Consider the following 140892-nt stretch of genomic DNA (forward strand, 5'->3'; position numbering starts at 1 on the left):
TTACACACTTCTTGGTTTTTGCATACCCGGGTTTAAAGGTTAAAATTTTGTATGGAAGGTCATAAAAAATTTAACATATTTTTAAGGGGGAGGGTATCTTTGCATAGCGGGCACGTGCAATGGAGCACACGTTAGCGTGCCCAAAATGACCAGAATCGCTTCGCTCTATTCGGGTCCCATCGAACTTGACGAACAAGCCATCCTTTCTGTCATCTGCCACGCCGACCTTAGGCAGATGGCGATTCGAAAGAAGTCCGCCTGCTACGGAACCGCAATATTACCTAATGTATCGAAAACCACCCTGCCGCTTTGAACTCGGAACAGCCCAAGTCGCAAGCCGCTCGCCGCGATAGTGAACAGCTATTTCGAAGGTTCTTTCTGCCCTAACGTCCGAGACACGAATACAGGGTGACTTCATCTAGGAAGCTGCGGACGGGGCGATTGGTTATACGCCATTGCATATAATATATAGGCAAAAGCCTAGGGAGGGAATGAGCATGGGAATATAGATGGCAAAGATGAAATAAGCAGAGGGGATCATTGGTGAGAGTGCGATTTGGGTTAATGAGGTTCTAGATAGCTATTACTAGATACTCCATTCAGGAATGCGCAATTGGGACTGATGACCCGGGTGGGTTTGGGACGATTGCGGTTTGATTCTGTTCTGCAGTCTCCTGCTTGATGCTTTTGGCCCGGAAGGTGGAAAGGGAGCGGAGAGTCTACACGAGGGCGAAAGGAACCTGGCATTATGGCTGATGACTGAGGTCGAGAACCTATGCCCTACGAGGTGAATTTGATGCGCCCTTTGTACCATATTGCGAGTGCCTAATACAGAGTCCCTGAAATGGGAGACAAGGTCAATGATTTTGGCGCAAGCCCTTTTTGGATTACCTATTCTAGCATTTGTCTTCGTGAGGCTCTGCCTGTACGACTGGTCTCCACTTACCTGGTCTCACCTGGTGATCTTTGCGTGCGACTGGTCTCTCTCTGGCATCTTGGGCGATCTCCACCGGGGCGACTACTCTCCCACCTAAGCAAGTGGTCTCCACATGGGCGAATGGTCGCTCACCTGGGTGAATGGCTCCACTGAGCGAATGGTCTCTCACACAGGTGACTGGCCTCCCGCCCTGGCGACCGGTCTCCCACCTGAGCGAATGGTCTCCACTGAGCGAGTGGTCTTTCACACAGGCGACTGGTCTCTTGGGCGACTGGTCTCCCACCTGAATGGGACGTGACCAGTCGCTCAGGGGGGACCAGTCATGCATACGGAGACCAGTCACTCAGGCGGAGACCAGTCACTCAGGCGGAGACCAGTCACTCAGGCGGAGACCAGTCACTCAGGCGGAGGCGGAGACCAGTCACTCAGGCGGAGACCAGTCACTCAGGCGGAGACCAGTCACTCAGGCGGAGACCAGTCACTCAGGCGGAGACCAGTCACTCAGGCGGAGACCAGTCACTCAGATGGGACCAGTCACGCATGCGGAGACCAGTCGCTCATGGGTCTCCACTGAGCGAGTGGTCTCCCACATGAGCGACTGGTCTCCCGCCCAGGCGACTGGTCTCTTGGGCGACTGGTCTCCCACCTGAATGGTCTCCACTGAGCGAGTGGTCTCCCACCTGAGCGAATGGTCTCCACTGAGCGAGTGGTCTCCCACCTGAGCGAATGGTCTCCACTGAGTGAATGGTCTCTCACCTGGGCGAGTGGTCTCCATGAACGATCCAACCCACCCCACATGGGCGAATGGTCGCCACACGGGAGAATGGTCTTGCTTGAGTGACTGACCTCTTCTCGGTCTGCCTGTGAATCTACGACGATGACTGAAATTTCGGTTAAACACATAATGAGAACGGCTCTTGGGCTTTAGATAGAGAGAAACATTATTTATATTATTCAGTAATTGGTTTCTATTGCTTTATTATAGTGTGATTTCCAAGCTATATATTAATATTCAAACTGCTCTCTTTCGGGTTCACTTTCCATAAGAATTCATGGTAACCCAAATGTCGGCTACATTTTAGTAAAGACTAAGAGTATATATGCGGCAGCAAGATCCTCCGCCAATATTATTAATATATTATGAAGAAAATCTGGGGCTCTAAGGAACTCAGATCAGCAATTTTGAGCATATCCTATTTGCTGGCGCGTGCTATAAACAATAGCAGGTGATTTTAGAATGTATCGAGGCCCAGGTTACTCTTTTTGAACAACTAAAATTAAAGGAAGCCAAAATAGGGGTCATGTCAGGTACGCAATCATTACGTCATGGAACATCGAGAACACTTCGTACGTATAAACCCATGCCTGTTATCCCCCCCCCTAAAAAAGCTTGAGCCTGAATTGTTCCCCAGAATCAAGCTTCATCCTGAATAAACCCCTAATCTTCGAGCTCCCAACGAGGCTAGAGCAGATCCAAAGTCGGGTCCAGTTTAGCTTCCACAGTGAAATGGAACCTGGTCACGTGACGTTGCCAAATCATCGGGGCGAAGCGCTGATGGAAGGAAGGGTCGCCTTAATCTAGGGGGTCCGATTTGACCCCCCTATGTCATTCTAATTATAGGAATCGAATAGGGAGCCAAATTAGAACACAACTAATTCAATAAATTTGGCACTAGCGATGCTCTGGAGATCACTTTTCCTTTCAGAATCAGGCAGGGAAGGTGCCTGCGGTCATTCAGAGGTTCGGGGGATTACTATGCAAAGAGTACAAACCAAATAGCGTGTACGAGTAATAGGCATCAGAACAGGTGGAGTGTACGAACCAAATATTGTGTAGAAACCAAGTGGTGTGCAAAAACCAAGAAGTGTGTAGAAACCAAGAAGTGTGCAGAAACCAAGTAGTGTGCAGAAACCAAGAAGTGTGTAGAAACCAAGTAGTGTGTAGAAACCAAGAAGTGTGCAGAAACCAAGTGGTGTGCAGAAACCAAGTGGTGTGTACACACCAAATGTTCTTGAGTTCTAAATATAGAAAAGCGGGGCTATTACGTCATTAGCAAGGAGCTGGATCGGATATCCGAGTACTGCTATTAGACAATAAATCTTTTCTGCTCCTTGTCTCTGTACCTCTTAGATGAGATCATGTGACCTTCCTCACGTGTTATAATATTTCGGCTCCCGGCGGCGACTAACATTCCGAATTCCGTGCCGTAGACAATTAGAGAGCGAGTCTGGAACCTAGACACTGGCCTGGATTAAATGTGATTTCTATAGAAATTTTATATATGGAAATGTTTTGATTTTTGATGCATATCGCGCGATGCTCCGGAGAATTCTCCTGACGGAGGCTTCTCCTTGCAAACCTTACAGACTAAATTTGGCTGTATGCTCGTACAGACTGCGCTACTGTTAATAAGTACGCACTCAGAAGTGCGTTATATTATCGTATTAGAAGCCAAAGTAGTTCGGGTTCCAGTATTAAAATTTGGTGTGCTTCAAATTTTATTATACGGAACATTTATACTTCAGGCCCGAGCACTCTCAGTTATAGTACTATAACTGAGAGTACTCGGGCCTGAAGTATAAATAAACGGTGTATGTCATCCTGTAGTATATTAAGGTAAGAGCATGCGGCATTGCTCGTCATACACGTGATTTACCCTACTAACCCCACCAAAATCGCGATTTTTTAGCCCACACTCTAATGTAATTCCCAAAACAATTAAAGTACTAGATTTATTAAGGCTTTAGTATATAGTAGCTATACCCTTACTATTAATTACATCTTCTAGCTTATAAGTAAGCCTCTCTATTAAATATTACTATTTCATTAAATTAACTTTATTTTATAGCTCTTATAAGACCTCTTATAACGGCGGGATCGAGGTAATAGTATAAAGGCTTAAAGATCTAGGAAAATCCCATATATTGAGAATACTAAGCTAAAGAGAAGAAGGAGAGAGAGAGAAGGAAAGGAAATAAAAGAAAGGAAGTCTAGCTAAAACTACTAAAATGCCAGCTAGTTAGATAAAACTAGTTATATAATAGCTATTCCTATATAGCCCCTAGCTAGTACTATTATACCTCTTTTATATCTTTAATTAAAGTAGAAATAGTTTCTAACTTTATAATATTATTTTTTATTTATTACTAGATCTTCTTAATTAGATTTAAATTAGGAGAAAAGAGAAGCTAATTAAATTCATATAATTTATATAATGTTATAATAAGGTAATATTATAGTAGTAATAAAGAGCTTGAATTAAACTAAAGGCTATATACCCGGCTAAAAGCACTGGCTATATACTAAGTGTGAGGCACGTAATAGCAGGGTAATGCACAAGTAGTCAAGGTAAGTAAGCTGCGGAGTGACGCTTGCAAGTGTAACTGATTCCAAGAATTGATTCCAACAAGAGACTAATCGATGCCCCTTCCAAAGCTAGGAGCGTCTCCCTATATATTCCCTAGTGCTTAGCCAGGCATGCGAAGCCCTTTACTTAATTAGGAAATCCCATGCGATCCATACGATTCCGATCGCAAGCTGTACCCAAAATAGGAAACTAGATCCACGACATCTGACACCTGTCCATGCGCCATCACGTGTGCCCATCACACTAAGTCACGTGCAGTAGCACTACGTAACTAGTGCCACGTAATATATAACTTTTGGAATAGCTTTACTATATTCTTATAAATCTTTATTTTGTTTTTTATAAATAAAAACTTCTTTTTTTATTCTATTATTAGAAAATTAAACTAAGAAAAAATAATAGGATTAAGGACTTAGTTTAAATAGGCTATATTATAAATTCTTTTCTTCCCTGGCTTCTTTACTAGGAAAATAAGCAAGAACTTCTAATTCTAGTTAATTACTTCCTAAACTATTATATTTACTTTACTATTCTTATATAAAGATTATATGTAATCTGAGTAATTCTTCTTATTTAACTAATATATAACTCAAATTCTCTCTCTCTAATAAGGCCTATAACCTCCCTAATTTGGCTATAGCTTTTTCCTTACTAATAAAGTAAGTATAATAGCTAGTATAAGGGCATAATTTACCAAGAATAGGATATTATAAATAGGTATAAAATAAAGCTAAGCCAGAATTACTTAAATGAAATAATACTAAAGATTAAAGTATTCTTCTTACTTTATTTCATAGCTTAGTATTTTCTAATATATAAGATTCTTTAAACTTTAAGCCTTTAACTATTATATTAATTCTACTATTATATAATACTAAGCTTACTTAACTTGGCCTATAAAAGTAATATAATACTACTAGTAAAGAACCCGTATTTATTTTTAAGAAATAAAGACAGAATACTACTTTTAATATTTAATAACTTTCTTAAACTATAAAGAACTAGAAAGCTTAACTAGAAATATAATATTCTTTATAACCTAGTTAATCTTAAAGCCTAATCCTTAACTAGAGCAGATAATATTCCCTTTCTAGTAATTAGTTCTCTACTAATATAAAAGAAGAAAGATATTATTCTTTATAATCCGGTTAATTTCGGAGCCTGACTTTTAACTAAAGTAAATAATATTCCCTTAATACTAATAAGAGTAAAAGAACTAGCTCTTTTCTCTAATATAGGAAGAATTAGTAATAGTTTACTAATTTAAAATAAGAAAAAATAATAGTCGGTTTTAGTCTATTAACTTAAAACTAGATAAGATAATAATTAGTTATAGTTCACTAATATTAAATAAGAAGAACTTATTTAGTATTTATTTTTATAGCTAATACTTCTTCTAAAGCTACTATAAATAGCCCGGGGCCAGGTACTACTACTATAGATATATTAGATAAAAAGCTCTAGTATAATAAAATAGAGAAGCCAGACTTTAATATTATAAACTTATATTACTAGAGAAGCTATTATAATACTATTCTAAAAGAAGATATTAAGAAATAACTAGCTAACTTGGAACTCAAAATTAGTATAAATACTTTTAAAATAGATAAGATCTAGTAAAGATTACTTATATAAGATAACCTTATTAATAAATATTATTAGAAATTTCACTTATATATTAATTAACTTACTAAGAAAGTTAATAAGCTAGAGGTAATTACTAGTTAATTTTATATAAGAGAAAAACTAGTATAAGAAAAAATAATAAAGTAAAGATTTAAGTAAGCAAATATTTAGGAATATTATAGATTCCTATTAGGAGAACTATTTGGGGGCTAATATTAAGGCTCTTTCCCGCTTTTAGTTTATAATAATTAACTATAGCTTATTAGAATTAAGGATCCTGCTTTATTTATAAATAAGAATAATTACTAGATTAATAATTAGATATTTAATATAAGAAATAAACTAATATAGAACTCCTCTAAATTTAATAGTAAACTACTAAAAATTACTTATATAATATAACTAGTTACTAGAAATACCTGTAACTTTATTTATAATTAACTAGAATCTAGATTAGTTAGATAGATCTTAATTACTAAATAGATTTTTAAGATCCTCTAGTAAACTTATAGTAAAAGTAAAGAAATAGAGTACTAGGAAGTAAAAGAAGTATACTAGTACCTGAGATAAAGAAATAAGCTATTCCCGGTATTCTAAATAAAGTTTACTTATTTAATAATAAAATTAGAAAAGTTACTAGATAACTAATATAATAATTTAATAAATAAAATAAATCTCGAGCTACTTAAGAGCTTAGGTAATAAGAAGTTTAATACTTCTAGGGACCTTACTAAGTAATATATAAAATAAGAGAATAGGCTTCTCTTAATTAAAAATTAGTAATTTCAGAAGAAATAACTAGTAGAAACCACTTGCTATTAAATACTACCTCGAGCTAGAAAGCCTACCGGGATTTAAGGAGCTATAATAACCCTATATCTAATAAATTAACCTTAGTAGCTAGTATTCTTATAGCTAAAAGAGGCAGTTTACCGAGAATTTAAGAAGAAACTAGATTAGCCAAAGGGCCTTTATTATTATAACTATAAAAAGCCTAGATATATAAAAAGTACCTATTCTAACTTTAATAAGGTTATATTTATTAAAGAGAATTATTTAGAGAAAGCTAATAATTTAGGAGTAAATAATAAAAATACTAACTTTTACTTATTATTTAATAAGAAATATAATATTAATAAGTCGGGAAAAGTCTAGCTCTAGATATAAAAATAGCTTTCCTAAAGCAAGAACTTTACTAAAAACTTATAAATCTTACTTAGTTAATTAGTAGGAACTAGTTCCTTATTAATTATTAAGTATATTAGAAAGATAAAACTATAACTTTCTAGTACTTAGTAAATACTAGAGTAAATATATATATTCTAATTAACTAAAAGCATATTTGTTTCTTAATAAAAGTACTATAAATACCCTTATATAAACTCAAAACTCCTATTTTCTTGCAAGGTTTTAATAAATAACCTAGTAAAGCTATTTAATATCTAGCTACTATAAATCTAGCTATTAATTAGTATTCCCAAACTCAATAATACCTGCTTATTACTAATCTCGGTTCTTATAATATAATTCTGGAAAGGAAATAGCTAGTAAAATATAATATCTTACCGGACTATTAATAGAATTAATTTTATTAGCCAAAGAATTACGAGATAAATTAGCTAAACCTTACTTAGAAAATCTAATATTTTAATAAGAAATATTAAAAAGATAATTACTTCGAAAATACTTTAATTAGAATCCTAAAAAGAACTAATAAAACTAGACCCGAGAAATAAAAAAATATATTTCTTACTTTTTTATGAGATTTTCTTATAAGAAAAGCTAAATACTAGATAAGAAAGAAAAAGCTAAACCTTAATACTCTCGAAATAGTTAAGCTACTAGACTATTCCTGCTATTTTATTAGAATAACTACTTTCTAATTAAGTACTAAAGACTTTGGTAATTTGGTTAGATTAGTTACTATTAATAAAATTAACTATATACTTAAGAAATAGGGTTATAAACTAAAAAGATATCTACTATTACCTATAGTAATTAGATAACTAATACTATAGCCCGCTAGATATTATACTTAAACTAATAACCTAATATATTTCCTAGATATAAATAAACCTAATACCCTTAATAATATATTATCTTTTAATCCTAAAAAACTTCGAGAGCTTTAAATATTTCTTCCTATATAACTATATAATATAGCTAGGGCATTTTCTAAAAAAGTAGTAAATAAGCTTTTCTAGTCTTAATTCTTTAATTATAAGCTTCGTTTTAATAGACCAGATCCCTTAATAAGAATAGCTTATCTCTATAAGATAAGCTCTAGTAAACTTAAAAAAATAAAAAAGTATCTTATTAAGAACCTAAAAAAGGATTTTATTAAGCTATTCGAATTCTTCTTCTTATTACTAGTCTTATTTATTAAAAAGAAAAATAGTAGCCTATAATTTTATATTAATTATTAATAGCTAAATATTATAATAAAAAAGAACTACTATTTCCTACCGCTTATTACTGAGATTCTTAACTAATTAGCTAAATTATTAGTATTTACTAAATTAGATATTTAATATGCTTTTAACCAAATTTATATAGAACTAGCTTCTATAATATAAATAGCTTTTAGGATAAGATATGAATTATTTAAACTAGTAATTCTACTATTTGAATTTTATAATAGTCTAGTAATCTTCTAGTAATATATTAATACTATTCTAATAAACTATTTAGATAACTTTTACTTGGCCTATATTAATAATATACTAATCTTTTCTAAGAATAAGAAGAAATATTAATAATATATTAGAATAGTTCTATAGAAGCTCTAGGATACCGGATTATAAGTTAATATTTATAAATACGAATTTAAAATCTCTAAGATAATATTTTTAGGATTTATTATTTCGGATTAAGATATATAAATAAATCCTACTAAAACCTCTATTATCCAAAACTAGTACTAACTTATAATAAAAAGAAAAATATAGTTATTTTTGGGCTTTTATAATTTCTATTATAAGTTTATCTAAGCCTATAAATATATCTTTTACTCCTTGAATTATCTAACCAAAAAAAATACTTTACTAAAGTTTATATTTAATAAAATCTAACTAGATGCCTTTAATTAGCTTAAAGATCTACTTCTTTCTACTTTTATACTTTTCTATTTTAAATATAATAAGGAAACCCGCCTGGAAACTAACTATTTAAATCTAGTTACTATAAGTACATTTTCTTAAAAAAGCTCAGAGAATAAATAATAATATCCGGTCTTATTTTACTTTAAAGCTCTTTAAAAAGTCAAAAGCTACTATAAAGTTTATAATAAGGAACTTCTTATTATTATTTAAGGACTTCGGAAATAGTAAATAAAACTAATTAGCTTGCCTAATTTTCTAATTATTACTAATTATAAAGCTCTCGAGTATTTTAGTACTAAAAGGCTCTTAAATAAATAATAAATCTAATAAATAGGTTTCCTATTATAATTCTATTACTAGATTACTTATTAGCTAGGTAAAGATAATACTATTACTAATATCTTATCCCGAAAAGACGAGCTTATACTAACCCAGAAATAGACTAAGAAAGCCAAGAGAACTAGATAAGTTATCTTATTAGATCTAATTCTCGCTTTTACTAAAATAATAGATATGGCTTATACTCTTACTAAAATAAAAGAAATAAACGAGCTATTTATTATAATTAAAGTTCTATAAGCTAATTAGACGAACTTAGCCCTAGAAAACAAATATAGAAAAGCCCGGGAAAATATAAATCTATAAGAAATATTAAATAACTATATATTTTATAATAAAAGACTTATTATATTAAATAAATATAATAATCTATAAACTAGGCTCCTATAATAAATTCATAATATAATAATTACTATATATCCCGATTAAAATAAGATAAAAATCCTAGTTTAGAGACTTTATTAGTAGCTGACTTTTTCTTTAAATATTAATTACTTTATAGTAAATTATTACGAATATTAAAGGTCTTATAAGCCAAGAAATAAAATACTAGGCCTATTATACCTATTATTGGTTTCCCTAAGAATATGAGATAATTTATTTATAAACTTTTATATTCCTAGCTTTATAAATAAGAAATATAATAATATATTTATTATAATTAATTAATTATTTAAATAATATATAAGCCTACTAATAACTAAGAATACTATAGCTAGGACTATTACTAGCCTATTCTATTATTATATCTAGTAATTCCGAGAATTTCTTTTTATTATTATAAGTAACTAAAAACCCTAATTTATTTTAGACTTTATAAATAAACTATTAAAATTAATTAGAACTAAGCTAAAGCTCTTAACTATAAAATATACCTAAACTAATAAATAAATAGAAATTATTAACTAGATTATTAATACCTGACTTTATTTCTTTATTAATTATTTCTAGGATAATTAGGCAGATTTATTTCTAGTACTTAATATTATAGGTATTGCCTGCTTATATAAATTAACTAGCCTATTTCCCTTAATAATTAATTATAAATATGAACCCAGGCTAAACTTTAACTAAATACTACTAATAATAGAGTTCAAAATACTAAGAAAGAAACTTAATTAAGAGAAAGTATAATAGTAAGCTAAGAAAATTAATACTACTATTAATTATACCCGAGAATATATAATAATAGCTCAGGAATATTAAGCCAAGTAAGCTAATAAGAAATAGTAAGAACCGGACTTTAGTTTAGGAAATATAGTTTATATAATTAAAAAGATATAAAAAATAAACTATTTATTTAATAAATTAAATTATTTCCTTACTAAACTATTTAAAATTAATAAAATAGTCGACTATTTATATTAATTAGATCTTTTCCTATTTTATAGGATTTAGCTAATTTTCTATATAAATAGACTTTATAAGAATCCTACTAACTTATTACCCGGCCAGACTAATAAAGAGCCTGGTTTTACTAAAATTAATAGTAAACTTAAATAGGAAATTAAAAAGATTCTTTTTTCTAAGATACTTTATAATAAGCTTTATTATAAGGTTAAATAAAAGAAATAAAATATAGATAATAAATAATATCTTATATTAAACTTTAAGAACTTAGTACTTAAACTATATAAATTTTATAAGTAAAATCCTAGTAAAGTAAAACCTCTTATCCGGCTAAATAAATAGATTTAGTATATTAAAGAAAACGAGTTTAATAAAAACTATTTAGATAATAATAAACCTTAATAATAAGGCCTCTATAACTAGAGAAAAAGAAGAAAAACCTAGATATTTCCCGGGTTTTATTTAAATTCTAGTATATTTCTTTTATTCTACTATATTAGTACCTATTTTCTTTTTTAGAAATCTAGGCAAAATACTTTCCTTTATTATACTAGATTATATTTTACTATCTAGGCAAATTATAAAAAAAAAGTAAATTCTTAAAGCTAAGCTAAAGGTAAATACTTACCTATATTAATTCGAAATATTATTAAAAATTAAGGGAAATCTTCCTAACTACTTTAATCTTTATAATCTTAACTATTTATATTATTACTATTACCTTAATAGAACTATTAATAAAGACAAAACAGATAAGAAATCCCGGTAATATATTATTTGTAGCCAGACTAAGTAAAGCTATTTACTAGATCCTAGATAACTTAAGTAATAATAATAATATCTCAAGTTTAGTAACTACTACTATTATTAATATAATTACTAGCCAAATTACTTTTATAGACAAAAATAGTAATTTCCTTACCTAAGAACAAGTTAATATATAAAATATAGCCCGTATTACTCTTAAAAATATACCTGAAATTATTATAAAGAATATCTTAATAAAATATTCTAAGAATAATAAAATAGAGGTTTTAATTACTAGTAATAATAAGTCTAATAATTAAATAGGCGGAATAAATAGTACTAATAAAGGCTATCTAATTAATCTTATAAAGCCAAATATTAAAAAAGCAAAAAAGAGTAAGGCTAGCTTATCTAAGAAATATAAGGTATTAGATAATAATAAGAATTCCGATAATAAAAAGACTAAGAATAAAAAGACTTCTAGTAATAAAAGAGACTCTAACTATAATAAAGGTAACTAAACTAATATTAAGATGCCTATTATAACTAGAAAACATATAGTACTAAGTAATAATTATTATATAAAGTACTAGTCTAAAACCAAAAGCTAGTAAATAATCCTAAAAGCCAAATTAAAGAAGTAATATTCTATAGATATTAATAAATTAGTAAATAATACTATTTAGGAAATCGGAAAACCTCTTAGAAGCTTTTATAAAACCAAAATTATATAGCTCAAGGCCCGGGGATTTAATAATAAAATAGCTTAAGTAGCTGCCCTTAATATATAAGTCTCTATTATAGAGAAATAACTTGAGAATATATATATTAAGCTTAAGAAGGCCCAGAAGTTAATTAAGTAGCTCAGAAATAGTATAATTAAGCCAAATACCGCTATCCTAACTAAGAAGAAAGGCAAGTAAGCTATTATATTAAAGCTTATATTAATAGATAGACTTAATCTGCTATCCCTATTTAAAGACTGCCTAATAATAATAGTTCTAATATAGCCATAGCCTATACGGTATTCCCAGACTATATTATTAATATGAGTATAGGTATAATGCAAGTAACGGATACTAAGGACTAGTCGGAACATACTAGGAACTGGGTTATTTTAATAAAGTCAAGACTATACTTTAATTATAAGTAAGCTATAGGGATTAGACGGAATAGGGTTAATAGCCGTTATTTCCTCTTTTTTCTTTTCTATACTATAGCTAAATAATCCCCTAAATAAGGGCATTTAGATTTCTCTTTAGGGGGGGGGGGTAATATAATAGCTAGTATAAGGGCATAATCTGCCAAGGACAGGATATCGGAAACAGGTATAAAATAAAGCTAAGCCAGAATTACTTGGACGGAATAATACTAAAGGTCGAGGCATCCTTCCTACTTTATTCCATAGCTTAGTATTTTCTAATACATGAGATTCTTTGAACTTTGAGCCTTTGACTATTGCATTAATCCCGCTGTTATAGTAAGTAAATAGTAATACAAACGGGAATTCCCTAGTTCTTATTGGGTTAGTAACCCTTAAGAACGGATAAAGAGAGGATATTTGAGATTTCAGAGTCTGAGTCTAAGTCTTCCATTATTATATAATAATTAAAGAACAAAAATGGTAGTTTGTAGGAAAAGAAGCGGTGAGGTGTGGGTTTTGGTGAGGGGTAGTCACGTGTTCGCTTAGGTGTACGACGAGCAATGCCGCATGCTCTTACAATACTTCAGACGAAATCACTCTAAGGTGCAGTCTTGCAAACTGACGTACTCACAGCTGTAGTACTACAAAGACGCCGCATATTACATAATCCACATGACGTTTTGTTCACGTGATAATCTTTCAAACAATGCAAACAACCAAACTGACTCACCCACAGGGTTGCTGCATGACGCGGCGTCGCAAAGAGTGAGGGGCTGAATTGGGTCCCAGGGCGCTGGCGTTGGAAATGGCAAAATTCGGCTCCCTAACGCTGGCGCATCTATTGCGATAGCGCTTGAGGAACGCTGGCGTTGAAAAGGGAGCAGAAATTGGATCCCTGACGCTGACGCATCCATTTCGCTAGCGCTTGAACGCCGGGGTTGGGGAGGAGCAAAATTCGGCTCCACGACGCTGGCGAACTCATTGCGATAGCGCTTGAGGAACGCCGGCATTATTCAGCTCCCTGGCGCCGGCGCATCCATTGCGACGGCGCTTGAGGAACGCCGGTGTTGGGGAGGGCATCGGCTCCCTGACGCTGGGGCGTTCAAGCGCTAGCGAAACGGGTGCGCCAGCGTCAGGAATTTTACTCCATCAGAAATTAGATTGAATGCTTCTGACCAAAATGGGTGAGAACATCGTTCTATTCCCCAACGCCGGAATCACGTGCTAGCGCTTTTCCTAGGAGCAATTTCTTAGGAGAAATTTCTTAGGAGATCACGGGTCCTGCGAAAAATCGCTTGGGAGAGCACAGCTCCTAAGAAATTTCTCGTAGGAGCTATGTTCTCCCAAGAGCCGCAATCTCCCAGGAATCTTATTATAGGACCTGTGATCTCCTAAGAAATTTCTCCTAACCCGAGGTTCACAGGAGAAAGGTACTGGCAGATTGTCGTTCCCAGGAGCCTGGATATAGGAGCTTCCTCCTAGCCGTCATAATAACCCAGGAGCTTTCTGCTAGTAGTATTCTTCAAGGAATCACAAGGGAAGGCTTATAAAGTCACATGTAGGCTGCAATTATGTAAGAGGGCATGGATTAATAAACTAGATCTCTATAGAAAGTATGCTAAAGAGCACGTAAATCTGAAGTGACTACACTAACACCCTGGTAAATACTGATTAAGCGCTAGTAGGGGTTTAATGATTCTTTAAAACGAGAACCCCCTGTCTAGTGCAGTAGAAAGAACAAAAAACGGAGCATCTGAGGACAGAATGTGGTCCGATTAGAATCACATATTGTGAGGACAAGTAGCATTATGAAGGGGCTTAGGGGACCAAATCTGGCTCCCCACCACTTGGGTTCAAGGGGACCGATTCTGGCCCCTCATTGTGCAATCAAACCATGGGCTCAAAATCGGCTCCTATGCCCTTGTTGGCCACTAATACGAAAGTCCTCAAAGACAACCATTAGAGCAGACGGTCTTTGACAAAACACGGCCCAGAACAACAGACGATTCTCAAATGCCTCAAGCTTAAGGCTCGAAGTGTATCAAAACTGGCCTGGGCAAATCACCTTGACCTCTACTACAGCCTTTTAGTATCAATGGATACTATAAACGGCAAACGAAATGACGAGGGGAAAAGAAGAAAAGAAGAAAAAGAAGAACGAGGGATTAAACAGGAGAAAGGATACTTTGATTAAGAAAGCCTATGAATTAGGGGAATTCGATGGTATTGACATAGCTCTGATTATTTGCAAGAATGGTCGATACACCACGTATAGATCTAGGGACCATTTATCATGGCCACTATCTATAGCAGAGATAGTAAGTAAAGGGATTACTTGCTTGAAATACATAGCCAGTGCTAATACTTATATAGCAAACTGCCTATCCTCTCCCAAAGAATATACTACCGGAAGATATCGAGAAGCGCCCTTCTAAACATGTAGGAGAGAAAATATTGCCTCGGCAGAACAAGGAGGAGGGAAGAATAACGAAAGGTAGGCAGACTACCTGCAAATAGATAGATAACTAGCAGTTTCACAAAGGGGATATAAGATAATAGTTATGGATATTAGTGAATGAAGTCTCAGCATCGCGATGCCTTGCTAGTGGCAAGCCTATTAATATTCAAACCTGGGAGTCCTCTACAGCGTGGAGAGAAAATCGAACATGGTTAAGGGCGCTTAGTCGTTGAGCTCTTGCCAATTGAAGGAGCGACGTCGTCTAGCCCGTCGTCCGGAAGTAGTGATTCCTCTTGGGGCGAGTATATCCTCGAAGCTTAGCAGCGGACTGTGGTGGTGTGATAGATCTGCGGCCTCAGCGATGAAGTTGGGTGATATGTCGCAGAGATCGACGTCTTCGATATCGCTCTCGCCCGGGCTTAATATTACCATATCTCCATTAATAGATTCTTCGTTATCGTAGCCGCACGCCGATCTGTTATTCTCTGTACTATTAGTAGCTGCTTGTAGTAATTCATTTGATAAGTAGAGCAGGATCGCAGTACGATTTAACTGCCCATTGACCGCCAGAGCTTGGATCTTTACGACTAGTCCGGCTGGCGTGGTCCAGTTCCTGGTATAGCTCTATAACGTATCCAGTGGAGATGAGAGTATGCGTGATGCTCTTCCACATCGCAAGGAGATCTTTGCGATCTAGGTTTTCAGCGGTCCAAGTATCGAAACCGTCTTCCTGCATTCTGGAGGTTATTGAAGAGAAAGGAAGGTAATGCCTCGCGACGGTGGACGGTGAACTCGTGTCTCTTGTGGGGGACCTCCCAGCGAAATAAAAAAAAGCGACCCTATCCTACCAACTTCCAAAAATAGTTTATTATCTCAAGGGGTAATTTTGGAATGCCCAAATCAAGATGCGGATTATAGCTTTTTGGAACGTCAGATATTAGAAGCATTTACCATACTTTGACCGCAGTCAAAATGCAGACTTCTCTATCTAGAAACAGTAACTTAGACGCTTCTCGCAGACAAGTCCCCACCGTAACTGTTAGCTCCCTTCTCGAGCAGGCAGTCTATCATCCTTGTAACGCCTTTCTGGTATGCAAAGTAAAGCGGCGTCATGCCTTCGCCATCTCGAGCAGCCATATCCGCTCCTCTTTCCAGGAGAAGTCTGAGAATGCCGAGAGAATAGCGTTGTGTAGTAAGGTGTAGTGCCGTCTGTCCCTTGAAATCAGTAGTAGATGTGTCGACTCCATAGTCGAGCAGCTCTTTGACCACCTCTTCGTATCCATCCATCACCGCCAAATGCAAGGAGTCCTGCCGTAGTAGTCCTGCGCTGTACAAGGCGTGTGCTTTTCCAGAAGCTCCTTGACCTTTAGAACATCTCCCGCTGAAGCCGCGCCTGTAAGGACTTGCGCATTGTCTAAAGAAGCAAGCCAGATTCTGCAAGTGGGACAACAGCCATCGAGAACGGACTTGGATAGGCAGTCTTCGTGGAGTCAGTGCTCGCAACACCGTAGTCGAACCATGCCATCCCCAATCTGCCAATCCTCGAAGCAGAAGTAACAGTGTTCCTCAGTATTACCCGCATCCGTAGTCTTTCTAATGACGTACGTGTCGGACAGCCGGCCGGAAGTTCGACCCTGCGGGTTTGGCATATCTTGATCGGCGGTGTTGATGTTCGACTGCATATTGGGATCGTGGTTCAAAGAACGCAATTGCAATTCTGTAGAGCGTCAGTCAAGTTAGATCCTTTAGTAGCTAGTGACTTTGTTATACGCTTCGGAGCCGTGCTTCTGGGTCCTTATTTGGTGGAGGCATCTCGGAAAGATCTTGCTGGAGCGTGCTTGGCTTTGGCTTTGTCCCAAAATGTTCTAGAAGCCGAGACGTTGCAGCCTGAGGAACAAATCAAGTCACCCCTGTACAGAATTTTCTCGCGGTAAACCATTGAAAGGCTCAACGCGGGGAGTTCCTCGAATTGAAGATGTTTTGTACCTTTAGTTGCTTGAAAAGCCATGAACGTCATTTCCGAGTGGAATGATTTGAAAGCAGAGATAGCTCGCATTGTAGGTTCAGCTAGCTGAGATCGAAAACAGTCCGCGTAACATTAGTGAATGATTTAGTGGATCGTGACCTTAGGTCGAGGCTTGGATGTTGCGTCTTGGCTCTTGGGCATTACGTGTTCGCTCTTGGATGAGATTGAGCGCGTCTGAAGCTCCAACTTGAAGCCCTCAGGCCATGGCAGACAGAAAGCAACTCATGGAAGATAGAAGGAGGCGGAGAGGGTACAAGAACAACACGTTTCTCAGGGCATTTTGTCTACGGATTGATAAGAACTTGAGAATATGATAAGATGAAACAATAGTTAAACTAGCTAAGCGACAGTTTAATGGAAGGGGACAATTTTGTGACAGCTTCTTCTTGGTGGACTTTGGCTCCAGACCTCCCACCAATGCAAATTCAGCGGCCACCACATACAAGCACGATTCTTCTTCACTCATCTTAGGAATACTTGGGGCTGGTGTATTTGTACTCGGTCGTGAAGTCGGTAGAAGCGTTCGTATAGGTAGTGCTGGTGAAGTCGATGACTACTGTCTGCCCCAAGTCGGCGACGTTGACAACATCACCTTCGCTATAGGTGCCCGTCGCAATGAAAAACTTCTGGACAGGCGCTATTTCGTAGTCTTGGCTGGGTTTTGCAGTCCAGACCGCAACCGGAATAATGTCCTCTGAGTCGTGAGCGCTTTGCCTACCCAAGCCGCAGTAGACGTTCTCTGATCAGAAAGGGGACGGTTAGTCAATGGTACCCTTGGAATCACTTGAGTTGGTGGGCTTGATTTAGACCCGCGGAACATACCATGCTGGGTCGAATCGAAAGAATTTGTATTGATGGCAAAACTACCAGTCGTAGAAGTGGTCGAAACGGCTGAACTATCAAAGACTGGCCCATCATCTTCGACATTCATTTGGAGCTTGGTTCCATTGGAGCTGCTCGTCGTGATATTCACGTCGGCCCAGTCACTCGTTGAGACACTGACACCGCTCGCAAAAGCGGTATCGGTCGTCCCACATACGCCATAAAATTTAGAGGTGATCTTGAATGTGGCCGTGCCGTTAGGATGATCTGTAACGCCAGACTTAACCCAAACATTGGTCCAGAGCTGGCTAATGTTGTTTGAGGACGTCGGTTTCTCGTTGAAGAGCAAGAAGTGCTGGGAGGCATCACTCTTGTTATGAACTTTGATGGTGTATGTGGTCATGATGGACAAGTGCGGGAGATGACTTAAATGAGGAGGATTTAAAAGGCTGTGATGTTTGCTCTAAAGAATTATCAATACATGTCTCAACATGTGGGAGTCGCGGTCTTTTTTATACACGGCCTCCTAGCCTCGTGCAGCTTGATCACCTACGTTTTTGAATGATCCTCGGTGCTCCAGGGTAATTTACTGACGTGCAGCTCCTTGCAGGATCATTTATTACCTGAGTGGTATGGTATTACGGATCACAGCGTTCTTTGCGCGAGCCTTACGCCAGACTCATTTCGCTCATTCGTGATCCAAAATGATCCCATCCTGATTGGCTAAGATCAGAACAGCACCGCCGACGATGAATGATCTCTTTAACTCAGAGTGCTATTGAACGTAACATATTCCGGTTGATCTCGTATAACAATATAATGAGCTTGTCAATTTCAAGGCCGAACAATTGTGCCTTCGTCATTTAAATGCCCTTTGTTTTCCTCAAGAGCTTTCCACCATGTCTAACCGTGTTGTTAAATCCAAAGGGGGACAGTCCAAGAAAACTCAAGATCGCCACTCTCTCTACGAATACATTTGTCTCAACGGTGTTGAGATGCCGGCATGTTCTCGTTGTCGTGAGAAGAGTCTTGCTTGCAAGCTGTCCGACAAATCAGAGCGCTGCGGCGAATGTGTCCGCGCAGGGGTTACTTGCGATGCTGACGGGTTCTCTGCTATAGCCTGTAAGCAAACGTTCCAATAGTGATGGGTGTGGTCCTTACTTTCACAGTATCTCGGATTTCTCGGGAGAAGTCACGCCTGGAGTCTGAAGAGGAGGCTGCGTGGGACGAGATGGTTACATTACAAGCAAAACTTGCTCGGCTGAGAAAGCAGAAGCGCTTGTTGGAGCGGAGGGGTGTCGAGATGGTTCGTCGTGGATTGGAGAACTTGGATGAGCTGGAAAAGGAGGATCGTCGCGCCGAGGGAGGCAGGCTAGCCATGGGACCCACCCAAGCCGGAGAACAAGATTTCGTTTGGGATTTCTCACAGATCACGGACCTAGATGTCTCAGGCCCCTACAGCGCAGGACATGAACAGCAGGGAATGGGCCACAGTCTCGAGTACTTCGGAGATGTCGCGCAGCTTCGCATTGAGCACGGCGCAGGATAGGATGGAATGGGGAGATTGGCTTTGTACTAGGATTTTGTTCGGTTTCCAGTCATAAATTTTTACTTTAGTAGTCTTTCATTGGTTGTTGATGGCTATGGGACTCTTGCCTTTGGTCAGGTCATAGTAGGTATGATGCGGGCGGTTGCGAAAAGGTAAGGCAGTTGGAGAGAGGTATGAGGAGGGTCGAGGTGGTTGCAAAGGGAAGGGCCCCTTTAGCGCGACGTCAAGTCCGACTATTAGTGCGGGGGCGGGGTAGCTGACCCAGAAGACTGCTGTTTGAGCGTTTTAGAAAGGTTCATCATATTCTCCAATACACTAACTTGATTTCAACGTGACAGGAATGTGAAAAATCGACAGGCAGCTTGGACCGCCTTTTCAGGACTTCCAAAATTGGAATGTGGCTTCTAAGGTTCTGACTTCGGCTTCCCACCAGGGCCTGGATCCCGTGCAACGCGACTGCGTGCAAGCCCCTATTAAATCGGCACCCATGCTACAGTGTGCAGAAAAGTCGGATTTATCCGTGCAGAGTCCCATTTCTCGTCATTATTTGAGGTTGAAGCTTATCTCTTTTCCCATTCGTTTTACCAGCTTACTGAATAATTTCTCACAACTTTCAATCCTGCCTGCGTCGCAAAGAAGCATGGCTGGGGTATTAGCAGCGAACACCAAGACCCCGTCTCCAGACCCTGAATTAGGGATCGAAGCCGATGAATACGACGACAATGACTCTGCGCTCGGCAACCTTCAGAGCTCAACAACTTCAATCAGCTCCTCCGTCATGAAATTCCACGAAGAGAACGGGAGAACCTATCACGCCCACCAAGATGGAAAATACCTGCTTCCAAACGATGAGCAAGAGTAGGACCGTTTAGATCTCCAGCATCACTTCTTCACTCTAACATTCGACGGGAAACTGTTTATTTGCAATGTCGACAAGGGTGAGAAACAGGTCTATCGGGTGCTTGATGCTGGCTGTGGGACGGGAATATGGGCAATTGATTTCGCGGATGAGCATCCCGATGCCGAGGTTCCAGGGATCGATCTCAGTCCCATTCAGCCAGCGTTCATACCCCCGAATGCTACTTTTGTAGTTGATGATTTGGAGCAGGAATGGGCTTTCAGCAATAAGTTCGACTTTATTTATATGAGGATGTTGTCGGCTTCAATTCTGGACTTTCCTGCCATGTTCAAGAACAGCTTTGAGTAAAATACCCATCCTTAATGTCCTGCTCTCCAACTTCGTATCTTCAATCTCTTCTCTTTGTTGTATCTTGGTTTTCTTCTAGATGCTCATATGTGACAGGAATCTCAACCCAGGCGGCTACATAGAGTTGGCAGACAAGTGCCTACCCATGCTTTCGGACGATGGATCTCTGCTGCCCACCTCAGCGCTACAACAGTGGTCCGACTTCACCATTGAAGGAACTAGCGAAGTGGGTCGGTCAATTACTGCAGCGAGCGAGTACAAGAAGCAGCCAGAGGAAGCCAGTTTCATCAATGTCGTGGAGACTGGGACAAATGGCCGACAAACCCCTGGCCAAAAGATCCAAAGTTCAAACAGCTAGGTGTGAAAAATGCCCGCAATTTGATCATTCGCAGATGAAGAGAATTTAACGTAGATAGGGTTATGGACATACGAGAATCTGGCCCCTGGGCTTGAAGGTTTCAGCTTGGGCCTCTTTACTCGCGTGAAGGGTTGGAAGAAGGTCCGGAACGATATGAATGACAGGAAAATTCATGCTTACTTGCCGATGTAAGTACCGATTACTCGGCGAACGCTTGATAACTGCTCACGACGAGATGTAGATACGTTGCATCTGGACAGAAGCCACCAGAGGAACCTTAAGATCGAGTGGAGGAAGGACCTTCCGAGCAGATGGCCTCGCGGTGGACATAACATGAGGCACTAAATATGCCAACTTCGATGGGACATTTCAACTACGTCGTCTCCTAATGTTGCCTCGATCTCTCGCACATCCAATAATATCTCGAAAATCTCGAAAATCTCGGAAGCTCTGGGATACTAAAGTCTTCTCTTCTTGAAGTCGGGATCATTATCCAGCTTTGACAGAGGATAATGAAGATTAGTGTCGCTTTTTATGTCTACCGCGAGGGGGTGCAGGTAAAGGAAGGGATTCCTTGCGCAGCTGAATGAACGTTCACATGACTGCACCGGCTCCGGCTGGCAGGATGCTCAGCTTCACTTGGGTAATCGTCCCATTCTTTCCCCCAACATGAAGGGATCTCCGCTTGATATAATTGCTCGCAATCAAGTGCTTGGAGATATCTTCATCTACACATGACGGGTTCGGTCACGTACGAGGGGGGAACATCCATATTGAGATGAACTGAGACGGAAATATAATCAAAATGTGCTCTGAAGCCACTTGGATAATCTTGACGCGAAAACAACTTTACTAGAACTCTTTCAGAAATTGGTTCTAGATCATCCCCTCTGATTCCGCACAGGGGCTCTCGAGAAAGAGACAGAACTTTAAGAACAATTTTCAAAAGAATTATGCAAGAGAAAACTTGGGGGGGGGGTAATAGATCTAGTGAATTTGTTGAAGTGGAGAAAGTGCATCCTCAGCTTGCTCGTGCTGGCGAGTTGAGTCCGGTGAGTTGAAGTTTGCATCCATGTTGTTGAAATGAGGTGGTTGGAAGCCTTGCTTGATTATCGATGGCTGGGAAGCCCCCTAATATAAGTCCAAAATCCACTCGAGCCCCAGCCCCCTAGCTGCCTTAGGCACCATAAGCTTGGCACCTTTCAACACATGTCAAACGGGCCGAGCAAACAGAGCAAACACCCAATTTCGCTTAGCAAAATTTCTCGAGTACAAATACTTCGCGGTCCCTTCGAACTTCCATCTTTTCTCTCCATCTTAGTGCATGGGTAAGCCGGACCCCCCAACCTCGCACTCGCATGTTGCTAACATTTCCCAAGGTTTTACGCATATCAGTGGTCAGTAGCACCCTCATTCGACACCCGCGACAATCATACTAACTCGATTCCAGAGGATTCGTCCGAGATGTAAGTTCCTCCAACCTTCGATCTCCCGATCCAAAACTAACTGCTTCCCAGTGCGTTTTTGCTAGTTGTGAGTTGCCTTCGACCTCGAGTTCCCTTGAGCGGCCACTGATTGTTCACCAGGAAAACTATAACCATGACCGCTCTTGCTCGGCCTAGGCTGGGTGAGGAATCTTTGGAAACCAACCTTCTCTCGAAAGAGAAACCTTTTTTCATTGCGGGTGGTCCCTCGAGGACTAGCGTGAAGAAGAATAGAAGATGAAGGGGCTTGAGAAGGCGACAGGACACAGCGTGAGCATGAGATTATGCTTAGACAACATCACTTTCGGAGTGCAATGATTCAAGGCTGCGATGAAGCAGCTGGAGGAGAGTGGCAGCTATGTAGAGCATTACGGCACTGAATACTATGGGCTCATGCAATTCTCGATATCATCTATCACCGTAACCTTGCATGGCTCTGCAGTTATGCTAAAAGACGCGTCTGCTCTAACGCGATGTAATCCTGATGATCTAAGGATGCGGCTCTCGAGTCCACATTCCCAACGTCAACACATCAACACCATGGCAGCTCTCATCACCGGCGCAACAGGTCTCCTCGGCCGCCAGGTCACGAAAGCCTTCGAGCGTGGCGGCTGGAGGGTAACAGGCACAGGCTACACGCGCGCCTCCCCACCTTCGATCCTGAAGGTGGACCTCACCGTGCCGGACGAGATAGCAAAGGTGTTGGAAGACGTCAAGTGAGTCCCAATACCGCCTCCTCTGCACGCAGGCAGCGCTGACTGGCACGAGGGTATAGACCAAGTGTCGTCGTCCATTGTGAGCTCTTCACCTTCACCCCATACTCATAGCCCCTACACCAAATGGAAGGGCAAGACAGGACTCGAGCTGACAGACCACTTCAGGCGCTGCCAACAGGTTCCCCGACAAATGCGACAATGACCCCGACGGCACACGCGCCCTGAACGACGCAGCAACCCGCGCTCTCGCCAAGCTCTGCGCCTTCTCCTCCATCTGCCTCATCTACATCTCAACCGACTACGTGTTTCCTGGCACTGAAGGCGACGCACCATATCACGTCACCAGCGCGCCGAAGCCGCCGAATCTATATGGGGAAACGAAGCGTGCGGGGGAGAAGGCTGTGTTAGAAGAGTATGCGAAGGCGGGGGAGAAGGGAAAGGGATGGGGCGTGGTATTGAGGGTGCCGGTGCTTTATGGGGAGGCGGAGAGCCCTGCGGAGAGTGCGGTCAATGTCTTGATGGATGCGGTTTGGAAGGTGCAGGAGAAGGACGCGAGCGTTAAGATGGATCACTGGGCGTTGCGGTATCCTACGAATACAGAGGATGTTGCAAGAGTCTGTCAAGGCATGCCCTCTTTCTTTCCACTCTCCCATACCTTTTGCTTATTGAGATTGTATAGAGCTTGCAACGAAATTCCTCGACACACAGGATCCAAAATCCCTTCCTACCATCCTGCAATTCTCGTCCGAAGACAAGTTCACGAAATACGAGATCTGCCAGCTGTTTGCGGAGATTATGGGATTACCACTGGATGGCATGGTGGCTAATGCTGAAGGCAACGACCCGAAGGCTACTGTTCAGCGGCCGTATGATTGCCACCTTTCGAGTCAGGCGTTGAAGGATTTGGGGATTAATACTTCGACTATGGACTTTAAGGGGTGGTGGAGGAGGGAGGCGAGGGCATATAGGAAATGAAGAAATGGAGAGGCTCTGGTCCTACAGGGACATGACGAAGGCATGTGGAAGGGGACGGCTGTTTTTCCCATAACGTGGCATATATGGGGAGTGCTTAGCTTGGCCGAGAGCCTTGCTGTCGGGCTGTATTATACAAGTTAGGAGAACAACGGCAATGCCTTGAAATCCAGCCTCCAAAATACCAAACCCTTGTCTTCCCCGCTGAACAGGCGTCCGTCGCAGCATGATCTTGCAGGAAAAGCACAGTGATATGCAATTGAATATCACAATTGCCAGAAGCTGGATCTAATGGCTGGCAGTTTCGCAGTTTCTATGCAAGCAGACCCGACGAGGGCAGCATTCTTGAAAATTCATGTGCATTTCCACACATGCTCCTCATCTCTAATACCCTCTACCTCTTCTCTAGTTTTCGTCTTGGGCTTTGTCTACAATATCCTGATTATCCTCGATCATCTCCGCACACCACCGCTCAAACACCTTAGCACCCACCATCTCCGCCCTCTCACGAATTTCCACAACATTACTCATGTTCACGAATGCCCTCCCAGCAACCAAAATCTTATCTTCGACTTGAGACATCAGTGCAGGGATTATCCAGCAGTCGGCTCCCTTGTGAAGATCAAGAAGTAGGTCGAGCTTCGTGGCCCTCTCATCCTCATCGTCGTCATCTAACACCTCCATCTCTTTCCAATCGATTTCCTCCTCGTAGGCGTGGTCGATCATGGTTGATAGCGTGTGATAGGACATGTAGTCGTCAGGGTCAGTGTTCTCGTCGTATGTTATGATATCTTCCTGTCTCCATCGACTGTCGAATTGCTGGGCACATTTTTCCGACGCTGCGCCTAGCACCACCTTGTGGGCTTTAATAAGTCTGCCTTCAGTCGAAAAGGTGATATCCAACAACTTCTTGTCTTTTCTCAGTTGTCGTAGTGATTTGGACACTGAACAACCAAGGTGGAGAGTGGGTCGTGTGACGGTTGGGTAGGTAATGGAGCGGCAGCCCATGCCTCTCAACAACTTCTCGAAACGCATCAGTCGAGGTCTGACTGCTTTCATTTTCCCAGAGTCGATTGAACTGGATAGAACCAGGTTCTCAATCCCTTGCCAGGACGACGCGATATCCTCCAATTGCACAGTTCCGCGATCCGATGTGCCTAAATTCAGCCAGATGGCCTCATTTCCTACATTATACCAGTCCCTGCTGTCTAGATGATCTTGGAGGTATTCGTAGGTGAGATCCAGATCTGTGAGGAAGTCATGAATTTGGTCTCGCTTCAGATCTTCGGAAAAGATCTTCATGGTTTGCAGGTGCTGCCAAACCATATCGATATCCGGGCGACCAGCCTGGCCGTGGCTGGTAAGTTTACCAAGCACTTCTCGTGTCGGTTGGTGAACGACAAATGGAGTTTGAGTCCAACAAATAGCCACATGCTCATATAAAATGACGTCAGAAAGATGTAGAAACTCCTCATCAGTAGCCAACGTAGCCATGGTATCTCGCCTATACTGAGGTTCGGTGCTGAAGTCTGTCCTGGATCGAAACACTCTCTCCCTTGCAATGGCATCCCAGTGACCCCCAAAACTCTGAATATTGGAAAGGGGAGACGTCAGTAGAGATAGAACCGTCCGGGAATCTTGCTCAAGATGTGGATCATTTTGTGCATCTCCTGCGTTGAGACGGGCTTTCAGGACCTTGAGGCATTGAATATAGTCTCCAGCACTGAGGGAATTGTTCGCTCGGTGACGAAGACCCAATCTCAGCCAAAATAATCGATATCCTTCCACGCTCTTATGGAGGAATCGAGTTTCTTTTTGGTGTCTGAAAGCTGATATGAATATTGGATCCTCGTGGTCGTACATCTCGCATGTCTTTGTTAACTTGCAATTCCCATCAGCTGCAACTTTGCTGTCAGTCAATATCGGTAAGAGGCTATTCCAAGAATCTGAGTGAGCGGCGATACTGGCAATCGCAGAAATGAGCGGTTGAAAGTACTGCCATTGAATAGCGCTTAGAGTTGATGGCATTGGCAGTACATAGTCCCTGAGGAGCATCTGAATGGGCAGTTTTTTAACTCCCAGTTTCAACAGACAATCACGGTTTCGAGCATCGCTGGAAAATGAAGGAAGGACAAATCGACTGCAATCTTTCATCCATGGAACGAGAAGGCGAGAATCTTCAGCAATCCAAGAGTCGTTTGCAGAGACCAATTGATCCGGGGATGATGCATGGAAAACCGGCCAGAGAGGAATCGACTTCAAATCGGTACCGAGACCAACGAAGCCGCCAGGTTCACGGTTTAGTATTTCGGCTGAAAGGTGGGCTATAGCCAAGTTTCGTAGTATCTGATTGCTAGCGTTAGTAAACATTTCATCCGTTTTTCGAGCCAGATAAAAGTCAGTCAGTATATTAGGGGAATGCTAAGAGCTGCTGCCTTTACTTTGCTTACAAACGCAGTTCCAGTTAATGTCAATGTAGAAGAGGTTCTGGCAAATGTCCTTCGCAATTTTGTCTATTCAAATTCCTAGCCTTGAGCTAGAGATTCAGAATGTACGAACTTTCGTGGGACATTTTGCTATAGGAAGGTATTCTCAAAGCTTTTAAGGGGTGTTCTTACCTTCAGATTAGCTGCATCCAAATGAGTTTTCACGAACATTCCAATTCCACTTCCACCTGAGAGCAATCGTAATGAGCGGATGAGTCGATAGAAAGAGGCTTCATAGTAGAATGACTTCTCTTCATCCGCCATAGATTTTGGCATTAGGTCCGGGTTGAAACGCCAGAGATCGGGGAACCTATCGCACAGCTTTTTATGCTCACCACTCGACGGCTCCACCACTGCGGGAAGTGTATGGAATAATTTTGGGCTTGTATATAAGTGGGTGCCATTCAATCTCAAGGTCGTTACTCGGAATATTTTGGCCTCAAGGGTGTCGATGTTTGATGAGGGCGCAGAAGAATCAATGTTGCTGTTCCAATATTTCCAAAATTCCGTGAGCCATCTATCCTCTTCTGCACTTCGGGTCGAGACTACTGGCTTCATCTCCAGTAATTTCTTGACATCACAGAGTTTCAATCTAGCAAGATTGAACTTTCCACTGTCGAGAACAGGCTCAAGCATCGTTCCGATGCCCGACTTCACTAAACGTCTTGATGCGAATCCGAAGAGCTTCAATTCGTCCTCGGAAACCACGAAATACTTTGGTGATTCAGCTGCATTTGAATTCTCGAGCCTCAAGGTAGCTAATGTTCCATCTGCGAGAGGAAGAACGTGACAGCCGTCCAAATCGCGAAGTTCAGAGTCAACCGGGATGAGTAGATCAAAAAGCACATCGAAGATGTTTGGGTTCTGAGCCATCTCTTTCAGAAGGCTCGTTCTGCCGTTCTCTGACTTGAATAGTGCCCGTAGCATGGGTCCTGTAACACACTTCACATCAGGCACTACCTTCAGATGTTTCATGATTTTTATTGGTATGTCACGGACCAGGTTCACTTGCATCGCCATGAGGAGCGGAGCAAGTGTTCTGGATTGACCTCTGTCTAAGAAGTCAAATACTGCTCGGCTGATATCAAGTGATTCCGGCGGTCTGCGTTGAGGAGCTCCTACGGCAGGCTGAGCCTTCGGGAAGAGGCGTTGTGAACTCCCGGGCAATTTTTGCCAGAAAGATGCACAAAGAAGCTCTGCGCAACTTTTTTTGGGGGGCTCTTCCTGTGGCCAGAAACTGAACACACGCTGACGGACCTGCGGTAAAATGTCATCGAGGAATGACAAGTATAGGTTCGGTAAAGCTTCTTGAAGAAGATATCTGTTCCATCCGACTCCTTGTGATTTCGTCCCATAGTCGTCAATCGCGATGGACTGCCGGTCACCAGAGAGCGAAAACGTGGCATGGATATGAACCGGAAGATCCGAAGATGTTGGTAATGGGAGTGTGCTGAACATCCTTGGCCGGCTAGCCTCTGGGCCCGTAGCAGGGGAACTAAGAGTGTCGAATTTTGAAGATATCAGCGCCGCAATCCCGCACTCAACATTTTTCATTTCCCTCCTCGAGCTGTCCGGCAATCGGTCGGCCTCCGGAAGCAGATCCTCAATTGCGACCCACCATTTGTCTTTCCCAGTCAGTTGAGTACCAAAAATCGATTTCCAGGTAATCTGACAAACGACAGGCTTGGAGAATTGATCGACATCCTCGTCCACATCCAGTAGCTTAGTGATAGACCATTCAAAATCTGGCTGGCTTTGAATTCCGAAGTCTATCGATTTGATTCGTCTCAAGAACAGTAGAGATGTGCGAGCTTCGTGAAAATATGTTTTCATGAGCTTGCAGACCTCATCCTCATCCACAACTGTCTTGCTGTTTCTCAAGGCGGATCCAGAAGAGCTCACAGTGTTGCGCAATGGGAAGCGGAAAATCGTCCCGGGGTAGTTGTCAAGGCTTTGTGTATAGCCCCATAATCCTTCAAATGGGACAAGTTGGTCTCCGCAAGCAATTCGCAACCTCGACAGTTTTAGTTTGACACCTGCCATACATCTTCCGTTGATCTGGTTTCTTGGTAAAACCTTTCGCTGTGGACTGGTAGTCCTAGTCAGCAACCCGTTGCGAAGATTGAGATTATTGAAACTTACTCAAGGATGAGCAACCATTCCCCAGACAGGATCATCGGGACATCTGTCCAATGATACATCGTCTGAGATCCTCGTCCAAATTGGCCAATAGTTGCCTTATCATGTGCTTTGCTACCTTCACCCACATTTTTGAAGCCTTTGAAGTCACTTTCGCTGAAAACTGAAGGATGTTTATCAGTAACATATACGTCAAATAGCCACAGATGACTTGCCTCCATCATTGTGAACCAGAAAGGCTGGCCCTTGAAACTTCATCATCTCGGGCGTAAGAAGCTTGCCGACAGGGTGTTCTCTTTTGTCCAACAGCCAGCTGATGCGTGACGCTCCTTCAGCATCATCCGCGTTTGCGAGATATTCTCTGAATGTCGTTTCAACTGGATATCGATCCAAAGTGTCTGCAATACGTGTCGTCACGTTCTCCCGCTGGTCAAACTCGTCCTCATCATCGACTTCTTCAATTTCCAATATCCCTTTGAGCAATTGCTCCCGTAGACCCCCAATCTTAAGTCGTTCGATTGTTCTACGAGGGACGTCTGGATGAGTAATGTTGACCTTTTCCTTTGGCTTTAAAGGTCCAAGATCGTCATAGTTGATATCTTGAATTGGACAGAGCTGTCCGGCTGCGCTAAGAACTTTGAGTTGAGTCAAGGAATCTCTCGGAATTCTGCTGGCTAAGTTGACGATTTCGATTGCAACAGCCACATCGGATTCTTCAAGCGGCAGTTTTGTCTCTAATATCGCCTGGACTTTTAGTAGATCAGTTAACTGTGGCTGATCTCCAACTTTAAGCTTGATAAGAAGATCTTTGTGGTCTTGCCAGAACTTGTTTTCAACGTTTGCAAGATATGGTTGGAGACGGTCGCAGCCAGCAATAGATCTCTGAGGACGGAAGGCTTGCGAAGGTGTGACGAACATCCCGCTGTTGACAAGAACACAAGAAATCCTCGTCAAATCACTGGCTAACGTATCGACAAGGCCGTTCTGGGAGATGTAGCTGAAGACTGCGTCAACAACCTTTCGATCTTTGGTCTGAACACCAAACTCGAGCTGCGAGCGCAAAACACGGCTTGGTAATATCTTATGCCAGCCTAAGCGTCTTTCCCACTCCACGGAGATCGGCATATCAAGAACCGGGAGCTGCGAACTGACTAGCAATCGATCTCTAAAGCCACGACACTCAACTGAAGTCTTCAGTGAGAGAGTGCCGCTGAGATCAACAACCGGAAGCCACTTTAGGCGTTGCAGGTTTGATCCAGCATGGCTTCCTGATGGCGTCGTCCAGGAACAGACAGATTTCAACAGCTCATGAGCCCGCATCTGTATCAGTTGTAACGAACGGTTGGTGCTTGCATAGCAGCGTATTCGATGTTCGACGACGGATTCATCCACTGTAGTCTTCAGGCCACAGCCTTTCAAGGCAGCATTAAATCTCCGAAGAAAACTTGCCTTTGGAAATATTTCTTCGTCATCGAAACAGAGTCCCTTTAGCTCAGCGACAGATGGATCAATGAGATCGGCGGCTAATGCAAACTTGGAAGTATCTTTTCCATCCAACCGAGAAATGGGAACCATAGGAATTTCTCGCAGCCTGGCTTGAAAGTCAAGAGACAGGAGAGAAAAATGGCCAAGCACGAATTCTGCCATCTGCTCTTTCCGGGAGGAGGTCCAATTGCGGGCTTTGCCACTTTGCCAGACAGGAATTATGTGATCCTGTATTAATTGAGCGGGTCCGAGACAATCGAGTCCAAGGAATTGAAGCAGTTGGCTCGAAGAGTTTGATCGGGTTGCTGATACGAACTGAACATTATCAATCTGAGGGACTGGATTGCTGTCGTCGAGAAGTCCGATAGTTTTGCTACAGCACTTCAGATTGGTCCACGTCACAACTGGCTCCCTGTAGTCCGTTAGATAGGCTCGTGAGAACTCGAAAATTGATCACAAACATTTTGTCCCCCACTTCTTTCCACGACACTTTCTGGAAAAGTGAAAGGTGACTTAAAGCTTCGACGACAGCTGTGCGGTCTGGTTCGATGAGCCCCTGAGGTGATTGCGATGCGACAAGCTTCGAAATCAGGCCTCTTTCTTCATCGGTGATGTGGTCAACCAAGGCCCATGTCCATTGCAGCCATTGAAGAAGAAACACCAGGCGTCCGGCATCTTGGACACACAGGGTTGACATGGTACCGTCGCTTTCCGTAATCATAGTAAGTCCTGATCCTCCTATATCGAGCAATGGGAACCACTTAGAGGACATCTTGGCATCCAATCTCCTCATTAGAGCATTTACTTCTCCGGGGGGAGCAAAATAAACCTGCGAGAATAATCCTTTCGGCTTGACTTTCCGATGTCTGCCATTGCTTAACGGAAGTAGCCAGAGGCAAGAAATATTTTGATCGAGGATGTGAATGTCACGCATGGATATCCACGTCCAAACTTTGGTGACAACCTCGGCAGCCTCCTTGTCCAAAACAGCGAAGTCTTGATCTTTTGCCACCCCCTTGTATATATTGCTCAGGCAATACTTGCTCAGGCAGCTGGCGGAACGAAAACGAATAGAGGGGTGGATTTTCGAGGATTCACAGCCATGTTTCAGTGCTTGTCGTGCTGGCTTTGAGAGTTTTTCCACATCCAGATTGCAAAAGTCCTCAAGGCAGAAGAGGGTCTCTTCGAAGCTGTCTCGGTGAACGTATGCGATGGATTCTCCAATCGACCGATACGTCCCATCTTTGAAAGGGAATAGATCGAGACCGTCGTAGTCGATGAATCCAGGCTTGGATAAGAGATATTCCAAGATATCGTGCTTTGTCTGATCGCTCCATGACTTGATGTGACCCCTGACACTTCTCAAGAAAGTACAAAGGCTCTGGGGGCACAGAATGCGGTCCTTGAAAACATTCTGAGATATGGGTTGAAGCCGATCTGGAACATATACGACCGGGGCTTGTGCTTCTCGAAGAGCGTTTCTCAAGCGAATTGACTCGAAACCTGTACCGAGCAGGGCAGCTTTCGCTTTTTTGTAGCCCACAGCTGTAAACCAAAGAGCGAGCGATTCCTTTTCAATGATTGCCACAACATTCTCTAAAGCGTTGCTCAAGGGGTCTCGGGCATCGCGAAGGCTTTGAGGCCACTCTCCAAAGGTTGGCTGCTCTGGGTAGAGATTCGCTATGCAGCTGAGGAGCTTCGTCCAAGCTGCTGGAACCACACTCTGCAACAACCACTGGTTCCAGTTTGCTGGGTCTCGGTCTTGAGCGCTATTGTCAGATAACCGATACAATCTCGCACGATCCGGCGAAATGCTGAAAAGGCCATGGATGTGGACAGGCTGGTTTGTTGCAATTGGCAGGGGCAAGACTGTGAAGAAAGACCCGTTTACCATCTCTGAGGATTGTATCTAGAGATATATCAGTTGACAAGTCGCTAAGGCTCCCGGAATATCGACTTACTGGAAGTTGGGCCGCAACTGCAACCCAGGGGATATAGTTCTGGTCTTTTGCCCAAGCTCTTAATGTTTCATTCATCAGATCACACTGTATGCTGTGATGAACAACGAATTTGGTGCTTGTTGTTTCTCCGGCCGATCTATGTTCAATTCCAATTTCGAAAGAATGATCGAAAGAGTATGTTGGGTTTTCGAGAGCGTATTTCACTGCATTGTTGATTTTCAATTTGTGTCTGTAAGATTCAAAAGCAATTAGCAAGAACATACTAGAAGATTAGTAAATGCCCGCCACTTACGGTCGAAGTGCTTCTGCATCTGTCAGCTTAATTTCGATCGACATACTGGCAGATCTAATTTCGAGTTTCTCAATATTTCTCATGAACAATAACCCGTTCTTCCCGAAATCAGATGCAAAACTTCGAAGGACGTCCAGGATTTCAGAAGTTGTTGTTTCCCGGGTTTGAATTTTACTTTTGACTGCCTGTGTCTGGGTGCGGAGTGGAATCCGGATAATGGTCCCGTCCAACTTCTGATCGAGGTGCTCCATAACAGTTCGAAAAGCACACATATGATTTTGGATTGCTATGTCGTCAAAGCTCTTTACAAAGTCATAAACAGGGCCACCAAGAGACCATGCATAATGTGGATCAAGGATGAGTAATTGGTTCCGTGACACGATCGAGGGCGAGTCTGTCCAATTGTACACCTGCATGATCAGTAAGTTTTTCTTGGTGCTTGACAGAAGGCACCTACAGAATTAAAACCTCGTCCGAATTTGCCAGTCGTTGAGCCATCATGGAGTTTCAAGGAGTCACCGATATTTTGAAGATTTTCAAAGTCAGTATCGGTAAAGATGGCGTTGTTGTATGCTAGGAGAGCTGGGCCTTGGTATTGTTCAAGGTTCGGATCGAGGAGTTCCTTTTTGGGATCCCCAACAGAATAGGTTGATTCGTCCAGAATAAATCGCTATGAAATCAAATCAATTATAAGGTCAACAGAAAGACGAAATTACGTACCACTTCCGTGGCACCTGCATCATCAGCGTTTTGCAACAGTTCCCGAAGTACAGTACCCCCGGCTGGATAATCTCGACATATGTTTTTGAGGGCTGTTGTCAAGCACTGAGCCTGACCATTTTGACGGATAGGCTCAACCACCATTTTTTGGAAGATATTGTGGCCTTGTGGAAGTAGACGGTTGTTAGAAGATTCGATTTTGGAGGCTGCTGGGTTTAGTTCGAACGGAAGCACTGGGGAGCTTCCAGATAAGGCTCGCGAACGATGGTTACACAAGACCAACAGGCAACAAGGCGGCCGTCAACTTGCAGGCTTTGACACACTGGATATTCGTTAGTCTGCCCTGGCTAGGCTAGAACTGCGACCTCTGTTGGAACATGAAATGCTTCTGATTCGTTAAATTTACGGTGATGGGTGGGACATCCAACTTAGGACTCTTTACAGACGGAAGTGTTCCAGACGCCACAGCCACCTCCCTCGGGCGCCAGGCAGGCGGCCGGAACTGACGAATGACAGTCCTGCAAAGCCATGCTCGATGTTAGTACCTCCGATGGACATGGGGATTGTTGCAGTTTGACATTCGAAACCCTGCAGGACCCCCGGAATATCGGCAACATTGCACTGCAAACCGTTTCAGAAGCCAATGAATGGTTCTTGGATTGACGGCCTAGTAGCGTACTCGTGGCTTGATGTGTTGTCGGGTTTTACACTCCGTAGACTGCAATGAAGGATGGGAACAGTGAAGGGAGGCGGGGTGAAGCGAGGAAGGTCCTGCTTGGGTATGGCGACCCCAGTTCCTTCTGCAGCACGTGATTGCTCTGAAGTTGGGTTCCCTTTAATGGAATGTTTTGGAAAAGGGCTTTTGCAAGGTCATTTATTTGAACAAGGAATGAAACTACTCTAATTATTCCAGGAATGGACTTGCTGTCACGGCATTGCCTGCTCTGGTCTGGATCGAGGAGTGAGACTTGCTGAGGATCTGAAACCCAATTTTGTGACCTAGCCGACATCTAGATCTGTAGTTGCGGAGAGATCTTAGACACATCTCAACGAGCCAATTCCCTGATCTTTGTCTGTTAGATGTAAGGCGGGTAGAGCATTGAAAACATAACGATAATATGTCTTCCAAACATGAACCCCCTTTTTATAGAATGGGTTTACCTGCCGACCGCCCAAACCTGCTTTCCGCCAAAATCAAAGTTCAACTTTAATGTTAATTTCTCAATTATTAATATAATTTTATACTTTATGTTTTTGGCTAAACAAAATATTCTTTAATTGAATCGTAATTTTTAAAGTAAAAGATATTACTAATATTATTTATAAAACTATGTTCTTAACTGTATTTTTTAGAATTTTAAACCTATATAAAAGAATAATTAAAGGAAGTCCTTTTATAAATATTCCTATAATCGAGAGACATACTATTAGTAAATAAGAAAAATCAATTTTTATAAAATTTGATTAGTGATTAGTATTATAAATGATGAGAGAAAAATCGGTTTTTTGCTTGGGCGGAAAGTGCGTTTGGGTGGTTGGTGGATGGACCTTCTACCTCGTATTTATTTCGGACAACTCAGCACAGCTGCAGATGCCTCACCCCAGGCGAATAGTGGTAATCCACACCCAATGACTTCGAATTTGAAAAGCCTTGAAGCTCACTTTGGTTATTATTATTATTGTTGTTATTATTGGGGTCAGAGATCCTCCAGTTCTCAAATTCATTGCACCCCTGGATAACATAAGGCTGGATCACGGCCAGGGACGCGAGGTCCGCTACTGGGTCGATCAGCCGCTGCAATCTGCATTCCAGCACGCCAAGCATGCATGCCATGCGAAAATTACAATGCACAAGACCGAGAGGCTTGATCGCGTGTCACGAAAACGAGATTAAATGGGGGGGGGGCTTGCTTTTCTTGCACGAGTTTCGCATGAACCACTTGTTCTTTTTGCCCCTCGTTTCCCCTCCAGCGCAGATATTTATTCCTACCATGACCCCACAAACACGGAGCGCATTGCGACTAAAGAACCATCGGACTGCTGCCCAATATTTATGATTGGACAGCAGCCAAAATGTCGGACGAAAAGGACCCAGCATTGTCGACGTCGACATCCCCGCCGAAGTATTCGAGGTACAGATCCGTCAGACAGGCTGTGAAGAAGGAGGAGCCTTTGCCAAAGCAGAGCCCAGAGCCTGAGATGGCGCGCACGAAGAGCATGTCTCGTTATCGACGGACAAGACCTGTGGCCACGCCCGAGCAGATTGCGACCCTGCCGATGCCCTCTGTTCCTCCAATCCCTAGGGCAAACGCGCACGGGTTTACTTCGAATCCTCCTGCGCAGAGAGATGTGACGAGAAGAGTGACGGAGCCCATACAAAACCCGCAGAGGCAGAAACGGCTTTCCTCGAACAACCCAGGTCGCCTGCGCCCTCAAGAAACCGACGATGAACGTATGCGCCGGGTGGGCAGAGAGGCCCATGAACGAGAGGAACAACGGCGGAAGGTGCGCAAGGAGCAGGAAGAACAGGATCGTATGACTCGACAGCAAAAGGCGGAAGAAGAGGCGGAACTGAGCAGAAAAGCTGAGGAGGCTGCTGCGAAACGACTGGCAGAACAGAAGCGCAAAGATTTGGAACGGCTTCAAGCTGAGCTCGATGCTGCTGTTCCTACTTCCCCGCCTCCTCCCACAAGTCCGAGAGAGAAATTGCGCTTCTTTTCGAGAAAGAGAGCTCAGACGAGATCGAGTCCGCCACCAATAGCGAAGAGAGAATCTGAGAGTACATCGTTATCCACTACGAAGAGCAATGAACCGCCTCGAGGGATTGAGCAAGGCGGAGGCGGACCGCAGATTGACGCCCCGGTTTCTGCATCGAATGCTGGTGAACGAGTGAGTTGTGTCTCTGAAATTAATATGTCAAAATTTCTAACTCGATGTGCAGAGAGTCCTCATCCGATGCAAGCAATCCTCGATCAATCTTCCAATTACTCCCGAAACTACACCTGTCGAGATCATCTATTCCGCTGCCAATATTATGACACAAAATATCAATCCCTCAACAGCCATTTTACTCGAATCATATGCACCCCTTGGCCTGGAGCGTCGTATACGTCGATACGAGCATATTCGAGATGTCATGAACTCGTGGGATCGGGATACACAAAATGCTCTCTTGCTACAAAATTCGGATACTCCCAAATTCGACATAGATCTGGAGACGTCGTCAGTACCAAAAGAAGCCCCACAATCTGTCACGGTATATATGTACCATTCCCAGAAACCCGGGAAATGGAACAAGCGATATATCACCTTACTTCCATCTGGTCAAATTTTTATGTCTAAAAAGACAGGAGCTAAAGCTTCAGAGAAGGACTCCGTCAGTCTATGCCACTTAACTGATTTCGATATATATTCCTTGACGCCTCAGCAAATACGGAAGAACCTCAAGCCGCCAAAGAAGCATTCTTATGCTATCAAAAGTCAGCAGAAGACAGCGATGTTTCTGAATACTGAAAACTTCGTACACTTCTTTAGCACAGATGATGTGACACTCTCTGAGAAATGGTATACAGCCGTCCAAAAATGGCGAAGTTGGTATCTAGTGAACAAGAAGGGCGATGGGAAGACAGAGAACAAGGGCAAGAAGGTCACAGAAGTGAGCGCCGAACTTCGACCAGGTACAAGAGGAGGACCTACACACACCGTCAAGGTCTCCGTTGATGAGAATCCCTACATGATAGGCTCTTTTGCACCTCTCATGAACCTCGACCGCTTCGGCTCAGGAGACGACTACGATTCTGACGAGGAGAGCCGACCACGCCAAATCCCCTTCCACCTCCGAAACAGCCTCTCCTTGTCTCCACGAGAAAGCAAACGCCATCCACCACCAGTCTCCTATCGCATGCCACTAGAGGCAGAAGATCAATTCTCATCCTCAGGTTTGCTAGGACGAACCTATTCTCAACGGCAACCTCAAAGGGAGAGGGACGCCGCAGCAGATAGCCTATCAGGGGGTCTATCCAACGATCGTGGACTCCTCAATGGAGGCTCGGGGCGCACATTCTCCATGAAATCGAGTCGGACGAAACGGCCGGAAACATCAGCGGGCGCAGGAGGTGGACTTCAACGAGGACCGACTCAGAAGAAGCCAAAGCCGTTACTGGATTTCACTCCGCAGCTTAAGGAGGCGCCGCAGTGGGATAAGACTGGGAAGGGCCATGGCGTTGCGGCGCCGGAAGGGATCCCATTAGTAGAGGCGGCGACGACGCCAGATAATCCATTGGCTGATGTTCCAAAGCCGACAGTGTTTAGGAGGGATCAAGCGAGACCTGCAATGGCGAGACCTGCTACGGCGAGACCTACTACGTCAGGGGAGGGTGCTTTTGTGAGAGGCGGGTTGGTCAGCGGGCAGAGTGTGATGAATAGGGGGAGAGTGGTTTGTGATTCATGATGACGAAGGACTGATTGATGTGAACGAGGTGATGGATGTGTTCTTGTATATTGTGATATCATTTCAGCATTGGGCAGTGGGCATTTTATACACCCTTTCGGTTGATGTTAGCATGATGGTTTGGGAAGGCACCGGGATGTTGCATGATTATCAAGAAAGCATTCATGGCGTTGGACAACCCAAACTTGTAAACCATCTTGAGAATTTGAAACCCAATACCTAGCATTCGAAGTGGCTACATTCCTATCCGCAACCGGTACGACCTCTCACCGTCTTACGACTTGTCTTCAAGCCTTTCACGATCCCGTGATCTTCCTTCAACCAATCAACATTCTGATCCGTTTGGGCGCATCTAGTGGTTTGGTACGCAGCTGCATAAGAATAAACTAACAACATTCAAAATTATGACTCACTCCAAAGACAAGCTATCTCATCGATTCCATTCCATTTCTCCCAAGATTTTTCTTTACACCTCTCCACAAAATCGGGCTCCCCACCCCACCTTTCGTCCCATACGAAGTAGATTCATCCATCCCTTACTATCAACCTTCATTTCATCACTTCGTCCTTTCCTCACTTTTTACCCCTATTCGAACATAGAATTGTCTTCACACACACAACAGATCTAAAACATGGCAACATCAGCATCACCTTTAGAAGTGACAATTACTCAGATTACAAAGGAGGAAGACTTCCTCCCCCTCGCCGCCATCGAAGAAGCAGCCTTCACCGGGCCCCAAACAACGCTCTTCTACGGTGCGTCCGCGTCCCATGACCCATCCATCGCAGCAGCTCGCCATACCCGCATCTTCAAAACCGACCCTACCGCTCTCTATTGCAAAGCCTGTCTACCCTCTGGGCAAACCATCGGGCTAGCAAAATGGAATCTCTTCAAAACAGCAGGTCCCCATTTCCCCTGGCCTACCTCCGGTTTCGCGGGGGATGCGAATGTGGAACTTTTGAATTGGTTTTTTGGGTGCTTGGATGAGAAGAGGAATGCGTTTATGGTTCCGAGGGGAAAGGGGTATCTTTATATGGCGCTCCTGGCGGTTGATCCGAAGTGTCAGAGGATGGGTGTTGGCAGGAAATTGTTGGAGTGGGGACTAGAGAAGGCGGATAGGGAGGGGCTGGAGTGTTGGATTGAGGCGAGTCCGGCGGGGAAACCGCTGTATGAGAAGGTGGGGTGGAGGGAGGTAGGGTTTACGGACGTGGAGTTGAGGCGGTGGGGGTGGACGGGGGAGGAGAAGGTTAGCAGGACGGTTAGTATGTTCAGGGGGGTTGGGGGGAAGAGTGAGGTGTGAGAGGTGAGTTAAGGCGCTCTTTTGTGGGTTGGTGCTGGTTGGGTGTTTTGACGGGATGAGTCCTTGAGGTGATAAGATTGTGAGGGGAAGAGGGCGGTAAAAGAGTGGATCTTGGATCTTTTAGAGTTATCTTGGACTTTCGGTGTCTAAATACGCTTTGGTGTGAAGAACAAGAATATAAACCATGGTAGATAAGGTTATAAAACGTTCGACTTCTGATACGATAATAGACAATATACCATTTAAATAATTGGTAAAGAAAAGAGATTACAGATCAATCATAAGTTCTATAGCCCTAAATTATAAGAAAGTAATCTTAAATATTTAAGTTCAGCGGCAATGCCAGCAGCGTTGGAGAGATGTTCATGCGGGGTGAAGGAGGGGCATCTTTTGACAATAACGAGAAATGCATACCGAGTATATCCAATGAGTCAATTCTTATAGAACCTACGCTCTTGCCTGCTACCTCATATCGATGGAGAAGGCTCCATAATGAGAGAGTCGATTCTCATTGATAAACAGATTGCTTTTCTGGGAGGACTGCCCCTGTCGGCTGGAAAAGGCTAAACGCGGGGTAACTGCGGGGTAATGATCTATCAGGAGAGCTTCCAGTTGGAAACCCCCACTTCACATCGACAACCTGAGCTACTCATCTGTAAACTCAAAGAGCTTCTCTGAACCCCTCCGCATCAATCCGATATTCAAGCATTCACACACACTTCAACTCACACCTCTCACCATGAGCTCAACCCGCCCCAAAACCCTCACAGTCTCGCTCCCCGAGCTCGCAAAGATGATCGACCACTCCCTTCTCCATCCAACTATGACAGACGACGATGTAGCCGCCGGTCTCGCCATCTCAAAAAAGTATTCCGTCGCCACCGCTTGTGTGAAACCTTACCACATCCTCTTCGCCAAAAAGCTGCTCGAAGGTTCCTCCGTTCTCATCTGTCCTGTCATCGGGTTCCCGCATGGGAATAGTACGACGGAGGTCAAAGTGTTTGAGGCAAGTAGAGCAGCGGATGAAGGAGGCAAGGAGATCGATATGGTGGTTAATGTAGGTAGGGTGTTGAGTGGGAAGTGGGAGTTTGTCAAGGGGGAGATTGAGAAGGTTAATGCTGCTGTTGTGGAGAGGGGTGCTATTCTAAAAGTCATATTCGAGAATGATTGTAAGTACCGAAACCCTTTGATTCAAGATTTATGAGGGAAGGTGACATACATGAGTTGTTGACTGATATGAGATAGATCTGGGAGAGAAGGAGATCATCAAGCTATGTGAGATCTGCACTGAAGTCGGCGTGGCGTTCGTGAAAACGAGCACGGGGTATGGATTTGTGAAGCAGCCGAATGGCGATTACAATTATAAGGGGGCGACGATTGAGCATTTGGAGTTGATGAAGAAACATGTTGGTCCAAATATGAGGATTAAGGCTGCGGGAGGTGTGAGGACGTTGGATGATTTGCTGAGGGTGAAAGCAGTGGGTGTTGACAGGGTTGGTGCCACCGCCACCGGGGTGATTCTAGATGAGGCGGTTAGGAGAGGAATAGGGGCTGAGAGGGTGGAGGTTGAGGTTCCGCCTTTTCCGACGGAGCAAGAAAGTGGCGGCTATTGAACATTGACAAGGAGAATAGTCGCGTTGATGAATAATGGGAAATGAATAATATGAAGTGACGGTTTTACAACGGGGTTTCACATAAATTGTTGACAAGGTACTCAAGAGTCGGAAAGAAGAAAGTCACTTATAGATCACTCTTGATATTTAGCTTTAAGCGACAATAGACTTGCTTCATATCTCAAAAATAAACATTACCATTATACAAATTAGATGAGAGCTCGATATACCGGGGGAAATGACCTCAGGATCTCCCATACTCACTCATTATCTCCCACAGATCCCTATTCCCTCACCCCTCTCTTCAGATCTCAATCTCCGGTGTCCGCGGTACCTCTGTAACTGTCACGGTAGGCACCTTCGGAGTACTCGAATCTGCAGTCGTAACTTCCCCTCCCTCAAGCGCGCTCTTTGTCGGAGACGAAGAGCCAAACGGCCAGAATATCTTGCCGATAGAGCCCAAAACACTGCTTCGCTTTTCGAGAGTTGGTCTTTTCGGTGGTGGTTGCTCAGTTGTTGGAGCCACAGTTTCAGCTGGGGCTTCAGTCGTAACTACCTTTGAAGCTTCAGCGCTGGGAATAGATGGGGTCTCAGAAAGCGTAGCCGCATCCGGCTCAGAAGCCACCACTTCCACAATTTTCTGCTTCGAGGATTCGACGGCTGGGGTTGGAGGCGGGAGATGAAGAGCAAGGGTCTCTGTTATCTGCTTTATGGCCAGGTGCAAGGTGTCGATTTCTGTGGAGAGGTCAGTGAGGCAGTTCAGAAGTAAAGAGGAAACATACTTTGATGAAGCTGATCTAGACTCTCCTGGGAGATATTCGCCATGGGCTTTTCTGGGGAAGTAATAGGCTCTTCGTTTGTGGTTTTTGTGGTGACCGTTGTCTTGGTGATAGATGCTGCAGCGGCAAGGACGAGAGGTTTGGATTCTGGTTGGGAGGGTGATGGCTGCTGCTCTGGTGTGGGAACAGGGGCTTTTTTGGCCTTTTCGGGTATTGGGATTGGCTTTGCGGCCACCTCGACAGCTTTAACGACACCTTGGGCGGGCTCGCCATTTGTGGTTTTCGTCGCCGTCATGGCCTTGCTGATCGATGCTGATGCCGCAATGATGGGAGGTTTGGATTCTTGTTGAGAGGCTGAAGACTGCTCTGGCGTGGGGATTGGGACCCCCTTTGCTTCCACAGTTGTTGGAGTTGGCTTTGGTTCGGATTCTGACTTGACTTCGACTTTACTGGAAGATTCCTCAACCTCCTTGGGAGCACTTGGGGCTGCTTCAGCTGATGTACCTTCATGCTTCGTGGACTTGGCAGATTCTTCCGTTGCTGGTGCTCCTGAGATCTCAGGCTTGGTCAACTTTTCCTCCAATGGATGTTCTGTATTCTCATGGCCGTTGGTGAGCGCACTTGATGTCTCGGTTTTTGGTGCATCCTTAACTGCCTCGATGGGAGCGATCTTTACATCCGATACCCCCTCTTTTGCAAGACCATTCTCCTTCGCGCCATCAGCACCTTCCTTTGCTGCTTTTGCTGCTTTCTCTTTTGCCGCAGCGTCTGAGATGTCCTTGCCAATGGCTGCCCCAATCTTCTTTCCTTCGTCTGTAGCAATCTTAACAACCGTCTTCTTCATAGAATCCGAGGCCATCTTCCCCACAATCGCGATTGCTCCCGGAAGAAGCTCGGGCTGGACAAACGATGCCGCACCAACTGCAGCAGCCAACACTCCCCTGGATCTGTTAGTCATTTGTAAAATTGGAAAACGGAAACCATTCTCACTCAGCGATCAGCTCAGGGTGTGCCTCAACGGCTTGGACAGTCTCGACCACGCCTTTCACTACCTCCTTCTCTACAACTACGAGACCTCCCTCTATCGTTTGCAGCAGGCTCGGATCTTCCTCGCCAGCAGCTGAAGCCACTTCTTTAGCTAGGCCATCTTGGACATTATCGATATCTTCAGCAACGCCGGATACAATTTTGGAAACTACTTCGGATACAGACACTTCTTCTGCCTTCACCCCCTCAGTTTTCGCCTGCATCTTGTCAGTCTCATCTCATCACAAGTGTCATGTAAATGTGGGTATTCTCACAGAGGGAGTGACGGCCGGGGCTACTGTAGTTGGAGCATCTTGGCTACTGGGGACTACCTCGTCGGTTTCAACTTTCTTCGCGTCGCCAGATGCAGTTGTACTGGCACTGGGGACAGCCTCCTTGGCCTCAACCTTCGTCACGTCGGCAGATGCGCTCGTACTGGGAGCGTCTTGGCTACTAGGGACCGTCTCTTTGGTTTCAATCTTCTTCGCCTCATCAAATACTGTCGCAGTGGGGGCATCTTGTCCGCTGGAGACAGCCTCGTTGGTCTCAACCTTCTTCACATCCACAGAAGCGCTGGTACTTGCAGCATCAGGGCTTGGTTCTGTGGAGTCAGGAATCTCTTTCTCGGTCTGTTTGGAGTCAATTTCAGAGCTAAAGAGCAAAGCGGCAAATCTCACAGCTTGGGTTATCTGGGAAGTGGTAGCTATCGTGCTCCACACAGCCTCCTCACTCTCTTGGGCAGGCTCCTGGGGCGTGCTGGTTTCGGCTTTCTTACTTTCTCCCTCTTCGGTGTGAATAGCGGCAGGAGGGGTCCAGAGAGATGGTTTCGATTCAGTCGTCACGTTTTCAGTCTAGTTGATCATCAGCTCACATGCCCGTTATCAAAGTTTCGAGGAGGCGGGGTTTCTCACCGCCAGAACAGTTTCAACACTCGAAGCCATCTTCCTCAGCCACAAATTGCTACGTTCGCTTCACAAAGGTGATTAATAGGGGAGAAATTATCTCAAGGATCTGTGCAATTTAGGTCGTGGCATCGCCAGGAAGTCGCAGTGGAGAAAGTCAATCAGGAGCTGAGATAAGAGTGAGACATTGGGTGGTGGGACAACGGAGGAGTCAGCCTTGGCGGGTGGGGGCGACGCCACCAGCACTTCGTAGCGAGCTGAATACGGTAGAGGTCTCGTGGGCTTGAAGATATCTGACTAATTACAAATTCTCCGACGCATGCGGAGAAATCGAAAAAAGAAAATGTCCTCTCGGAAGCTCCCGTTTGTGTTTTTAAAATGAATAGAAAGGAGAATCATTGCGGGGAAGGAGGGCGGTAAGCTTGAGGGACCTCCGCAGATTTTGAGCACAAAATTTAGGAACTTTGTTGCAAAATAGGGGCGTGAGGAGGTCACTCGGCTAAGGATAGAGGCGCAGTCGCTAATCGGCCCTATAGCGGGTCTCCGGGATGTCACGGGTCTAGCTCTCAGGCTTATTTCCAACTCCCACTCAAAGCACTTCCAAATTGTTGACAAACGACTTTGAATAGCATCAAAGACAACCAGAAAACCTTATTAACATGTTTCGTTTCTCTTTTCAAATCATAGTTCACTAGATTTGGCTTTAGGAAGTGTTGTGAATGAATTTCGGTTAAGTGACTGGGCGCCGGGTTTGATATATAAAGCCTTCCAAATCTCATTTGAGTTCTCCTAAATCATTAAGCGCATTGAGAATAATACGACCCCATCGCCTTACACGTCGTCCCAAATACACAATTTGACGATCCCTTCCATCCCTGCCCACCGCACTGCCCATACTTCTGAACCACAGCCCCGACAGCCGAAGCAGCTGGCTTTGGAACCACAGCCAGGGCCCTCGCCTGCACTGCAGAATCACAGCGATGGTGGGAACTTGAACAGGCGGATTTATTCCCAGGCTGAACTGGGCCGGAGGGAGGGCTTGAGTTGCTGCTACCGCCGGCGCTGCTGCGTTGTTGCCACGTCCTGGACTTATGACCCTTCAACTCGATTAATCGATTGAGAATCCCTGGGATCCAAAGGAGGATGCATGCAACTGGTAAGCTTTGAAAGGAAGAAGTTTCTGGATGTGCATTTCTCTAGCAGTTCGTCCACTTTTCTGGTCGTAGAGACGCCCAACGAACCGTCACTCGGAATAATGACTAGATCAGACCAAGCAGCGGTAAATTTTTAATACTGCAAAAAGTTGAACCAGCTCAAGCCAAGCGGAGATCAGAAACCCCAATCCTCCTTGATCAAATCCGACCCCTTCTCTGCAACAGCATACATCGTACTCTGAATATTCCCAGAAACATGCAACGGGATAACACTCGCATCCACGACTCTCAGCCCCCTCGTACCCCACACTCTCAATCTCTCATCCACGGCGCCCACCCCCTTCTTACCCATTCCAACACTCCCCAAAGGGTGATACTCTGTACAAACATTCTCCCTCGCAAATCTCTTCCTCTGCTCCCTATCACTCAGATCCAAGCTCTCATCCGGGTAATATCTCCTCTTAATCTTCTCCTTAAAAGGACTCGTTTCCGTCAACTTGAGACAAAACTCCAGGCCTTTCGCCAAGATTTCCACATCCGCTTCGTGGGCAAGGAACGCGGGGTCGACAGCCGGATCATCTTGTGGATTGCTGCTCGTGATATGCACCGAGCCAACTGATACTGGTCTTGCTACAGCAACCCCGATACAAATTCCCTGCTTGCCTTCCATACCAGGATAACCCGCAAACATTGCAGCCTGAGAATCACCTCGTGATATATTGAGAGCAGCTGGCAAGAAGAGGTATTGGAACGTTGAGTCGTCGGGGTTACCGAGGGCCGCTGCTAGCAACTTCTTCGCCTCCATCGTGTGTCCTTCACTTGCCGGATCTGAGCTGTCGAGGATCAAGGTTTGTAACACTTTGACTTCTTCAGGTGTGGCGAGATTTGCGAAAGAGGCAAAGCCTGTTGCTGAGCCGCCGCTCGAGAATGGCCCTGTCTTTTTAGCCATGTATTCTTCCAGGCATTTTCGGGCGACGATGGGATCTTTGAGTGCATCCATGCTCTCCTCTCCGTCGGCTAGTTCCAAGGTGAAGCCCACGGTGGGGTGATCTTGAAAATTCTCCCCAACGCGGCGGTTTTCGACTTGACATTTGATACCTGCCTTGGCTAAGACGTCTGGGTTGCCAATACCTGAAAGTTCTAGGATTTGTGGAGTTTTGAAAGCGCCTGCACTTAGCACAACTTCTTTTTTCGTCTTGACAGAATACAAATTTCCCAAGTGGAGGAATTCAAGACCAGTGACTGATTCATTGTCCACGACTACTTTGGAAACAAGCGCGTCTGTCAAAACGTGGAGATTGGGTCGCGATGCATTGGGAAGGAGATACCCCGTTACCGCATAGCTCCTTGTTCCGTCTGCATGGCTGGCGCTTTGGTTGATAGAGCTGAGAGAGTGGAAGAAACCGATATGGTCTCCACTCCACCCATCCTTTGGACTTCCCATTCTCACCCCGAGCTTCGCACTCGCTGCGATCCATTCCCGTTCCTGTCGCACTCTCCATGTGCTGAAACTTGTGTGGATGGGTCCATCGATCCCATGAAAATTAGGGTCGTAGGTGGTTTCCAGAGGAATATTGTTCTTAGATGCATATCCTGAGGGATCATCGAAATGTTCATGCTTTTTGAAGTATGGCAGCAGATCCTTGAAACTCCAGCCTTGATTGCCCAGCCTCTCCCAATCGTCGTAGTCAAGCGCCTGGCCACGATTGTACATTTCGAAATTGATAGCACTTGATCCTCCCAAACCTTTCCCTCGAGGATGGTCGAATACTCTGCCATTGAGCGCTTTCTGCAATTGCTGTCAGTAAAAATGTAACTTTGAATGTAGATTCACTTGCCTGGGGCGTAGTGCGTTGGAGCCAATCATACTCCGGATTGCCGACCATTTGAGGGTACAGAGCAGGCGTCATAATCATCGGATCGTTGAGATGGGCTGGGCCGGCTTCGAGGACACCAACATGTATGTTTGGGTTTTCTGTAAGTCGGGTGGCTACAACGAGGCCGGCAGTTCCGCCACCAACGACAATGAAATCATAGTCAATCTAATAGGGTGCTTGAGTTGTGCCTCTTTTGATGGGCCATATTCCTACCTTAAGAAAGTCATTGACAGAGACCAAACAAGGAATGCTAAATTTTGACATCCTGGAGAACCAGTTGGAGTTAAAAAGTCAATCGAGTTGGAATATGCGCAATGCACAGCGATGATGAACAGAGCGTTTCAGCGAAGTCTTGGCGAAAGAGATTGACAAATCCTCACTTTGAAAGCAATTGCTGGGCTGTAAGTAGTATATTTCTGTGGAGTGGGTTCAGGTCGTGTATTTATACACAAGGTCCCGCATCATGGCCGAGGTACGGATCTATGGAATAGACCAGCACGCAGATCACAAGGCTACACCAACGGTTTGACGTCGTACTGGGCCGCATGGTCCGCTCTGGATTTCCCCTTTTGATGTTCGAAGCAGGGATAGGAAAATTATATAATAGGACTTGATCGCACTAATATTATCTCCTTACTAAGCTTAGACGGGGATTGCAGCTCCGAGTAAGAATATCGGAATTTATACCTTAGAGTATGCCTGGTTTATACTTGACTTATATTTAGAGCATATATAATCTTATCCAATGAGTTATGCAATACGTATTTAACGACTTGATTATAATACAATTGCGCCGGACTTGATTATTATATAACGGACGTAATTACAAATCGCCCATCCCTACGTAGTGTAGGTCGAAGACAACTAAATCTCGGAGACTTCCCCAATGATCTCGGATCGGAAAAGTCGGGCGGGAACTCAGGGGAGGCAATTATCCCCCTGACAGGTAGTAAGAACTAACTCTATGCATTGTGGTGAGACTTAGCTATCCGCATTTGTGCCTGCTTCGATCTTGGCTCTCGTAAGGTCCAACAGCTTTCCGCTTTGCAAAATAACGATCCAAAGTGAAGGCGTGATGAGTCAATTTTGACGCCGAGTAACATACTCATCGAGGATCATGAAGATGAACTGGATACTTGCACAACCGAGGATGCGAGTAACTCAATTCCAAGTAGCGTAGCAGTTAACGGGGCGGATCGTTATCACTGGTCAGAGGATTCTTATTAAAAGGATCGAGGGCATGGATTATTTCCCGAACAACGAAGTTTGAAAGATACTCAAGTTGGGACACTGGTCCTGTCGAACGCAAGTTCATTCCATTTCTCAATTCAGCTGCGGTTTGTCGACATTCCAACGTCATTGCTAGAGAACTTTTGGAACACGGAGCTGACTTGCAACAAAGAATTGGCTTCCAAATTCACGCCCAACTGTAAGAACAACCTCAATGTCCCAGAGATTTTTTGGGATATTGAGCGGATGTGCTGCAAAAGCTTCGGATGCAGAACTCACTCTCCACGGGAACACTGAGCACCACAATACGGCTGAATAAGATCTCGGGTATTTCACTTATTGTATGAGCAATTACCACTTGCACGTAAAAAAGCGTCGTTAAATTCATCCCAGAGACCTCCAAACAGAAGCCTGAAAATTTACACTAACGCAAGAGTGTGGTCACTCTTGAGTTTGCCTGTGACTCCTAACGAAGCCTCTTCGCCAACAACGGCTGGGCCCCTGGCATAGATCTGGAAGATGTCAGCAAATACTTCAACGTCAAGATTTCTTTGTGGCTTACTTCTCCTGTCGAGACCTCATCCGTAGTCTTGTGCTCGGAAGTATCTTTGAAGAGAATCTCACAACTGGTTACCGGCGCTCCGAAATGAGAGTACTTCTCCGATCCGTCAACTCTGTAGTCGTAAAGGCCAGTTTGAGTGACTGCTCCAGCAACCTTTGCAGCAGTAAGTGCATAAATAATTCTGGCTCCAGTGTATATTCTCAGGTCTGATAGAGTTTCCGCACTCAAAGGTGTACTGACCACACCAGCCTGCTTTGCAACGTAGATTAGGCGAAGTTTGCCAGGCGTGGTTCCAATGATAGGACGGAGGGAATCGTACATTCGCGAGAATGCAGACGCCACTGGCATGACCCCATCCTGAACAAGTGAACGGGCTTGAAACCAGTGGACCATTGAATAGACAGTGGAAGACATCTTATCTTGGGACTCTTTGTGTGTAGTCGCAAGCGCTTCTGGCGTTGCCACAATGATTGTAGGAGCAATGCCTTGAGTGGCTATGCGAAGATCGGAGGTTTGGCCAGCAACTGAATTCAATGCGACTGAAGCGTTCGAGTAAAGGGCCGCAAGCATCAAGACTAAAGGATAGATTGTTGATAACGAATCGACAGGAAGGAAGAGGTCAGCATGGGTGATACGTTGCGTGGTCGGAATTGATGTAAGTTGTCCGGCAATTCCAGCAATCAAGTTGGCCTGGGTGTACTCGACGAGTTCTCCACTGGGCCAGAAAGCAAGAACTTTTCTCAGCTCACCCGCTCTATCAACAGGAGGAAGCTCTGTCCCCACGGTCGGTTCTTGATCTTGGATAATCTCCTGCCATGTTGAGACGTTGACAGCTCCCCCAGTTCCCTTGGGAACTTCATTCCAATCCATATGCTTGCTGCCTTCGTCCACAACCCAGACCAGCTGCTTCAATGCAGGATAGCTTTTCGTTATGGCATCAAAGGGGAAGGACCCCACGGCAGCTATCACGGTGTCCGCTTTGCATGCCTTAAGCAAAAGTATGATCTTCTCGATTGGTTGATCATAGGGGGCGAGAATAGGGGTCAAATCGTAAAAGGCGCATGCAAACAAAGCGGTTAGGAATTCGATAGAGTTTGGAAGAATGATTGCGATATTGTGGCCACCATTTTGCTTCAGATGTTGACCGATCAGGTTAATTTGTCGAGTTATGTCAGCTATGTCTGTCAGCACCCAGCTATTGACGTGAAGACACACGGTACGTACCTAGATTGTGTTCGATGACCTGCTCCGAACCCAGGACTGTAAATAGTTTTCCAATCTCCCCAGTCTTGTTGCCTTCGCGATCCAGGCCCCCAGCGACAACTCTCCGCCAAACATCTCTCAGATCTCCATCTCGACCTCTGGCCCACTTTGAATCACCGGGGTCCTTGATGTTGAGACCAGCGTTCAGGGGAATGCCATGAGGCGCGGAGTGTGACCGGAAAACCGCGGACTCTCCTTCTTTCCTAACAGGAGAAGGTTGCGCCTGCCGAGCCAGTAGCATAGGGTGGGCATCTGGGTCGCGGGAGGAGACGACTGTGTAGATCCAAACGCTGATGAGAACGGCAAAGATGCCTGTGGTGTAGATGTCCCATTGTCCTAGAACATGCGTGACGGTCTCGTCAAGCTTCAACATGAAGTTGTCCCCTAGACCCATGGTACCAGAATGTGAGAATCACAACAACAAGGTTATCTGCATTGAATGATGTTTGGAAGGTGTTGTCAGAAAGTGCCAGCAAGCCAGACGAGTTGAGTTCAGCCAGCCTCCATTCGGACCTTTGGAGGGGCACGTTCCGGTGCACGCTAAAACTGCAGGGAATAGAAACGCCTGCCGCGAATTTAAGGTACGGCGAATCTCTAGGAAAACAATCCAACAACCGGCGACTCGATCTCTCGACAATGCCGGCTTAGGACCCCTTCGGAACTCGATACTCCTACTAATATCTAGGTACTAACCAGTGGAAGAGGCGCTACTCACGGCTGTGACATACTTCGCGAGGACGGTGGGTATGCCGCACCGTTTGTTGACATTCAACAACAGAGCATTGAGACTGACAGCTCCACAGTTCAGTGGTAGAACACGAGCAGCCTGCGAATACCTCAGCTCTTCGCAATGTCGACTCCTGTCCGTCCTTCCACTCCAGTTACACAATCAGCTCCTTCCACCCCCACAACAGGCACATGGAAACACCCGAAGCTAGATGAGATTGTGAGGAGGCAGAATGCTGCTAGATTCTCCGCAGACGACGTGAAGAAAGTGCTATACAATGTTGCTGGCATCGCGGCGGTCTGCTTGCTAGGGCGCTCAGTGTGGGATAGGTGTGTATCTGCGCGACCAGCTTCCAATGGCTCTGCTGACGAGATAGCTTTCCGGCCATGTTCCACCCAGGCAAGGCCCTCCAACCCTACGCAGATTACGTCTACCACTCCTTGAACGTTGTCTTCGTCTTCAATATTATCATGGCATGTCTACCTCTCTTCCGAAGCAGGGATGACATCTCCGATATAGCCTTGACTCCAGGTCAGCGCAAACTTATGGGCCTACCACCTATCTCAACGCCTCCAACTCCTGGCTCGCGATATATCACCCCGCCGAGATATGCCAGAACACCTACGCCTTTGAGTGGCTCACCAGCAAGCAGGGGCAACTATTCGGGATCACCTCTGTCAGGCAAGGGAAGCCCGTCGTCAGGTAGTATGTCGGGGACGCCGTTCTCGCCTGGGGCAAGTCCGTTATTGCAGAAGGCGATGGGTGGAGGATTGAATGGGAACAGGAGACATTCGTACGGCTCTCCAAGTCCGTTAGGGCCAGGAGTACCCAGAGTGCCAGAGACGCCTGGAACGCCCAGTCCGACGGCGAAGGGTGTCAACGTGGGGTTAAATAGCAAGTGGCTTTACGACAAGACGAGAAGGAACTCCGGAAATTCAAGGCTGTATACATAGATGGTTTTGATGGGGAGAATGATTTTGTATGATTGAGCAGATACCCTTCAGCTTCGCTTTGGCAGAATCCAAGCATGAGTTGAGCCATAGAACTTTCTACCGATAAGATATGGGTGCAAAACATTCCAGGAGATTTACATCAGTGATTCTCAAGCCAAATCCCATGGAAGTGAGCTTTGCTATTTGGTCACGTTGTCCCTCGGTTTCCGGCTCACGTGGAGATACGAGTAGCCGGGATGTGCCAAACAGATAACCCTCTCTTTCTCATCGAAACAATACAACTGATGACCGGTGCAATTCAACATGGGGGCCTCCGATTCGAAGCTTGTCTTCAAGCAGGGTATCTTCAGGCTCTCTGAAGACAAAATAATTCCAGCGGATGATCCTTATTGGGCTTCGGTAGGTTTCGTTGCTGTCGCCAGGAATCCAAAGAGCAAATACTGATCAGGACACTATACAGTTCTGGGAGCTCCCAGAGTCCACTGAAGATATATTCAGTCTCTTCTCACCTAACGATATCAGGAGGACTCGAGATACGGCGCTGGAGAACCTCGAAACCCTGATATTAGCAATCACGAGTCGCCTGTTCATCCTGCGACATCATCCTTCATTCCCCGACCCCGAGTTCGCGCCTGAGAGAGATGCGTTAAACTGCATAAGAATCCTGACCCGAATTCTACCATACATATATGAGGCGGAGCAGTTACAGCCATGGGAGGACAGGTTCTTTTGGGGTGTGAGGAGGAAACGGACACGGTAGGTTTCCAGACCAGGTCGGAGTCGCAGACTGACCCTCTGTCAGAAAAGCAGCTTTGGCTCGCGATGTACTCTTCGACGAATCACAAGAAGAGCTTGCGAAACTCGAAGCAGCGGGCGAAGAATTTGAGGAGGTGAAGCCGTTGGCAGAGGAGCTGATCGATACCCTGATTGACCTGCTGTTTTTCGCCGATTTCACGTTGCCAAGACCGCAGAATACCAAGAACAAAGTTACATATGCGATATGGCAGAGTGGTGTAGGATGCAATACTTCTGTTGGAACGACGAAAGAATTCGAGAGCAATCGGACAGAGATATTGAGGCTCCTCTTGACGCTGACCAGCCAAAGCATGTACATGTCCGCCAATCTGCTACCGGTTCAAGGAGTCAAGGCTATCAGCTATATTGTCACATGCCCGGACAAGCAAGTGGTTCTGTCCACGCTTTGCTCATTACTGAATACTGTAAGAGCCAAGAGCAATGGTGGAAATGCTCCTGCTGACACAAGCAGACCCTCAAGTACAACCCTGCAAGTTGGAAGATACCGTACAATGTACAGGTATTCAAGGACCCGAAGCAGATATTGGTCACATATGCCTTACAGGTGGGAGGTGAACCAATCTTGTACCAAGTGGCGACTAACATCAGCAGTTTTTACTCGTGATCCTGCTTTACCCAATACCAGAAACCGATCCAGCTCATGCGAAGAAGAGTGCGATACCTCCCACTAACACTTATTTTTACCCCCGCTAATACGTGTTAAGATTTTTACCGGCACTTTCTTGGCCGATTACACAGACCGCAAGATTTCCAGTTCATCACTGATGGAATGACCAGAATTCTCAACGCACCTCTCAACGCCAGCAGTTCTTACATCCCTGGAAATCCCACAAAGTTCACATCTGAGATGATCATGCTCTTTTGGGAGATCACTCAATGCAACAAACGCTTCCGGTCTTTCATTATTGACACTGGGAGATCACATGACTTTTTAGTACTGATAATATTCTACGCTATCGAGTACAAGCTCGATTCGTCGAAGCAAGGAGTTGTCAGGATGTGTGTATTCTTGCTGCAGACGTTAAGTGTCGAGCCAAATTTCGGCAAGAGCCTCAACAAGAGATTCGAGGCTCAAGAAACCCTGCCACCGACGATCAGGTTACAGAATTTCAATGGCACGTATGCCGACTTCCTCATTCACGTAAGTCCGCTTGATTGTCTGGTATAGAGTTGCTGTATTGACTTCCCACAGTCCATTTACAACATCATCACCACAAGCCAGGGTAAACTCACTGCAATCTACCCAGCCTTGTTGGCCGTCATCAACAACATCGCTGCATACCTTGAGGATTTGAGCGCCTCGGCTTCCTCAAAACTACTGCAACTCTTCTCGTCAATGTCTTCTCCAGGGTTCCTATTGGCGAATGACAGTAATCACGATCTACTGCAATCGCTCTTAGAAAGCATAAATGCCATAATTGAGCATCAGTTTATCAGTAAGTCCCACCTACCTGTCGACACCTACCACGTGTTTTCCCGTTTGTTGTGGCTCTAGGAGCCATCCGTATATATAGCCTACCTCAGTGAGGAGCTTGGACTAAGTCACTATTTTTTGATAGAGATCAACATGACGCGCCAAGGCTTCCAGTCCCGCAGTAAGCCTGTTTTGTGATTTTCTGCGAGTTGAACTTTCAAGTAAGCTTAAAACTGACATGTGTAGGAAATCCAAATTTTGTGTACGCCGTGCTACGGAATAAGAAGCGATTTGAAGGTACATAACTTCGAAATGGAAATCCTTCAGCAGCTAACTTTTGTAGCATTACGGTCTTTCACTCTCGAAAGTGGGCAAGAAGAGATTGAGCGCATGAATAGGCGGCGGAAAGAACGCCATGATCCTAACGACTTGTCCGAGAGCCGAAGAGGATCTGTGGATAGTATTATTAGCCCAACGATAAGTCATTCGCGTGCACCGGCCCTGAGTGATGTACCAGAAGAAGATGGTACATTTGCAATTGGAGGCGACGAAGATGAAGATACAGATGATGATCATCGGCCTACCCCAGCAGAATCCACGCCGACAGAGCAGCCATCACGGGCGTCTTCAGTATCGTCAAGTGTGGATGATGCAGTTCCGACTCAGCTGAGGGGCATGTCCGAGAAAGCTCGAGGGAAGATGCCTGGTAAGCTCCCTCCCTTTGTAATTTCCTCTACGATTAACAGAAATTAGCTGGAATGCCCACTTTCTCCCGGCAGAACAGCACGACCAGCTTAAGCAACTACGTAACAGCAGGCTTCTCCACGAACGGAGCTTTCGAGCCTACAGCGCAGTGGATTGATTCCTGGCTCACCGAACTTCCCCTCCACACAATCCTTACCCTCATGGATCAACTTACACCCCTTCTCCCCGCCCCAAAACGATCTTCAACCGACACGCCCTCTGCCTCCATACTGCACGTCATCCAATCTGCAAAGGTTACCGGGATTGAGCCGTCTCCAATTCGCATCCAGTATTTTGAATGGTCACCTCTTTCCCTCGGCTGGTACGAGTCTCTCCTCTGGGGGTTTGCCTTCACATCCGAGATGCAGGTCCAAAAAGGCACGGTTGGGGTATGGAACGGTACCGCCATCAAGCTTTTCAGAGTAGAGGCCGTGGCACCCAGCGGACCTACGTTGAGTAGTCCAAGAGGGGCCGTAGATGCAGTGGGCAGCAACATCGTTAGTCGTATTGGTAATCTCAACTTGAGAGGTGTTGGGGGTGGCGGTTCGGCACAGGATGCGCAGAGCCCTGCGGCTGAGAGACCGGAGAGACCGCAGGTTTCGAGGACGGGGACGGGTGATGGATCGAGGCCAGGTTTGATTAGGACTGCAATTATTTAGGGCTTCGAATCCGTGTCCCGGGTGAGCATTGATTAACTTACGAGCTCGTTAGCCTTCGCGCCCAGGAGGAGCCTCATGGGAGGCGATGATGGAGAAAGCTTGCAATTCATAGGCGCACCAGCGATGGCGTTTCCAGGATGTACTTTAGCATTGAGATAGTTTTCCCACAGCATAAATGATGGTTGAGATGCTCGCGCTTAAATCCGGGTGAAGTTATAGTAACAAACCGTTTGGGAATTCCACTATTTCCCCAATCCTGCCAAGGAAGTGCTCAGTGGTACTATCTCCAACTTTCTTTTCTTGACCTTTCATACTCTCTTCCCTTGCCCTCTCGCTGCCCAATTTGTGAGTAACCATTGCAGCAATGCACTCTACGGTCTCCATTTCACTCGATTTACCTCATTCCTACATGTTACTGTCAAACTCAAGCTCACTCATTGGTGACGGGCAATGACGACGTTGCCTCCCAGTCAAGATATACAAGATGGTATGGTTGCTCTTTCGGCTCAGCCACGAGTCGCACAGACACCGATATATCATATCCCACGAGCGAGATATGGTCAGAGTCACCCGTACCCTTCATATGTGGGAGAGCCTCAAGTGCCAAGGCTTCCCTTTTTTGAAATCCCAACGTCGTGACAGTTATCCCCTCCCAAATATCGGCGCTGACAATCCGCGCTGACACATTCCTTGGGTTTCGTTTCTTCTCGTCACCTACTTGAATGGCCAAGACAAAGTACTTGAGTCCAGGGTTGCTTTCGTAATTTCCGGGGACAAACTCGACGTGCATGTGTCGCTTATATGCCATTTCAAGAAGAAACTGATTTGCGGCAAGATCCCAGCTTCCCCTGGGCTGCGCCGTTCGAATGTGCCAATACCTCCGTCCAAGCTTTTCCCAGGGCTTCCAGCGCAAACGGACGGCATACCTCTCCCAGAGCACAAGTCTATGGATCATTGGTCCGGGGGGGCTGTTCAGAATGCATACAGGCTCGTAGAATGCACCAGTACAGATGCTCTTTTGGAATGCTTTCAGCCGCTCCGGGGCGTCATGGAGGCAGATAAAAAGCCCAAGGCCAACTTTTTGAAGGAGAATATACCTTTTTCTGCCCCTACCACGGAAGGAAGGATCCCGATAGTTCAGAAATAAGAGGTAGTGGTGGCGGTATCCTGGAACTGCAGTCTGATAGTGGAGTTTCGCACTCGGGAAGAAGATACCTTGATTCGTAAGAGAAAATTGTATGCTCAATTTGTTACCAAGATGGCCGCCGTTATACCTGCTAGGAGACTTTGCAGGGCTGATGCAAAAGCTTGAAGGTTTGGAAGCTAATATGGGCTTGAATCCTGATCTAGTCGCTTTTCCGTTCCAAGCGAAGATCGAGAGGTCGTTGTATTTTTTAATAATCTCTTCCTGGAGTCGAAGAAAGGCCTTTGGGCCTTCCCCATATAGCATCGGCATATTGACGTCGAGAATTCCTATAAGGCTGTACGACATATCCTCAATTCTGGTGGTTTGGCGCTCAGCGATCCCTAGGTGGTGGAGGAGTCAGCAATCGCTAGACACAGAATGTTACAGGGAAAACTGGGACATCGTTTAGAAAGAAAGTCTTGAGACTGCCCAGAATAGGAAAAGGCTTCTTCCCAATACTTACAGGATATTCTTGCAGCGATTGGGAATTCCTGGATCTTCTGCCTCGGGGGCACAAGGAGCACGGCTTCTGGAATCCCAGTGATGTCCGAGATCAATCGGGACAATGAGCTCTTCTCTCCGATTTCCTGCCATTTGCGGTTGAAGAAACGTAGCTGCCGCGGGGCGAGCAGTTCTTGGAGACACCAACCACGAGTGAACCACCGACATTGCCGAAAATCAGCTTCAAATTGATCTTGCTGCGAAGGCATATCGACTGTGTTTAGCACGAAATCGCTCAAGTATACATAGCACACCTGCGACTGTCTGTACCAGCCAAACATGGAATTGATAGCCTCGGTGAGCTCTGCACTGCTGGTTTTGTCGATGCAGCATGTGTCGACCCACGCGTAGCAGTATCCGTTCTTCAGCGCCATATCACATGCTGCGGTGATCTTGCGGTACCCCGCCTTGCTCGTGATTCTGTCGTTCTTGGCTTCGCTCACTTGCTGGAATTCCTGGAAGGACATCTCGCCATCTCCCCATGTATGCGAAAGAATGGCATAGGCGGGAATTTCATCGCCGTAGAACAGCTCTAGCGACAGTGTCGATGTATTTATGAGCCACATGGTGTCAATGTTTATAGCGGCCTCTATTCCAGAAACTTTCTGTCAAAAAGGACAAAACTGATTATGCAAGTGACTGTATCCAGTCGCTCGTTCATCTGAACTTAAATGCATAACTGGCGCTGATGAGTATTGACTTCTGACTGCTTACTTATGAGGCCGCAAAACTCTACAGCCTCAGTAGGGCGGTAGGGGCGGGGAATGCTTCAACTAAGAAACTACTGGTGCAGATGCAGCCACGCCCAGCTGCTGCGGAGCCGAACATGGTATCCTTCCGTCAACGCTGTGATTGGCGCATTCTCTGCATTCGAAGGTTGAGAGAGTGGTTGAAGTGAAGCTGCACCTGGTATGCGGATGGATGGTGCTCTGTCACGTCGGCATTCTGGTTCTTAAGCTGGCCAAGAAGGATGCGAAGGATGTCGAGAGGATCCGTGAGCGCGGTGTTGTCTTTGATAGGAATTTTTCCAACTAGCTTCGAATAGGGGACGTCGTTCTCGAAGAACTCCGGGATCTCGCTTCGGGAAAGGGGGAAAATGTAAAACGACCCCCCCCCCCCCCCCCCGGATGTCGATTGGGGGCCGGACTAACCTAAAGTAGAGAGGAACACCAAAAAATCTAGTTTTCCTTTAAATTTAATTTACTACATAAATAATTATTATAGTTTAATTTATTATTATTATAGAAAGCTAGATTATAAGCTAATAGGATATAAAAAATTTATTATATAATAATTAGTAAATTTAAGAAAATTTAAAGAAGGTAAGGAAAGTCGGAATTTTTAAGGTACTATAAGTGCCTGAAAATTTAGCGATCAAGCGCCTGGAACTAATTTATCTCGTATGCAATTATCGCCTCGCCTATTTCACGCCCCACATTAGAGCTCTTATATATAAACTTCCTTATACCTATATTAGGAAATTTGATTCGAGAGAAGGACTTAAATAAGTACAAGCAACTAATTAGGCATTATTAAAACTCTAAAATCCATTGGTACGTCTTATCGACACCCGGGGGGTGTCGTTTTACATTTTCTCCGGGAAAGGGGGCTAGGACGTTAAAGACAAGGATCGGGAAAAACTTCCATACGTTGCACCAGCCGAAGACATCGTCGGTCCCAAATTGGGGTTTCTTCTATACATCGCAGTTAATGATAACTTCCAACTCCACATATACTGCGTCTCTATACTGCGTCTCTGCATGTGACGTCTATAAGGCTGGCTTCGAAAGTAAACAGGGGAGATTTGCTTGAGTAAGAGCCTTTTGCATTCAGAGCAATAGCGAATAATTGAAATCTCAAATCCCCGTAATCTAAATACCCAATGCGCTCCTCTTGCTACTTATTTCCTTTCGCTTCCATTTTTCCTGCCTGCCTTTATCGGAAGCAAAATTATTCTGGAGATATAGTAATAATAAACAAAAAACATCTATTACTTCTTATCTTGTCTGTCCAGTCAATCGTTACACTTCCTACGAATCCCTTTTTCGCTTTACAGGAAGAACCATGGAGCTATTTCGAGAACCATTATATTACTAAATTTTCAGGCTCTCTTAAGGTCGATACCCCTAATCGACACCCCCTAATTAGTACCCGGTAAGGTATCGCTTTACATTTTCCCGTTTTGCCAGAGGTTAAAAGGAATTAAGCATTGCTATATGCATTATAACCAAATCTGTCTGGAAACAATAAAAATGACATGCGCATTACGCTGCATTAAAGCAAAATGCGAGACGCGCACTGGGTGCCAATATACATTAATTTGCACATACTGGTATATACAAAGTAATGTATACGGGCACGTACCACCGCTTGCTGGTTTTGGTTAGTGTGGCTCCAATTGACACCCCTAATCGACACCGGGGGGTGGGGGAGGGGTCGTTTTACTTTTTCCCGGTTTCCTTGCCGAATTTTGCCCGGGAATCCTCAATAATTCTAATTAGTTTATGTATTCTAGTTTCTCTTTTAAATGCCAAAGGAAAGCTACAGGTGCATATAAATAAGGGGTCTCAAAAATCTCATCAGCTTAAAGATCCTTCACATCTTCTTGACAGGAAAAACCCCTTCTTGAACACCCCCTCCTTCAACCAAGAAACCATCCAGGAAGTCAATAATCACTTGAGGCTTGTCCAGTTCAGTTACAACACTCACATATCCATCGGGCCTGACAAGAACCAACGCGCCATCTTCCTTGGAAATTCCATGTATGACATGGCCTTTACTATCGACATCTTCATATACCCTGGCGGACCACTTATCGGAGAATGGCTGGGGCAAAAGCTCAAGATCGACTTCGAGATGTGGGGTCGTGTGAAGGAGAAAGACGTCCACAACGTAATCAAAATTTGCCTTTGGATAGGTAGAAGTGATGTCTTCTTGATGGAAGGCACTCAAATGATGAGGAGTCTTTTTGCTGAAGCGGTGCACAGGAGATGTCGGGGAGGACAAGAATTCCGACAATCGTACGAAGGCTTCTGAAGTGAGAGATTTGCCTGCGTACACAAAGAGGTGAAAGCGCCCATCGGCGGGCATCTCGTCAAGAAGTTGCACGGAGTTCCCGCCCAATTGTCTAATAAGAGGAATGCTGAGTAGACGTTTCCCAGGGATTACCGGTTCAGTGGCGTTCACGTTGACAAGTGTGCTTGTTTGGTCTGACACCAGCAAACCTTGTGGATACCGATAGCTACAGCCGCTTGTGAAACCAACGTTTTCCTGCCAAAGATCGTACAATGTGGTGTCGTCGAGGTTCGTCCGTTGGGTGAAAGCCTTGGCAAACTTGGCATCAAAGTTGATTAGCTGCGTGGCAATGTGTTTCCGTTCAGTTTCATATGTGTCAAGCAGGTTCGGGCTTGCCAGCCCCTTCATGACAAGTGCAAGCTTCCATGTCAGGTTATAAGCATCAGATATGCTTACATTCATTCCTTGGCCAGCTTTGGGGCTGTGGGTATGGCAAGCATCACCCACAAGAAACACACTCCCACGTTGGTCGCGGAATGTATTGACAATTCTTTGGGATACAGTGTAGCGACTGATCCAAAGGACTTTGGTAATTTCGAACTTGTATGGGCGAAGAAGTTTTTGAGCCTGAGATTGGACAATATCAAGCAGTTTGAAATCCTTACTGCTGTGCAAGCCTTGAGGGGCGCTCTGTTTCTTGGCTTCGTCGAGCATCTGAACATCTTGTGGGGTGAGCTGTAAGAAGACGCGTAGGCCCTCGTCCTTCCTAGGGATAAGCATGCAACCACCATATGGGGAACGAATCGCAACTCTGCGGCGGGTATCTGGAAAGTTCGTATTTAGAAAGACATCAGCAACAGCCCAGACATCTTCTCCTCCCTGTGACTGTGTTGTAACACCGGTTATTCGACGGATCGTGCTTCGAGCTCCGTCAGTGCCCAAGATGTACTTTGTCTGCCAAGCTTCGATTGCACCAGAGACATGATTCTTGATATAGGCAATGAGAGGCCAAGCTGGATCTCTGTCTTGGTATTCGTAATCAACTATCTCCAAGAAGCGATCGACCTTGAAGCCGCGCGAGATTAAGTCTGCTTCAAAAATGCCTTCGGTAATTCCCTGATCTGAGTTGAAGAGGTACTGGTAGGGAGTAGCTAAAGCACAACTAAATTAGTCGCGGGAAGTAAAGTGGGGATTGGAAACTCACGGTGAATCACCTCACGGCCCACGCTATCTCTGCTTAATTTCTTCCCCTCATCAACTGACCAGAAAGACGTCTCAGTGAGACGGTGTCCCAGTTCGTCCAGCTTATGTCGAAGGTTGAGGGTTTGCAAGATCTCTTGCGTTCGAGGTTGAAATGCTAATTAAAAGTCAGAAGGGACAGCGACAAAAGTGGTCGTTTTCTTACCGCTGGCATGTCCAGCTTGTGTTCTTGCAGCTCGTTTATCAATGAGGCGGAAGTCTATCCCATATCTTGCAAGTGTAGATGCAGCCATGCAGCCAGCTGGCCCAGCTCCGACTATCAGAACGTCTGTCTGGCCTTGAATGAATCCGTCCATTGTGGATGTTAAGCGCAGACAAATATTTGGAAACTTCTTTTGTGAAGTTGAGATTACAGAGATCTTGAGCGGTTGGTTGTCTGTTCAAAGGTGAGCAGCGATTTAGTGAAAATAGGAGGAAGGATGTGTATAGAAGTTGCTGGCGCTGAAGATGATTCTTTGGTCGAAAGTGCAACCTCCCAGAAGTATTTCAAGAGATCTATATACTTGGGCCTCAACACTCTTCAGCCCACTTACAAGGATGCCAGTCTGCAAAACAGAGTTGCAGTGTAGGAATATGAAAATTTTCTTGTCACAATGGGATAAGCACGAAAAAGTAACATTCAGGAGCCATATATTTCCTGTCTTTTGAGAAAAAGTCGCTGGATTCTGACAAAAGGCTTGGTTGGTGGCCCCCAATACAGGCTACCTCGCCGATATTTTTCAGCCCCAGGGCTTATGACAGGCACGGCACGCTTCCATATACCTGTTAGGGGTGTTGCACGTCTACCGGGGCATTTGAGATTTCCCTACTTACATAAGCAAGATGGAACGGCAAATCACGTCTGCGCTCTTTTGTGAATATTTTAGATTCAAGCAAAATTCCCACGGCTACGGCACCTCAGGACAAGCTACCCCCAGGTTCAAAACGGTATGTGGCGGCCTGTGCTCTGCAGCCACACCCAAATGAACGTGTCCGCCGCGATAGCCGCGCCACCTCGCCCCGCGTCAAGCCATCACCTTGCGGCTTTCGCGGCGGTGACCGGAACGATCACCGGGCCACCAAAGACAAGCTTTATTACAAGCAAGAGTTTTTCTACCGAAAAGCTTGCCTTCGGCCCCCTGTATGATGCAACCTTCCGTATCCCTGCACATATGTCCCGGACAACCATTCCGGACCTGTCAAACATATGGGCCGTGCGAGCCGAGCCGTTTCGACAGGGGACGTGGGGCTGTCGGAGCTCCCCGACGAAAATCCCATGTGAGCAAGATGCCGCCGGCCTGCCTTCGGCACGCCGCTGTCATTTTGACATGAAAATATCTGTCATGGAGGTTTTCATATTAAAAGTCCGGTAGGATTGAATAGTACAAGGAAATTTAGCAGATTTATGTCGGACGATTCCGACATCTGTTAAAGCCCTAAGGATTGCTGCTGTCAAATTTGTTTTTTCATCGCTCATATCTGATATATACTTCACGCAGAATGGAAGCTGTGGCTCTCTTTCTCTGTCTTAATCACCTTGTCTTTCAAAGCCAATTCGCAACCTCAGGTTAGTAGCTTCGTATCCCCAAAACCATCCACTGGTCACCGTCCGCAAATATGAACCAGCTCAAAGCTCAGGAAGAGGGGTCACCACCCGTCGAAGCTTACGGGACAGGGCAACGGTCCTCGGGAGAGCAGAGTAGGGAAAGCCAAGAATTGCACCTCGTGGCTTGGGATGTCGAAGATGCAGGCAATCCGAAGAATTGGTCTCGCCTTTCAAAATACTGGATCACATTGCAATTGGGAATGTTAGCATTTGCAGCCAGCGTTGGCTCTAGCATCACTGCACCCGCAACAAATGCAATTGCCACCTATGCGAATATCAGCCATGAAGTTTCTGTCCTATCTATATCACTCTATATGTAAGCCCTTCTCTCCTTAGTATAGGTTCCGAGCTGACCATTCACGAAGTGCAGGATTCGCCCTCGGACCACTATGTTGGGCACCTGTATCCGAAATCTGGGGAAGGAGATGTGGCATGCTACCCGCCATGTTCTTCCTTGGCCTTGCATCTATTGGGACAGCAACCAGCAAGAACGCCGCAGCTATCTTCATAACTCGATTCTTGGGTGGCGTGTTTGGATCCGCTCCCGTCAGTAATGTGTCCGCAGCTCTTGGCGATATATGGGTCCCATCAGAGCGTGGACCTGCAGTTATTTTGTACTCAATAGCAGTGACTGGTGGACCAACAATCGGACCCATCATCGGCGCAGCTATAATTGTTAATCCTAGCTTGGGTTGGCGATGGACTGAGTATATCGAGGCAATTTGGGTCTTCACAACCGTTGCGGTGTGCTTCTTCTGCCTACCTGAGTCCTACTCTCCCGTGCTTCTCGCGAGACGAGCAAAGAAGCTCCGTGCAGAGGGCGACGTAGACTGCTATCATCCCCATGAAGAGTTGAAGTTGGATTTCAAGACGATTATCACCAAGCATTTCACCAGACCGCTATTAATGCTTGCGACAGAGCCAACAGTCACATGTGTCGCTTTTTACGCCTCATTCGTCTACGGGATTCTGTATCTTACACTTGAGGTATTCCCTATCTGCTTTCAGGAAATCCGCGGAATGCACCCCGTGAAAGCTTCGCTGCCATTTCTCGGATTGTTTATAGGTGTCTTATCAGCTGTATTCATCAATCTCGCCAACCAGCCCCGATATCGTCGAATTTCAGCAGCAGCAGGTGGGAAGCCCGTCCCAGAAGCGCGCTTTGCACCAGTTGCATTCGCGGGTTTTATCTTTGTGGCCGGGCTCTTTTGGTTTGGGTGGACAGCAGGTGATGTTAATGTCAGCGTGTGGCATCCTATTGTAGCGTCTGGTCTTATTGGTTGCGGCTTTAATGTCATCTTCAACCAGTGCGTGAATGTGCTTGTGGACACTTACGGTATTTATGCCGCGAGCGCAGTATCCGCCAACACATTTCTGAGAAGCATCATGGCGGCAGGATTTCCGCTTGTTGCAAGACCCATGTTGTATGGGATGGGCGTTGGCCCCGCGATTTCAGTGTTAGGCGCTGTCGCAAGTGGTATGATCGTTGTGCCGTTCCTATTTATGAAATACGGCTTTGAGTTGCGAAAAAGATCGAAAATGGCTCCTGTATAATTTACATTCTAAAGTAGCTACAATGCTTATAATAGACATAGAAATAGACACTGTAATTCAAAATTTCAATGTAAACCCCGGGGCAACCAAGTGTCTGTGGAAGGTAGCTTGGGACCTATACCTGGTACCAGATCGACGAGTCAGCTTCAGGTTGACTGACTCTATAGAACTTCTACGGACGTCTACTTACGTTTCAAGCAAAACCAGGGAATTCCGATTCTTCACGGCTGACATGGAATCGAGTGATACCCTTCTCGTCACTATGAATGTGTTCAGCAATCGTTGAAATCAGTTCAACGGACTACCTGCCACTCAAAAGAGTCAACTGAATTCCTTTGGTATTTTGGTATTTTGGTTTTTGGCCCTTTACCGCCTAAAATCCAGCCCTAAACGAACTGCATTGCCTTTTGGTGCAATATCTTCGCACTACGTAATGCCTTTATTCGACCAGCACCAACTAGAACAGCTAGCACACTCCGTCGGATGGTAGGTTAAAGACTTATTAGCTCACACCAGAGAGAGAGGGAATACTTTGTTGCAGATCCAAAACGACGATCTGCGAAGCCACAGTTTTAGCCACTCCAAAAGCAAGTTACAACCATCACATACTGCACGAGGGCAACCGCACCCTGTTACTACGGCACTCCTCCCATACAATAAGGCCAGCTGGCTTTAGCTACGCCTTCATCGATCTTCCCTATAGGATTTGTTGCATATCGCACCTAGATGGTATTTGAGATGTTAGAACGGAGAACTCCATAAATTAGACTACAAATCATTGTCCTTGATAGTATAACATTATATCGCGCATGCACATAAAAGGCTGAGGACAGTAAATCAGTGTGGCATTTATACTGGCATCTTTTTCCTTAATAGCTCATGAACAAGGTGGCCGACAAATGAAAGTTTCTTTCTCATTCCTGTAATCCCATTCCAGGTAAATCTTCCCAAAGTGAAAACCATATAACCCACAACACCAAAACCAGCGAAAGTAATACTTAAAATGAAAATAAATGCTGAAACAGAAAGGCTAGGCTCCGGTGGTGGTAATGAAGATATATTAGGTAGGGGGCGGTACGGTCGCTGGGGCTCATCTTGATTATAACGAGCCCGGTAGCCAGCATCCATGCGACTTTCTTGGCGGGGTTCGAAGATAGGGGGAATACGGTATGAAGAAGCTGGGGTTAGAGGATTAGGGATCCAGCGCGAACGGGCGGAGGTGAAAATTTGTGTTTCTGGGATCTGAATAGGGGTATGATTTTGTGGACGACCAAAGGCGGCGGAGGAAGGCGAGGCCCAGGACGATACTGCGGTATAAGAAGGTATCGTTGGAGGGGTAAAGTTGATATATGTAACTAAAGTACTATAGGATTCTGACTTAAGCTTGTACCGTCCGCTTGGTCCATCGTATTTTTTTAAGAATGTGAAGTGGACGGTATACGTGGATTGTGTGCTAATATATGAATTTTTGTCGAGTCGAATGTTGTTATCAAGGAATAGCCGGATGTTGTTATCGGGATGGGTAGCACTGGGAAAGATAGGGAGGTAGAAGCTCCGAACGTGGCAGTTTTCTGGGTGTCTTTCTTTGAGATCTCGACCACGAAAGGAAGTGAGCTTTTAAAGTCAGCTAAGACGGAAAAGCATTAAGAAATGCAGAATGCTGACAGTAAGAACGGTAGCCGTTTTCCCTTGTAGATCGGTAGACAAGATCACGGCAGGATGGTCGAAGCAACCGTCGGCGATCACACCTCCGCAAAGGCGCTCGTCAATGTCGTCTTTTTTGCGCAAAAAATTTATACAACCAGGCTCCAGATAGCGGCTTTCGAGAGTTATGTCTGGCAAAGAGCGCACGGGTTCTGGGTGTAAAGGCCCTAATGCCGTAGGCATTTTGCTTGATTATTATATATTCTATCAAAGCGACGATTGAATTCCTTCTTATTTCGAAAGCCTGTACTTTTGTCCAATTAGGAGAGGCCACGATGATTTCCCCGCTTATTGTGCGATATGAGTTTTATCCAATCGCAAGACAGTTATATAACATTATCGGTAAGTTAGAAAAACCCTATAATATTAATATGCCGGCCTGGCCGCCACTTAGCACTGTGCTTAAGGATTAGGAACTCTAGCACGCGAGACTTTGGCAGATGCAAGATAATAGGGTCGATGCTGGCCTGAATGCGACTTTGGATACAGGGTCTGTTAATAGTCGGACTTAACATCACGACTAAAGGGGCCCCACCTTTAGTCGGGGAAAGCGAGTTGGCCCGCACCAAACCAAAATTACTATGCGACCGTAAACAATTATATTATACCACATAACAGATAAATCCCCAAGGGGTCTTGACGTTATACGGCCAATCGGATAAGAGATGCAAAGAAGGGAAAGGAACCGTAAAAGATATAATCCCAAGGTATATATAATTGAGCTCTTACCGGAGTAGCTCTTTATAATAAGAGAGAAGGCTTTAAATATCGGAATCGGAAGAATCTCTATATTATATAAGCTCGTTAATATACTAAAAGTAAGAACGAGAGAGTTATAAAGCATCTAGCTTTATAAATAAAGGGGGAGAGTTAAAGTTAATAGGAAGAATAGTTAATATTATATAATTAGTAAAATCGATAGAAATTAATATAAGTACAAAGCAGTTGTAATTCAGTTATAAGAGAAGAGTCTTGAACTAATAAAGGACGTCGTTATTATATTAATTAATGCAATTGGGGCTGAATTATAAAGCTTGGTAAAAGAGAAAAGAGAATTAAAAGACGAGATTATATTATTCGTAGAACTAGCGGAAATCGAAGCGAATATAAAGCAGTTATAAAGCGATTGAAATTCAGTTATAAGAGGAGAGTCTTGAGCTAAGGAAGGACCTCGTTATTATACGAATTAATGGAATTGAAACCTGAATTATAAAGCTAAAAGCTTGGTAAAGAACAGAGAAGCAGAAGACAAGAAAACAAGAAAACGAGATTGCATTGTCTATAGAATTAGCAGAAATCGAAGTAAGTACAAAGTAGTAATAATTCAGTTATAAGAGGAGAGTCTTGAACTAATAAAGGATATTATTATTATACGAATTAATATAATTGGGGCTGAATTATAAAGCTTGGTAAAAGAGAATAAAGAAGCAGAGAGAAAACAAGAGAATTGAGATTATATTATCTATAGAATTAGCAGAAAAGCAGTATACTTAAATGTAATTATAAAAGCAAATAAAAGAGAGAATCTGGAACTAAATAGGAGAGGTTATTATTATATAAATTAATAGTTATAATCCTATAATTATAAGAGATATATATAATAATAGAGCTCTAGAATATAATCTTCTCTAGCTTACTAATATAATAGGGATATAAAATACAGAGTAATATTAGAGAAAATGGGCTTCTATAATATGGGATTATAGAATATAAGTACTAGAATTAAAAAGTAAAGATTAATTAATTTCTAAGAACTAAGAAGAAGAAAAGGGTAATATAAGCGAATTATAGACTATATAGAAATCCGGAGGTTATATAATAGAATTACGTAACTAATAAAAGTAAAATTCCTACTATTAAAAAAAGTTAATTTATATATTCTTTTTATATTTAACTAATATAAGGCAAAAATATAATTATATATCCGGATATTTATTTAAAAGATTTAGTAAAATAGATTATTATTTATAAAAAAAATAAGAAAAATATAGAAAAAACTTGCGAATTAGAGAAAATAATATATTACTCTTCTTATAATAGGCCTTAAAGCAATTATTTATATAATTAAAATAGAGAACTCTATAAGCTATAAAGTAATCTATAAATAAACTAATTATATATATATAAGAACTAGCCAGAAGTATAAGAGAAAGCCAGAAAGCTATATAATAAATAGATTTATAAAAAAGTTCTCTATAATATTAACTAAAATTATAATAATTAATTAATAGATCTATTACTAGTATTATAGGACTGGCTTATTTATAGAGATATTCGTAATTAATTATTATTATTATTATTAGAAAATAAAAAGATATTCGAATTAAGTTTTTATAAGATAAAATACTATTAGATATAATTAATAACTAATCGGGCTTATTAACTAGTTAATTAAGCCAAGAAAAGAGGGAAAATATAAACTCGATAATAATTATAGCTTTTATATATTTTAGCTTATTCTATAATAAAATTAGAAACAGGCCGATTTTATTTATAGGTAATATAAAAGCAAAAAGAATCTATATATAAGTAAAAGAGAAAATAGTAAAAGTAGAAGTAATAAAAAGAAGAAAAAAAGAATAAAGTAAAGCCAGGCGTTTTTTTTTAGTATTTCTTATATAATCTGGATTTTTTAAAGAGTTCCGAAAACTAGCTAAAGCCTTAAGAATTTCCTTTTAAGTTTTAAAAAATTATAATAAAAGCCTCTTATATCTTAGGACTACTAAAATATAAATGAAAATATTTGAGTATTCTTTTTATTATTCTAAACTAAGTTTTAAGGATTTGAATATAATTATATTCTAATATATAATTTCTTAGAAAGAGAAAATTCTAATATTTCTTATATAACTAGTATTTTCTAAGAAATTCCGAGAGCTAATTACTTAGAATAATCCAATTATAAACCAATATAGAAAAAAATAAGTTTAGGGCCGCTTTACTAAAATTATAATTAGCGGCCCTATATAAGCTCCGGAACTAGTAATAATTTTACTCTAAACTTGTTTCAAATAGCTTTAAATAATATAAATATATAAAAGTATTTTAATAATTAATATTTATAATTAATTTATATTTTAATTTTAGCTAATTATTAAAAATATTAAAATAATTCTTTTAAATTTAAGAAAAAAAGAAATTTTAAGTTTAATTAAATTTAATTATTATTAAAATAAAAAATCTTAATTTAAAATTTAAATCCTTTATAAAAATAAAACCTTTTAATTTATTATTTAATATATAAATATAAATAAGTTTATTTTAAATTAAATACTTATTTTTTTAGTTTTTTTATATATTATTATAAAATTATAAAAAGAATTACTTATATAATTATTTAATATATAAACTTTCTTAATTTTTAAATATATTAAAAATTCTTATAAAATTCTTATAAAATTAAGTTTTTCTTTTATATTATTTATTTATATATTAAATAATTTAACTAAAATAAAATAAAATCTATTAATTAAATAAAATTAAAGCTAGTTATATTTAAAGTTATTTAAAACTTACTTTATAAAATTGGGCTTAATATTACTTAATAAGTAAAATAAAAATACTAAAATTTCTTTTATTTTTTAGTAATTTTTTATTACTTTATATATTATAAATAAAAATACTTATATTAATTAATATTTTAAGATTATAAAAGTATTTATAACTAAAATAAAGAAATTAATTATTAATTAATATTTTAAGATTATAAAAGTATTTATAACTAAAATAAAGAAATTAATTATTAATTATTTAAAAAAATTTAAAAAATTTAAAAGAAATTTATATATATTCTTTTATATAATAATTATAATTAATTAAATTAAATTAAATTTCATTTATATTATTTATATTATTTATATTATTTATATTATTTATATTATTTATATTATTTATATTATTTATATTATTTATATTATTTATATTATTTATTTATATTATTTATATTATTTATATTATTTATATTATTTATATTATTTATATTATTTATATTATTTATATTATTTATATTATTTATATTATTTATATTATATATAAAAAACTAGCTAAAGTTTATAGAAAGCTTTTTTTAATTATAACAAAAGTAATATTATTTTTATAGGCTATTTACTAAAGCTATAAAGCTTTTTCGAATTTCTTTTTTCTTTTATAGGTTTTTCTAAGTCTTATTTCTATTTATAAAGCTTTTTTCTTCTTATAGGCTCTCTTATATAAGTATATAAGAATCCGCGATTTTTAAAGGCTTATATTTAAATAATTATTAATTTCTAAAAACTATTTTCTATTATCTTTTATAAGATATCTGTAATATTTTCTTGCTTTTATTTCTCTAAGCTTTTATTTACTCGATTTCTTATTATAGGCTTATATATATTTTTAAAGCTTATTTCTAATAGGTTTATTCTCAAGTTTTAATATTCTTATTTATTTATTTCTTTAAATATTATATTAATAATTTGATTTTTTCTTCTGTTTTTAATATATAAAATATATAAAGAAATATCTAAATTTAGAAAGAAATCGTTTTTAATTATAATTAGAATAGTATTCTAAAAAGAAGAATTAATAAATATTTATAAAGAGGTTTTTTTATTTATAAGTTGGCCTATAAGTATTTCTTTATTTATAGATTTCTTTTCTTTATCTATAAATTCCTCTTTTTTATCTATAAATTCCTTTTCTTTATCTATAAATTTCTCTTCTTTATTTACAGATCTCTTTTCTTTATTTATAAGTTCTTTTTCTTTATTTATAAGCTTTTCTTCTCTTTATATTTCTAAATATTAGCTAGCTATAAGCTAGTAATATATTTCCTATAGCTTTTACTTATATTTATACTTATATTCTTGCTTTTTCCTCTTATATTTATCTATAAACTACTATATATTAGTCCTATTTCTTAGCTTTTTACAAGCTCTTATCGGATTATTCTTCTTCTATTATTTTTTTATTCTCTTTTTTACTACTTTTTCTCTTTATATTATTACTATTTATCTTTTTTTAATTAAACTTAGAGCTTTCTTTACTTATTTCAAGCCTGCTATTATACTTTTTCTTTTACTTATATCTCTTTTAAATCTATAGAATCCTATATTCTATATATTTATATCTATTACTTTACTTTCTTTATCTATAAGACCCGCCGGCTATATCTTTCTTATATAAACTTGCTCATAGCCTTATAGTATTAGTTATACTTTTATATAAGGCAGATTTCATAAGTATAAAATTAATATCTATTTTTATAAAAAGAGAAGCTTATAATTAAGTAAAAGAATTTATATCTAGAATAATATAGCCGATTTAAAAGAAGAGTATCTATTAGGAAGCCTATAAAAGAAAGCTTCTAAAGCTTATAAAAGTGAGCCTATAGAATATATGAAGCTAGTAAAGCTTATAAAAGAAACCGGAAGTTTTAGTATTTCTATATAGATTAGTTTATATAATAGTATTTATTTTCCCGGAAAATAATATTAATATAAAAGAGAATTAAAAATATAAGTATATAAAAAAACTAAAAATAATAAGCTTAAAATTTTATTTTTATTATTTAAATTTAAATTAATAAATACATTTTATTTTTATCTTTAATATTTATTATTAAATAAATTAAAAAATAATAAAAGCTTTAATTAAATATTTAATAATTTAGAAAAATTAAATAAACTTTTTAAAAGTAATTATAATAAATAGCTTTAATTAAAAAATAAAATAGAATTAAAAAGTAAAAAGAAATAAAGTATATAAGAAAGCTTAATAAGGAAATAAAAGCTTGTTTTATTTCGCTATTAATTATAAATATAAGTTTAAAAATATAAGAACTAAAATATTATAAAATACTATAGTTTAATATAATATTTTAATTAAGTTATATAAAGTTTTAATAAGTTTTTAAGAGTTTTATAGCCTTAATTTAATATAATTATAATAGTTATAAAACTAAATAAGATATTATAAGATATATAAAAGGCTTTAGAATTATATATATCTTATATTTCTATTATTATTTCTGTAATAATAAAGAAATTAATAAAAGAATTAAAAGAATTAAAGTAATTTATTTTGATTTTATAAGATTAGTAATAATAAAAAAGATTATTAATACTAAATTAAAAGTTATAAAAATAAAGAAATTAAAAGTAATAAATATAAGTATATTTCCGGTTTTAATTTATATATATAATAAAGCTAGCCTAATTAAATAATACTTTAGAAAGCTTATATTATAATAAGGATTTTATTTTTAAATTATATAAATTTTAAATATTTATATTACTTTTCTTTTCTTTTTAGTTCTTAGAAATTAATTAATCTTTACTTATTAATTTTATATCTTATTTATATATTATAAATACTTATTTAATTCTTTATATATTATTACTTGTTTTATATATCTATTATAATATCTAATATTATCTTGCTATTTAATTAAATAATACTTAATATTTAAGGGAAATAAATCCTTGCTCTATTTTTATTAATACGAGCCTTAATAAGAGCTAATATCTAATAATTTAACCGGAATTACTTTAATTATAAGAGTAAACCTATTAGAATTAATTCTTTCGAATAAGAATTTATTTATTTCAAATATTAAATAATAATACTTAATAAATAAATTAAATTTTAGTAATAATTTTAAGAAAAATAATTAATTTATTATTATAGAAAATTAGTATTTAAATACTTTTATATAAGTACTAGCTTAACTTATATAAGTCTATTTAATAAATACTTTGGTTTTTTTTTAAATTTTAAATATATATTTATTTATAATTATTTATTCATAATTATTTATTTATAATTATTTATTTATGATTATTTGTTTATAATTATTTATTTATAATTACTTATAAATAACTTGAATAGTTATTTGATATACTGGCTGGCGGAGAAGGCAGCAGACCTAGTTGCCAGAAGTTATTGAAATGCTTGTTTTGTGGCCGTTTGAGTCCTCGACAGATGTTACATGGGAACTCGAAATCAGAAGCAAATCCGAACCTTTCGTTGGCTCTGACATCTAGATAATGGATGGTTGCTTCCGTTGGTTTTACATAGTTTCCACAGCATGGTTTAATTAACAATTAGACTTAGAGAAAATTCAGTTTCGCCATATAAACGTACTACGAACCGAAGCTTGTCCCTAAAGTGGCTGGATTTCAATTTCCTGCCATTAGCAATGAATAAATCCAACTCAACCGCCGCTTTGAAAAAAAAAAAGCGGTGCACGACATTTTTGTCCCTTTGGTTAGAGGAAAGAAACCGTGGACGCTCATAGGAAATATAGTAGAAGGAAACATTCAGTAGTTGCAATGCAGGAATATCTGCGAGTAGACTTTCAAAGGAAGTCTCTGTTGTTATGTGGCTTTCACATTCGTTTCGAGTCCAAACAAGACTATTTACCGAGCGGAAAGAATCTATGTCATCTAGTCATAGACTTTCTAAACACCAACACAATACGCTTCACCAAGCTCAAGATCAGTACACCCTGATCCGATCGCCGGATTCCAAGCATAGAACTGCGCAAACGTAAGACCATATTCCGATTCGATAGCAGAACATGAACAACCTAGGAAACGTATTAGAGATCTATCTTTTCTCGAAACTCTAATTGCGGGAGGATTCTTACCACTCTCACAAAGTGTCCAAGCATTACAGTTCGCCACAATCCCAGTCTGCGTGGGACCTGGTGCTGTTACACTAGTCGCTGATGTTGAGGTTGACTGTACGGTACTAGAAGAGGAGGGCGATATTGAAGTGGTCGACGATACCGAAGTTACAGTAAAGGTCGAGGAGCTGACAGCGACATTGTTGCCATCAACACAATAAGCATCTCCCAACTGCAGCAGCAAGCATGCGGCATCGATACTTGGATTCCAGGCCTGGAATTGAGCGAATGAGATGTCAAAGGCGCTTTCAATAAGAGCACAGGTGTCATTAGCAACCACGGTGTAGTACTCATAACAATCAGGGGTTGTTCCTGCAAACCGTCAGAGTTCGGATAAGAATTTAAAGAGCTTGATATTAACTAACCACTTGGGGTAGGCGCAGGAGGGGTCACATATGTCGTTAAAGTGCTGGTCGAGTTGGTCGTGTTCCATTGTGCAGTCGGATCAACACAATAGTACAATCCCACGACGAGATTAGTGCAGCCAGCGTTGATAGAAGGATTGATGGCTTCGAAAAGGTCGATCGAGATTGTGTTATTCAGCGCTATAAGCTGACAATAATCGCCTGATTGGACTTCATAATACTTTCCACAATAAATCGTTGTATCTGTAAACAGCGAGTTAAGCTTTGATGACTACAATCCCTGGTGAGACATGACTCGGGGAGCTTACCAAATGCTACATTTCCTGGCGGCGTTACAGTGGCTGTGGCATACAACGCCGTCTGTGTTCCCGTCGCACCAGCAATCGTTGTTCCGTTCCAAACAACTCCAGGCTGGCTGATGCAAAGGTATTCGCCCGTGATCAAATTCGTACAACTTGGATTGATAGTCGGGTTCCAGGAACGTAGCTGCGTGTATGTGAGATTGTTTTTTGCTGAGACGCCAACACATGTATCGTTTGCCTGGATATTGTAGATGCTACAAGATTGTGGTAGACAAAGACTTTGACCAACTAAAACGGGGTGAATCAGCATGACTATGCTTTCTGTTCTAAATATGTTTTGTCGACTTACTGTCAAGATTTGAACAATCAGGAAAAATATCGTTGAGAACCCTCAAAGTGCCCGTAGGAACATTTTTAGCTGCCGAAATTCCAAGGCAGCCATCACCGGAAACAACGGTGTATTTGTTCCCGGATAGGCAAAAAGCTGGTGCAGTGGAGTTTGAGGTAGAATTTGTGGAAGAAGCAAAGCCAGATACTGAAGTTAAGTTGGTCGTAAGCGGCTGGACCGCAATAGGGTATCCCACACCGCAGGTAGACTGTATTGAGGACCATTGTGAGGCAATTCCCAAGTTATAGTTGCTAAAACTTGTGCCTTGGATGGTCTGTCCAAGAGAAAGGATACACGGAGAACATAGTTGAGCCTCGGAAAGACTTGTCATCGGTACATCGCCACTTAATTCAGCTGTTATATTATTGAAAAAGTCTGACTATGTGAGCTCCATGACTCAATTTCGGAGATTGAATGCTTACCACTGCAGTACTCTCCAGTTACTGTGTCTGTTAAGCAAGTTAGATTAAATGAAGCAGACGTGATATCCCCGTAGTAGGTCGCTGGAAGTCCTGGGAATGGTTGTGGCTGGCCCGCACAAGACGTGACTACATTTGTGTGGTATGAAGTCAACGAGGTTTTGCAGGCTGCTGTACATAGAGTGGCTAGAACAGTACTGTTGAAAGTCCCTTGTACGTCAACCATGGCATTGCTTTGAAACCATTCATTGCACTCAACAAGTGATTCCATTGCGCTGATGCATGCCGTGCTGAGGGTCGCGGTTGTTGTATTCGCCGTGTAGCCAGGTTCTAGTATATAGAATTGGGCTGAAACCAGTTGGATTGCCCAAGCAGCGACAAGAAATCCATTGAAGAACATCATTATTTCTTCATAAATTACAGAAGGACGAAGACAGAAAATTTAGGAATCAAAACATATCAAGATATCAGACAAATGTAGGTGAGATATGATGCTATGCATAGGAAGTGAAAATGTGGAATTGCATCGCTTACCCCTATTGCAGCTTTGTAGGCCGAAAGAAGAACTATCGGCGGCGAGCATGCAGGGGACTTGATCGTGGAGCTTTTTCGTGAGTTAATCTGAACCGTATCTGTAGGTGCGCCTTGCGGTGGCCGGAGGGAAGGGTCTCCCTAATCTCACGCATCGAAATGCTTGTCATGATGCTTGAAGCTTAACATTTAAGATTGATCTTACATGCGTCCTCATTTTACAGTACTGAAACCATTAGCGGGTCCTCCAATCGCGGGCCAACGAGACCTTCGAATAGGGGGCTGTTGCTGAAGATTTTGCGCTGTGCCGCAACTCCGCTCTACGGGGAGTCAGCCGACCTACCAGCCGCTGCAGACGCAGGGAATCGACGGCATTCAAATCCATTCCGCCGAAGCGCCTAACATCCCGGTACTGACCTATTGAGTGTAGCATGCCAATTTCTAGGCTGTCCGCCCCCACATTCCGAATGGAATTGACCAGGTAGACTGCTTATTACCCCTCCATGTTCTCTACTGCATCGAGTTACAAATCTCCGATTACCACACTTTTCGATACTGGGGCACACCTTGTAGTTCAAGGGGTATGCATTCAAAGTCAGAGGCAGGCTAGACAAGGCGTCGATTGTGCGGGAGAGATAGGGGCAGGCTGGGCAGGGGAAGTAGACTCGTTAATCGAAGCTGATCGTTTGCGATAGTGCCCCTTTTTTTGCATCCATCTTTAAACTTCATTCTTTTCTTAATATTACCCTCCTTCCTCGACAGTCATTTGTATCTGTAAATACGTCTGGAATTTCTCCTTCATTCATCCATTATGGGGGCCGGAAATCTCTGGCTTGTGCTATCTCTGTGTCTTTATTTCCTCGGAATACATGCTCAGGATGGTTCCACTGACCCCTATACCTGTTCGGCCTCTAGTCCATGCTCCATTGGGTGTTGTTCAAATACTGGAGTAAGTCAACTTCGAGAGGATCTAAACGAAGAACTAAGAAAATAGGTCTGTGGTTTAGGCCCGGATTACTGTGGTGATACATGTATCTCTACATGCGACTACAAGTCTGAATGTGATCCCGGGTGGGGAGCTACTTGGTCAGCCGCAGAGACCTGCCCTCTGAATGTTTGCTGTAGCAAATATGGATTTTGCGGTGAGTCAACTGTTTGGTCATGTGAACAAAGAACTGAGATATAGGCACAACCTCGGACTTCTGTGGGAACAAGACGGTCACAAAGCCATCATGTAGTGGCACCAGTACAAGTGGTAGAACAATTGGATACTATGAAGGGTGGTCTACTACGCGCGCTTGCGACCAGGGTACCTAATTTCTGTTTAAGCTCATTTCTACGTGCCGTCTAAGGCGATCTAGTACCACCGGATTCGCTCCCAGCGGGCATCTACTCACATCTCAACTATGCTTTTGCCCTGATCGACCCCAACACCTTCGAGATTGCGCCCATGAGTGAGTTAGACACAGTTCTATACCCGAGATTTACAGCCCTCAAGGATTTGAATCCTGGCCTTGAAACGTGGATCTCCGTGGGAGGGTGGTCTATGAATGATGCGGATCAACCGACTGCTGCTACTTTCTCCAATCTGGCAGCTAGCTCGAGTGCTCAGTCATCATTCATCACTTCACTTCTCTCTTTTATGACTACATATGGATTCGATGGAGTCGATATTGACTGGGAATATCCTGTTGCGCCAGAGCGCTCAGGCCAGCCAGCTGACTACAAAAACTATGTGTCGTTTTTGACAAATCTGAAAAGTGCACTTGGATCCAACGGCCATAACTATGGGCTGAGTATCACGTATGGCCTCATTCTTGCCCATTCTTGACTGATTTCTAATGTCACTCTGTGCAGACTACCCTCAAGTTACTGGTACATGCAGAATTTTGATATCGTCAATCTGGCCAAGATTGTGGACTGGTTTAATGTGATGACCTACGATCTCCATGGTACCTGGGATTCAACGAACAAATTCATCGGACCTTACATTAACGCCCACACGAACCTCACCGAGATTGACTTGACAATGGACCTGTTCTGGCGGAATGATGTGAGACTATGAATCAAATTTTACACATTTCCTGCTAATTAACCCTCAGATACCTCCTGCGAAGATTACCATGGGTTTAGGCTTCTATGGTCGTAGCTTCACTTTGACTGATCCATCATGTACAGTTGCTGGATGTCCATTTAGCAGTGGAGGGACAGCCGGTCCCTGCTCTGCGAGCTCCGGAACTCTCATGGATGTAGAAATTCAAGCTGTCATCGCAGCTGGAGGTGTCGTTACGCTTGATAGCGCTGCCGCAGTCAAGCAAGTAGTCTGGGATACAAACCAGTGGGTCTCTTATGATGACGCTGATACTTTCGCTTTGAAAATCGATTATGCTAATGGCAAGTGTTTGGGAGGGACGATGGTATGGGCCGTATCCAACGATGATGGCAACTGGACTGCATCTCAAGCATTGGGAAGTTCGACCAGCCTTGGGCTTTCGAAGAAATTATCAATCTTTGGGGGACCTAGCCCAAAGGTTACTGACACCATTTCGAGTTGCTTATGGGGCAATTGTGGAGAGCCTTGTTCATCTATAAATTCAGGTCTATCTGCAGCTACATCCGGGTATGGATGTCTTTCCCTGACCCCATCTCTGACCCCTGCTAATATTCATAGCTCGGGGCAAAACAAAGGATCGGTGGGAATATATTCAGCGTGTCCTGATGGCCAAACGCGTCCTTACTGCTGTCCGCAGAATGACGTTCCTACTTGCACGTGGCGGGGCAAGGCGCCATTTTGCGGATCATCAGGCAAGTGCGAAGATCTGGAAGTTGAAGTGGCGAGTGACATATCCGCTGGGGGCGCTGGTGAGACCTATCTTATTCCTAATTTTTTTGGATCTTATCTGATATTCGCACAGAATGCTGGACTTCACACAAGGTACTTTGCTGCACCAAGACACAATCAGACGCCCAGGCAGGGCAATGTGGTAAGTTACTCTAGCGTCCTGAAATTTACATTTTAGGAGCGAAAGCTAAAAGAACATTTAGATTGGGAAGGGAGCGCGCCATTCTGTGCTGGAATTGGCGGCAAGGCATCCTGTTCTTCCAGCCACCCTGATCGCCTCACGTACAGTTCTTTTGGGGCCGGTGGCGAATCATACTGCGCCACTGGATATAAAAGCTTCTGTTGCACGGATCCACTTCCATACACTGGCTGCGATTGGTAGGCTACTTGAAGACTCATGGTTGTCAATACTAACCACCCCATAGGACTTCTAGCTATCCCATCTTCAGCAGTTGCGACAAAACTTGCGGCGCTGGGAAACAGACCCTTGCTGTGGACCCTACGTGGTGCAATGGCGGAGGGTATAATTACTTTTGTTGTGATCAGATAATCACTCAAACGACGACACCTGCCACCACACCTCCTTTGAATTTTTGTGTCGATACAGATGACGAATATGTGGAGTCGGGCAAAGCAGACGACGACAACAATCCTGCAGATCTGCTCGAACTTTACTGGTGGGAGCAGACGTGCTTTAGGTACGTTGTGCATAAGCCCTCACAATAAATATTTACTTACCCGCGAAGCATCCCCAACTTAGCGGATCCGACAATACCAGGAGTCGAAGATGTCCAAAAGCGCTCCGGTGTGAATGCCCAGCCTGTCCCAAAACATTGGAATTACTTTCTAAGCAACCTCACTGAGCTCGCCGTTAGCAATGAATGGGAGCCCTACTACTTTAACACATCTGGAGGAAGAGGGTCAAATCGCTATCCATCAGTCTGTCTCCCAGAAGGCCAATGCTACATCGCACCCGAGCTCGCCTATTCGCCCTGGCGAGAGATTTTGGAGGAGCTCCAGGAGTACTCCCCCAATTTGATACAACCGCGCGGCCCAGAAAGAACATACGGATTCTGCACCCCCTCAGGATCCAAGATCAAGAATTTCAGATCGTCTCCGTATCCAGATGTCAGCATCCTCTCGAACTCGAAGAAGTTCTTCTCAGCAGCCGTGGAGGCTACCACCGCAGGTATCTGCGCTGGGCTTCCTCTCATTGAAGGCGTGAGGCAGCTGGGCATCAACTACGTCGCTGAACATGTAACTGAGCTTCAAACCCCCGTCCAATTTGCTTCGGCGATGGTAAACGCTATATATCCGGATGGGACAACGCCAAGTGCTGCAATCGCAGCCTATGATTGGCTTCTCATGTTCGGACCTAACGGATATTTCTATCAGGTATGTCTTTGGGAGATAAATCATGTAGAAATTTATCTGACTTATTCATTATAGACGTGGGATCAGCTTGGCATGACGATCCCCGAAGGTTTCACGGGCGCAACCCCGGCCCTAGCCCTATACGCCATCTTCGGGACCACTGCGGACACAACAAATCTCTTGATCCTCGACGCTAAGACGAATTCTCTCAAGGCTATCATGTGGCGTGGCTTCAAGAACATCGTTGGCGTCGCGAGTTGGGGGAAAACCGGCCACGAAGCGAGAGCAGCATTACTGAACCGAATCACGGGAGCGCTTCCTTTGTATCTGAACAGTGATGAGGCACAAAATGCTCTTAGACACACGTACACTGGGTTCATCGCACTTCTGCAAGCCATGGATAAGGCCTCAAGAGGCGGTGTCTCGGCCATGACTCCAATAGTTGGTACGTATATTGAAACCTTGCACCTAGAAATGATAGAAGTGCGCGTAGAAACCTGTCTTGCTAATTGGCGATGCTCCACACAGGCACAACTTTCGACGCCGCTTATACCGAGTTCACAAAAACCTCGATGACCTTCATGGAGACGAACCTCCAAGATTTTGCGACCGACAAGCTTACCAGCGAGATTGCCTTTTGGGCAAGCAATCCAAGTAACTACGATACAGCTGTTTGCGCAGCAATGAAAACCGACCTCTCAACCTCATTGGCTAATGTTGTCACTAATGTAGTTATCAATCAAGGGTTTTTGCAGAGTTAATTTAGCCCACAATAGCATAGCTCATTGATATTTAATCACCCTTTGGTCTAAAAAAAATCGGTGCCTTCAAAGATTGGGTCTGCGAAGGGCCAGAGCTCTTCCGGAGCCATACTCATGCCTTGCAAGCCAACATAGAGACTGCTAAGAAGCGCGTCGATGGAGACTTTGAAAACCCCTGGATATGATTCCTCATTCTGCTCCTCTTCCTGCTGTCCGTATTCAACATCCTGTGCGAGCACAAATGGGACTCCATCTCCCTCTGCGTTGAGCACGGAATTAACACACTCTTCGTTGACAACGAGAAACACTTGCAAGTCGAGTCCTACAGCAATGCCTCCTCGTTCCTGCACACCCTGGAAATACCTGGAATACTTAGTAAGCACACCGAGATAACATCGTGACGATCCATGAATGGATACATACTTGAGACTCTCTGGTAACCCGGCATGATCCAGCGCCACATCCTCAATCATCTCGATGCTCAAATCATCCTTGATCCTTTCCCAGCCAACTTCCAATTCCGGATCTACGCTCTGCTGCAGCAATTCCATAAACCGAGATTTGAAAGCTGCCCAACGCGCATCGTCACCATAAGTAACACGCAGTAAGACGAAGCCCCACGGCCGTCCAGAGGGGCCTAGCCGCTCTACAGTCTCGACAATCTGCCCAGTCATCTCCTTGGGCGCCGCGACTGCCAGGACCGGAGGGAGGCCCAGCTCTGCACGTCTCCGGGCCTGCCCCTCAGCGATATTCCGCAGCATCTCCTCGACGCTGGGAGTTGGTGGCAGCGGGTGAAATGTGTCTCTGATGGCAGTCATTAATGCCAGATCCTGCAGCCACGTGTTAGGGGAGCTCGCATCCAGGTTAGAAATTATAGCAGCTTCTTACCCCGTGAGGAATTTCGAACGTCTCCATTACTTTCATGCTGTTGAAACGCTCGAGGGACCAGCCGGCTGGCCACGCGGGTTCTCCGTCATCCCTGTTGAGGGTTGGTCCTGGGTAGGTTCTAGCGAGTCGAGTCATGTTCTCCCTGTCCTATGATTGTGAATTGTTAGCAGGAGATAGGGGCATTGAGGAGGGCAAGAGAGCGAAGCATCCGAACGTTCAGAAGATAGATGTTTCATGGCTGTTCGGTGTAATCGCATGCTCACCGGTTGAGAGACAGACGACTTCAATTCGTTGTGGCTGGTTCGATTATATCTTTCGATAGACCAGCCCTGGGGCCATTCGGGCTCGCTATCGTTGGTGTTGATTGTAGGGTCCATCTTGAAGTAGTTGCACGAGGACGAGGGAAATTATGTGAAGAGCGGCATCGCCAACGGCGAGAAATGTGCGGGCTTTGCGATATGCGAAACCGTGCCAAAACGCCATTTTTAAGCGATGTTTTCCTTCGGCAGTTTCCTTACAGGGAGTGGCTGCTAATAGTCGGACTTGACGTCGCGCTAAAGAGGCCCTTCCTATGGAAAGCCATATCCAAGCGAACTTTTTCACTTACGACTTAATTAATGGCTTACGACTCGGCACGGGACGTGCTCACCCCACGAAAAAGTTAAGCGCTAAATTTTTAGTACCTATAGCCTATAATTAAGCGATGATGGCCCTAAAATTTAGCGATAAACAGCCTATAATTATGGGGCCTCCTTTTCCTCGCGACTCGCGTGCCTCGAAGCTCACTTTTCACTTTTAACTTTTAACTCGCTCGCCCTCCCTGCGCCCCCCCTCACCCCCTACCCCCTCTCTCCTAGACCTATACTTATATATATATATATATATAAAAGAATTAAAAAGAGAGAGTAAATGTTTTAAGTAGTAATAGAAGCATAAGGAGATGAGGCGTGGTATATAGGTATCCCTTCGTCCGCTGAGACATTGCCACATTAGCGGCCGCACATGAATATCCCTAATTCGGCCAAAACATAATCCAAATTAGGGATATTCATGTGCGGCCTAATGTGGCAATGTCTCAGCGGACGAAGGGATAGTGTGTGGGCGTAGTGTGTAGGCATTGGCGATTTTTGGTAGGGTAAGCACATTCGTGCCAAATCATAAAGTCATATGGTTGTAAGTCGTAAGTTCGCTTAGTCTTTTGATCCTTATGGCTTTCCGTAAGCATGACACCTGAAGCAACTTTAACGTGATCAGCTTTGGCGAGCTTGAAGACAACCTTAAAGGCCGCGGGCTTGGAAGCCGTCCATCTGCCAAAGGGCTAGGAACACCAAAATCGCCTCGCCTGGAATATCGCACCAAATCACAACGCAAAGCCCAAAACTCTTTACGAGAGTTTTATATAATAGATAAATGGCTAATCGATCTTTTGTGAAATTTCTGTAATAATTGAATGTGGGGAGAAATTACGATATTTCCTTAATTGCGGGGCTCTAGACTGCGCAAACTTCTCGCTTAGGGCATTGGGCGAATTTCAATGCCAGCGGCCTTCGTACCTTGCATCAACTCACAGTCGAAGTTCTTGTACTGATATGGATACACCGGAATGACGTTGGACTTCCTAGGTCACGTGAACGAGTTTGCGATGAGATTGACAGATGTTTACTTTGGGACACGACGTATATTGCAAAGTTTCTAGAGCTGCCTCTCGTGATATGCCCCACCCCCTTCCCCCATAAATTTTTGAACACCCCAGCCGACCACGAAATCTCCCCCAAGAAAGATCCCAAATGACCATTCGTTGCTATATCCGGCTGAGGCTGCCCGTCAGCACGAAACGGGCGGCGATCACTCAAAAGCTGCAGAGTTGGAAACCCTTGGTTTTACTCTCAAAATAACGCGTTTGACCCTCGGGGCTATTCGGAAAGCCTCTGTCCCCAACAGGCCTCCACTCGTCACAATATTAAAGAGAGATCCCTCTTAGAGATTATTTCAAGAGCTCTAGAAGGAATCCACACGCCAAAGTGGAGTTTTCCACAATCTCCTTGACCTCACCAACATGCTTCAGACTAATGAATATTTTCCCCCTTTCCAACTTGTCCGTCATCTGCTGATCTGATAAAACCGAAGCGTTTCTGGTCCCTTTGACTTTTGTTTGCTCGGTCATGAAGAACAACCAACGCCCCTCAGAACATGGAATCCAATAGCACCACTGAACGTCAATGCCGATGTTTAAGAAATTGCCCCGGCTGCCTAGCGGCAGCAAACCACCGCGTGGTAGATGAGTAGTTTGAACACCTAGTTCAAAGTCGAGTGTCTCTTGGGGTGGTTTGGAAGGAAGCGCACGTGCGGCAGGTATAGCTATCGTTCCATCGGGCGTGTTGAGGATGATGATACAGGTATCGTAGAAATCATGTCCACCTCGCTTCGAGCCAAAGACCCACGACGTGCTAGCAAGTAACGTATCTCCTATTACGCCGTGGACTGAGATTGAAACGATTTCCTCGTTTGAGGATAGAGGATACTCCGACCGTACATTGTGAAGGCCTTCAACTGACTCCATGCAGTGTGGGAAATGAGTAGAGTAGAGTAGAGTAGTGGGCCCTACTCATATTCTACTCAAATAAATTTCTCACTACTCATACTCTACTCAATACTCTACTCAACTACTCTAGAATATTCTAGAGTAGTTGAGTAGTATGCACGTGATATTACACGTGATATTACACGTGACACACTGGCCTAATTAGGTAAGGCTCCGGGGTAGCCCGAGTCTAGCGCCACTGCACTGCCCAATTAAGTAGTGGCAAGGCTTAGTAAGCAAGCTAGAACCTTAATATATTCATAGGCTTCCTTAGCTATTAAGGGCAAACTCTTCTCTCAAGGTACTCTTATTGTTTAAATTATATAATAGACTTAATAAGAGTACTATTAAGATAATATCTTACTTAAAAAGCTGGGGGTTATTTAAAGACGAATTAGAAGAAGTAAAAGGAGAAGAAAAAAAGCAGGAAAAGAAAGATTTCGAGGAGGGAAATCTGGTTTTTATAGAAGAAAAGTGGTATTTAAGTAGCCTTATATAAGCTCTAGCTAAAATTATATAGTACTACTTAATATGTACCTTATTTATTTATTAATAATTAAATAAATATCAATTTATTATATTTACGTAACTTGCACGTGACTACTCTTGAGTTACTCTAGAGTAGTACTCTACTCTACTCTACTCAAGTACCATATTACGCTACTCAAACTCTACTCTACTCTACTCAAGACTACTCTAGAGTAGCTTGAGTAGCTTGAGTAGTTTTTGCCCACACTGACTCCATGTCTTCGGTATAACTTAGTAGGCCGCGAGGGTGCAAATGCTGTTGGTATTTGGAGAGTGCGAAGACGAGACGACACACTCTGGCTCTCTCTTGTGGGCCGACCTTTGGCCAAGGCTTGTATTCTAAGCCCACGTGATCCTGCTTTTCTCGATCGCTCAGCAAGTAGAAGAGGGTAGATCTTAACGCAAGCCACAGAAGTTGGAATCCAGTCCATATAAAGAAGACATTCGTGCTTGTAGGGTGAGCCAAGACTAAATAGGTCGCTATCACCGTAATCACACCCACTATACCACCAAGTCCCCAAATGGTCTTCCAGAGCACATGCTGTCGGGTACTTTTTGTGACCCCAAGAAGTATCTTGCGGGTTCCCCCTACCGTAGAACAGGTCGGTAGAGAGCCCGTGACTATGTCAATTTTTGATATTGGGGCATGCCTTCGCAGATCATAGAGTTGTAACGTCAGAGCCGCAGAGAAAAAGAAGAGCCAACTTAGAATAGTGACCAACGCTAGCATAAGGGCGCCATATCTCCATAGCACAAAGGATTCTATGAGCTTCGCTGCCCCTGAAAGACCGAGTAATATCCAGTCTAGCCGAGAATGATATGAGGCAGTTTTCTGGCGCCAAGGGTCTTGGATGAATGAATAAATCTGCAAGTCTTCCCCGGGTATGCTTGGAGATATTGCATTTAAGATATTGGCTGTGCGTTGATCAAAGACATACACCTCTCGTCGTTCGAGCTCCACTGGGAAGTCTTTTATCTTTTTGGTACGAGTGTCCTAGAGAGCGTAAGCATTATATCCTTAGATAACTAGTTGTACGTACAATTTGGATCTCGCATTCGACTGCGTTTGCAGCCTCGCCACGACCTCGATACTTGAAGCTCTTGCTCAAGTCAAGAGATAAACCAACAACTGCATCAGACTTCGCGCCTCGAACACCAACACTGTCGCGCAGCCATCCAGGCGTCGCGGTTGCAGTGAATAGAGTGACAATTGACATTACTCCGAATATGGTCATCGTGGCCCATACAAGACCCGCAGGTCCTTTGTCGCCGAGTGCCAATGATTCTGCGGCGGTTGAACCGATCAAGGACGTCAAGGCTGCGATCTCAATCAGGCCATTGCCCAAGTTGAAGAAGCCGAGCCCAGATATGGACTCTGTTGAGTTGTCCATGGCTAAGGCATTTACAACAACTTGGACAGGAGGAGAAGCAGGGCGTACCCGTCATTAAGTGAATCGTGTTGGGGGCCCTGAAACACAATCGCGTAATATGTCCAATCGGATGCAAGCTACAGTTTCAGATAACCTTACTGGAGCTCCTCTCGAGAATGCGACAGATGCTGCCTGGGGCTGCCTTTTGTCGTGACGTTCGGCTGGCGCTTCAGCTGCAGTATGGGATGCGAAGACTCAACACCTGTATGCGGTGCATCTTACCAACCTCCAACCCTTTTTTGAGATGCTGCAGAGCCAAGATTGAGTCACGGTTAGAGCTAGGAGAGCGTTGCGCCTCAATTGGGAGAAGAGACTTGGGTACAGGCCCATCCGTCCAGTCTCGCCATGCAGATCGTGGGAATCCCGTTGCAATCCCCTTCTTGTCGATAGGACACCTCTGGGGCGCTAACATGCAGAGTTTTCATCCACCAACAGCACGTAGGATTCTCCTGAGTCTGAGGCTCACAAGTGGTGGGGCCGGTAGTGCGTGGAGGGAAGCAAGTTGAGAGGGAGCGACTCTTGGGTAACCTCCCATCCATCTCGAGAAAATGAGTTAGTAAGTAGGGGATTTGGGACTGAATAATTGTCGTGCAGAGGAGATCTTCTAAAAGCTCATTAGTTCCGCTCGATATCCCATTGAATGCGTGAGGGCCAATCCATTACGCCCTCCTTGTATGAACGGTGCCGCGAGTATATATCCTCTATTATATCTCTATTTTTGCCATGTCCCGCGTACTTCAGGATCTCTTTATTTACCTTCTCGACGACCCCATCTTCTAGGAGTAGCATCCTGAACGCTTCTGGGCCTTCGTCGACATTTTCCACTACTGTGATAAGAACGACCTCCGTAATGATTTTTGTAACACGCTTGTCTTTGTACTCGTTAAGTAGGACTCGCAATATCTCGGGCGCGAAGGTCGGATTGCCAGCTGCAGCTTCTAGTATGCCCTCGCTAACCTAGATGCTTATACCTTCTTCCTCGTATGTCTTGAACAGATACAGTAGCATATCAACGCCGTAACGGTTACTCGCCACAACTAGCAGCAACAGCTCTATATCGATCCGCCTGCAGCCTTTACAGAGCAAGAAGACGTGGTCTAGGGTACTAGTCTATCGACAGTTTCCGGCTATAATAACGGTAACGGGTGCCAAAATCTGCGGATTACTAGACTGTCGTAAAGAGCTAGTTCTCTGCTTCTATACTAATAGATAATTGATCGCTCTATCTAATTTTCTCGCCGCCGCTATAAGAATGGCATCTCCAATATAGTTGACCTTATAGAATATAAACTCAATTACGCCCGGGTGGGGATTGCGAGCAGCTGCTTTATAGAACTTGGAGGGATACGAGTTCTGCGGCTGGCGGAGCAAGAACTTAATTATTAGCAGCGTGCCATATTCTATTGCGGTTTCTAGAACCGTGCTATTATTGATTACTATAGGATCGTCCGCACGTAGCAGGAGGAATTCAAGAAGTTTGTGCCCGTATATAGTGTTCTTAACAGCAGCTATTACCATTTTCTGTGTGACACAAATGTATTATTACTGATCAAAAAGACATTTAATAAGCTGTCTGCCCCTAATTAGAGCAGCTCTCTCAACCATGTCCTATTTGACATAATAATTCTTCGCCCAGCCGCACTTTAGAAGTAAGCTTATGCACCCTAAATTCCTCAAATCCCAATCATCCTAGGGATTTTTGGTACCTAGGCCATTCTCTGAGCGTACTATAGTTGCATCTTTGCGCCGAATATCGTCAAGGAAGTGCTCTTCCGAAGCATCAGTAACAATCTCACCGAATCTGACGCTGTTTCCGTCGAAATCATAGGCGCCGAGCAGAAGCTTGCTGGTGAAAAGGAGCTTCAAAACTTTAGAATTGCTATTCGCAAAGGCAGTTTTAATGACCTCGAAAGACCCGATGAAGCCAGGGCTGACGACAACCGACTTGAAGTCCAATAGCGTCTGCAATATCTCTGCCCCTCTTTCCCGATTCTTGGCGATATAAACCAATTCTTTGCTACCAAGAGATAGAACTAGCTTCGTAGTCATTGCTGAATAGAGCTTCGCAACGAGTTGACCATCGGCAATGGGATTTGCAAGGGCAGCCGTCAGTGCACTCAATAGTTCTACTTCTAGGGTCCCTTCATCTGCCATCGGAGGCATCCCTTCTTTGAGCAGTGTGTCTAGAAGCTTCCAGGGCTGCTTTTCGTTGCGAGCTGCATCCTGGAGTAAGTGGAGCGAGCCAATAGAAGGCTTATTTTGCCGGAGAAGATATGTTGCTAGGTTCACATCTCCTGTTTTAACAGCCCAACGAATCATCTTTTCATCTGGCTTGAAGAAATTTGGGTTATGCCAGTTATAGTTAAATAAGTGATCCCATATTTCTCTTCTGATTTCCTAGCCGACTCTAGCTATAGCAATCATATTCGCTGCAACACGGAGAATACCTTCCCGTCCCCAGGTCCGAGGAGTACAAGCCTTCACTAATTCCAGATTGGTGTAAGAGTAGTGAAACGCTGCAATTAGAAGCCCTTCTATAGGCTCTTTAATGACACGACGAGAGCCTCTTTGAAATAGCAAAACCTGCAGCAAGTCCTGGGCACAGTAACGATTCTTTATCGTGGCAGTGAGCACGCTGCTACAAAAGCGTGCGGCGTTGAAAACCGTCCATCTGCCAAAATGCGAGGAACACCAAAATCGCTAAGTTCAGAAAATCACACCAAATCTCAATGGAACGCCCGAAACTCTTCAAAAGTGCTTTATATAATAGAAAAGAAGCAGATCTAACTTTAGCGGAAATTTTATAATAATAGAATATAATACGGAATTATGAGAATTTTTGTAATGCGAGTGTTAAAATTGCGCCCGTCCTCGCTTATCGAGTTGGACGGATTTCAATGCCGCGCGCTTTCGTATTTAGTCGGCACTGAGTTGCCTTAGTCTTAGAGCCTAGCAGTGCAGATACAATCTTCGTGTCCTTTGCTGCCTCGATAGCATAGTCAAGTGCTGTCTTGTAATTATTATCTGGTTTAAAGAAGGCCTTATTTAATCGCTTGAGCTTTACTAGTAACTATAAAGTCTAAAGCCTTCCGAATATATACGTTAAGTATATATCCGAGAGACTATTAATATTTGCTTGTATTAGATCCGATTAAGCCGACTTATCTAACAAGTTATTAGAGCCTCCTGAAATAGAGGATCTATTATATAATCTAGCCTTATTCAAAGGTTAATTATAGTATTTAATAATATTAGTTAACTCGTAAATACAAGCAATTAAATACGGACTTAATAGTTCTAAGATATACTTCTCGAGCTCTTATTCTATATACTTATTATAAAAACTGAAGGGGTATTAAAAGAGAAGCTTTTATATACTAGTAATTTATTTCCAGAACTAATAACTTAAATAAAATAAAATAAAATACTTAAGTATATTATTTAAGCTTATTATTAAGGTAAAATAATTATTACTTAAACTATAATAAATAGCTTAATATATTAAAGTATATTTATAAAAGTCTTAAAGTAAATTATTAGTAGCCTTATAAGTATTATTATTATTAGTTTAATATAAGAAATTATTACATTATATAAGAAATTATTATATTATATAAGAAATTATTATATTATATAAGAAATTATTATAGTTCTCGAGATTATAATTACTATTTTAAATATATAAATTATTTATTTTAGGGCTTAAATAATTAAGACTTAAAGCATAACTTTTTAAATAGCTTAATAAGAATAATTAGCTTAAAGATTATTTTATTTCTAGTTCTTAACTTTTACTTTATTCTTATTCTTAAACCTATATTAGTCTATTAATATTAGAAAGTAATAAGCCGTAAGAATATTTTAATATTAATATTTTTATTAAATATATTTTAACTTCGAAATTCTTTTTCTTTTAAAAGTATTATTTAATTTTTTATAATAAGTTCTTTATATAAAAAGATTAATTCTTTAGTATTTAATATTCATTTATAAAATAAAATATTTAAAAAAGCTTTAATAAATAGTTTCTTTTATATATAATATAATAATATATAATAGTTATATAATCTAGAAATACTTATATATATTATTTATATTTTTAAACCTTTATTTTTATAAACTTTATTAAATATATAAATAGCCTATAAGAACCTAATTTAAAAACATTAATTAATTAATTAAATATAAAAAAAGTAAATTAAAATATAAATTAAAATAAAATACTTATATTATTTTTATTTTCTTTATAATAAATTCGACTATATATTATTTAACTTAAATAATAATTTAAAGATTTTCTTTAAAAGAAAGAAATTTTATATAAGTTTAATTCTTAATTATTTATTTAATTAATAATAAAATATCCTTATTCAGCTACTAATTTATAAAAATATTATATATTAAGATTCGAAATAATAATTAAGGATTTTTAAGACTATTTTTTAACTTTATTAAGGTTTTTTTAATATAATTATTATAATAGCTAGAAATTAAAGGCTTAATATTAGTTTACTAATAATATATAATATTATTATATATTTATAAAATACTATTTAAATAAAATTAATAAAGTTATTATATTTTAGAAATAAATATTATTATATTATAATATTATTATATTATAATATTATTATATTATAATATTATTATATTATAATATTATTATATTATAATATTAATATATATAATATATATAAGATTATATATAACTAAAGGGCATATAATAAATCTCGAATATTATAAGTATTAATTAGGGAAATTAATAGCTCTTTACTATTATAACTAATTACTATTTATATTATAAATATTAGACTTATAAATTACTAATTATATATATATATTATCGGGGCTTTCTATTTAAAGAAAGCTTTCCTAAATCTTAGAAGAGAAATAGAAATTAGTTTTATACTAAATTTAATATTATAGTTTTATAACTTATTAATTTATTCTATTATCTTATTATCTATTAATAAATACCTTATAAGCTAATCTCTTTATTCTTAAAGGAAGTAGTTTAATAAGTAATTATATCTCGAAATCTATAAAATATATAATTTTTTACTAAAGCTATTTCTATAAAGGAAATTAACTAAATTAATCCCAATACAAGTAATAGTAAAAGCTTATTTAATACTTTTAACGGGATCTTTCAGGAGCCTCTAAGAGCTAGTAATAATAACAGAAATAATTCCGGTAATAATTAAAATACCAAAATTAATATTTAAATTATTATTACTCAAGCTATAAAATAGAACTTATATACTAAAATCGAAATACTCTAATAAAAGCAAGAATTAATAGATATAATTAATTAATATATTTTATAGTTAGAATAATATAAGAGTATTTTTTGGGATATCTTATAATTTACTATAGCCGTAAAAACTTTATTTATAAATCTATTTTATTTTTTTTAGTAATTTCTATTAGAGAATTCCCTGAAATAGAATTAGAATCTATTTTTCTCCCTAATATAATAAATCTTGAGAATAATCTTAATACTATTTATTAGAAGCTATTATATAATATTTTAAAAATATATTTAGATCGAGAAAAGCTTTTTAAAGTTCGAATACCTGATTTATATTATAGAAAATCTTTTAAAAAATAGAGAATATTTATATTTTTCTAAAAAATAGTTTTTAGAATTTAATCTTAAACTTATAATAAATACTTTTCTAGAATTAACTCTATTATAAGTATTCTTAGAAACAAATCTTATAATATTTAAGAGACTATAATAAAGCCAAGCCTATTATTATATAAGATTTATTAGAAGTAATTTAAGGCCTATTTAACTAATATACTTTAAATACCTTAAATCTATTAATAAAATACTTTTAAAGAACTTCAAAATCTTTATTAAAAGAATAGTAAAATAGTTACCGAGTTATATATTCAAATAATTAGTCTTGAAATTAATTAGAACTTATATTCTAAAAGAAACCGAATTCGGATTCTTAATATTATTTTATTTAATTATAAGACTTATTAAATACTTGTATTTATTTTTTTAGAAAATAAAATAATACCTATTTCCGAATAGCTTAAAAAGGCTTAGAAAGTAGAATATATTATTTATTCTAAATTAAGAAAAGTAAAAACGAGAGTCTAATAAGAATAATTCTATTTCTAAGAATTCTAATTTATAAAACTATTAAAAAAGAAAAAAATAAGTTCCGAAAATTATATAAGAAATTCTCAGATAGTATTTTGGCCTCTTTTAGGCTCTATTAAAGTACTAGTTTTACTTTAGGTATAATTTATTAAACTTATAGTTAAAAAAAACACTTTTTAGAAAATATAAAATATTTCAAATATAATAAATAGGCTTGGCAGAACCCTAATAAGGTCAAAACTATAAAAGAATTAAGGTATTTATAGAAGTAAATTAATACTATTATTATAAAAAAGTATTTTAGAAAGAACTCTTTTAAAAAATAGGGAAAAGAAAAGGCCAAATCTTAAATATTACTAATTTTAGCTATAATAAAAAAGATATATTACTTTATATAACTATTTAAGTAAAATTAATATAGTTAGAAATAAATACCTTAGAGATATATAATAGATTCGGTAATACTAAATCGAATTATAATTTCCTTAATAATAATTAGACTTAAAACCGGGACTTTATTACCTTAGCTAAATATAACTAAAAATTCGTAACCTTTTATAAGAATAGATTTAAGGTCTATTAAGCCTATAATCTTAAAGTATTTATTATAGATAATTATAATAAAACGTATTTTTTTAAGCTCTAGTTCTATAAATATAAAAATATTAGCTTTTATAACCTCGTCTTTAGTATAGAATTTTATAAAATAATTCTTATATAATATATAGATTATATTAAGAAATAAGAAATATATATATTTATATAGTCTAATAATATTAAGATTCTAATATTAAAAGAGTTTAGTAAGGAGTTTAATTTATATTTTAAGCTAGTATTTCAAGTTTTATTTTTAACTAAAGGCAAATATAACTGTTTTAGATAATAGGCTTTATATATTTATAATAGTTGCCAGATTTCTACTTTATTATATAGTTCTAATAATACTAAATAGGAGTTTTTAATATAGTAAATTAATATTTTCTAGGAAAGGGCCTTAAAAATACTTATATATTTCCGGAATAATAAATATAAAAATTTCTTAAAGGTTTTTAATTCTAATAAAGCTTTAGAACTTTCTAATCTTAATAGTATTAAATACTTTATTAATATAAATAGTATGGTCTTATATAGACCTTTATATAATTTATTAGAAACCTATCTAGAAGTATTATATTTGTATTTATAAAATATATTTTATAAATATTAAATAAGGCCTAGTAAAAGCTTTATAGAGGCATTTATTCTTTTTATTTCTAAAAAGAATAAAGGGCTATATTTTAATATTAATTATTATAGACTTAATTAAGTTATAATTAAGAATTAGTATTTGTTTTCTCTTATTAATAAAATCTTTAATTAGTTCTAAAAAGCCAAGATTATTATAAAATTCGATTTTAAGAATATATATTATTAAATAAGAATTCATAAAAAATACAAATAGAAAGCGGCTTTTAAAACCCGCTATAGCTATTTTAAATACCTTATAATACTTTTTGAGCTAGCTAATATACTAGCTATATTTCAAATATATATTAATACTATATTTATAAGACTTCTGAATTATTTTATAATTATTTATTTAGATAATATTCTTATTTATTTCCGAAATAAAAATAAATACTATAATTATATTTATTAGATATTTATTAGATTATATAAAAATAACCTGTTTTATAAATTTAGTAAATATAAGTTTAATATTAAAGAAATCGAATTCTTGGGCTTTTTATTAAAATAGAAGATATTTAAATAGATCCTAAATAGATTTATAATATTATTAAATAGCTAAAACCAGAATTATTTTATAATATTTAAGTATTTCTTGAATTTACTAATTTCTATTACAGGTTTATTTACTATTACTTTCAGGTAATTATAGGCTTAATAGATCTTTTAAAAGAAATAGAAAAGAGCCAGAAATCCGGTTCCTTTATATAAATAAATAAAGTAGCTAAAAGCTTTAAAATATTAAAAAAAGCTTTTATTATAATACTTGTTTTAATCTATTTTAATTCTTCTAAAAAGATTTATATTAAAACTAATATATTAAAATTCGTAATTACTAGTACTATTTTATAATAAGCTAATTCTAGTAATAGCCCGAAAAAATACTAGTATCTAGTAATATTCTAGTTCTAGAAACTTTCCGGAATTAAATATAATTATAGTATTTATAATAGGGAACTACTTATAATTATTAAAGTTTTTAAATATTAGTATTATTATTTCAAAGAGTCTAGCTTTATAATTGAGGTTATTATAGATTATAATAACTTCTAATACTTTATAGAAATAAAATATCTAGAAAGCTATTAAATATATTAGATAATATGTTTTATAATATATGATTTTAATATTATTTATTATAAAAGTGTCTTAAATCTAGTAAACGGACTTAGTAAAAGGCCTAATTATAAAAAAGATTCTATTAATATAATTTGGTTTCTAATTTTTTTAGAATAAGTTAAAGAAAGCTTTTATAATTATAATTCAGAAATTCTTATAAATATTTAAAGAGTTTCCTCTTTAGAATAAGTATTATTTAATACTTATTATATTTATAATAACTAAAAATAAATATTTATTATAAAATAAATAAATAGATTATTTTATAGATTTTTTAATTATAGAATTAGTTAAAAATAAAATATAGAAAAATGCCTTAAAGGCTTTATATTATAACTAAAATAATAAAAGTATATATAATTATATTATTTAATAAAACTAAAAACTTCTCGGTTTTTCGAGTTTTTAAATTAGATAATTATAAATATTTAATTCCCTATATATAGATATATATAGCTATTAAAAAAGCTATAATACTAGCCTTTTTATCTAAATTCCTTTTAGATATTATCTAAATAGCTTAGAGAAATAATTCTTAATATTAGAATATCTTGAAATAAAAGCTTAATAAGAAAGATATTAAGGAAAAAGAAATCTAAAGAAATAATACGGGCCTATTTAGGTATTATTTAAGAATTATTATATCTAATAATTCCGCTTTATATTAAAAAGTTATAAAGCTTTATTATAATAATCTAATTATTAAATTTTATAAAATAGAGAAGACTTTTAAGTTCTTTAAAAGATTTTAATATTAGAAGAATATAAAAGAAAGTATTTATAAATATTATTAAGAATATAATATTTACTAGAAAATTAAAGCCAAAAGATATTTGCTATATAGTTTATTTAATAGTTTATTATAATCTAAGAGATTCTAAAATAAAATCTCTATAAATTTTATTATAGGTTTATTATTATATAAGAATCTAGTAAAAGATCTCGATTTTAATATAATTCTTATAGTTATTAACTAGTATTTTAAAATAGTAAAATATATTATATATTATAAAATAATTAACTTTTCGGAATTTACTAAAATTATATAAAAAAAAATTTAATCTTTAGCTTTTCTAATAAAATTATTTCTAATTAAGAAACGGTATTTATTAGCTAGTTCTAATTCGCTTTCTATTTCTATTTAATATATAAATAATATTTGAATATAATTTATTATTTTTAGATAAATAATTAAATAAAAAGATAAAACTAGGCCCTGAAATATTATCTAAAATATTATTATAATATCTAAAAGAATAACTAGTTTGAAAAGTTATTTTTTATAGAATTTATATATAATAATTTAAAATATTAGATTTTATAAAATATATTTTTCTATATATATTATAGATACTATTTTTAATTTTTATAGAATTCTGAGAATAGAATTATAAAAAAAATACTAGCTATATATAAAAGGCTAGAAATCCTTAAAATAGAATAGAAAAAGCTTAAAGATTTATAATATTAGATATAAAATAACCGGGAAACCTATTATAATAAATATTAGTTAGCTAAATACTATTCTAAAAAAGCTTAAATAATACTATTAATAAGAAATATTAAACTTAAAGCAAAAAAGCTTAAGCTAAAATTTATAGGTTTATTTAAAATCCTTAAATATATTAATAATTCAATATATAATAAAAAAGAATTAAAAGCCATATTTATATTTCTCTAAAGAATTTCCGGAATTAGTAAATAATAATAAAAAATAAAAATAGAAAATAGAAAATATTATTAATTATTAATAAAATAATAAAAATAAGAAATAATAGTATTTAATTAAATAAAAAGCCTGGTCTAAAAATTATAATATCTAATTACTTGCTTTTTCTAATCTTGAAAATTCTAAGAAAATTCTAAAATTATATAATTAAAACTATAGCTTAAAATCTAAAACTATCTTTTAATAATTTCTTAAAATTACTAAGAAAAAGACTATTTAAAAGAAAGAGAGAATCTAAATAGCTAAGAAAAGGCCCGGAATAGTAATAGAAAACTTAATAAAGAATTAGATAATACTTTCCGGAATTCGCTTATTTTTTAATAAAATATAGTTATATTATAATAATATTAATATTAAGAATATTAAAAGAAGTAAATAAGGAACTTATAATAGCTATATATATTTTATAAAAGGCCCGAATTTCTAAAATTAAATCCCGAATAATTATAAGTATTATATTATTAGTATTTAAAGTATTAGTAATAGATTATATAGAAATCTCGATAATAATCTTAATAATAAGCTTAATACCTTAAAGATAGATTTTATAATATTTCTTTAGGGAATTAGTAAATACCTAAATATATTAAAAATAATTTAATTTTAGAATACTAATTCAAGTAATATTCTTATTAGCCTTATTAAAACAGAAAGCAGAATTCCAAAACTTAGTAGACTTTTTTTAGTTTTTGAAAACCTAATTAGCAGGCTTATTCTCGATAATATAATACTATTTAGGATATTTTTTAAGGAATTTCTTAAAGGTTATAATAGTATTTTCCTAGAACTAGTAAGTCTTTAATAAGTAATAAGGAATCTGAAATTATATTAGCTTTAATAGATATTAAAACTAAAGAACTTACTAAAATATAAGATTTAAAACCCTTATTATAATAGTTATAGTTCTTTTTATTAAATATTATAATATATAAAATAAAGGAATTAATAAATAAATACTTGAAATATTTCAAATATTTATTAATAAAAAAAAAGAAACTATAAGATTATTTTTATTTTTATAATTATATTAGTAAATAATAAAGCCAGAAAATATTATAGAATTAATTAAAAATAATTAAAGAAAATTTAGAAAAAGGTAAAAGAAGAAGCTAGAAAGTAATAATAGAAAAAGTTATTATATATATAATTATTAGAAAAGAAGAAAATATATAGTAATATAAAGAGGTTCTTTTATAGAAATAAAGAACTATCTGGATTAATTACTAGTTTTTATACTAGTCCTAATTAGAAATTAGTATAATTAATTAATATATATTTCTAGAAATTTATAAATAATCTTTAGAATCTCAGAAATATTTATATAGGTTTCTTATATAAATATTGTATTAAATTCTTTCTATAAAGCTATTTAGATTATTCTAATATAAGATTTAATAAATAGTATTAATTTTATAGAATAATACTTTAATATTTTAAATTAAGCTAATTAAAATACTTAATTCCTAAACAAAATCGCAATTATTAGCTAGCTTCTATATCTGAAATATAATAACTATTTCTTTTTACTTATTTAGCCCTAATCTAATTAGATAGTTTTTATATCTATTATTTAAATTATATTAATAAAACTATCTTTTAAGATACTAGAAATTTATCTTAATTAAATATATAATTAATTAAATATTTTACTAGAATAAATTAATAGACCTTGGAAATAAAATTCTAGAAAAGAAATATAATTATAATATATATAGAATTATATATAATTAAAAAACGTATAATAAACCTCGAATATTATAAATATTAATTAGGGAAATTAATAGTTCTTTACTATTATAACTAATTACTATTTATATTATAAGTATTAGACTTATAAATTACTAATTATATATATGTTATTAGGGCTTCTTATTTAGAAGAGGCTTCTCTAGACTTTATAAGAGAAATAGAGATTAGTTCTATATTAAATTTAATATTATAGTTTTATAACTTATTAATTTATTCTATTATATTATTACTTACTAATAAATATCTTATAATATACGATTTTTAAATCTATTAAGCCTAATTAGAACTGGTTTATAAAAAGAATTAAGGTTTTATTATTTATTACTTTAAGTTATATAATTATAATATATATAGGGTTATATGTAACTTAAGGGCATATAATAAACCTCGGATATTACAGGTATTAATTAGGGAGTTCGGCAGCCCTTTAATATCCTAACTAACTACTATTTATATTATATATATTAGGCTTATAAATCACTAATTATATATATGCTATTAGGGCCTCCTATTTAGAAGGGGCTTCCCTGGACCTTATAGGAGGAATAGAGATTAGTTCTATACTAAATTTAATACTATGGTTTTATAATATACTAATTTATTTTATTATCTTATTACCTACTAATAAATACCTTATAAGCTAATCTCTCTATCCTTAAAGGAGATAGTTTAATAAGTAATTATATCTCGAAATCTGTAAAATATATGATTTTTTGCCAAAGCTATTCCTATAGAGGAAGTTAACCAGATTAATCCCGATATAAGTAATAGTAAAGGCTCGTCTAATACTTTTAATAGGGCCTCTCGGGAGCCTCCGAGAGCTAGTAATAATAACGGAAATAATCCCGGTAATAATTAAGATACCGAGATTAATACCCGAATTACTATTACCTAAGCTACGGAATAGGGCTTATATACTAAAGTCAAAGCGCTCTAATAAAAGTAAGAATTAGTAAATATAATTAACTAGTATATCCTATAATTAGAGTAATATAAAAGTACTTTTAGGGATATCTTACGGTTTACTATATCTTATAGAAACTCTATTTATAAGTCTATTTCCTCTTTCTCAGTAATTCCTATTAGGGAACTTCCTGAAATAGGATTAGAACTTACTTTCTTTCCTAATATAATAAGCTTTAAGAGTAATCTTAATACTATCTATTAGAAGCTATTATATAATATCCTAAAGATATATTTAGACCGAGAAAAGCTTCTTAAGGTTCGGATACCTAACTTATATTATAGAAAGTCCCTTAAGAAATAGAGAATATTTATATTCTTCTAGAAAGTAGTCTTTAGGACCTAGCCTTGGACTTATAATAGATACTTTTCTAGAATTAACTCTACTATAAGTATCCTTAGGAATAAATCTTATAATACTTAGAAGGCTATAATAAAGTAAAGCCTACTATTATATAAGGTCTATTAGGAGTAATTTAAGGCCTATTTGGCTAATATACTCCAAGTATCTTAAACCCATTAATAAGATACCTTTAAGGAATTCCGAGATCTTTATTAGAAGAATAGCAAGATAGTTACCGAATTATATACTCGGATAATTAGTTTCGAAGTTAACTAGGACCTATATTCTAAGAGAAATCAGATCCGGATTTTCGATACTACTTTATCTAACTATAAGACTTATTAGATACTTATATCTATTTTCTTAGAAAATAAGGCAGTATCTATTTCCGAATAGCTTAAGAAAGCTTAGAAAGCAGAATATACTACTTATTTCAAATTAAGGAAAATAAAGGCAGAAAAGTCTAGTAAGGGCAATTCTGCCCCTAAGAACTCTAATTTAGTAAATTCTGATTTATAAGGCTATTAAAAAAGAAAGAATAAGTTCCGAAAATTATATAAGAAATTCTTAGGTAGTATTTTAGCCCCTTTAAGGCCTTAATAAAGTACTAGTTCCACTTTAGGTATAGTTTATTAGACTTATAAATAGAAAAGATATTTCTCAGGAAATATAAAGTATTCTAAGTATATTAAATAGGCTCGGTAGAATCCTAATAAGGCCAAAACTATAGAAGAGTTAAGATATCTATAGAAGTAGGTTAATACTATTATTATAGAGAAGTACTCTAGAGAAGACTCTTCTAAGAAATAGAGAAAAAAGAAGGCCAAATCTTAAATATTAATAATTTTAGCTATAATAAAAAAGGTATATTACTTTATATAATTATTTAAGTAAGATTAATATAGCCAGAAATAGGTATCTTAGAAATATATAGCAGACTCGGTAATACCGGATTAGACTATAATTTCCTTAATAATAATTAGACTCAAAGCTAGGGCTTTACTACCTTAGCTAAATATAACTAAGAGTTTATAATCTTTTATAGGAATAGATTTAAGGTCTATTAAGCCTATAATCTTAAGGTATTTATTATAAATAATTATAGTAAGATATATTCTTTTAAGCTCTGGTTTTATAAGTATAAGAATATTAGCTCTTATAGCCTTATCTTTAGTATAGAATTTTATAAAGTAACCTTTATATAATATATAGACTATATTAAGAAATAATAGATATATATATTTATATAATCTAATAATATTAAGATCCTAATACTAAAAGAATTTAGTAAGGAGCTCAACTAGTATCCTAAGCTAGTATCTTAAGTCTTATTCTTAACTAAAGGCAAATATAACTATTCTAGATAATAGGCTTTATATATTTATAATAGTTACTAGGTTTCTGTTTTATTATATAATTCTAGTAATACTAAATAGGAGTTTTTAATATAATAAATTAATATCTTTCGGAAAGGGGCCTTAGAGATATCTATCTATTTCCGGAATAATAAATATAAAGATTTCTTAGAGGTTTTTAATCCTAATAAAGCTTCGGAACTTCCTAATCTTAGTAGTATTAAATACTCTATTAATATAAATAGTACGGTCTTATATAGGCCTTTATATAATCTATTAGAGACCTAACTAGAAGTATTATATCTATATTTATAGGATATATTTTATAAATATTAGATAAGGCCTAATAAAAGCCTAGTAGGAATATCTATTCTTTTTATTCCTAAGAAAAATAAAGAACTATATCTTTATATTAATTATTATAAACTTAACTAAGTTATAATCAAGAATTAGTATCTGCTTTCTCTTATTAATAAGACCCTTAACCGGCTCCGAGAAGCCAAATTTTTTATAAAACTAGATTTTAAGAATATATATTATTAGATAAGAATTTATAAAGAATATAAGTAAAAGACGGCTTTTAGGACCTACTATAACTATTTTAAATATCTTATAATATCTTTTAGGCTAGCTAATATACTAGTCATATTTCAAGTATATATTAATACTATATTTATAGGGCTCCTGAATTATTTCGTAATTATTTATTTAAATAATATTCTTATTTATTCCTAAAATAAGAATAAATACTATAATTACGTTTACTAAATACTTACTAGGCTATATAAAAATAACCTATTTTATAAACTTAATAAATACAAGTTTAATATTAAGGAAGTCGAATTTTTAGGCTTCCTTATTAGAATAGAAGATATTTATATAAATCCTAAACAGGTCTATAGTATTATTAAATAGCTAGAACCAGAATTATTCTATAATATTCAAGTATTTCTTAAATTTATTAATTTCTATTATAGGTTTATTTACTATTATTCTCAGGTAACTATAGACTTAATAGACCTTTTAAAAGAAATAGAAAAGGGCCGGAAATCCGGTCCCTTTATATAAATAGATAAAGTAGCTAAAAGCTTTAAGACTTTAAAAAAAGCTTTTACTATAATACTTATTCTAGTCTATTTTAATTTTTCTAAGAAAATTCGTATTAAAACTAATATATCAAAATTCGTAATTACTAGTACTATTTTATAATAAGTTAATTCTAGTAATAGCCCAAAAAAATACTAGTATCTAGTAGTATTCTGGTTCTAGAAACTCTCTGGAGCCAAATATAACTATAGTACCTATAATAAAGAGCTATTTATAATTATTAAAGCCTTTAAGTATTAGTACTATTATCTTAAAAGGTTCAGGTTTATAATCGAGGTTATTATAGACTATAATAATCTCTAATATTTTATAGAAATAAAGTATCTAGAGAGCTATTAAGTATATTAGGTAATATATTTTATAATATATAATTTTAATATTATTTACTATAGAAATACCTTAAACCTAGTAAATAGACCTAGTAAAAGACCTAATTATAAAGAAGGTCCTATTAATATAACTTGGCTTCTAACCTTTTAGAACAAGTTAAAGAAAGCTTTTATAGTTATAATTTAGAGGTCCTTATAAATATCTAAAGAGTTCTTTCTTTGAAATAGGTATTATTTAATATTTACTATATCTATAGTAGCTAAGGAGAAATATTTACTATAAGATAAGTAAATAGATTATCTTATAAATTCCTTAACTATAAAATTAGTTAAGAAGCAAAATATAAGGAAATATCTTAAAGGCTTTACTATTATAGCTAAGGTAATAAGAATATCTATAACTATATTACTTAATAAAATTAAAGACTTCTTAGTTCTCCGAGTTTTTGAATTAGATAGTTATAAATACCTAATTTCCCATATATAGATATATATAGCTACTAAAAGAGCTATAGTACTAGCCTCTTTATCTAAATTCCTTCTGAATATTATCCAGGTAGCTTAGAGAAATAATTCTTAATATTAGAATATTATAAAATAGAGGCTTAATAAGAAAGATATTAAGGGAAAAGAAATCTGGAAAAATAATTCAGGCTTACTTAGGTATTATTTAAGAATTATTATACTTAATAATCCCGCTTTATATTAAGAAATTATAAAGCTTTATTATAATAACCTAATAGCTAGATACTATAGAATAGAGAAAACTCTTGAGCTCTTTAGAAAGTTCTAGTATTAGAAGAATATAAAAGAAAATATTTATAATTATTATCGAGAATATAATATTTACTAGAGAATTAAGATAAAGAGGTATTTATTATATAATTTACTTAGTAGTTTACTATAACCTAAGAAATCCTAGAGTAAGATCTTTATTAATTTTATTATAGGTCTACTACTATATAAGAACCCGGTAAAAGATCCCGATTTTAATATAATTCTTATAATTATTAACTAGTACTTTAAAATAATAAGATATATTATATACTATAAGACTATTAATTCTCCGGAGCTTACTAAGATTATATAGGAATATATTTTCTTAATCTTTAGCTTCCCTAATAGAATTATTTCTAACTAAGAAATAGTATTTACTAGCTAGTTCTAGTCCGCTTTCTGCTTTTACTTAATATATAAATAGTATTTGAATATAGCTTACTATTCTTAGATAAATAATTAGATAAAAAGGCAGAACCAGGCCCTGAAATATTATCTAAGATATTATTATAATATCTAAAAAAATAACTAGTTTAAAAAGTTATTTTTTATAGAATTTATATATAATAACTTAAAATATTAGGTTTTATAGAATATATTTTTCTATATATATTATAAATACTATTCTTAACTTTTATAGAATCCTAAGAACAGGATTATAAAAGAAATACTAGCTATATATAAGAGGCTAGAAACCCTTAAAGTAAAATAAAGAAAGCTTAAGAATTTATAGTATTATATATAAAATAACCAGGAAACCTATTATAATAAATACCGGTTAGCTAAATATTACTCTAAAAGAGCCTAGATAATACTATTAATAAGAAATATTAAACTTAAAGCAAGAAAGCTTAAGCTAAAATTTATAGGTCTATTTAGAATCCTTAAATATATTAGTAATTTAGTATATAAGTTAGAACTACTAAATATATATAATTATTTATATCTAACTTTCTATATTTCCTTTCTTAAAGAATATATAATAAAAAAAAGTTAGAAATTATACTTATACTTCTTTAAAGAACTTCCGGAATTAGTAAATAATAATAAAGAATAAGAATAAGAAATAGAAGCTATTATTAATTACTAATAAAATAATAGAAATAAGAAATAATAATATTTAATTAAATAGAAAGCCTAGCCTAAAGATTATAATATCTAGTTACCTACTTTTCCTAATCTTAAAAATTTCAAGGAACTTCTAAAATCATATAACTAAAACCATAGTTTAGAATCCGAAATTACCTTTTAATAATCTCTTAAAATTAAAAAGAATTCGGGATTACTAAGAAAAAAACTATTTAAAAGAAAGAGAGAACCTAGATAGCTAAGAAAAGGCCCGGAATAATAATAGAAATACTCTTTTTCTAGATTTTTTATTTATAAAGGTTTTCTAGGATTTTATTAAGGCTTATGAGAATTATATTTAAATTATTAGAAAAAGATTTAGAATTAAGAAAGATTTATTATAGATAGACTAGCTATAAGTATCTTAAATAAATAAACTCTAATTTCTATAAATTCCTAATTCCCAAAATAAGAATACTAAATATTAGCCCTATTTAGGACTTAGTAAAAAATTAGCTAATACTTTCCGAAATCTGCTTATCTTTTAATAGAATATAGTTATACTATAATAATATTAGTATTAAGGATATTAAGAAAAGTAAATAAGGAACTTATAATAGCTATATATATCTTATAAAAGGTCCAAACTTCTAAAGTCAGGTCCTAAATAGCTATAAGTATTATATTATTAGTACTTAAAATACTAGTAATAGATTATTTAGTAATCTTAGTAATAAGCTCGGTAATAAGATTAATATCTTAAAAGTAAATATTATAGTATTTCTTTAAAGAATTAATAAGTACCTAAATATATTAGAAAAAACTTATCTTTAGGATACTAATCCAAATAGTATTATTATTTACCTTATTAAAACGGAAAGAAAAATTCCGAAGCTTATTAATATCCTTCTAGTCTTCAAAAACCTAATTAATAATATTATCCTTATTAATATAATACTATTTAGAATATACTTTAAGAAATTTCTTAAAAGTTATAATAGTATCTTCCTAGAACTAATAAGCCTCTAATAAATAATAAGAAATCTGAAATCATATTAGCTTTAATAAATATTAAAGCTAAAGAACTTACTAATATATAAGACTCAGAACCCTTATTATAACGGTTATAATTCTTCTTACTAGATACTATAGTATATAAGATAAAGAGATTAATAAGCAAATACTTAAAATATTTCAAGTATTTACTAGTAATAGGAAAGAAGGCTATAAGATTATTTTTATACTTATTATTACAGGAACGAATAATAAAGCCAGAAGAAAATATTATAGAATTAATTAAAAATAATTAAAGAAGATTTAGAAAAGAATAAAAAAAGAGGCTAGAAAATAATAATAGAAAAAGTTATATATATGGTTATTAGAAAGAAAAAGAGTATATAGTAATATAAAGAGGTTCTTTTATAAAGATAAAGAACTACCTGGATTAATTACTAGTTTTCGTACTAGTCCTAATTAGAAACTAGTATAACTAATTAATATATGTTTCCAGAAGCCTATAAATAATTTCTAGGACCTCAGAAATATTTATATAGGTTTCTTATATAAATATTTATTAAATACTTTCTATATAGCTATTTAGATTATTCTAATATAAGATCTAATAGGTAATATTAGTTTTATAGGATAGTATCTTAGTACTTTGGATTAAGCTAATTAGAATACTCAGATCCCAAATAAAATCGTAATTACTAGCTAGCCCCTATACCTGGGATATAATTACTCTTCTTTCTTACTTACTTAGCTCTAATCTAATTAGATGATTTTTATATCTATTATCCAGATTATATTAGTAAAACTACCTTCTAAGATACTAGAAGTTTATATTAATTAAATAAATAATTAATTAAATATTTACTAGGATAGATTAATAGATCTTGGGAATAAGATCCTAGGAGGGGGGTATAGTTATAATATATATAGGGTTATATATAACTTAAGGGCATATAATAAACCTCGGATATTACAAGTATTAATTAGGGAATTCGGTAGTTCTTTAATATCCCAACTAACTACTATTTATATTATATATATTAGGCTTATAAATTACTAATTATATATATACTATTAGGGCCTCCTATTTAGAGGGGGCTTCCCTGGACCTTATAAGAGGGATAGAGATTAGTTCTATACTGAATTTAATACTATGGTTTTATAATATACTAATTTATTTTATTATTTTATTACTTACTAATAAATACCTTATAATAATTCTCGAAATATTAGATATAATATATTATAATAAAATAATATTATAATAGTAATAAAGAACTTAAATTAAGCTAAAGGCTATATATTTAACTAAAAGTATTAGCTATATACTAAATCATATATAATAATATTATATAACTAGTATTATATAATATAATAATACTAGAAATTCTTTAAAAACGCGAAAAATAATATTTTCTTTTTATTATATACTAATTTTCTAACTTAATCTAATCTCAAATATATAATTAGTATATTAAATAATAATTACTTTATAGAATTCTATATTAAAAATAAGGCTATAAGAACTAGTATTCTTATATTTATAAAATTAGAGCTTAAAAGAATATATTTTATTATAATTATTAATAATAAATATTTTAAGATTATAGGCTTTATAAACCTTAAATCTATTTTTATAAAAGATTATAAACTTTTAGTTATATTTAATTAGAATAAATTAGCCTTAGCTTTAAGCCTAATTATTATTAAAAAAGTTATAATTAAATTTAGTATTATTATAATTATTATATATTTCTAAGGCTTTTATTTCGAATTAAACTAATTTTACTTTAATAAATATATAAAGAAATATGCTTTTATCTTAGCTAAAATTATTAATATTTAAAACTTAGCCTTTTCTTTTCTTTATTTTATTAAAAACTCTTCCTGAAAATATTTCTTTTAGGTAATTATATAAACTCATTTTTATAAATATAGTAATTCTTTTATAGTCTTAGCTTTTTTAGGGTTTTATTAAGTTTATTTATTATATTTAAAGTATTTTATTAAACCCGAAAAGTAGCCTTTTTAATTATAAGTTTAATAAATAATAAGTAAAATAAAATAAGTATTATAATATAGCTATAAAGAAGCCAAATTATTATTTAAGCTATTCTTATAATTCTTTTTTTAATAGTCTTATAAATTAATATTTATTTTAGAATTCTTTAAAATAAAGTTGTTTTTATTAATTGCTTTTATTTTTACTTTTCTTAATTTAGAATAAATAATATATTTTACTTTTTAAGCTTTTTTAAATTACTTTAAAATAATTATTATTTTATTTTCTAAAGAATAAAAATAAGTATCTAATAAGTCTTATAATTAGATAATATAATATTAAGAATTTGAATCTAGTTCTTTTTAAAATATAGATCTTAATTAATTTTAAAACTAATTATTCGAATATATAATTTAGTAATAATTTCTTTATTTTTTTTATTAAAGATCTCGAATTTCCTTAAAAGTATCTTATTAATATATTTATAAAGCTTGAAATATATTAATTAAATATATCTCAAATTACTTCTAATATATTTCATATACTAATAAGCTTTATTTTATAATAGCCTTTAAAATATTATAAGATTTATTTCTGAAAGTATTTATAATAAAATTAATTTATATAATATATATAAAATTACATATAACTTAAGAATATATAATAAACCTCGGATATTGCGGGTATTAATTAGGGAGATCGGCGGCCCTTTAATATTATAACTAACTACTATTTATATTATAAGTATTAGGCTTATAAATTACTAATTATATATATGTTATTAGGGCCTCTTATTTAGAGAGGACTTTCCTAAACCTTATAAGAGAAATAGAGATTAGTTCTATATTAAATTTAATACTATAGTTTTATAACTTACTAATTTATTCTATTATCTTATTACCTACTAATAAATATCTTATAAGCTAATCTCTCTATTCTTAAAGGAAATAGTTTAATAAGTAATTATATCTCGAAATCTGTAAAATATATAACTTCTTATTAAAGCTATTTCTATAAAGAAAGTTAACTAGATTAATTCTAATATGGGTAATAGTAAAGACTTATCTAATACTTTTAATAAGGCTTCTCAGGAGCCTCCGAAAGCTAGTAATAATAATGGAAATAATCCCGGTAATAATTAAGATATTAAGATTAATACCCGAGTTACTATTACCTAAGCTATAAAATAGGGCTTATATACTAAAATTAAAGTACTCTAATAAAAGCAAGAATTAGTAGATATAATTAACTAATATATCCTATAATTAAAGTAATATAAGAATACTTTTAGGAATATCTTATAATTTATTATAACTTATAGAAACTCTATTTATAAGTTTACTTTATTTTCCTTAGTAATTCTTACTAGAGAACTTCCTAAAATAGAGTTAGAACCTATTTCCTTTCCTAATATAATAAGCTTTAAGAATAACCTTAATACTATTTATTAGGAGCTATTATATAATATTCTAAAGATATATTTAAACTAAGAAAAGCTTTTTAAAATCCGGATACCTGATTTATATTATAGAAAGTTTCTTAAGAAATAGAAAATATTTATATTTTCCTAAAAGGCAGTTTTTAGGACCTAATATTAAACTTATAATAGATACTTTTCTAGAATTAATTCTATTATAAGTACCTTTAGAAATAAACCTTATAATACTTGAGAGGCTATAATAAAATAAAGCCTACTATTATATAAGATCTATTAGAAGTAATTTAAGACCTACTTAGCTAATATATTTCAAGTATCTCAAATCTATTAATAAGATGCCTTTAAGAAACTCCGAGATCTTTATTAGAAAAATAGTAAGATAGTTACCAAGTTATATACTCGGATAATTAGTCTCGAAATTAATTAGAACCTATATCCTAAAAGAGACCGGGTCCGGACTCTTAATACTACTTTATCTAATTATAAGACTTATTAGATACTTATATTTATTCTCTCAGGAAATAAGGTAATATTTATTTCTAAATAGCTTAAGAAAGCTTAAAAAATAAAATATATTACTTATTCTAAATTAAAAAGAATAAAGACAGAAAGTCTAGTAAAAGTAACTCTATTCCTAAAAACTCTAACTTAGTAAATTCTAATTTATAAGGCTATTTAAAAAAGAAGAATAAGTTCTAAAAATTATATAAAAAAATTTCAGGTAGTATTTTGGCTCTTTTAAGGCCTTAATAAAATACTAGTTCTATTTCAAGTATAATTTATTAGACTTATAAATAGAAAAGATATTTCTTAGGAAATATAAAATATTTCAAGTATACTAAATAAGCTTAATAGAATTCTAATAAGGCTGAAACTATAAAAAAGTCAAGGCATTTATAGAAATAAGTTAATATTATAGCTATAGAAAAGCGCTCCAGAAAAGATTTTCTTAAGAAATAGAAAAAAGAAAAAACTAAATCTTAAATATTAATAATTTTAGTTATAATAAAAAAGGTTTATTACTTTATTTAACTATTTAAATAAGATTAATATAGCCAGAAATAAATATCTTAGAGATATATAATAAACTTAGTAATACCGGGTTAGATTATAACTTCCTTAATAATAATTAGACTTAAAGCTAGGGCTTTATTACCTTAGCTAAATATAATTAAGAATTTATAATCTTTTATAAGAACTAATTTAAAATCTATTAAGCTTATAATCTTAAGATATTTATTATAGATAATTATAATAAGATATATTTTTTTAAGCTCTGGTTTTATAAATATAAGAATATTAGCTTTTATAGCCTCGTCTTTAGTATAGAATTTTATAAAATAATTCTTATATAATATATAGACTATATTAAGAAATAATAAATATATATATCTATATAGTCTAATAATATTAATATCCTAATACTAAAAGAATTTAATAAGAAGATTAACTAGTATTCTAAGCTAGTATCTCAAGTCTTATTCTTAACTAAAAACAAATATAACTATTCTAGATAATAGGCTTTATATATTTATAATAGTTACTAGGTCTCTATTTTATTATATAGTTCTAGTAATACTAAATAGGAGTTTTTAATATAGTAAATTAATATCTTTCAGAAAAAGGCCTTAGAAATACCTGTCTATTTCCGAAATAATAAATATAAAGACTTCTCAGATATTTTTAACTCTAATAAAGCTTTAGAACTTCCTAATTTTGGTAGTATTAAATACTTTATTAATATAAATAATATAGTTCTATACGGGCCTTTATATAATCTATTAGAGACCTAACTAGAAGTATTATATTTATATTTACAGGATATGCTTTATAAATATTAGATAAGGCCTAATAAAAGCCTAGTAAGGGCATTTATTCTTTTTATTTCTAAGAAAGATAATAAATTATATCTTTATATTAATTATTATAAACTTAACTAAGTTATAATCAAGAATTAGTATTTGCTTCCTTTTATTAATAAGACTCTTAACTAGCTCCAAGAAACTAAGATTTTTATAAAGCTAGATCTTAAGAATATATATTATTAAGTAAGAATTTATAAAGAATATAAATAGAAAACAGCTTTTAAAACCCGCTATAGCTATTTTAAATATCTTATAATACCTTTTAGGCTAGCTAATATACTAGCTATATTTTAAGTATATATTAATACTATACTTATAGGGCTTCTAAATTATTTCATAGTTATTTATTTAAATAATATCTTTATTTATTCTCGAAATAAAAATAAATACTATAATTATATTTACTAGATATTTATTAGGCTATATAAAAATAACCTATTTTGTAAACTTAGTAAATACGAGTTTAATATTAAGGAAATCGAATTTTTAGGCTTTCTTATTAGAATAAAAAGTATTTATATAGATCTTAAATAGGTTTATAGTATTATTAAATAGCCAGAACTAGAATTATTCTATAATATTTAAGTATTTCTTAGATTTAATAATTTCTATTATAAGTTTATTTACTATTACTCTTAGGTAATTATAGGCTTAATAAATCTTTTAAAAGAAATATAAAAAAACCGGAAATCTGGTCTCTTTATATAAATAAATAAAGCGGCTAAAAGCTTTAAGACTTTAAAAAAAGCTTTTACTATAATACTTATCCTAGTCTATTTTAACTCTTTTAAGAAAATTCATATTAAAACTAATATATTAAAATTCGTAATTACTAGTACTATTTTATAATAAGTTAATTCTAGTAATAGCCCGAAAAAATACTAGTATCTAATAGTATTCTAGTTCCGGAAACTCTTTAAAGCTAAATGCAATTATAGTACTTATAATAGGAAGCTATTTATAATTACTAAAGCTTTTAAGTATTAGTACTATTACTTTAAAGAATTCAGGTTTATAATTAAGGTTATTATAGACTATAATAATCTCTAATACTTTATAGAAATAAAGTATCTAGAGAGCTATTAAGTATATTAGATAATATATCTTATAATATATAATTTTAATATTATTTATTATAGAGGCACCTTAAATCTAGTAGATAAATCTAGTAGAAAACCTAATTATAAAAAAGGTTCTATTAATATAACTTGACTTCTAATCTTTTAGAATAAGCTAAAAAGAGCTTTTATAATTATAATTTAGAGATCCTTATAAATATCTAAAGAATTCCCTCTTTAAAATAAGTATTATTTAATATTTACTATATTTATAATAGCTAAGAAGAAATATTTATTATAAAATAAATAAATAAATAATTTTATAAATCTCTTAATTATAGAATTAGTTAAGAAGTAAGATATAAGGAAATACTTTAAAGGCTCTATTACTATAGCTAAGATAATAAGGATATCTATAACTATATTACTTAATAAAACTAAAGATTTCTTGATTTCCCGAGTTTTTAAATTAGATAATTATAAATACCTAATTCCCTATATATAAATATATACGGCTACTAAAAGAGCTATAGTACTAGCCTCTTTATCTAAATTTCTTCTAGATATTATCTAGATAACTCAGAAAAATAATTCTTAATATTAGAATATCTTAAAATAGAGGCTTAGTAAGAAAAATACTAAGAGAAAAGAAATCTAGAAAAATAATTTAGGTCTATTTAGGTATTATTTAAGAATTATTATATCTAATAATTCTACTTTATATTAAGAAGTTATAAAGCTTTATTATAATAATCTAATAGCCAGATACTATAAAGTAAAAAAGACTCTCGAGCTTCTTAGAAAGTCCTAATATTAGAAGAATATAGAAAAAGATATTTATAATTATTATTAAGAATATAATATTTACTAGAAAATTAAAATAAAGAGGCATTTATTATATAGTTTACTTAGTAATTTATTATAACTTAAAAGATCCTAGAATAAGATCTTTATAGATTTTATTATAAGTCTATTACTATATAAGAATCTAGTAAGAGATCTCGATTTTAATATAATTCTTATAATTATTAACTAGTACTCTAAAATAATAAGATATATTATATATTATAAAACTATTAATTCTCTAAAGCTTACTAAGATTATATAAGAATATATTTTCTCGATTTTTAATTCTTTTAATAAAATTATTTCTAATTAAGAAATAGTATTTACTAGCTAGTTCTAATTTACTTTCTACTTTTACTTAATATATAAATAGTATTTAAGTATAACTTATTATTTTTAAATAAATAATTAAATAAAAAGGCAGAACTAGGCCCTAGAATATTACCTAAAATATTATTATAATACCTAAAAAAAATAACTAGTTTAAGAAATTATCTTTTATAAAATTTATATATAATAACTTAAAATATTAGGTTTTATAAAATATATCTTTCTATATATATTATAAATATTATTCTTAACTTCTATAAAATCCTAAAAACAGAATTATAAAGAAAGTACTAGCTATATATAAGAGGCTAGAAACCCTTAAAATAAAGTAAAGAAAGCTTAAGAATTTATAATATTATATATAAAATAACTAGGAAACCTACTATAATAAATACTAGTTAGCTAAATACTATTTTAAAAAAGCTTAAATAATATTATTAATAAGAAATATTAAACTTAAGGCAAGAAAGCTTAAGCCAAAATTTATAAGTCTATTTAGAATTCTTAAATATATTAGTAATTTAATATATAAGTTAAAATTACTAAGTATATATAATTATTTATATCTAACTTTTTATATTTCTTTTTTTAAAAAATATATAATAATAAAAAGTTAAGAGCTATATTTATATTTTTCTAGAGAATTTCCGGAATTAGTAAATAATAATAAAGAATAAAAATAGGAAATAAAAGCTATTATTAATTATTAATAAAATAATAAAAATAAGAAATAATAGTATTTAATTAAATAAAAAGCCTAGTCTAAAGATTATAATATCTAGTTATTTATTTTCTTTAATTTTAAAATTTTTAAAGAATTTCTAAAATTATATAACTAAAACTATAGTTTAGAATCCGAAATTATTTTTTAATAATTTTTTAAGATTAAAAAGAATTCTGGACTACTAAGAAAAAGGCTACTTAAAAGAAAGAAAGAACCTAAATAGCTAAGAAAAGGCCCGGAATAATAATAGAGATATTTTTTTCCTAAGTTTTTTTATTTATAAAGGTTTTCTAGGATTTTATTAAGACTTATAAGAATTATATTTAAATTATTAGAAAAAGATTTAGAATTAAGAAAGATTTATTATAAGTAAACTAGCTATAAGTATCTTAAATAAATAAACTCTAATTTCTATAAATTCCTAATTTCTAAAATAAGAATACTAAATACCGGCCCTATTTAGGACTTAGTAAAAAATTAACTAATACTTTCTGAAATCCGCTTATTTTTTAATAAAATATAGTTATATTATAATAATATTAGTATTAAGAATATTAAGAAAAGTAAGTAATGAACTTATAATAGCTATATATATTTTATAAAAGGCCTAAACTTCTAAAATTAGATCCTAAATAGCTATAAGTATTATATTATTAGTATTTAAAATACTAGTAATAAACTATTTAGTAATCTCAGTAATAAGCTTAGTAATAAGATTAATACTTTAAAAGTAGACTTTATAGTATTTCTTTAAGGAATTAGTAAATATCTAAATATATTAGAAAAAACTTATTTTTAGAATACTAACTTAAGTAATATTATTATCTGCCTTATTAAGATAAGAAAAAGAATTCTAAAGCTTATTAGTATTTTTCTAATCTTTAAAAACCTAATTAATAGTATTATTTTTATTAGTATAATACTATTTAAGATATATTTCAAGAAATTTCTTAAAAGTTATAATAGTATTTTCCTAGAACTAATAAGCCTCTAATAAGTAATAAGAAATCTGAAATCATATTAGCTTTAATAAATATTAAAACTAAAGAACTTACTAATATATAAGACTTAGAACTCTTATTATAATAGTTATAATTCTTCTTATTAGGTACTATAATATATAAAATAAAGAAATTAATAAGTAAATACTTAAAATATTTCGAATATTTACTAATAATAAAAAAGAAGGCTATAAGATTACTTTTATACTTATTATTATATAGGTAAATAATAAAGCTAGAAAAAGATATTATAGAATTAATTAAAAATAATTAAAGAAGATTTAGAAAAAAGTAGAAAAAGAGGCTAAAAGGTAATAATAATAAAAGTTATTATATATATAGTTATTAGAAAGGAAAAGAGTATATAATAATATAAAGAAATTCTTTTATAAAGATAAAGAACTACCTGAATTAACTACTAGTTTTTATACTAGTTCTAATTAGAAATTAGTATAACTAATTAATATATATTCTTAGAAGCCTATAAATAATTTTTAGTATTTCAGAAATATTTATATAAGTTTCTTATATAAATATTTATTAAATTCTTTCTATATAGTTATTTAGATTATTCTAATACAAGATCTAATAAGTAGTATTAAATTTATAGAATAGTACCTTAGTATTTTGAATTAAGCTAATTAGAATACTCAGATCCTAAATAAAACCATAATTACTAGCTAGTTCCTATATCTGAGATATAATTATTCTTTCTTTCTACTTATTTAGCCCTAATCTAATTAGACGATTTTTATATCTATTATCTAGATTATATTAGTAAAACCACTTCCTAAAATACTAGAAGTTTACTTTAATTAAATAAATAAATAAATAATTATTTACTAGAATAGATTAATAGATCTTGGGAATAAGATCCTAGAAAAGAGATATAATTATAATATATATAAAGTCGTATATAACTTAAGAATATATAATAAACCTTGGATATTACAGGTATTAATTAGGGAAATTAGTAGCTCTTTAATATTATAACTAACTACTATTTATATTATAAGTATTAGGCTTATAAATTACTAATTATATATATGTTATTAGGGCCTTTTATTTAGAGAGGGCTTCCCTGAATCTTATAAAAGAAATAGAGATTAGTTCTATACTAAATTTAATACTATAGTTTTATAACTTACTAATTTATTCTATTATTTTATTACTTACTAATAAATACCTTATAATTTATAAAAAGTATTTATTATAAGTTCAAGATTAAGTTCTAAAGACTATTTTTTAAGGAACTTTCTATAATATAAATCAAGTATTTAAACTTTAAGAAGTTTTTTATAATCTAAAAATGGCTTTAGAATATTATATAATAACTCTAAATAAATAATATTAAAGTTACTTTTAAATCTTATAATATTAAAAAGGAAATAAAATTCAGATTTATTTTAGGATCTTTTTTAAAAGAAAATATAATAAAAAATAAAATATAATAAAAAATAAAATATAATAAAAAATAAAATATAATAAAAAATAAAATATAATAAAATATAAAATATAATAAAAAATAAAATATAATAAAAAATAAAATATAATAAAAAATAAAATAAATATATAAATAGAATTCTTATAAAATGTAATAAACCTTAAAGTATTTCTAAGATTATTTTTATATTATTTTAATTCTAGAATATGTTTATTAATTATATTTACTAATATTTACTTTTATTAGAAAGCTTTAATTTTATTTTATAAGTTTTATTTAATAGCCTAAATAATAATAATTTGAGTATTAATTATAGTATTTATATTATTATTATTACTATTATTATTAGGCTTTAAAGAATCCGAAATGGCTCTATTAAAAGTATTAAATAAGCCTTTATTATTATTTATATTAGAATTAGTAAGAAATTATATATTTTAAAGATTACGGGATATAATTACTTATTAAGCTATTTCTTTTAGGAATTAAAGAGATTAGCTTATAAAATAATTAATTACAGATAATAATATAATTAATAAAATATAAAAATTATATAATATTAAATTTAATATAGAACTAATTTCTATTTCTTCTAAAAGATTTAAGAAAACTTCTTATAAATAAAAGGTTTAGCTAATATATATACTAGCTTAGAATTAATAAATATAGCCAATTATTAATATAAGAATAATATAATAGAATTAGAAATTACTAATTTCTTTTTCTTAAAATTAAGATTCCTGGTTTATTATATATAATAGTTTTATATAAGGCCCTATATATATTATAATTACTTCTAAAGAACTAGTATTATTCTTATATTTATATATTAATAATAGTATATATTATATATATTATAAAGCTTATTATATTAACTTGTTATATATTTAGCTAGTAATTTATTTTACTATTTACTAATTCTCGATATAAGTATTAGAAATACAGCCTTCTTTTTACTTGCTTAGCGGCCGTAAAGTTATATAATATATTATTAAATCATATTATTAAAGAGGTTCTTATTTCAAATTCAATTCTATATCTTTTGCGAATTAAATTTTTTAAAGCAGGCAGCTATAAGGTCAGTTATATAATTTGACTTCGAATATATAGCTCCCTAAATCTAGTACAAGATTCTACTATTTTCCTTAGCTCTTAGGCAAGCCCCTGAGCTCAGCTATTCTCAAGGCTATAGTAATTCTATATAGAAGGGTTTATTAACTAACTGCCCAAACTACTCAATTACCTAATCTAAAAATCGTAATATTTAAATAATGCCTTAATAGAATTATAATTCCTATTAGATACTAATACTTTATAGTATTGTCAATTCCCTAATAGCTATATATTACTTTAAAACTATATAGTATTACTAAAATTAATTATTTAATAGCATTTTTGGTATTTTTTTATTAATTTTTATTTTACTATTTCTATTCTTTACTTATTCCTATATAATTAATTAAATATCTTATATAATATCCTAAATTCTTTAGTAATATATGGTTTAATATAAGAGAATATATTAGAAGGTTTTTTGTATTATTATAATAATATTTCTTATTCAATTTTCTTTGGGATAAGAATTAGTAACTTGCGTTTTTCGAATATAATACTAAATAATCGCTTTTTGCCTTGCTAATAAATACTATCTTGCCACTATATCTTATTTCTTTGATTTCGCTTTATTAATTCGATCTCGAAGGGTTTCGTATGCAATTTCATGTTCTCTTGTACCTTTTCGAATAGATTTAGTCTTCTTGCTAGTATTGTAATCGAGATAATTATTATGGGCCATCTATAATTATATACTCTTAGAGAGCTTATTGGAATTATTTGCGAATTCAGTATAGTGATTTTTTTTCATAGGCATATTGAGGGGCTAAAAAAGCTTCAGAAAACAATTAATTTGGTAGTAAAATATTATGTGGGTATTGAATTATGATTTTTTGAAGGTAGCGATTTTGGGCGGTTGAGTAGTTTGGGCGGTTGGCCAGTAAACCCTTCTTCTATCTTTCGGAGCAGCCTTATCGAGAATTTCTTTCACCTCAAAGCTTTTCCCAGCTTGTACTGTAGCTTTTTACTCCACTCCTTCTGCGGCTCAATGCCAATCATTCCAGCAACCCCATGATCCGAAGCAGCTCCTCAGCTTGAGCCGAGGTAGCATGTTCTCGGTCGCCACGACAGTCGCCGCAGAACTCTGGACCTCGAGCCTCATCTTTCTGTCTTAGAGATCTCCCGTGCTGCGTATTTGGACCAATGATTGAACACAGGCCAAGGTCGCAATTCCCTTCGATTCATCGACGAAACCTTCTAGACTTTCTTCAGTCTGCTTCTTTGTCAGCCATGCAACCATTCGGGCGATGAGTTACTCGAGCTCTGGCCTTCGATAGGTCGAAATGGTCCAGCCAAATGGTTCCATCACAGCACTGAAATTGGGCAGAAATGCATTCAATTGCATTGAAGACCGGCCATAAGAATCCACACTTCATTCCTGCAATCGGCTTGCCAGCGATAATCAATCATTGTCAGAACTCTACCATTCTCAACTACAGTAGACAAATGGGTTTTGAGCTGAGCCTTATCGTGGAGCTAGGCTCATCCCATGTCCCAAGCTCCGCCTTCGCTTCTTCCCGTTCTGTCATGAGCTGCCCCACCACATCTCAGAGCTGCAATAAAGCAATACATAAACGCACCCTCCAGACCTCGTTAATATCTCCTGATCGAGAAGCCTCGGATCCTTCAGAAAGTCTCTATTCGTTAAAGTCATCGATAAGGCTTGGACAGGTGTGTTATTATCAATCTGTTCATCCTCGCTTTCCACGATTGGTGCGAGGTCGATACAAGGCGTTCCTTCTCTGCACCTTCGCAGAATACATGTGTTGTCTCTGGGCTATGTTTCAACGCCATGTTGCAGAGCCAACTCTTGTGACCCAGAAATAGCCAATCCGGCATGTCTCGCGTCCATCATTGGGGACAAGTCTTCCAGATCAAGCCCTTATCTGCGCCTAGTTGTGTATGGCCTGACGGCTTATTCCACAATGGTGACTTTTCGCTATTGCTTTTTCGGCCGTGAGGCTCTCTTGCCAGCGGAGGGATATTTGCTCCCACCCCACTTTCTTTCTATCTGTTAACGTTCGAAGTTTCTGCGTTATCTCATAGAAACGATGTATTTCAAGTTTCTTCTCACGATTGTGCTGCCGCTTGTGAGTGCTTTACCATGGGATGGGCCCCAGGTAACTGCAACAATAGAGCTTGGAAGCATTGAGCTCTTCAGACATGATCAAATCGGCATTGCAGTAAAGCCTGGTTGGAATCCAGCTCCGACAGCGAAGCCACGAGATCTCGAGAAACGTCTTTCAGCAGCTTTTAGTTCTTCAACTAGTGTCAATACCTGTGGCTTCTTGGGAGGATCTGTTGGTTCGTCCTCTGCATATCCCGGCGGTGTTGGTGGTTAACGTCGATAGCCTTCTCCGAAACATGCGATCCTGGGTATACGTGCGCCATAGCCACCGCTCAGAATGTTTGGGCTTGCTGCCAGACACCTTCAGCCTGTTACATCAAAACGTCTTGTGTCCCGCAGTCGGCGTTAGTGAGCTGTGCTGCCAATCCTGCATGTCAAGGAAACAGCTTTGTGGCGAAATGGTATGGAGCCATTACCTGCTGACAAAACTGATCAGAGTGCTGACGATTTCAGTGATACTTTCGACCCGTACTGCAACCAGCAAATCATCATTGGAGAAGGAAATCTGCCAGCAACCCTTTTCTACTGCGGCTCGGTCCCATCCATCGAGACGATATACGCCACCGCCACCGACGCAGGAACTTCAGCGTCGGCTGGTTCTTTCGTTTTTGTTAGCTTGACAATCGCATCAGTTTCCTTCTCTACGACTCCCACTCCTTCATCAAGCTCTTCACCGAGCCCAACGCTGGTGACATTCACATCCACATCCTCGAGCGCCCCACCCCCAACCCACACTTCAAAGCCCACACCAGTGGGAGCGATTGTAGGCGGCACAATTGGCGGAATAGCCGTACTGATCGCACTGGCATTTGGAGTCTTCTTCTTGCTGCGCAGCAAGAAGAAGCGCAACGCAGCACCAGCTGGTGATATGCAGCAAGCTCAATATCACCCTCAAACGGCACCTGATGCGGGACAAGGCGCTGCTGGGTATCCTTCTCCTCAACCGGGGAAAGACTATTATTCTGCGCAAAGCTCGCCTGTTTCGCCGTACTCTCCGCCGCAGAGTCCGCCTTTGGGAGCACCTGCGCCTCAGTACCAGCCAAATTATAATTACCATCAAGGGCCATCTGAGATTGAGGGGACCGCCGTACAACGATGATCGAAGGGGGCATCATTGCATGAGCCAGTAATTAAAGATGACTTTTACCGGTTGGTAGAATTTTGGTTGTCAGGTGCTGCATGAGCAACAGGTTTCATTGCGTTAGGGAATCAGTATAATCTTGCGCAGGCTTCGAAGTACTTAATTTGGTTGGACATATACGAGTCAGTTGAGAATGAATAGGACTAATGAATACTTGAACAGCATTCCCCAAAACATCTTTGCTGTTTCTCCGTTTACAAGCCAATTAATTATTCTGGTTCACTGTCCCTCCACTTCACAACAAATTCGCAGCCCTCTCCCTAAGCATATTCCCACTCATAATAAACAACGCCATCACCTGCCCCACGCCCGCCAAGAAGACCACACTCCTCAAATTCGCCATCCCCTCACTCGTATTATTGATATAAACAAAATTATACACTACTCTACTAATCAAATACCCTACACTCAGCGTATTCAGCTTCGCAGCAGGTAGACCGGCAAGGTGTCCAGCTAGAACAGCGGTGGCGAATAGAGCGAGGTTTTCGAATCCATTCGTTTGTACGGCTTCGGCGCGCAGGATGCGGGATTTGGTCTGCGTCGTGTTAGAGATGAAGAGAAAGGAGAGGGAGGGGAAAGGGTACGTCTTTAGAGATCGTTTGGTCTTTTTCTAGTGTCTGGGCGTAGGTTCGTGAAGAGCGGTTGTCGAAGAGTTTGGATTGCGTGGCTGCATAGAAGTGCGGTACGAAGGCGATTACCCATGCGGCGGGGATCTGGACGGTATTAGAGAGTGAAAAAGAGTGGTTGCAAAAGGAGATCTCACTGTATAGAGGGAGAAGTTGCGAGTCGTATCGAAGAGGGATGCCATTTGATCAGTGATATTGACGTTTCTTGATATGAAATCGGCGATTTTGGAGTATTTAGAGATTTTCGAAGCAGGGAATTAAAGAAGCTTTAAACTACATAATATTTCGATTATAATAGACGTCATTTCCTAGTATCAACTATGGAGTGTCTGTAACCTACTTGGGTTACCACGGTGGGCCGCTAGGCAGGTACCCGAAGCTAGGCATAATCGAATCTAAGTCATTACAGGAATACTCGCTAAAGAAAAGGGGCTGCTAGAACCCTTATTAAATGTGCCCTAACAGTAACAAAGGGCAGTCCGTTTAATATACTCTACGATCTTGGTAATCTGACTAATTAATTATTAAACGCGCTCGTGAGCTTGTTCAAATTTGACCAGCCCTACCGTATTATTGCCCTACTTCTTGTATCACCATGGAAGCGATGGCCGCGGGACGACCTTTGCCATGGGATCTGTAGTTCGATTCAAAATCACAATTAGCGCGCTGTCCAACTTCTGGTGCTTATTCAAACACGGACCGGGGAATGTCTATCAAATATGTTGGTACAATGGAGAGGGCGCTAACTATGCCTCTGCAACCGAAGATATAATATTGAGCGTCAGTTAGCATTTAGTTAACTGAAACAGAAACGATTCAAACGAAGTTGGATGAACATATATAAGACTCTTCTTATAGCATCTCCAAGACTCTAATTGCCTAGCTCTAGTTAGAGTCTTCCTAGCTCCCGTCGGTATATACTACTGGAATTTATTTATAATACTATTAATATTCTCTTTAATAATATCTATATCTTTTTGTTATAAAGGGCATACTATATTAAGCTTTAACTAGGGATATTAAGTCTCTTTAAAGTATGCTTTTCCTTTTACTCTCATATAGTAAACTTATTATATTAGTTAATATATCTAGTAAGAATTACTATGGGGTTATATAGTTACTACTAAGTAATATTAACTTTTATATCTATGGCCTTGGCTTAACTTAGAGGAATAATAGGGGACATTAATAGAAGAAGAGTAATAGAGGGTAACTGGACTTTATAAGCTAAAACTGCTTTATTAAGACTAGAGAGTAATAAATAACTCTATAAGGCCTGCTTTACTTATACGAGAAAAGGAAATTAGGGAAAATAATAGCTATAGTAATAGAAATAAGGCCCTCTATATTTGGCTGCCTTTTAATATTTGGCTGCCCCTAATAATACTCGCTTAGTTTTAGTATTTTGATTCCCTAAAAACAGTAATATAACTATCCCGAATCCGGGAGCTAAAATACTATTACCTTAATTCTAGAAGTAATTTTTAAAAAATAATTATAAATATAATAGTTTTTTTTTAAATTTTTATAATTTTTATAAATACTTTATTAAAAAATATAAACTAATTATTAATTCTTTTATTTTATTTAAATAAATTAGGTAATATTAAAAGGCTTTTAATTATTTATAAGAAATTATAGTTTTTGTTTTTATTTTATAATATTATAAATAATTATAAGCTCAATTTTTTAATTTTTTATATTTTCCTTTTCTAAAATTATATTATTAATAAAGCTTAATTATAATATATCTAATAAAGAAATACTTATTATATATAAAAAAAAAATTAAATTTTTTTTTTTAAAAAAAACTTTCAAATATTTCTTTTAATATTTCTTTTAATTATTATATTTTGAAATATTTTATAATAATTAGAAAGCTTTCTTTTAAATAAATTAAATAAACTAAGCTTTTATTTTAATATTATTTTAAGCTTATATATATATATATATTTAAAAAAGTTTAAAAAAAAATATTTATTATAAAAATAAAATAAATTTTTTTTTTTTATAAATTTAAATTTTTTTCTTAAGAAAAATTAATTCCAAAATTATTTGTAATTAATAATTAATAATAATACTTTATAAAATTAATTTATTAATTTAAAACTTGGCTTTAAAAACTAGACTTATATTAAAAACTGCTTAAAAAATAATTTCTTTAAAAAAATAATTTCTTTAAAAAAATAATTTCTTTAAAAAAATAATTTCTTTAAAAAAAGTATTTTTTTAAAGCTTTATTATTTAAAAAATATTATTATTAATTATTTATATATAAAAACATTAATTAATATTATAATAATTATTATATTTATAAGAAAATATATATATTAAAAAATAAGAAACTTAGCTTATTTCTTTTTAGTTCTTAATTACTTTTAATAATATATTATTATAAACTTTAAAAACTATTTAAAAAAAATATAATATAATATAATAATATTTCAAATTAATTATTTAATTTTTAAAGCAAATTTTATATAAGAATTAATATTAAACTTAAGTTTTTTATAATTAATTACTTTTAAATAAATAAAAATTATTAGCTAGTTTTTATTTATAATAAAAAAAAATATAAATTTTATATTTCTTTAAAAGAAAAGTCTAATAAAAATAAAGCTATAATATTAATAAACTAATTTTATGAGTTATAATAATTTACTTAAAGTTATATTAAAAAATTATTAAGATAATATATAATATAAGCTAATAAATATTATTATTTATTTAATTTTAAAGTTAGAAATAAAATATAAATTATTATAAAGTATTAAAAACTGAATTATTTAAATTATAAGCTAAAAAACTAAATAAAGAGCTTATTCGAGATTTCTTTTTAATAAAAAAACTATTAGAAATTATAAAAATATATTTAGTTTTTTATATAAAGAAATTATAAAAAAACCTCTAAAAAATTTTATTAAATTAAATAAATTCAAAATTACTTCTAATAATAATAATAATAAATATTAAATAAATATTTATAATAAAATTAATAAGAAGAAGCTAAAATATAAAATAAATTAAAATAATTAAAATAAAGATTTATAAGAAATCTAAAATTCTAAGCCTTTTATAAGCTAATATATTATAAAATATATATTTATATTTTTATAGCTTCTTATATTTTAGCTTTCCTTTTTTTAGCTCTAAATTATTTTTTTAAGAAATCTTTTATTTTATTTTTTAAGCTTTAAATATTATATTTATAACTTATAATTTATTTATTATTTAGCTTAATTTATATTATTATAAATATTTATTTATTTATAATAATTCTAGTAATTAAAGCTATATAATTATAATTAATATTTTATTATATAAGTATTTATATTAATTCTTTATAATTATTTTATAAGATAAGCTTATTTAATAATATTATTTTAATATTTTAATAAAATCGAATAAAGTATTAATATATTATAAGTTTAAATTATATATTATTATTATAAGATATTAATTTATTAAAGTAATAATAAAATATATCTCAAAAGTAAAAGATATTAAAAGAATATATATAATTTTAAAGAAAAATTAAATAATATATTATTAGTAATTTATTAGTTTAATTTAATTTATTAAAGGAATTCTAAAAACCCGAGATTAAAACTCTTATTAAAAATAATTATATTTAATTATAATACTAGTATTTAATTAATTTATTATAATATAAACTTTTAGTAAATATTTAAGTCTAGTAAATTATAAAAGTTAATATTATAAAATTAAAAATCGGAAAATTAGAAAATTATCTTTTATTTCCGGGTTTTATTAACTAGCCAGTTATAAGTCTTAGTATAATAGCCTTAGTATAAATACCGCAAATACTAATACTATCTAATACTGGATTCTTTATAACTTTTTCCTTACTAGATATTAAAAGAATCCTTAATATACCAGAAATTAAACGAAATTTCTGGGATTATATAAATATATTTACTTTCTAGAAACTTCGAAATCCAGAGTAATATCTTATATTAGAAAATAAACTCTAGAATAATAAGTATACTTTTATATTTAGAAATCCGTTATATTTAAATATACTAATAATAAAAAAATAAAAGTTATATTAGAAAAAGACGAGAATAAGAAGAATTTGAATAGATTACTAGATCCTGAGAAATACTATATACAGATATTTATAATTTATAGGCCTGGCAGGTTTAAATTAGCTAATATTAATATTTCTCTTAATAGAAGTTATATTATAATACCTATATTCCGAGATTCTATTAATATTTCTTTAATAGACCTAATTACTTCTCTAGTTATTAATTCTAATTTCTATTTCTAGAACAGGATTTTAGATAATAAAGAATTAAAATATTTAAATACTAGAATACTAAAAAACTCAAACTATTTCAAATTAGATATATAATTATACTAAAATTAAGCTAAAACTTATAATTATTATAATTAATATATAAAACTAGATAATATATTAAAATAATCTAATTATTATTATTATAAAAAGCTATATAAAAGCATATAGTATTAAAAACCGGTTATTTACTAAAATATAAGAAATACTAAAATTACTATATTTAGAAAATTATATTAAATCTTAATAGAATACCCGAAATTCTTTAAAGATACTTTATATAATAGAAAAGAAATAGATTTAACTTTTGCGAAATTTTTATAATAATAGAATCTAATATGAAATTATAAGAATTTTTATAATATAAATATTAAAATTATATTTATTCTTATTTATTAAATTAAACGGATTTCAATATTATATACTTTTATATTCTAAAGAGCTATTTCTTTTAAGAATTACCTCTTTCGGAATTATTTCCTAAAAAGCTCTTTATAAATTATAATAAGCTATTTCTAGGAAACTCTTTATATATAATATATAAAGAGCTTTTTATAAATAGTAAATATAAGTTTAAATATAATTTTAGTACGATTTTATATTTAATTTTAGGTAATATATAATTTTGAATTTTATAGTTTTAATATTCGAATATTCGAGTATTTTAATATTTTATTACTTAAAATCCTGCCTTATTTTAATTTCTATTTTATAAAAGTTTATTAAATAATTATTTCTAAATATATTTAAAAATTATAATATAATAAAAACTAAGCTTTTACTAAATATTTTTACGAAATTAATAATATAAAGAAATAGAAATATAAGACATATTTTATAATATATTAATAAAAACTACTAATAAATCTTATAAGTCTTAGTTTTAGTTTCTTATAATAATATTTTAATTTATTTAAACTATTATAATTATTATAATATATAATAATAATAAGAATTAAACTAGAACTAGCTAAATATATAAAATTAAAATTAGAAAATATAAGTTAAAGTTACGTATTATAACTTTATTTGAATTAATATATAAGCTTATATATAGCTTATAATTATTTAGATTTAAGGTTTTTTTAAGATTCTTTTCTTTTCTTTAGTTTTAAATTATTAAAATAGAAATAATCTAACTTTGCTTTTTAGGCCCTAAATTTTATATTTATAATATAATTTAAAGTTTATTTATTTCTTAATTTTATAAAGAATTTAAATAATATTTATTAAATCGATTTTTAATAAATATAAATATAATATATTATAACTATTTCTATATTAGTTAATTAATATTAGAATAAAAGAAAACCCTAAAATAATTAGATAAGAAAGCTTTAAACTAGCTAAATTAATAAATAAGCTAATAATTTTATTATTAAAGAAAATATAAAAAAGCAAGTTTCGAAATAATTAGATAAATATAAGGTATTTATTAGTAAGTAATAAAATAATAGAATAAATTAGTAAGTTATAAAACTATAGTATTAAATTTAGTATAGAACTAATCTCTATTTCTTTTATAAAGTCTAAGGAAGCCTCCTCTAAATAGAAGGCCCTAATAATATATATATAATTAGTAATTTATAAGTATAATACTTATAATATAAATAGTAATTAGTTATAATATTAAAGGGCTATTAATTTCCCTAATTAATACCTGTAATATCCGAGGTTTATTATATATCCTTAAGTTATATATAATCCTATATATATTATAATTATATCTCTTTCTTAGGATCTTATTCTCAAGATCTATTAATTTATTCTAGTAAATATTTAATTAATTATTTATTTAATTAAGGTAAACTTCTAGTATTTTAGGAAGTGATTTTACTAATATAATCTAAATAATAAATATAAAAATCGTCTAATTAAATTAGAACTAAATAAGTAAAAAGAAAGAATAATTATATCTCAGATATAGGAACTAGCTAGTAATTATAGTTTTATTTAGGATCTGAGTATTCTAATTAGCTTAATCCAAAATACTAAAGTACTATTCTATGAATTTAATACTACTTATTAGATCTTGTATTAGAATAATCTAAATAGCTATATAGAAAGAATTTAATAAAATATTTATATAAGAAACCTATATAAATATTTCTAAGATCCTAAAAATTATTTATAGGCTCCTGGAAATATATATTAATTAGTTATACTAATTTCTAATTAGAACTAGTATAAAAACTAGTAGTTAATTCAGGTAATTTTCTATTTCTATAAAAGAACCTCTTTATATTACTATATACTTTCTTTCTTTCTAATAACTATATATATAATAACTTCTTCTATTATTATTTTCTAGCCTCTTTTTCTACTTTTTTCTAAGTCTTCTTTAATTACTTTTAATTAATTCTATAATATTTTCTTCTAGCTTTATTATTTACTAATATAATTATAAGTATAAAGATAATCTTATAGCCTTCTTTCTTATTACTAGTAAATACTTGAAATATTTTAAGTATTTGCTTATTAATTTCTTTATCTTATATATTAGTAAGTTCTTTAGCTTTAATATTTATTAAAGCTAATATAATTTCAGATTCCTTATTACTTATTTAAGACTTACTAGTTCTAGAAAGATACTATTATAATCTTTAAGAAATTTCTTAAAAAATATCCTAAATAGTATTATATTAATATAGATAATACTATTAATTAGGTTTTCGAAAACTAGAAGGAAACTAATAAGCTTCGGAATTCTTCTTCCCGTTTTAATAAAGCTAGTATATTAAAGGATTATTTAAGTTATTCAGGTTATTTATAAATATTTATAAATAACTTAAATAAAATATAAGTAACGAGTAGCTTAAATAAGTTAAGTAAAATAGAATAATTATTTATAAATAACTATAAATAACTATAAATAATTACATATAAGTCACGTGGTTATAATAAATTAATATATTTTTAAATTTTTAAAAAAGACCTAAGATACCTATTAAGTAGTCTTATATAAGCTAAGCTAGTACTTATATAAGGGCACTTAAATACTAATTTTCTATAATAATAAACTAGAAGTATTACTAAGGTTCAATTCGCTTACTAAGCGCTATTACTACCTAATTAGGTAGCGAGATAGCACTAGGTGCGTGCTTTCCCGGAGCCTTACCTGACTAGGCTAGCTCTATTACATATATAGATCACGTGTATTATTTAAGTTATTTATGAATATTTATAAATAACTTTAATAATATATGAATAAAATAAGAGTAAGGGGTTTTATACTTAACTAAAATAAGAATAATAGCTATTATTCTATTTTACTCTATTTATTTAATATACTAAATAAAGCAGATAATAATATTACTTAGGTTAGTATTCTAAAAATAAGTTTTTCTAATATATTTAGGTATTTACTAATTTCTTAAAAGAATACTATAAAGTTTATCTTTAAGATATTAATCTTATTACCGAGATTATTACTAAGATTTCTAAGTAATCTATTATTAGTACTTTAAATACTAATAATATAATACTTATAATTATTCGAAACCTGACTTTAGAAGTTCGGGTCTTTTATAAAATATATATAATAGTTATAAGTTCCTTACTTATTTTTTTTAATATCCTTAATACTAATATTATTATAGTATAACTATATTTTATTAAGAAATAAGCGGATTCCGGAAAGTATTATCTAATTCTTTATTAAGTCCTAAATAAGACTAGTATTTAATATTCTTATTTTAGGAATTAGGAATTTATAGGAATTAGAATTTATTTATTTAAGATACTTATAGCTAGTTTACTTATAATAAACCTTTTTTAATCCTGAATTCTTTTTTTAATAATTTAAATATAATTTTTATAAGCCTTAATAAAATCCTAAAAAACCTTTATAAATAAAAAACCCTTAAGAAAAAAGTATTTCTATTACTATTCCGGGCCTTTTCTTAGTTATCTAGATTCTCTTTTTCTTTTAAGTAGCCTTTTTCTTAGTAGTCTAGAATTCTTTTTAATTTTAAAAGATTATTAAAAAATAGTTTTAGATTCTAAACTATAGTTTTAGTTATATGATTTTAGAAGTTTCTTAGAATTTTTAAGATTAAGAAAAGTAAATAACTAAATATTATAATCTTTAGACTAGGCTTTCTATTTAATTAAATATTATTACTTCTTATTTCTATTATCTTATTAGTAATTAATAATAGCTTCTATTTCCTATTTTTATTTTTTATTATTTTTTATTAATTCCGGAAGTTCTTTAGAGAAATATAAATATAGCTCCTAATTCTTTTTTACTATATATTTTTTAAGGAAAGAAATATAGAAAGTTAAATATAAATAATTATATATATTTAGTAGTTCTAACTTATATACTAAATTACTAATATATTTAAATATTCTAAATAGACCTATAAATTTTAGTTTAAGCTTTCCTATTTTAAGTTTAATATTTCTTATTAATAGTATTATTTGGGCTTTTTTAAAATAGTATTTAGTTAACTAGTATTTATTATAATAGGTTTCCCGATTATTTCATATATAATACTATAAATTCTTAAGCTTTCTTTATTTTATTTTAAGAGTTTCTAGTTTCCTATATATAGCTAGTATCTCTTCTATAATCCTGTTCTTAGGATTCTATAGAAATTAAAGATAATATTCGTAATATATATAGAAAATTTTATCCTATAAAACCTAATATTTTAAATTATTATATATAAATTCTATAAAAGATAATTTCTTAAACTAGTTATTTTTTTAGATATTATAATAATATCTCAAATAGTAAGCTATATTTAAATATTATTTATATATTAAATAAAAGCCGAAAGTAAATTAGAACTAGCTAGTAAATACTATTTCTTAATTAGAAATAATTCTATTAAAGAAATTAAAAATTAAGAAAATATATTTCTATATAATTTTAATAAACTCTAGAGAATTAATTATTTTATAATATATAATATATCTTACTATTTTAGAATACTAGTTAATAATTATAAGAATTATATTAAAATCGGGACTTTTTACTAGATTCTTATATAATAGTAGGCCTATAATAAAATCTATAGAAATTTTACCCTAGGGTCTCTTAGGCTATAGTAAACTATTAAATAGACTATATAGCAAATATCTCTTAGCCTTAACTTTCTAGCAAATATTATATTTTTAATAATATTTATAAATATCTCTTTCTATATTCTTCTAATATTAGGATTTTCTAAAGAGCTTAAAAGTCTTCTTTATTTTATAATATCCGGCTATTAGGTTATTATAATAAAGCTTTATAACTTCTTAATATAAAATAATATTATTAGATATAATAATTTTTAAATAGTATCTAAATAGGCCCGAATTATTTTTCTAGATTTCTTTTTCCTTAATATCTCTTTTACTAAGCCTCTATTTCAAGATATTCTAATATTGAGAATTATTTCTCTAAACTATCTAGATAATATCTAGAAGGAATTTAGATAGAGGAGCTAGTACTATAGCTCTTTTAATAATTATATATATTTATATATAAGGAATTAGATATTTATAATTATCTAATTCAAAAACTTAAAGAACCGAAAAATCTTTAATTCTATTAAGTAATATAGTTATAAATACTTCTATTACCTTAGCTATAATAGTAAAGCCTTTAAGGCATCTTCCTATATCTTACTTTTTAATTAATTCTATAATTAAGAAATCTATAAAATAATCTATTTACTTGTTTTATAATAAACATTTCTCCTTAGCTACTACAGATATAGTAAGTATTAAATAATGCCTATTCCAAAGAGAGAACTCTTTAGATATTTATAAGAACCTCTAAATTATAACTATAAAAGCTTTCTTTAGTTTATTTTAAAAGATTAGAAGCCAAGTTATATTAATAGAACCTTTTTTATAATTAGGCTTTTTATTAGGTCTATTTACTAGATTTGAGGCGCTTCTATAATAAATAATATTAAAATTATATATTATAAGATATATTATCTAATATACTTAATAGCTTTCTAGATACTTTATTTCTATAAAGTATTAGAAGTTATTATAGTCTATAATAACTTTAATTATAAACCTGGACTCTTTAAGATAATAGTACTAATACTTAAAGGCTTTAATAATTATAAATAGTTTCCTATTATAGGTATTATAGTTATATTTGGCTTTAGAGAGTTTCCGGAACTAGAATATTACTAGATACTAGTATTTTTTCGGATTATTACTAGAATTAACTTATTATAAAATAGTACTAGTAATTACAAATTTTAATATATTAGTTTTAATACGAATTTTCTTAAAAAAGTTAAAATAGACTAGGATAAATATTATAATAAAAGCTTTTTTTAAAGTCTTAAAGCTTTTAATTACTTTATCTATCTATATAAAGAAACCGGATTTCTGGTTCTTTTTTATTTCTTTTAAAAGATCTATTAAGTCTATAATTACTTAAAAGTAATAGTAAATAAACCTATAATAGAAATTAGTAAATCTAAGAAATACTTAAATATTATAGAATAATTCTAGTTCTGGCTATTTAATAATACTATAGACCTATTTAGGATATATATAAATACTTTCTATTCTAATAAGAAAGCCCAAGAATTCGATTTTCTTAATATTAAACTTATATTTACTAAGTTTATAAAACAGGTTATTTTTATATAGCCTAATAAGTATTTAATAAATATAATTATAGTATTTATCTTTATTTCGGGAATAAATAAGAATATTATCTAAATAAATAATTATAAAATAATTCAAGAATCTTATAAATACAGTATTAATATATACTTAAAATATAGCTAATATATTAGCTAGCCTAAAAAACATTATAAGATATTTAAAATAGCTATAATGGGTCCTAAAAGCCGTCTTTTATTTATATTCTTTATAAATTCTTATTTAATAATATATATTCTTAAGATCTAATTTTATAAAAATCTTGATTTCTTAGAACTAATTAAGAGTCTTATTAATAAGAGAAAGCAGATATTAATTCTTAATTATAATTTAATTAAATCTATAATAATTAATATAAAGATATAGTTCTCTATTCTTTTTAGAAATAAAAAGAATAAGTATTCTTACTAGACTTTTACTAGGCTTTATCTAATATTTATAAAACATATCCTATAAATATAGATATAATACTTCTAGTTAGGTCTCTAATAAATTATATAAAGGTCTATATAGGACCGTATTATCTATATTAATAGAATATTTAATACTACTAAATTAGAAAGTTTTAAAGCTTTATTAGGGTCAAAAACCTCTAAGAAGTTTTTATATTTATTATTCCGGAAATAGATAAGTATTTCTAAGGCCTCTTTCTAGAAAATATTAATTTACTATATTAAAAACTCCTGTTTAGTATTACTAGAACTATATAATAAAATAAAGATTTAGTAATTATTATAAATATATAAAACCTATTATCTAGAATAATTATATTTGCCTTTAGTTAAGAATAAAACTTAAGATACTAGCTCAGGATACTAGTTAAGCTCTTTACCAAATTCCTTTAATATTAGAATCTTAATATTATTAGGCTATATAGATATATATATCTATTATTTCTTAATATAATCTATATATTATATAAAAGTTATTTTATAAAATTCTATATTAAAGATAAAACTATAAGAGCTAATATTCTTATACCTATAAAACCGGAGCTTAAAAGAATACATTTTATTATAATTATCTATAATAAATATCTTAAGATTATAGGCTTAATAGACTTTAAATCTATTCTTATAAAATATTATAAAATCTTAATTATATTTAGCTAAAATAATAAAGTCCCGGCTTTAAGCCTAATTATTATTAAGGAAATTATAATCTAATCTGGTATTATTGAATTTATTATATATCTCTAAAATATCTATTTCTAGTTATATTAATTTTACTTAAATAATTATATAAAATAATATATCTTTTTTATTATAGCCAAAATTATTAATATTTAAGATTTAGTCTTTTCTTTTTCCTATTTCTTAGAAGAATCTCTTTTAGAATATTTTTTTATAATAATAGTATTAATCTGCTTTTATAAATATCTTAATTCTTTTATAATTTTGGCGTTATTAAGGTTTTATTAAATCTATTTAATATATTTAGAATATTTTATATTTCCTAAAAAATATTCTTTTTATTTATAAGTTTAATAAACTATATCTAAAATAGAACTAGTACTTTATTAAGGCCTTAAAAAAGCCAAAATATTACCTAAGAATTTCTTATATAATTTTCGGAACTTCTTTTTTTTTTAATAGTCTTATAAATCAGAATTTACTAAGTTAGAGTTCTTAGAAATAAAGTTACTTTTATTAAACTTTCCTGTTTTTACTTTCCTTAATTTAGAATAAATAGTATATTTTACTTTCTGAGCTTTCTTAAGCTATTTAGAAATAGATATTACTTTATTCCTAAAAGAATAAATATAAGTATCTAATAAGTCTTATAGTTAGATAAAGTAGTATTAAGAGTTCGGATCAGGTTCCTTTTAAGGCAGGAGTCCTAGTTAACTTTGAAACTAATTATTTAAATATATAACTTAATAACTATTTTATTATCTTTCTAGTAAAGATTTCGGAGTTCCTTAAAAGTATTTTACTAATAGATTTAAAGTACTTGAAATATATTAGCTAAATAGGCCTTAGATAGCTCCTAATAGACCTTATATAATAGTAGGCTTTATTTTATTATAGCCTCTCAAGTATTATAAAGTTCGTTTCTAAGGGTACTTGTAATAGAATTAATTCTAGAAGAGTATCTATTATAAGTCTAAGGTTAGGTCCTAAAAACTACTTCCTGTTATACTTTACCGCTTTACTAGTAAATTTAGCATTACGTGATTATGTAATAACGTATATGGCTAGGGCTAGTATTTAGAATACTAAAGCTCCTGTATATACGAGCTTCCTTCCTTAGTTTAGAATCCTCGGATTAAGAGCCACTCTATCTGCTTTCCAAGCCCAGAGCCCGGTTTCGTAATACTTGCCGGAAGAATATAAATATTCTCTATTTCTTAAAGAACTTTCTATAATATAAATTAGATATCCGGACCTTAAGAAGCTTTTCTTAGTCTAAATATATCTTTAGAATATTATATAGTAGCTCCTAATAGGTAGTATCGAGATTATTCTTAAAGCTTATTATATTAGAAAAGAGAATAGATTCTAATCTTATTTTAGAAAGTTCTCTAATAGGAATTACTAAGGAAGATAAGGTAGATTTATAAATAGAGTTTCTATAAAATATAGTAAACTATAAGGTATTCCTAAAAGTATTCTTATATTACTCTAACTATAGAATATATTAGTTAATTATATTTATTAATTCTTGCTTTTATTAGAGCGCTTTGACTTTAATATATAAGCCCTATTCTATATTTTAGGTAGTAGTAACTCGGGTATTAATCTCGGTATCTTAATTATTACCAGGATTATTTCTGTTATTATTACTGGCTCTCGGAGGCTTCTAAGGGGCTTTATTAAAAGTATTAGACGAGCCTTTACTATTACCTATATTAGGATTAATCTAGTTAACTTCTTCTATAGGAATAGCTTTAGTAAGAGGTTATATATTTTATAGATTTCGAGATATAATTACTTATTAAACTACTTCCTTTAAGGATAGAGAGATTAGCTTATAAGGTATTTATTAGTAAGTAATAAGATAATAGAATAAATTAGTAAGTTATAAAACTATACTATTAAATTTAGTATAGAACTAATCTCTGTCTCTCTTATAAGGTCTAGAGAAGCCTCTCCTAAATAGGAGGCCCCGATAATATATATATAATTAGTAATTTATAAGTATAATACTTATAATATAAATAGTAGTTAGTTATAATATTAAAGAGCCATTAATTTCCCTAATTAATACTCGTAATATCCGAGGTTTATTATATATTCTTAAGTTATATATAATCCTATATATATTATAGTAAATTAAAAGAAGTTATAATATAAGATATTACTAATATATTACTAGAAAGTAAACTAAAGTCTTTTATTAAGTCTTTTAAAAAGTTCGAATATTTTATTAATATTTATAATAAAATAAATATTCTTTTTTTAGAAAATAAAGAAAGAAAAAAGAACTTGCTTTATTAAAAGTAAAATTCCAAGAATTATTTCGAAATTTAAAAGCTTTATATAAAGAAATTATTAAGCTAATTTTAAAGACTATAATATTTTTGCTTATAATAAGAACTATTATAATTAGCTAAAAGAAATCAAATAAGTTTTATAAAAATATAAAGCTATTATTAAAAAGCTTATTATATAACTTATAAAAATAACTAGTTTTCTTGCTTTAAAAAATAAATACTTAATTAAATTCCCTAATTCTTTTATTTTTAAAAATATAACTAAAAATGGCCTTACTTTTAATAATTAATTAATTTAAATTAAAAATAAGTTTTTTATTATAACTTTAATATTTACTAAATAAAGAATATTAAGATTTTTTTTTTTTAGTTATATAAGTAACTATATTATTATATTAATTTTCTTTTATTTAAATTAAAATAATTAATATATATATAAGATTATTAAAGAATTATATATTTATTTAAAGAAGCTATATAATAACTTAAATAAAAAATATAATATTTAATAAGTATTTAAGAAGCTATTTATAAAAAAATAGCTAATTTTTTAAAAGTTTTATATTTTGTTTTTAAAATATATAATAAATAGAAATATTAATTTATATAATATTAAAAATAACCTAAATAATAAGCTTATTTAAAACCTTAAAAAGATTATATTTATATATTATAATAATTCGACTATTTATATTATAAAGTTCATATAATATAATATTATAAATAACTAGTAAATTCGAGCTTATTATAAAAAAAAAACTAAATCTTTAAAAAAACTAATAAATATATAAATAAGCTAAGCTTAAAAGATATTTCTTATATAAAACCCGCTTTTAAAACCCTAGTAATAAATAAGTTTATAGCTTTAAAGCCAGGATTTTTTAACCTTAAATATTATAATTTTAATAATTTTAATTATATATTTAAAAATTATTTAAAGCCTAAAATAAAATATATAAAGTAAATCTTAGTAATTAAGCTAATAGTATTTATTATAAATAAGTTATTTGAGAATATAAAATAAGAAAATAATAATTACTAAAAAAAGTTTTCTTTTTAGGACTATATTATATTAATATAATAAAAGTTAATTTGAGCTAGTTATTTAAAAATAATATATTTATATTTCTTTATATAATTAATAATAATAAATTAAATACTAAAACTTTTTATTTTTATTAATATTAAAATAAATAAATAAATTTTTATTAATTTTAAGTCTATTTAATTAATATTATTTTATAATATAAATTCTTTTAATAATAAATAAGTTATATTTTTTATTTATTATATTAAGCTTATACTTTTAATTAATAAATAAAAAGTTCTAGTATATATATTAATTATAAAACTAGGCAAATATAATATAATATTAAAATAATAATAATTTATAAATATTAGTATCTTAATTAATTATAAGAATAAAAGATTAATTTAATTAAATAATTAATCTAAAAAGAAGAATTTAAATAAAATTTTAATTATTATTTATAAGAATTTGAAATCTAAAAAAATAATTAATACTAAAAAAATATAAATAAAAGAATAAAGCTATAGCTATAAATAAGTTCTAGAAATTCCTTAAATCTTTTTATAAGCCCGATTTAGGAAAATATATATAGTAAAAGAATTAAGCTCGATTTTATAAAGAAATATAAGTAGTTTTAGAAAATATAAAAGCTTTTTTTTAAGATAAAAACAAGAATATTAAAGCTATACTATTTAAAAGAAAGCTATAAATACTAGTTAAGGCCTATAATTAATATTATAAGTATTTTACTAGTTATTTTTAGATAAATTTATAAAAGAAAAAGAATTTCTTTTTTATAATATTATTTTTTGAAATTAAAAAAAAGCTAGAATTATAATAAAAGAATAAGTTTATTTCGGGCAAATAATAACTAAAAGAGATCAAGTTATAATAGCTAATAAAAGTCTAATTAAAGAAATTTAAGAACTTTATAAATGTTTTCTTAAAAGAAGTATTAAATATTTTATTCTTATATTAGTCTTATTATTATAAGATTTAAATTAATAATTTTAAGGACTTGAAAAATCTGAAATATTTACTACTTTATTAATAATTAAGTTATAAGTTATAAAAGATTAAATATTTCCTTAAAAAGAACTTTTAATAAAGCTTTATTAAGCTAAGCTAGTTCTTTTATATATCTTTAATTCTTTTTATTAAAAAGGCTAATAAGATATTATAATTCTATATTAATTATTATAAGCTAAATAACCTAATATAAAAGAATTACTATTCTTTTTCTCTTATTTATAAAACCTTTATATAGCTAGCTTAAATAAGATTTATATAAAGTTAAATATTTTATTAAATCAGAATAAATTTAGAATTAGAAGAATTTATAATATAAGATATAAGATATAAAACTTATAAATATAAAGTTTTTTTTAAAAAGATCTAATTAATAGCTTTATTATATATTAGAAATATATAAATAATATTTTATTTTATTCGAATAATTTTTTTTAAATATAAAAATTATATATAAAAGATTTTTTAATAATAATAAGATATTAGCTTTTAAGTAAATATTAAGAAATTAAAGTTTAAAGTTATTTATATAAAGTATTTAGGCTTTATTATCTTTATTAAAAGTATTAAAATAAATCTAAATAAAATAATAATTATTAAAAACTAGTAATTACTATAACGGCGGGAATAAAGTAATAGAATAATACTCAAAGATCTATAATTCCAATGTCCTATAGAATCTAAAGCTGAGAGAAGGAGTGAGGTGTGGCAGTGGATAAGTAGGTATGGCTAAGACTACTGAAATACCGAGCTTTAGAAGCGAGCTTGGTTTGAACCATAGCTTGGAACCTTAGCTAAAACTAACTCCTTTGGCTAAAACCATGTCTGTATTAATTATATAATACTAGCTATTATAATTACTAATAATAATTAAAGAAATATAAAGCTTTTTAGTCTTTTATAATTTTTATTAATATTTTATTACGAAATATAACTATATAATAAAGCTTTTAATAGCTTTAATATATAAAGAAATCTCGTATAAATAAGTGAATTAATTTTAAGAAAATTTTAATAAATTATAATAAACTATATTTTTAATATTAATTTTATATTATTATAATTCGAATTTCCTTATTATAATTAAAACAAATTATTAGTATAACTATAGTTATTAATAGTTATATAATATAGTTATATAATATAGAGGTAACTAAAAGTAATAGGATATAGGTAATAATTATATAACCTCGTATTATATTAGTAATTCGACTAGTAGCTAGTCCCTATTAGGCTTAATAGATTTAGAAATCGCATATTAATATTATAATACTATAATTCCTATTTCTAAAGAATAACTTTACTAACTTATATAAATAGTATTCTATAATTATATAATAATACTATATGTTTCTAGTAAACTAATACTAATTAGTTTATATATATAAATTAGAAAGAATTAAATTATACTTATCTAAGATTCGGTTATTTAGGAATAAAGCTATTATTTCAGTTAAAGAAGAAATAACTATTAATCCTATTACCTATAATTCGGTTATATAAGTAAAAAAGATACTTAATTTTACTATATTAAAGAGAGAAATATCTATTAGTTCTATTACCTATAATTCAGTTATATAGGCAGGAAGGGTACTTAATCTTATTAAGTACTAAAACGGTTAGCTATTTAATTATCTTATTCTATTTCTATTTAATTCCTATAAAATCCTTTTAAAAACTATTTTTTTTTTGAATTCCTAGAGCTCTTGAGCTTTAGAACTATTAAGTTCTTTCGGAATCTTAATATTTTACTTCTTAAATTTCACTTCCTAAATTTCTTATTATAGACGAAATTTTTACCTCAAATATAATATCTTCTATAAACTATTTATCTTATAAATTACCTTTCTTTTTATAGTATTTTCCTTATAAACTACTATATCTCGAACTAGATACGAGCCTATAGAATACATAATAGCAGAATATACTATAATAGATAATTCTTTTATTAGATCTATTTAATCTAATTATTCTATAAATAATAATAATTTCAAGGAATTAGTAAGAAAGTAAAGATATGGAATTAACCTGAACTTTACTAAAATAAACGAAATAACTAAATTCTTAAATATTAAGCTATTTTAATATATTCTCTATAAAATAATTAATAATAACCTCTGGAAGCTATTTAGATATAACTTTAAGAACTTTACTTATTAAGGGAACTTTAATAAGTTTAAGCTTCCGGAAATACTATATCTATATAAGATTCTTTAGTATAATAATATATTTATATAATAAAATAGTAGTACTAATACTATTATAAAGAAGAATAAATAATATATATAATTAAATAAAGATATATTAGTAGCTAGACTAGATTTTATTAAGGAACTAATTCTATTAGGCTTTATTACTTTTATAAAGAATAAGTATCTAGAATCTATTATTTTTAATATTCCTATACTATTACTTTCTATATTACTTTCTTTATTATTATATTCTATATTTCTACCAGATTTATATACTAGTATAAAAGTTCTAGAAGTAAATAATATACTCTTACTATTATTACTATTATAACTATATCTAAATAACCCCTAATTTCCTTTAATTATAAGACTTATTAGGGAAGTTACTAAGATCTATACTAAAAAGTAAAAGTATAATAGATCTAATAGTAATTTTAATTATAAACTTACTATTTTCCTTAATATCTACTAATATATAGAGCTTTTATAAAAGGTACTAATGCAAGCTTTTCCTATTATACTAAAGAGATTAGCTCAAGACTACTTTTATAGTAACTAGCTTTTTTAATATATATATAAAAAGGCTTATATTAATATTTATAGCTTCTTTAAAGGCCCTGAATTTGAATATCGGAATTTAGATAAGTAAAATACTATTATATTAGCTTTTATAATAGCTAAATTTCCGGGAAAAATAATATTTAAGACTATTTAATTATTAATTAATGAACTATATTAATTATAGTACGGTTTTATATCTAATTTGCAAAATACCGAATTCCTTTATAATAAAATTATTATTTCTTATTAAGGCTTCCGAATATATAAATATATAATCTCAGATTCTCTTATAAATTTCGGCTAGCTTATTAATAAGTTCTAGTTATTTATTACTATATATAAGAGCGAATAATAAGCTAATCCCGAAACTTTCTTTACTAATTAATAATATTACTCTTAGAATTCTCTAAGCTATTATTTCTCCGGAAATTATTAATATAGACCTAGCTATAATTTCAGAACCCGTAATAATTATTTCAAGCCTTATAATTATAATAATTATATTCCGAAGTCGTATTTTATATATAAGAAACCCGAATACTACTTATAGAAGTATATACTAGAGAAATAAGAGGCTAAGAAGGCTCGATTTAGAAATAGAAATATCTATTAGTTTAGATCTCGAAATACTTATAACTTTAATAAATGCTTTAATAGTACTTATATATAGTATATTACTAAAGCTAAAGGCAAAAAGAATAACGAGAATAATAAGAATAAACTAGTAAATAATGCTTTTAAAGCTTTATTAATAGAAATAAATAAAAAAGAAAAATATTACCCAGATTTCTATTTTATTTTAGTTAAGAGCTTTTTAACTATTTCTACTACTTTTACTTTACTAATAACTATAGCTAATATTCTTATAAATAACCTTATTTCTCTTTCCCTTATATATTAAATAATAGGCGAAAATTATATCTTAGAGCCTATTAAATCCTTAATAGAAAATATCTAGACTTTTATAATTAATAATATATTAAGATATAATACTTATTACTTTTATAGAATTATAATTAATACCAGAGCCTCTAGATACTTAACTACTAGTTTTAACTAATTCCAAGCTTTCTAGTAAACTAATAATAGTATTAAACTTAATAAAATTATTAAAAATTAAATTAATATCTAGTTTAGTATCGGATCTATATCTTTTATTAGATCTATAATAATAAGTATATTAATTAGATAAGTATAATTCTATATTATACTTTTAAAGACTTTATTTTTATTTAGTTTAGCTAATATAGATAAGCTAGAGGTCTATTTTAATAATCTTACTAATTATCTTATTACTTTTACTAGAAAATATATACTTATAATATAATATTTCGAATACTTTTTCTTGCTTTAGAATACTATACTATAAGGCTTTATTTCCGAATTCTTTATTTATAATTTCTGCTTTTTTATAGAGGTCAAATTATAATATCTATATTATTATT

At 34.9% G+C, this 140892-nt stretch overlaps 26 protein-coding genes across 26 annotated transcripts; 13 read left to right on the plus strand and 13 right to left on the minus strand.

Moving 5' to 3' along the window:
* Window positions 1–14753: 14753 nt before the first annotated feature.
* K444DRAFT_478112 (uncharacterized protein) lies at window positions 14754–15033 on the plus strand (the record flags this gene model as incomplete). Its single annotated transcript, XM_024872956.1, has 2 exons — window positions 14754–14930; window positions 14986–15033. Coding segments are annotated over 2 exons (225 nt in total), but the record flags the coding sequence as incomplete, so codon positions are not given.
* Window positions 15034–15292: 259 nt separating this feature from the next.
* K444DRAFT_635907 (uncharacterized protein) lies at window positions 15293–15806 on the minus strand (the record flags this gene model as incomplete). Its single annotated transcript, XM_024883932.1, has 2 exons — window positions 15293–15555; window positions 15635–15806. 2 exons carry the CDS (start codon window positions 15804–15806, stop codon window positions 15293–15295), a joined length of 435 nt encoding a protein of 144 aa, XP_024729895.1.
* Window positions 15807–15904: 98 nt separating this feature from the next.
* Window positions 15905–16787, minus strand: K444DRAFT_619674 (ankyrin repeat protein). Its single transcript, XM_024881554.1, has one exon. It carries the CDS (start codon window positions 16355–16357, stop codon window positions 16073–16075), a length of 285 nt encoding a protein of 94 aa, XP_024729896.1. The 5' UTR covers window positions 16358–16787; the 3' UTR covers window positions 15905–16072.
* A 776-nt stretch (window positions 16788–17563) lies between these two features.
* On the minus strand, window positions 17564–18321 carry K444DRAFT_542670 (uncharacterized protein; the record flags this gene model as incomplete). The annotated part of the gene is made up of 2 exons (XM_024875894.1): window positions 17564–17835; window positions 17919–18321. The coding sequence occupies 2 exons, from the start codon at window positions 18319–18321 to the stop codon at window positions 17564–17566; spliced, it is 675 nt and encodes a 224-aa protein (XP_024729897.1).
* Window positions 18322–18569: 248 nt separating this feature from the next.
* On the plus strand, window positions 18570–19711 carry K444DRAFT_195614 (uncharacterized protein). The gene is made up of 2 exons (XM_024870972.1): window positions 18570–19040; window positions 19088–19711. Exons 1-2 carry the CDS (start codon window positions 18818–18820, stop codon window positions 19465–19467), a joined length of 603 nt encoding a protein of 200 aa, XP_024729898.1. The 5' UTR covers window positions 18570–18817; the 3' UTR covers window positions 19468–19711.
* Window positions 19712–20107: 396 nt separating this feature from the next.
* Window positions 20108–21313, plus strand: K444DRAFT_647066 (S-adenosyl-L-methionine-dependent methyltransferase; the record flags this gene model as incomplete). Its single annotated transcript, XM_024885285.1, has 5 exons — window positions 20108–20242; window positions 20330–20670; window positions 20771–21018; window positions 21091–21220; window positions 21274–21313. 5 exons carry the CDS (start codon window positions 20108–20110, stop codon window positions 21311–21313), a joined length of 894 nt encoding a protein of 297 aa, XP_024729899.1.
* A 1097-nt stretch (window positions 21314–22410) lies between these two features.
* Window positions 22411–24408, plus strand: K444DRAFT_195692 (putative methionine adenosyltransferase 2 subunit beta). Its single transcript, XM_024870973.1, has 7 exons — window positions 22411–22429; window positions 22483–22498; window positions 22550–22565; window positions 22619–23232; window positions 23292–23311; window positions 23398–23856; window positions 23912–24408. The coding sequence occupies exons 4-7, from the start codon at window positions 22847–22849 to the stop codon at window positions 24205–24207; spliced, it is 1161 nt and encodes a 386-aa protein (XP_024729900.1). The 5' UTR covers window positions 22411–22429; window positions 22483–22498; window positions 22550–22565; window positions 22619–22846; the 3' UTR covers window positions 24208–24408.
* A 201-nt stretch (window positions 24409–24609) lies between these two features.
* On the minus strand, window positions 24610–33431 carry K444DRAFT_542685 (uncharacterized protein; the record flags this gene model as incomplete). The annotated part of the gene is made up of 9 exons (XM_024875897.1): window positions 24610–26550; window positions 26823–28779; window positions 28833–28985; window positions 29041–30722; window positions 30772–32223; window positions 32294–32504; window positions 32568–32977; window positions 33025–33237; window positions 33288–33431. The coding sequence occupies 9 exons, from the start codon at window positions 33429–33431 to the stop codon at window positions 24610–24612; spliced, it is 8163 nt and encodes a 2720-aa protein (XP_024729901.1).
* Window positions 33432–34900: 1469 nt separating this feature from the next.
* On the plus strand, window positions 34901–38044 carry K444DRAFT_572554 (uncharacterized protein). The gene is made up of 2 exons (XM_024877359.1): window positions 34901–36176; window positions 36229–38044. The coding sequence occupies exons 1-2, from the start codon at window positions 35361–35363 to the stop codon at window positions 37735–37737; spliced, it is 2325 nt and encodes a 774-aa protein (XP_024729902.1). The 5' UTR covers window positions 34901–35360; the 3' UTR covers window positions 37738–38044.
* Window positions 38045–38161: 117 nt separating this feature from the next.
* On the plus strand, window positions 38162–39326 carry K444DRAFT_619682 (uncharacterized protein). Its single transcript, XM_024881555.1, has one exon. The coding sequence runs from the start codon at window positions 38370–38372 to the stop codon at window positions 39036–39038; it is 669 nt and encodes a 222-aa protein (XP_024729903.1). The 5' UTR covers window positions 38162–38369; the 3' UTR covers window positions 39039–39326.
* A 451-nt stretch (window positions 39327–39777) lies between these two features.
* On the plus strand, window positions 39778–40651 carry K444DRAFT_542723 (deoxyribose-phosphate aldolase; the record flags this gene model as incomplete). Its single annotated transcript, XM_024875900.1, has 2 exons — window positions 39778–40207; window positions 40284–40651. 2 exons carry the CDS (start codon window positions 39778–39780, stop codon window positions 40649–40651), a joined length of 798 nt encoding a protein of 265 aa, XP_024729904.1.
* Window positions 40652–41312: 661 nt separating this feature from the next.
* K444DRAFT_195891 (uncharacterized protein) lies at window positions 41313–42674 on the minus strand. Its single transcript, XM_024870974.1, has one exon. It carries the CDS (start codon window positions 42386–42388, stop codon window positions 41411–41413), a length of 978 nt encoding a protein of 325 aa, XP_024729905.1. The 5' UTR covers window positions 42389–42674; the 3' UTR covers window positions 41313–41410.
* Window positions 42675–44544: 1870 nt separating this feature from the next.
* On the minus strand, window positions 44545–46653 carry K444DRAFT_656270 (GMC oxidoreductase; the record flags this gene model as incomplete). The annotated part of the gene is made up of 3 exons (XM_024886072.1): window positions 44545–46301; window positions 46351–46554; window positions 46603–46653. 3 exons carry the CDS (start codon window positions 46651–46653, stop codon window positions 44688–44690), a joined length of 1869 nt encoding a protein of 622 aa, XP_024729906.1. The 3' UTR covers window positions 44545–44687.
* A 921-nt stretch (window positions 46654–47574) lies between these two features.
* On the minus strand, window positions 47575–49921 carry K444DRAFT_668593 (uncharacterized protein). The gene is made up of 3 exons (XM_024887424.1): window positions 49406–49921; window positions 48182–49356; window positions 47575–48131 (listed from the first exon to the last, which is right to left on the minus strand). Exons 1-3 carry the CDS (start codon window positions 49836–49838, stop codon window positions 48039–48041), a joined length of 1701 nt encoding a protein of 566 aa, XP_024729907.1. The 5' UTR covers window positions 49839–49921; the 3' UTR covers window positions 47575–48038.
* A 179-nt stretch (window positions 49922–50100) lies between these two features.
* Window positions 50101–51256, plus strand: K444DRAFT_572563 (uncharacterized protein). Its single transcript, XM_024877360.1, has 2 exons — window positions 50101–50500; window positions 50548–51256. Exons 1-2 carry the CDS (start codon window positions 50295–50297, stop codon window positions 51122–51124), a joined length of 783 nt encoding a protein of 260 aa, XP_024729908.1. The 5' UTR covers window positions 50101–50294; the 3' UTR covers window positions 51125–51256.
* Window positions 51257–51407: 151 nt separating this feature from the next.
* On the plus strand, window positions 51408–55004 carry K444DRAFT_619687 (uncharacterized protein). The gene is made up of 10 exons (XM_024881556.1): window positions 51408–51523; window positions 51585–51880; window positions 51927–52344; window positions 52392–52484; window positions 52532–52592; window positions 52645–53081; window positions 53133–53376; window positions 53601–53651; window positions 53698–54060; window positions 54108–55004. The coding sequence occupies exons 1-10, from the start codon at window positions 51428–51430 to the stop codon at window positions 54755–54757; spliced, it is 2709 nt and encodes a 902-aa protein (XP_024729909.1). The 5' UTR covers window positions 51408–51427; the 3' UTR covers window positions 54758–55004.
* A 1116-nt stretch (window positions 55005–56120) lies between these two features.
* On the minus strand, window positions 56121–57010 carry K444DRAFT_572571 (HET-domain-containing protein; the record flags this gene model as incomplete). The annotated part of the gene is made up of 2 exons (XM_024877361.1): window positions 56121–56284; window positions 56407–57010. Coding segments are annotated over 2 exons (768 nt in total), but the record flags the coding sequence as incomplete, so codon positions are not given.
* A 2029-nt stretch (window positions 57011–59039) lies between these two features.
* K444DRAFT_542947 (FAD binding domain-containing protein) lies at window positions 59040–61015 on the minus strand (the record flags this gene model as incomplete). Its single annotated transcript, XM_024875921.1, has 3 exons — window positions 59040–60610; window positions 60664–60816; window positions 60865–61015. The coding sequence occupies 3 exons, from the start codon at window positions 61013–61015 to the stop codon at window positions 59040–59042; spliced, it is 1875 nt and encodes a 624-aa protein (XP_024729911.1).
* A 1269-nt stretch (window positions 61016–62284) lies between these two features.
* Window positions 62285–63858, plus strand: K444DRAFT_656274 (MFS general substrate transporter; the record flags this gene model as incomplete). Its single annotated transcript, XM_024886073.1, has 2 exons — window positions 62285–62620; window positions 62670–63858. The coding sequence occupies exons 1-2, from the start codon at window positions 62316–62318 to the stop codon at window positions 63856–63858; spliced, it is 1494 nt and encodes a 497-aa protein (XP_024729912.1). The 5' UTR covers window positions 62285–62315.
* Window positions 63859–72962: 9104 nt separating this feature from the next.
* Window positions 72963–75115, minus strand: K444DRAFT_572575 (carbohydrate-binding module family 50 protein). The gene is made up of 6 exons (XM_024877362.1): window positions 74706–75115; window positions 74245–74658; window positions 73902–74183; window positions 73594–73836; window positions 73190–73540; window positions 72963–73129 (listed from the first exon to the last, which is right to left on the minus strand). The coding sequence occupies exons 1-6, from the start codon at window positions 75103–75105 to the stop codon at window positions 73002–73004; spliced, it is 1818 nt and encodes a 605-aa protein (XP_024729913.1). The 5' UTR covers window positions 75106–75115; the 3' UTR covers window positions 72963–73001.
* Window positions 75116–76044: 929 nt separating this feature from the next.
* Window positions 76045–78231, plus strand: K444DRAFT_647078 (glycoside hydrolase family 18 protein; the record flags this gene model as incomplete). The annotated part of the gene is made up of 6 exons (XM_024885286.1): window positions 76045–76182; window positions 76461–76542; window positions 76595–77036; window positions 77091–77286; window positions 77336–78095; window positions 78149–78231. 6 exons carry the CDS (start codon window positions 76045–76047, stop codon window positions 78229–78231), a joined length of 1701 nt encoding a protein of 566 aa, XP_024729914.1.
* A 1079-nt stretch (window positions 78232–79310) lies between these two features.
* Window positions 79311–80025, plus strand: K444DRAFT_600380 (uncharacterized protein; the record flags this gene model as incomplete). The annotated part of the gene is made up of 2 exons (XM_024878615.1): window positions 79311–79470; window positions 79525–80025. The coding sequence occupies exons 1-2, from the start codon at window positions 79372–79374 to the stop codon at window positions 80023–80025; spliced, it is 600 nt and encodes a 199-aa protein (XP_024729915.1). The 5' UTR covers window positions 79311–79371.
* Window positions 80026–80197: 172 nt separating this feature from the next.
* K444DRAFT_619690 (uncharacterized protein) lies at window positions 80198–81403 on the minus strand. The gene is made up of 3 exons (XM_024881557.1): window positions 81099–81403; window positions 80634–81040; window positions 80198–80573 (listed from the first exon to the last, which is right to left on the minus strand). Exons 1-3 carry the CDS (start codon window positions 81231–81233, stop codon window positions 80258–80260), a joined length of 858 nt encoding a protein of 285 aa, XP_024729916.1. The 5' UTR covers window positions 81234–81403; the 3' UTR covers window positions 80198–80257.
* Window positions 81404–82873: 1470 nt separating this feature from the next.
* On the minus strand, window positions 82874–85598 carry K444DRAFT_600381 (uncharacterized protein; the record flags this gene model as incomplete). The annotated part of the gene is made up of 3 exons (XM_024878616.1): window positions 82874–83652; window positions 84416–85162; window positions 85269–85598. The coding sequence occupies 3 exons, from the start codon at window positions 85596–85598 to the stop codon at window positions 83083–83085; spliced, it is 1647 nt and encodes a 548-aa protein (XP_024729917.1). The 3' UTR covers window positions 82874–83082.
* Window positions 85599–118335: 32737 nt separating this feature from the next.
* Window positions 118336–119718, plus strand: K444DRAFT_196167 (uncharacterized protein). The gene is made up of 3 exons (XM_024870975.1): window positions 118336–118657; window positions 118705–118882; window positions 118935–119718. Exons 1-3 carry the CDS (start codon window positions 118405–118407, stop codon window positions 119578–119580), a joined length of 1077 nt encoding a protein of 358 aa, XP_024729918.1. The 5' UTR covers window positions 118336–118404; the 3' UTR covers window positions 119581–119718.
* Window positions 119719–119857: 139 nt separating this feature from the next.
* On the minus strand, window positions 119858–120502 carry K444DRAFT_704596 (uncharacterized protein; the record flags this gene model as incomplete). Its single annotated transcript, XM_024888088.1, has 3 exons — window positions 120386–120502; window positions 120207–120335; window positions 119858–120157 (listed from the first exon to the last, which is right to left on the minus strand). The coding sequence occupies exons 1-3, from the start codon at window positions 120428–120430 to the stop codon at window positions 119858–119860; spliced, it is 474 nt and encodes a 157-aa protein (XP_024729919.1). The 5' UTR covers window positions 120431–120502.
* Window positions 120503–140892: the final 20390 nt, after the last annotated feature.

Source organism: Hyaloscypha bicolor (genome assembly GCF_002865645.1).
Source record: "Hyaloscypha bicolor E unplaced genomic scaffold K444scaffold_165, whole genome shotgun sequence".
NCBI lineage: Eukaryota > Fungi > Ascomycota > Leotiomycetes > Helotiales > Hyaloscyphaceae > Hyaloscypha > Hyaloscypha bicolor.

Excerpts from the sequence above, each read along its gene's own strand:
- K444DRAFT_572575 (XM_024877362.1), bottom strand. The coding sequence starts at position 75,105 with ATGATGTTCTTCAATGGATTTCTTGTCGCTGCTTGGGCAATCCAACTG. Across the intron at positions 74,659-74,705 it reads AACTGGAGAGTACTGCAGTG|ACTTTTTCAATAATATAACA; the intron begins GTAAGCATTCAA and ends TCACATAGTCAG. Across the intron at positions 73,541-73,593 it reads TCCTGCGCCTACCCCAAGTG|GAACAACCCCTGATTGTTAT; the intron begins GTTAGTTAATAT and ends GACGGTTTGCAG.
- K444DRAFT_196167 (XM_024870975.1), top strand. The coding sequence starts at position 118,405 with ATGTATTTCAAGTTTCTTCTCACGATTGTGCTGCCGCTTGTGAGTGCT. Across the intron at positions 118,658-118,704 it reads CTTCTTGGGAGGATCTGTTG|CCTTCTCCGAAACATGCGAT; the intron begins GTTCGTCCTCTG and ends TAACGTCGATAG. Across the intron at positions 118,883-118,934 it reads AACAGCTTTGTGGCGAAATG|TGATACTTTCGACCCGTACT; the intron begins GTATGGAGCCAT and ends TGACGATTTCAG.
- K444DRAFT_619682 (XM_024881555.1), top strand. The coding sequence starts at position 38,370 with ATGGCAACATCAGCATCACCTTTAGAAGTGACAATTACTCAGATTACA.
- K444DRAFT_619690 (XM_024881557.1), bottom strand. The coding sequence starts at position 81,233 with ATGACTCGACTCGCTAGAACCTACCCAGGACCAACCCTCAACAGGGAT. Across the intron at positions 81,041-81,098 it reads CGTTCGAAATTCCTCACGGG|GATCTGGCATTAATGACTGC; the intron begins GTAAGAAGCTGC and ends ACGTGGCTGCAG. Across the intron at positions 80,574-80,633 it reads GGGTTACCAGAGAGTCTCAA|GTATTTCCAGGGTGTGCAGG; the intron begins GTATGTATCCAT and ends TAAGTATTCCAG.
- K444DRAFT_572563 (XM_024877360.1), top strand. The coding sequence starts at position 50,295 with ATGTCGACTCCTGTCCGTCCTTCCACTCCAGTTACACAATCAGCTCCT. Across the intron at positions 50,501-50,547 it reads GGGCGCTCAGTGTGGGATAG|CTTTCCGGCCATGTTCCACC; the intron begins GTGTGTATCTGC and ends CTGACGAGATAG.
- K444DRAFT_572554 (XM_024877359.1), top strand. The coding sequence starts at position 35,361 with ATGTCGGACGAAAAGGACCCAGCATTGTCGACGTCGACATCCCCGCCG. Across the intron at positions 36,177-36,228 it reads CATCGAATGCTGGTGAACGA|AGAGTCCTCATCCGATGCAA; the intron begins GTGAGTTGTGTC and ends CTCGATGTGCAG.
- K444DRAFT_195891 (XM_024870974.1), bottom strand. The coding sequence starts at position 42,388 with ATGACTAACAGATCCAGGGGAGTGTTGGCTGCTGCAGTTGGTGCGGCA.
- K444DRAFT_619687 (XM_024881556.1), top strand. The coding sequence starts at position 51,428 with ATGGGGGCCTCCGATTCGAAGCTTGTCTTCAAGCAGGGTATCTTCAGG. Across the intron at positions 52,485-52,531 it reads TGGTCACATATGCCTTACAG|TTTTTACTCGTGATCCTGCT; the intron begins GTGGGAGGTGAA and ends TAACATCAGCAG. Across the intron at positions 53,082-53,132 it reads ATGCCGACTTCCTCATTCAC|TCCATTTACAACATCATCAC; the intron begins GTAAGTCCGCTT and ends GACTTCCCACAG.
- K444DRAFT_195692 (XM_024870973.1), top strand. The coding sequence starts at position 22,847 with ATGAAGCAGCTGGAGGAGAGTGGCAGCTATGTAGAGCATTACGGCACT. Across the intron at positions 23,233-23,291 it reads AAGGTGTTGGAAGACGTCAA|ACCAAGTGTCGTCGTCCATT; the intron begins GTGAGTCCCAAT and ends ACGAGGGTATAG. Across the intron at positions 23,857-23,911 it reads TGTTGCAAGAGTCTGTCAAG|AGCTTGCAACGAAATTCCTC; the intron begins GCATGCCCTCTT and ends GAGATTGTATAG.
- K444DRAFT_619674 (XM_024881554.1), bottom strand. The coding sequence starts at position 16,357 with ATGGATGGATACGAAGAGGTGGTCAAAGAGCTGCTCGACTATGGAGTC.
- K444DRAFT_195614 (XM_024870972.1), top strand. The coding sequence starts at position 18,818 with ATGTCTAACCGTGTTGTTAAATCCAAAGGGGGACAGTCCAAGAAAACT. Across the intron at positions 19,041-19,087 it reads CGGGTTCTCTGCTATAGCCT|TATCTCGGATTTCTCGGGAG; the intron begins GTAAGCAAACGT and ends TTACTTTCACAG.
- K444DRAFT_668593 (XM_024887424.1), bottom strand. The coding sequence starts at position 49,838 with ATGGGTCTAGGGGACAACTTCATGTTGAAGCTTGACGAGACCGTCACG. Across the intron at positions 49,357-49,405 it reads GGTCATCGAACACAATCTAG|CTGACATAACTCGACAAATT; the intron begins GTACGTACCGTG and ends TGACAGACATAG. Across the intron at positions 48,132-48,181 it reads ATGAGGTCTCGACAGGAGAA|ATCTATGCCAGGGGCCCAGC; the intron begins GTAAGCCACAAA and ends GACATCTTCCAG.